Source organism: Muscardinus avellanarius, assembly GCF_963383645.1.
Source record: "Muscardinus avellanarius genome assembly, chromosome: 5".
Classification (NCBI taxonomy): domain Eukaryota; kingdom Metazoa; phylum Chordata; class Mammalia; order Rodentia; family Gliridae; genus Muscardinus; species Muscardinus avellanarius.
Window position 1 is genome coordinate 87,364,215 of NC_137790.1, and position 144,179 is coordinate 87,508,393.

General features: G+C 40.4%; 1 protein-coding gene across 1 annotated transcript; it reads left to right on the forward strand.

Moving 5' to 3' along the window:
* Positions 1 to 3,177: 3,177 nt before the first annotated feature.
* Positions 3,178 to 68,295, forward strand: ETV5 (ETS variant transcription factor 5; the record flags this gene model as incomplete). The annotated part of the gene is made up of 12 exons (XM_080695914.1): positions 3,178 to 3,276; positions 3,400 to 3,487; positions 3,612 to 3,659; positions 3,752 to 3,802; positions 31,023 to 31,152; positions 32,058 to 32,345; positions 49,529 to 49,788; positions 52,067 to 52,126; positions 59,447 to 59,515; positions 59,687 to 59,856; positions 64,129 to 64,230; positions 68,074 to 68,295. The coding sequence occupies exons 1-12, from the start codon at positions 3,232 to 3,234 to the stop codon at positions 68,293 to 68,295; spliced, it is 1,533 nt and encodes a 510-aa protein (XP_080552040.1). The 5' UTR covers positions 3,178 to 3,231.
* Positions 68,296 to 144,179: the final 75,884 nt, after the last annotated feature.

Genomic DNA, 144,179 nt, shown 5'->3' on the forward strand with positions numbered 1-144,179 from the left:
GAAGAGACGCTTGGTAGAGCTTTGCAGTTGGGAGGAGGGGGCGGGAAGCAGTTTGAGGGGGGGATGTTTGAGAGGTGTCCCCCTCCCAGCACCAAGAAGGGTTAAATGACATAGGCATGTGCAGCCTGCGGGGTTGGGGGTCAGCCAGGAACTTACGCAGGCCTTGCAAGTTTCTGGTTGTGGATAGTGGACACCCTCTCTCCCACCCCCCGGAGGCTGAGTGCGCCGAGCTCCGGGGCGACTCTCAAGAAAAATCCGGGCGCGCGAGAGCAGCGGCCTGGGGATGGTGGGGAGGAATCGGGTGCGGAGCCGGGTCAGAGATGCTGAAACCTCGCGCTGGGTTAGGGCTCTGGCTGCGTTTTCAGAGGTGGGGAACCGAACTCCTGGTCGAGGAGGGGGTGCCAATGAGAGGTGGTTGGGGTTGGGGGTAGATTGGAGGTGGTTGTTTGCGCCTGGTGCCGCACCTCGTTTTATGAATGTGGGTGACTTTATGAATGAAGCTGGTTTCTTTTGCTGGCTCGCTGCTCCCTGCGGCTTTTTTTTTTTTTTTTTCCTTTCCCTTTTTGTGAATGAAGCATTGAGCTTTCTTCCTAAAACGCTGGGGTGAGGGGCCTGCGTCGGAGGCTGGGCGTGCTTTGGGAGTGGGGGCGGGGGCGCAGCTGAAGGAGTTTTCATGAATGGAGAAGGCTGGGAATTGGGTGGAAGTGTGTCTTGTTTTGTGAATGGGGCCCAGCGCGAAGGATCCAGTTACAGCTTCTACCTGATGTGGCGGCCGCGGCTCGCTTTTCCATTCATAAAACCAGGCCCGCTGCGCGCCACCGGGGAGGGGCCTTGATCGCGCCGCTGCGCAGTGTGGAAGTTTTCCTGGGGGCACCGGGGGTGGGGGGAGCACAAAGGAAGTGGCTTAAACTCCTAGATGAACTCGATGCATCCCTTCGAGCTCTAAAAAAATTACTTTGAACACAATGTTTCTAGTCCTTGAACTCTAAGCGCTGCTTTAAAGATACCCAGTGCTTCTGCGTTCGCTTATGGCAGTCTCTTTTATTAAAATTTTTTAAAGAAATTTTTGTTCTTCAGGGTGAAGTGTTTCATCATGAGACTGAAAATACCTGCCCCCCCCACTCTCTTTCTCGTCCTTTTCTCCCTGAAGACATTTACAGAATTCTTAAGGCCACGATTTAATAAGACAATTTTTCGAAGGCCACAGAGACCTCTTTTTCATGCCCTCAACTCACTGCTAATGGTTCTCAGATTTTGTATTTGGGTTGGTGACATTTGAGAGAGGCTTTTTCCGAGCGGTTTGTTGCACTGTTTGGGAGACAGGCTGGCGGGAGTGTTTTTCTAGGAAGTTATGAAGTGTGCTGTTTGGTTCCTCTCTTTCCTTTGACTTTGAAAATATCTGATTACTTGGCCAAGTGCTGAGAAGGCTGGCCGTGAAGGGTTTTCTTGTATCCTGTTCTCTTATGAAAATTTGATAGGCTCCACACAGTGTGAAAAACAAATTGGATGGAATTGCCATTGCAGAAAAAGTTCTTCATTTAAAATTTGTCTACAAGCTGAACAAGATATAATCCTTTAGGCATTTTGTATTGCTTAGGGCAAGGATGAGTGGAATTAATGTTTTCAGCCGTTTTGTTGACCCAACTGCGCCTTTATTTAGAGAATAAAACAAAGTGTTTAGGAAGATGGCAACATCTTAAAATTGTTACTTTATATCTCCCAAATAGAAAAAAAAAATTTAATGTCCCATGTCCATTTTGACTCCAGCCTTTCTTAGTCCCAGGATTTGAAATGAGTTTTTGTTTTGTTTTGTTTAGCAAATTTGACTTCACTAAGAAACAAACTGAATTTTCTTTTCATGAATCTTGATTCTCTGGACAGCCGGGCATGGTGGCTCATGCTTGTAATCCATATCATCCCATCCCATTCCCCCCCTCCCCCTCCGCTTGGGAGGCTGAGACAGGAGGATCGCTCAGGTTCAAAGCCAGCCTCAGCTACTTAGGCTTTCAGCAACTTAGTGAGACCCTGTTTCCAAATAAAATATAAAAAAGGTCTGGGAGTATATCCTGGAGGTAGAAAGCCTCTGGGTTCCACCCCCAGTACCACCAAAAAAAAAAAAGTTCTTGGAGCTGGGCATTGTGGTACATGCTTGTAATCTCAGCTTTTGGGAGGCTGAGACAGGAAGATGTTCCTGGGCAGCTTCAGCTACTTAGTGAGGCCCTCTGCAACTTAGTAAGACCCTGTTTCAAAATAAAGAATAAAATATAGGGCAGGGGGTGTGGGTTGGAGGTAGAATGCCCCTGGCTTCCACTCACAGTACCACAAAAATAAGTAAGTAAATAAATGTCCTTTGGTAAGAATGCATTTAAAACATGTAGTGTGGAATTTAGTTTTCCCTTCCCTTATCTGCCACTTTTCATAGGTATTTTACTCTTAGAAGTTGGATTTATCCACAGTTCTTGCTATAAGTTGCTGTGGATATATATGTGACATTACAGATATACCCCTGCTTGGACCGAAGGTTTAAAATAAAGAGTTGTATGTGAAGATAAGTATAATTCTGATCAATTTTCTTGGAATGATACATAGTGTCTTTTACCACTGACCTACAAGATACTTTTAGGAACACTGAGTATGTCAGTTTCTTAATTGCCAATAATTTAAAATTCTTAAACCCAGTTTCTGTACTTCCTGTCACTGTACTGTAGCAAATTATCCCTTAAACACACACACACACACACACACACACACACACACACACACACACACACACACACGCTGCTGCTGCTGCTGCTCCGAAGGCTCTTCTCTATCAGATAATCTGAAAACCACCTTTTAATAATGAAAATAAGGGTTTTTTTTTGTTGTTGTTGTTTTGTTTTGGTAGAGGACAGGCAGTACTAAGTCTATAATCTTAATGACTAAAATAAAAAGAAAAGACTGGATAAATGGATTTGGCAATGAGTATAGTGTTAACCTTTGATACCATTAATCAAGCTCAAAATTAGTCTGAAAGCTTACACCTTGAGTGGGCTTTTAAAAGCTTTAGAGAAAAGTAGTGATTTTGCACAGGCCCCAAAGAAAGAACAGTATAAAATTGCTTGGTTTCTCTTTTCTTCCCTTCTCTCAGTTAAAATTTCCCAAATTCATATTACAGGAGAATCTCTGTTCCCCCAGAAATTACTCAATGCTGAAACCTTTCAAGGTGATACTAGAGACGTTGGAAGCAGCATGGATGGTTTTTATGATCAGCAAGTCCCTTTTATGGTCCCAGGGGTAAGTTTATGTGACTTTTGGTTTGTTCTCCCTCTTCCACATGAGTCTTCTTATGGGTCCGTGGGTCAGCCCCTTTAGACCTCTTTACTGCACTTGAATCTTGTGTCCGTTGGCCTCTTCTAGAAATCTCGGTCAGAGGAATGTCGAGGGCGGCCTGTGATTGACAGAAAGAGGAAGTTTTTGGACACTGATCTGGCTCACGATTCTGAAGGTAGTGAAGCTGTCCCCTCTTTTTTTTGTCTTCCCCCACATCACTGCCGGGGAGTCGAATCTTCCTCCTCTTCTCCCTAGCAGAAGGAATAGCCTCATTTGGGGTCTTCTGTTTTTAATTCCAGAGTTGTTTCAGGATCTCAGTCAACTTCAAGAGGCTTGGTTAGCTGAAGGCAAGTTTTTGGCTGTCCTATTTTCCATATAAAACATTTCACTGTGCCTTTTAATAAAACTTAAAGGTCTAAAATAAAAATCTCTTTTCCAGCACAAGTTCCTGATGATGAACAGTTTGTCCCAGATTTTCAGTCTGATAACTGTAAGTACCTTTTTAGTGGTGACACATTTGTTCTGAAATCCTTTTGTCTTGGATCATCCATATCTAGAATATTCTTTTTAGCCATACCCAGCAGATTGGGACCTTGGTATGCATGTATTTTTTTTTTTTAATAATTCAGGGTTAACCCTAAAACCCTTTGTTTTATTCCTTATTGAAATTATTTCTGAAGTACTGCTGCTCTACTACAGGCAATTTTTTTCCAGTACTAGTGATTGAACCCAGGGTCATTCTACCTCCAAGCTACATCCCCAGCCATATTTTTTATTCTTTATTTTGAAACAGGGTCTCACTAAGTTGTGGACGGCCTCACTTAAGTAGCTGAGGCTGGCTGTAAGCCTGTGATTCTCCTTTCTCAGCCTCCAAAATATTGGGATCACAAGCATTGCTACCACACCCAGCTTACAGGCAAGATTTACTGAACATAATTGTATTCTAAGATTCCTATTTTCATACTGGGGATTGAACTCAGAGCCTTTCACATGTTAGACACGTGCTTTGTCATTGAGGTACATCACCAGGTGTGTGTGTGTGTGTGTGTGTGTGTGTGTGTGTGTGTGTACACGCACGTGTGCTGTGGGGGAAGCGGGGAGGTGTGCTGAGGGTTAAACCGAGTGGTACTTTATTACTGAGCTGTATCACCAGCCCTTCTTATTTTGAGACAGGGTCTTGCTCAGTTGCCCAGGCGGCCCACAAACGTTTAATCCTCCTGCCTCAGGCTCCTCAGTAGCTGGGTTTATAGGCATATACCACTGAACCCTGTCTAAATTTTTCTTTCTTTCTTTCTTTCTTTCTTTCTTTCTTTCTTTCTTTCTCTCTCTCTTTCTTTCTTCCTTTCTTTCTTCCCTTCTTTTCTTCCTTCCTTCTCTCTTTCCTGCCCTCCCTCCTTTTTGTGCATGGGCACATGTATGGGTGCAGGAGATTGAACCCAAGGGCATTCTACCTCTGAGCTATGCTCCCAGCCCTTTTTATTTTTTATTTTGAAACAGGTTTTGTTAAGTTGCTGAGGCTGGCCTCAAACCTGTGATCCTCCTGTTTCAGCTTCCCAAGTACTGTCATTATAGGCATGTGCCATGGTACCTGGCCTAAACTTTTTTTACCTTAAGTATATTGCAAAGCTTCAAACTCAAAATTATTAATTAACTGACATATGCCTGTAGTATGACATAATATGTAAGATGTTGGGCCATTTAATAATTCATTTTCTTATAGCTTTTTTGTTTGTTTTATAAATTAAGTATTTGATACAAATGATAAATCTGATTTATTTTTTCCTTTTAAAGGTACAGAAGATAGTTAGTGGGAAATTCCAGTAAATTGTGATTTTTACCCAACATACTGTTAGTTTTGTTTCTATTAAGCTAATAGAGGTTGGTCATAGAGTGACCTGATTTGTTCTTATTTTTCATGTATTTGCTGTGATTTTGCTGGTCATAAAAGAGTAAAACCTTTTTCTTCAAATGGTTACTAAATGCTTATTACTTGAAATGATGAAATGCAGTGGGGAGCTCCAGAGACGGCTGGCAGGGGCATGGCTGGTTTTGCTCTGTCTTTGGAGCTGTCCTCAACAGGTTTGGGAGCTTTTATGGTCTAGGCAAAGCTATCAAGGACAAAGCTGGCTGATGAAATTTGAGCAGCACAGGGCTGCTCTAGAGAGCATTAGTCACTGGCGAATGAGCAGGTTTAAGAGAGGCCTGGAGAAAATGCTGCCTCTCTTGAGGGTTGCATCATAGAGAAATTCATGTCTCTTAGTCATAGTTTATAATAGTAAGCACCTGAGCCAGACAAGGATTTGATTTCTCATTTTGCACCAACAAATTCCTCCCAGCCTTTGTTTTTATCTCTGGTGTGTGTGTGTGTGTGTGTGTGTGTGTGTGTGTGTGTGTGTGTGTGTAAAAATGCCATCAGGAGAGAGGATATCTTTATGTCTAAGTAAAAGCTGGGTATCCTAAATCTATTAAATGAAAGAACAGAGTTACCAGCTAGACATTCTTTAATGATAGGCCTCCTGTCCAAGGCACAATGCCATGAAACTTTAAAAGGAAATAGACTGTAACCGAAAGATGCATCGTTACCTAAGCTTTGCCACAGCTTGCTGGGGAAGTTTTCTATAGAAGAAATGCTTATTAATTATTACCCTTTGATTGCTTTTAAGTGATTGGGAAGCTTGCTACTGAATGATTAAAGATAGCCCTAGTAGTAGTAGTAGTAGTAGTAGTTAGTAGTAGTAGTAGTATGTGTGTGTGTGTGTGTGTGTGTGTGTGTGTGTGTGTGTGTTTGCAAAATGAAAGACAGAATTTGTAATCTAACTTTGTTCTGTGTTGACAACTTGGCCCAGCCTTCCCAGTTCTTGCTCAGAGCAACATAAACTGCAGTCTGTTTGGGAGGTGGCTTTCTTGGCTGAGGTTCTTTGAAATGCTTTTATGACACTTTTGTTTGTTTCTTTGTAACCCAAAAGAGTTAAAAGGGAGGTGAGATTGCTGGTTCAATTGATGGCATATGCTGAAGCAAGAGTCTTTTTAAGAGAAAGATGTCAGCAAACAGGATTTGTATTTGAAGAGATATTTTTCTGAGGGAACAGGCTAAAGCAAAGAAATCAATAAATGTGTTTTGGCTCCTTAGAAATAATTCCTTCTCAGTGAATAGAATGTGCTAAGTTTTTTAATTAAAATGCCATACCTTAAGTGGAGGTGCTTTGGGAGATGTCTCTGCTTACCAAGTGTGATGTCTTTTTTTGCTTTGTTTGCTTTTTGCTGTAACTTCTTATGGTTGAGCTTTTCTATATTTTAATAATAAAATGGGTGGTGGAGTAGCCTTGAAAAGTCTTTTAATAATTCTTTCCCCCTTTAACTTTTTATTTCTTGAGGTAGAATTTGGGGAATGGATGGTTCAAATAAGTTGACTTGTCTTGAGAGATTGAATAAGAGAACTAGCATGGGGTACTGAGGCCTTGAAGTGTTCATGCACTCTAGTTTGTTTGAATAGGGTGCAGGCTGACAGAGGCCCAGGAAGAGCTAGCAGAGGCCCAGCTGGGCAGCACAGCCCACCCATCCTTCTCTGGGATCACTTCTCACAGCTTTGTGCAGAGAACTGGCTTCTACTCCAGTCATCCTCTGGAAAAAGCCATGATTATTGTAGAGGAGGGAAAGAAAAGTATTCAAATTCAATGAAGTCTTAGCCAGGCATGGTGGCACCCCATACCTGTAACTCCAGTACTTGGGAGGCTGAGACAAAAGGATTGAAGATTAAAGACCAACAGCATAGCAAGGCTGTCAGCAACCTACTGGGACCCTGTTTCAAAATAAAAATTAAGAGGGATGGGGGTTTAGCTTGAAGGTAGAATGTTCCTGAGTTCAAGCCGGGTGTGGTGGCACACACTTGTAATCCCAGCATTTGGGAGGCTGAGCCAGGATTACGGTTCGCGGACAGCCTCAGCTACTTAGTGAGGCCCTTTGCAACTCAGTGAGACCCTGTTTTAAAATAAAGAATAAAAAAATAGGGCTGGAGGTGTAGCTTAAAGGTAGAATGCCCCTGGGTTCCATCCCCAGTACTGCCAAAAAAAAAAAAAAAAAAAAAAAGAATGCCCCTGAGTTCAATCCCCAGTACCCCCCCCAATAAACAAATAAAAATTCACAAAGCCTTACTTGTTGGTTTGAATTACCCAAATGATTAATTATAAATCAAATTTTGATTTGCCAGGAAAAGCAAACTTTTTACCTACAGTGCCAAAAACATTTGTAACAAATGTTGTTCTTACTAGTGACCATTGATAAGATAGGTTAAGCCTATCCTGTTAAATGATTTAATTTTCCAAAGTGTATGAGTAAGTAAGTGTAGGTATGAAAGAAAAAAATAGTAATGTGGGCAGTCGTTTTTATTCTGAAATATCAGTTTGGGAGATGATAGCTTTATATATATGCATATATAAAAATGATAGCCTTTACATGTATATGTGATGATAGCTTTTATACACTACACACACACATACTTAAACATACACACTATAAGCTCAGCTTCTAAAGAGAGATTTTGAGTTCCCTGCCCATAGGCATACATCACTAAGTGTGATGTGAATAAATGAATATTGCCTATTTTTGTATACTTGCGGTACTGGGGATTGAACAAGGGAGTTCTACCACTGAGCTACACCCTAGCCCTTCTTTTTTATTTTGAAACAGGGTCTTACTAAGTTAATGCATGCTGGCCTTGAACCTGAGATCCTCCTGTCTCAGCCTCACAAGTACTAGGATTACAGGTGTGTGCCACCACGTGTGGTTCCATTATAAATCTTATAGAAATGCCTACTTACCTCTAGCCATACAGATTTTACCTCACAAATACAGACAATGATAAAGTACCCCTTACCTGGAAATTCTTAACAGCCAAATCAATGGAACAAGGAGTTTAACCTATAGATTATGGGAGTTTAACCTATAGATTATGGGAGTTTAACCTATAGATTATAAGAGTTCTACCAGAGTCTCTCATTGTTCTTTGGTCCTAAGAAGTAACTGAAGATCCCAGATTGTCTGAGCTGGAAATTCCTCGTAGAGATAATATTGCTCCACCCCTCAGAAGAGATAGTATAAGGTCCACAAAGCTCGAGGGACTAACAGTAGTTTGGGGGCAAATAGGAAAGGATTAGGTAAAATGGGGGTGGAGGGGAGATCACAGTAACCTTCTTAAGGCTCTCGGAGCTGCAGTAAGGGGTTACCAGTATGCTCAGGTGGACTCATGGGTCTACCTCATCACTGCAGATACTTGCAGATACTTTCTCAAGAAAGCCTAGGGAGACAGCCAACATTCCAGCCCATGCCTCAGTTCTCCTTCTGTGATCCCGAGAAAGTTATTAGGTGTCTTAGTGCTTTGAGTTTTTTCATTTAGGATTTGGAAGAAAGTAAGAAATTATAAAACAAAAAAATTATTAAAACTGATGTTTCCTTAAAGACATATTAGTGTATATACAGATAAAGCTGCTTATACATATGTCCTGTATGTTTAGAAGTAAGTGCATATGTGTGTGTATTTATGTAAGTGATTATATAGCTAAATATGTATATTACCACAGAGCTATCAGGCCGGGGAATCTGGGTCAATACATAGATATACGTATTTAATATATATTATATGTTTTTCATAGAATTAACAACAAATCAAAGCCATGGATAATTTTGGAACTCAAGATCATGTTAATGTAGGAGTGGGATAGATGTTACATTAATTTTTTTGAACTGGCTCGGTACTTAAGGATATATTACTAAATTTTAGCATATATATAAATAACTTTTTTGCTGGGCTGGTGGCGCATGTTTGTAATTCCAGCGCTTGGGAGGCTGAGACAGGAGGATGGCACAGGTTTAAAGCCAGCCTCAGCTACTTAGTGAGGCTCTAAGCAACTTAGTGAGACCCTGTTTCCAAATAAAAATATAAAATAAATCTGGGAGTATAGCCCAGAGGTAGAAAGAAAGCCCTTGGGCTCCACCCCCAGTACTGCAAATAAATAAATAATTTTTTTTTCCGGGTCTGGGGATGGAATCCAGGGGCATTCAACCTCTGAGCTACACCCCCTGCACTGTTTCTTATTCTTTATTTTGAAACAGGGTCTCACCGTTGCTGAGGGCCGCACTAAGTAGCTGAAGCTGTCCAAGAACCGTGATCATCCTGTCTCAGCCTCCCAAATGCTGTGATTACAAGCATGTGCCACCACGTCTGGCTAATAAATAACTTTTTATTGATTGATTGATTGATTGATTGATTGATGGTATTGGGGTTCCTGGAAGTCCTTCTACCTCCAAGCTATACTCCCAGACCCATTTTTATATTTTTATTTGCAAATGGTCTCTTAAGCCAGCACGGGTGGCTTTGAACCTGCGGGGTCCTCCTGTCTCCAAGCGCAGGGATTACAAGCATGCGCCACCACGCCCAGCATAAATAACTTTTTTTTTTTTTTTTTTTTTTTTTTTTTTTTTTGGTGGTGGTACTGGAGTTCCTGGAAGCCCTTCTACCTCAGGGCTACACTCCCAGACCTATTTTTATACTTTTTTATTTGGAAACAGTGTCTCTTAAGCCAGCGCAGCTGGCTTCGAACCTGCGCAATCCTCCTGTCTCTGCCACCCAAGTGTGGGGATTACAAGCGTGCGCCACCACGCCCGGCGGATAATAACTTTTTAAAAGTACAAACTTCAGTTCTGGTTTTCATTTTAGTTGAATGAATTAATTTATTTATTGGTACTGGGATTGAACCCAGGGTGTTGTACTTGCAGGGTAAGCCCCTCAGCACTGAACCCCAGCTCTGGTTTTTTAAAAACTCATTTGAGTGTGGGGTATTGTGATTAAGTATTTATTAACATCTTGAGTAATTCAAATATGTTATGCTGAAGAGAGGGCATGATAAAATCTTATTTTAAATATGAAATCTTCAAACCAAATAAAATTTAGAGAATTATTCTAAAATCCAAATAACTCCATTTTTCCCCTTGAAGTGTTTTTTTAGGTCTGTGTTTCAAAAAGGGGTGGGGGATGATGGAGGAAGCAAAAGCAATTTCCTAACCAGCTAATTAACTGATAAAATCAACTTTTCATAAATACATTGCTTTATACAGCTAGGGAAGTAGTAGGATTAACTGTTATGACCACCGGTTGAGCCTAAAATTGTTGCTCTTTATCCTGTGTCACTGAGATTATTCTGCTGTTTTTGTTTTGTTTTGTTTTGTTTTGTTTTTAAATGCGAGGTAGCTGTAGTAGCAGTAGTCACTGCCTTTCTTCTGAACACAGCATATCACACAGGCCCGCAGCGGGTGTGGTACAGCGCCACGGTTACTTGCTCTGTGGTCTAGGGCCATTTCTGTGTGAATGGATCTTCCTACAGACTCTGGGAAAAAAAAAAAACAAAAAAAACCTGGAAGATAAGAAAGGATAGCAGTTACTTTACAAAGGAAAGGATTGAAGGAGTCAAGGATGTCAGCCTATACTTTTCAGGAGCCAGTAGTACTGAATGTAGAGAGAAGGAAGAAAAGAACCCAAACCCCAAAGAAAGCATGATCAGCCATGGAAGAGAGAGGGTTTGACTCCAGGTTTTACATTGTGACTTTCAAAGTCTGTCAGACAGCCTGGCTACCTTGTCTTGAGAGAGTGCTAAATGATTTGAAATCCTTCCTGCTTTGATAGTCTAGAATTCTCAGATCTAGAATTCTTAAGGACCCGACACCTAGAGTACCTACTAATCTAAAGGAGCCAAATGTCTAACGGGATGTTGTTTCTAACTTTAATTCAGTTCAGCTTATTGACAGCAATGGCTTTTCTCTCTTACTCTTGTCTCTTTGCTCTTCGTCCTCTAACAAAACCCAGTCGCTTTGCCAATCCTTTGTATTTGGTGAGAAAGACTTGAGTTGAGGAAATAATTTGTCTGCCAGGCAGATCACTTGTGTAGGTGCCAGAAATAACAAAATCTTGGCATCATCAAGAAATCACTTTGCCCCTTCTCCTTCAGCATCCCGGGTCTCCTGATGAAGCTGACAGTTTGTACTCTGCCGTTCCGACCACCTAGAAGTAGTATTGTTGTGATTTCAGTCCCTGGGGTGGGGTGGGTTGGGGGGTGTGATTCTTTACTGAGAGACTGTTCCCTCCATGCGTTTCTGCATTTTGCTGGTGGTACATCCAGCCTCAGAGGCTGACAGCCCCATCTCGGGCATACGGCTGCCCTTGAGGCAGCTTGGGCCCCATCTGTGCCCTGGCACACAGCGTTTCTCCACTCAGATTCCAAGGAGCTCAGAGTCTTGTCATGTTGCAGCTCCCAGCTCTTGGATAAGTGCCAGGCATGCTGATGCCATTACCGGATTAGGTTGCTTTTTTAAAAATTCATTTTGTGAACTCATCAAACTCATTTAGCAGAGGCTTCGGTCGTCAGTTTCTGTCATTGTTCCATCCCTCTATGCTCTGCTAAAAGGAGTGGCAATATACAAGGCCCCTACTGTGTGTTTTTGTGCATGTGTGCATGCATGTGTCTGTGTAAATCATAACTGTAATGTAGGTACACTTTTAGGCCTGGGGGTAGGTGACAGTGGATTAGGAACTCGGGAGCTAAAGGGAAAAGCCCTACATAATAGGAACCTGCCTAGCAAATAATGGAGGTCCCTTGCTTAGAAATAAGCATCTAGAGAAAATTGCAGCAGAGTTAAAAAGAGATCCCAAGGAGAAAGCTAAGACCTAGGTATTAAAGGCCAGGAGTTTGAAGTTGACATGGAGCGGGGATTCTAGTTAGACAGACCAGAGAAATGGGAGCAGGCAGTGAGAAAAGATAAACACAAAACATTTGAAAATAGCCAAGTATGTTACGGGAAGAAAAGGAAACATCCGTGAGCTCAAAGTTACCTTCTGGATTTGATTTCATAAAGAAATATGCTGTTCCTTGAGATGCAGCCTGGTTGTCAGACCAGCTCCTCAGCTTTCCCTTAGGGCAGTTATTAAAGGCTTGGAAAAAAAATCGCTAAGAAACCAAACCAGTTTCTGGCCTTGCACCATTTGAAGTCTTGGAATGGATTTCATTCACCCTCCAACCCCAGATTTGCACATTCTTCCCTTCTAATGTCTCCTGGGCTTTTTTTTTTAGAGGGGGGCGGGGAGATGGGAGTCTTAAACCCTTCAGGGCCGCTCTAAAGCCAAGAAAAGGACTGTAAAACTGCCCTCTGAAGCCAGACTTTTCCTAGTGTCTCCAGAGTCCTTCTCTAGGGGGATAAGCCAGGTGGCTCCTGCTGTAGCTACTGGCAGTGTGAATGGGAAAGAACCTCTAGAGAGGCAGGCTTCCAGAGAGATCTGCCCCTGCTCAGTCCAGCTCACCCAGGCAGGAGAAACACCAGTGAAGCCTGTTTCTCTCATTTGGAAGCTGCATGGTTTCTGAACAGGGCTGCACGTGATAGTTTTTCTTTAGCTTTTCCCCTTTTGCCAGAGGGCACTTCCCAACCTCACTTCTAGCAGATTTGCACACCCTTGCAGATTTTAGCAGGGCCTTGGCCATTTGGATCCTAGGGAGGGTGCAGAGTGGGCAGGCGCCCCTGCAGTGTCTGAATTTCTTACATAAACACAGAGCACTGGGCGAGCAATGATCCCTGCAGCGACAGCTGGGCGCTGGGCATGGTTAGGTCAGCCCCAGCTAGCTGAGCTCTAGACTCCCCCCCCCCCACCCGCCTGAATGGAGCATTCCAAATTGGTTGTGAATGGAGGGCGGGGCTCACTTGCAGACTTTTTCAATGAATAACCAGACCCCATTGTGCAGCCTGTGGAAAAACAACCAACTCAAACAAAACTGGGACTGTTAGAAATATGCTTGTGATTGGCAGCTTGGAGAGCCTCCAAAATTAGTTTCCTTTGGCTCCCCTGCTGCTCCCCGTTCCCCAAGCCTGGGTTTAATGGAGTTTTCTTTTAAGTGCTGTCTTTAACCCTCAAGCTGCCAGGCTGATGGCCTGAGTTAATAGGGAAGAGCTGCCTCTGGCCTGGAGACCACGAGGCGGCCCCCCCTCCCATTTTAGACTAGCTGTCTAAAGGATGTGATAATAGGGGAGGGTGGTGTAGCTTCCCCTGGAGAGGTGTTGAGACTTGATCTGAGGATATTACCCTTTTATCTCCTTCCTGGGTTGTGGCTTTAGACTCTTGGCTTCTAACCTTAGCTGCTTTTTACTCCAGGTCTAAAGAACTTAGGTGTTTGCCTGCCACATGAAGATATTTCTTGCTTAGGCTTTAACATGGGGTGATGCTGCTATAATTTCCTTACCCTTGGCCTTCCCTCTTATGTTTAATTTCCCACTGTGATCAGATGGAGTGCCATTTTAATGTAATGACATTTATGCAGATATGGGGGAACCTCACTGTGGCTGCATTCCTTCCACCTGGCACTAATCAAATGCTTTGCCTCCCTCCAAAGTGGACATCCCAGGAAGTATCAAATAATCCAGCCTCCAAGTAACCTTAAAACCAGAGCTTCCTTCTTACACCAGAACTAAGCCAGGTTCTGGAGTACACATACCTCAGTAATGTCCACTGTTAAACACCTTTCAATATCTCCAGCCAGCAAATACCTCCAGAGGGCTGGATGGGCTAGCTCAGGGCTGTGTAATAAACATTTTTTAAAAAGGTAATCAGCTAAAAAGCAAAACCAGCCAGGCCTGGTGGCTCACACTTGTAATCCCAGTACTTGGGAGGCTGAGACAGGAGGATTGGGTTCAAGGTCAGCCTCAGTTCCTTAGTGAGGCCCTTCCACAACGTAGTGAGACTCTGTTTCAAAATAAAGAAAAAAAAATAAGCTGGGTGTGGTGGCACACGCTTGTAATCCCAGCATTCCAGAGGATGAAACTGGAGGATTGCAGAATCACGGTTCGTGGACAGCCTCAGCTACTTAGTGAGGCCCTGGTTAACTTAGTGAGACCCTGTTTCAAAATAAAGAATAGCCAGGCAGTGGGGCACACTTGTAATCCCAGTTCTTGGGCGGTGGTGCACGCTTGTAATCCCCGCACTTGGGAGGCTGAGACAGGGGGATCGTGCAGGTTCAAAGCCAGCCTCAGCTGGTTTAAGAGACCCTGTTTCCAAATAAAATATAAAATAGGTCTGGGAGTGTAGCCCGGAGGTAGAAGGCCCCTGGTTTCCATCCCCAGTACCACCAACCACCAAAAAAAAAAAAAAAAAAAGAATAAGGGAAGGGGATATGGCTCGGAGATCGAATGCCTCTGGGTTCTATCCCTAGACCCTCAAAAAAAAAAGAACAAAATATAGGGCTGGGGGTGTAGCCTGGGTTCCATCCCCAGTACTGGGGGGGGGGGGAGGCAAAAACCAAATAGTAATGATCCAGTGCAATTTTCTTAGGATTTATAGAGCTTTTTTTTTTTTTTCTTAGTCCTTACTTACTCTTCATCCTCACAACCAAAATAAGGCCATTTGCATTTGTGTTTTGCCATGAGAGTTTTTTTCTGAAATATTTTTCACGCTGTAAATTGATCTTATAAACATGCCTTCCCTTCCTGATTAAAAAAAGAACAGGCCTGGACAGATAGTCCTTTGAGAGAGTTTGAAGCATGTCAGGAGGTGACCCTGGATATCAGTAGTGTAGGAGGATGCCAATAAGAGGCTTCTCCAGTGGAGTTGGGAGGACGTCAGCTTACATAAACACTTTGCAGCTGAGTGCCTGGAATCGCTTTGTAATAGCCTCAAAGAGCACTTGACCAGAGTGTTTTGTATTTTCCCATCGAAAAGGTAGAATGGAAAAAGGGATGTAGACTGATAAAAGGGGAAAAGATGTCTCTTACACCTGGTCACCCATAGGGAAGATTGTATCTTGGAGCCCACCCCGTGTTTCCTAACCTGAATTTTAATAAGAATAACTGAATGAAGATAACTATACTCTGCTGAGGGATATACTAAGTCAGAATTTTTCTGTTTCTCTTTAGTTCCCTTTATATTTCTTTTTTCTCACCAGCCATGGAATTTTATTTCTTGAGGGATATGGAGAAAACATAGGGTTTGACACATTCTGTATTTTGATGAATATTAAACTTAGTTCTAATCTCCATTCCTATTAAAACAAGAAACAGTTTTTCTTAGGCTCCAAGTGTCTCCAAAAGCAGAGAGGCCCTTTAATATGTTTTTTTATTTCCATTTCAGCCATAGCACCAATGTGCACACAGTTAGTACCTGGTCAATGTGTTTTGCAGACCACCACATCTTCCCTTCACTCTTCCCGTTCCACCTCCAATCACCAGCCGCTTAACTGGCAGGGAAGTAACTCTGTAATCGGTTCCAAAACCTGAGCTCTAAGGGTCCTTGAGATGGCCTTAGGGAAAAAACAAGCTATTTCTCATTTTCTGTTGCCTCTTTGGATGCTTACACTAGCCAAGTGCTCCTTGATTGCATTAGACTTTGAGCAGCTAAAGCTTAAGCTTCTAAGACTGCATGTGGTAGGCTCAGAGCACAGCTCAGGTACCTGGTGCACTTACTCTGGGTTTCTGCTAAAGGGAGAAAGGGGGCAATCGACAGACGGGAATGGATTGCTGATTTTCCTAGGATTTATATTTTCTCCTGTCAGATTTTAAGGATGAATTTTAGATATGAAGCTGAAGATAAGATTTTTCCACAGGGTTTAAATGCTATTTCAGGGACTGTTAAATTTCACTTTAGTGCCAACTTAGATGAGAATCATATAAGTTGGGAGTAGAGAAGGGATGGTAAAGCTTAAGGTTTAAGTTTTCTCTTTCTTTTTTTTTCTCTCAGGAAAAACACCCTATTCCCCTTTATTCTGGTGGTATGTTCCACTGTGAGCAGCCCTTCCTGGTCCAATCCACTGTGGCCTGTGTAAGGCCACAATAGAGGAAGCCATGCTGTCATCTTGTGCAACACCAGGATGGGTAGAATAGAGATGTCATTAGACCTCTTTCTTAGTCTTGAAAATAAAAGCAGTTGTTTATCACATTGGTAAAGGCTAAACATTAGCTTTATTTTATTTTAGTTTAGTTTTTTGCTGTACTGGGGATGGAACCCAGGTCCTCACACAGTAGGCAAGACTGTAACACTGAGCCACATCCTTGGCCAAGGATGGTATAAATTTAAAGACAGGTGTTTCCTAAGTTGCCCAAGAGAGCCTCATATTTGCCATGTTCCTGAATAGTAAGATTCTTAGAGCAGCTGCCCAAGGAAGGTAGTTAAAAGATCTGAATGATGCTCAGGTCCTCCTTTTGGTATAATCAGGCCATTCAGTCACGTTTTTATCCTGCTAGTGTGTCTTATGTGCAGAAGTAATGGAGCAGCCAGGTGGGAGCTAGCTCTGTACTTAGGTGTAAAAGCCTGTGCCAGGAGAAGGAGGTGGTGCACCCAAGCAGGGAACCTCTTATCTTTTTTTTCCCTTTTCTTTTTTTTTTTTTTCTTTTGAGGTAATAGGGATGGAACCCAGGGGCATTCTACTTCCAAGCTACACCCCCAGCCCTAATTTTTATTCTTTATTTTGAAACAGGGTTTCACTGAGTTGCAAATGTCCTCACTAAGTAGTAGCTGAGGCTGTCTACCAACGGTAATCCTCCTGTCTCAGCCTCCCAAATGCTGGGATTACAAGCGTGCACCGACCACCCCGGCTCCTCTTACCTTTCAATCTTGGCTTCCTTAGAGTTAGCCCTGTACATGTGATGAGCCTTTTACTCAAATGCTTTGCTGTCTTCATGGCCCACATGTTCTGGGATGTGACATTCTTATGCAATTAGAAATATTCATTCTGTACAAATATGTTTCCTATGGAAGAGTCCTTTATCTTTTGATACATAAGCCCTACTTTAATCAAAGTTGGCCCTGTTCTTTGCCAGGCATGGTGGCACATGCCCATAATCCCAGAACTTAAGAGGCGGAGACAGAAGGATCTCAGGTTTGAGGCCACCCTCGGCAATTTAGCAAGGTCCTGTTTTAACATAAAAAATAAAAAGGGCTTGAGAGTATGACTTGGAGGTAGAATGCCCTGGATTCAATCCCCAGTTTAAAAGAAAAAAAAAAATGGCCCTGTTTTTTTCCAAGCTCTTTTCTTTAATTTCTCTTATACTTAAAGTCTCTGGGTCCCCATTTTTTAGAATTCTAAAGCAATAATTCTAAATTTTTAGAATTGTTAGGACATGAGTCCTTTGAAGAAAAGGAACTGCATAGACCCAAGCTGTTTCGAGAAGAATGCTGTGAACTTGGAAGTAAATCTGAGATAGTTCTTATAGGTCAAAAAAGAAAAAAATATTTCTGCTACTATTGGTATTGAGTTTTCTTTTTTTTCTGTTTGTAAGTGACTATTTAAAAGATGCAGTTTTATACCAAGAATGGGAAGCAGCTATTCCGTGCTAGGAAAGCCTTCTTATCCATTTTACCAACTGTGAGTCAGGACACTGATGTACCTATGTCCAAAGTGGGTTCTTCTTACTTTCCTGACCACTTTGGTGAGGAGGAGAGAAAAAGCATTATACAAAGAATGTCTTTCCTTCTTTTTTAGCCAGACTTAGACTAGAAACCTTAGAAAACCACCTGTGTCATTATTGTTAGTACTGATACAGGTGAAGAAAGGACAGAGACAGTGTCCTAAAATCCACCTGGTAACCAGGCCTCCTAGAAGATGGTCAAGGACATGATTTGCCAGCTTTGTTGCCCTGACTTGTGATTCTTGCTCCAAAGGCCTGCAACAGGCCAGTCTGCACAGGCCCATGATCCTGAGCTCTTCTCAGCCTTTGGGAGGTGGAGTGGCTTCTAGCTTATGAATCAGAAGAGGTAGACTACTTTGAGCACCACTTTTGCTTTTCTTAGTCAGGCTTCCCACCATTTCCCCATTCTTTCCTTTAGGACCTGGGTGTATCTTTAACCTAGGCCACATTTCTCTGGAGGGAGAGTAGAGAGGTGAGGGAAGCCTCAAGCTTCCCTGGAGCTTAGGGTGTCCCCTCAACCTGAGTGGAACTAGCCCATTTGTTGGGTTAAAACTGTACATTTCTTTTCTAGGTGTGGTGGTACAGGCCTGTAATCTCAGTTCTTGGGAGGCTGAGACAGAAGGATCGTTGGCTCATGGCCAGCCTCAGCTACTTAATGAGGCCCTCCACAATTTAGTGAGACCTTGTTTAAAAATAAAGGATAACAAATGGGGCTGAGCGTGTAGCTTGGAGGTAAAATGCCCCTGAGTTCAATCCCCAATGTGGTTAAAAAAAAAAAAGTGTACATTTTTCAGTGACCTCCCCAAACTGACTTTCATGGGCAAAATTTAGTTTTCATCTTCTGAGTTATTGATCTGGTTGTGAGATATATGCTCTGCCTCCCTGCTACCTGAAAGAGGCCATGAGAGATGTGGGAGGTGAAGGAGGAAGTTTCTTGCTGGATGTTGAAATCATTGAGCTGGTCCTTGAGGAAGCAACTCTCTGAACTGCCCCCCAGCCCTGTGTCATGGAAGGCATTAGATAAATAGACATTATTGTTCAGATAATATGATTTTAACAATATAAGAATGCCCCCAACGAAGTCTCCTTCCTACAGAGTGTACCTCTTTGTCAAGTCACTTTCCCTTTCCACAAAGATGCTGAACTTCATTGTGAGTGTAAAGCTACCATTTTCATCTTTTCCTGCTATGACCCTAGCCAAAAGGCTTTGTTCTGGGGTCTCATGGAAGCTACAACCTGAGGCTTTTGGCACCTTCAGGGCTGGGCTTCTCTTATTATTGAGTCTGTCTTGCATCTTATATAGTCCGTATTCCAAGGAGCAGTAGGACACTAACTCTTAACACTGGCTCTTTACAAACCAAATTTTAGAAACAGCCTACTCCCTAAAACAAATATGCACTTTGCAGTGTCTTGTCACCGAATCACAATTCTCTTCACAACCAGCATTTCCCCAGAGGAAGTGATGTGCTACAAACCCAGTACTTTATACATGTCATAGTCTAGACCCACGGTGCTGCTGTCAGCTCGGGTCCACAGCAGAGATTAAGGGTTATCTCAGGTAAGCAGGAAATGGAGGAGAGGCATATAGAACATGGTCTCATCATCTTAACCTCTTCATGGTATCAGTCTTATTGTCCAATTTTAAACCTAGAGCGGGGGGAAATTGATCACTATTAATTTCTATATCCTGGGAGAAATTCCTCTACATTACAGGTAGCTTCTTGGAGGTGTTTCAGATACCACTCTGTATCAATATATCCATTTCAGAGTCAGTCCAGTTCTTTTCTAAGCTTGTTTTCCTTCCTTTAATTTCTAGCTCTTATATTCAAGGCCCTTGGATTTCCATTTTCAGAATTCAAAAGTAATCTTCCAATGTTCCTGACAACCGTGTGTTCCTACCACTCCATTTATAAATTGAGAGTGGGTTCTCTGGAGACAGTCTCCTCATTGCCTTTTAAGCAAAGTGCCTAGCATTTTTTAATACTTTACCAACAAAATTTCTGGGCTCCTATCCCAAAAATCTAGTCCTGGCTCTTGCATTCCCAAACACTTGGTGTAACCTCATCTGCTCTTATGGAAAAGAGAGATGTCTTCTTGCCTCACTTGTGCTCCCACAGTAGCGAGACCTAGCTCTACTTGCACAGGTTGGCATTTCATTCTGCTAGTCCCCAGCTTTTTTTCATGCAGGGACATCAAAATTTTAAAAATTTGAATCTCAGTTTAGTCCAATTTCTATATCAATGTAACCCTAATTCTCTTTGTTGGATCTGGCTTTTCCCTGTGTCCATGTCATGATAATATATTCAGAACCTTCTTTTTGAACTGAACAACAGAGATTTGTTTGTTTGCTTTTTTCTCCAGACACCAATTCTTGAAACCTCTTCTGCTGACAGTAGTTTTTCCCCTGCTGCATAGGAGAAATCTGATTCCTGCAGCCAAATGTTCCAGGAACTGGCTTTATAGGGTCCTAATTAGGCTGTTAGGTTATTTATTGTACCAAAGATGATGCTGGCTATAGGAGTGGCTTCTATTTTATAACTATTCATTGATGAATTGTGCTATCTCATTATTAATTCTTGACTTTCTAAGTGGGCCAAGGCTAACAAAATATTTGAAAACTACAGGCTTAGACGTTAAGAGTATGACCAGCATTTATCCTTGTATAATTTTAGATTCCCAGGGCTGTGTTATCCTTCTAATTTGATAACAGGCCAAGGGCGGCTTTCTTCATGTGTTAATGCATGGTTTTGACGTTTTAACACTCCTACTTTTGACATGTTGTTCGACAATAAGATAAAGGATGTTTTTCCCTCTAATTTTTTTTCTATTTCTTAGAGGAAATGGGATATAATAATCTGTCTTTGTTTAAATGGATTGCTACATTTGCTTCATTGCTGGATGTCTCTATGTACACAAATGCGCGCACATGCATACTTTTTTCTTAACTCTTTGAAAGCAAGTTGCAGGCATTATGACATTTTACCTCCCCCCCTTCAGTATATATCTGTAAGGATTAAGAACATTCTTCCCAAAACCTAAGAAAATTAACTTTTACTTGGTAATATTAAAAAATCGCCCAATGTGACCAAATGTATTTTATGGCTAGATATTTTGATCTAGAATTGAATTAAAAATCACACATTGCATTTGTTTTATGCCTTATTTGTCTTCTTTAATCTGTAGCGTCCCCCATTTTCTCCCCATAGCATTTATTTTTGTTTGTTTGTTTTGTTTTTGATTTTTTTTTGAAGAGCCTTGGCCAGTTATTTAATAGTTATTGACTTTTTAAGGATACATTTAAAAAGAATATTTAGAAATGCAAACAGCATACAAAAATGGCTAATCACAGGCCTGGAAACCTTCTATATTGTAGATTCTCTCAAATGAGTCCATTTAATCCCATCAGAAGTGGTTTGTGCGTGTTTGAGGAGAGGGCTTTGGGGAGGGGGCACTCATTTTAGCACAGCTTGTCCAATAGTTGATGCTCTATTTATGGATGACGGTTCACTATATTAAGTTTGAGAATTTATGCTTACAAAGAGGTTAGCTGTGTTAGATACTGAAATGGCACATTCCCCTGTATCTCCTTCAATTCTGCTTTTAGAACTTGTGCCCCTGACTAAAATTGATAACAATTTCCAGGTTTTTATTTTTGGAAACTGTTGCCAGGCAGGTTTCAATGTTAACCATTCTGATGAGTTTCAGCTTGCCTCTTACTGGGTGTGGAAATCTAACCCTCTTTTCCAGATACTATTTTTTAAGTACCAGAGCCCATCCACTTACCTTATCTCCTTGTGCACCTTCTTGTTTCTGAACAGGGCATTTTCTACTGTCATTGTCACTCACTAGTGCTGCTTTAGCAATTACAAAGAATATGGAGATGGTATAATATATTTTATGCTTAAAATGATTTCCTAATCTACTCAGTACTAAAACAGAGAAATAAAACCAGGCTTAGTGGTGCTTGCTTGTAATTCCAGTATTTGGGAGGCTGAGGCAGGTTCGAAGCCAGCCTCAGCTACTTAGGCTTTTTGCAACTCAGTGAGACCCTGTTTCAAAATAAAGAATAAAAAATAGGACTGGGGGTGTAGCTCAGAGGTCGAATGCCCCTGTGTCCCATCCCAAAATTCATCAAAACAAAAAGCAAAAAACAAAAAAAAACAGAGTTAAGCAAAGGCAAGAATAGGCTGCCTTGCTCTGTGTGTATGTGTTATACTGGGGATTGAACTCAGAAGCATCCAACCACCAACCTATGGGTCTCACTAAGTTGTGAAGAGCCTCTGTAAGTTGCTAAGGCTGGCCTCAAACCTGAGATCCTTCTGTTTCAGCCTCCCAAGTATGGAGATTACAGGCATGCACCACCACCCTCAGCTTCTGCCTTGCTTTTCAAACCACAGACCCTAGAGAACACTTCCTCTGGTCACTAAAAGCCATCTGGTCTTTCTCACTTAGTTTCTCAGACATGTCAAGGGCAAATCAAGGGAGAAGAAGCCATACTTGCTCTTCCCAGATGGATCCTTCGGTTCTGTCTTGCTGGTATCATTTTTATATTGACATGTCCCTCTGTTTGATAATCTTTCCTCTGCCTCCCCTGCTTGTGTTGCACTCTTGATAGAACCAAGGATTAATATGGTTAGATGTCTCAGACTTCCCCACTTGACCTCTACCCCTTCTCCTTGAACTAAATACACAGAATTCTCCTGCTAGAAGGAAGTGAAGTGGCTTGATAGTGCTCTGGTAGCTGAGAGAGTAGTATGCTTAGGAATAGGCCTTGGCTGTAAGATTATGGCTTTGGAGTCCTAAGGAGTAAAATGTTCGGCTATGACTTGAGTACATTCCACATCCCATTTGTTCCCCAGAGTGCTGAGGGTGGCTCTGGAGCAGAGGCCAGCCCCTGAGACGTAGCCTCATGGACATGCCACTCAGAAGCAGGTGTCGGTGTTCTGGTCAACTTCCGTCATGAGACACAATTTTCCATGTAAAGTAACAGGATCGTAGCCATTGAGTGTGACCAAATAAGGCCCTCTCCCAAGGTCAGGCCAGCACAGCTGATCTGGGAAAGATGAGTCTGCCCAGATGAAGGTAATGAAACTGAAGAAGGGAGGAGGAAAACCCTAAAACAAAAACCTAAACCATGACAACTGGTGGAGAGCAGGCAAAGCCCGGGTGTGAAGTGGAGAAGGAACCACAGTGTAACCAGCCAGCGATTGCCCAAACACTCCGCAGCTCCATAAGTGTTTTATGTATTCACGACAAGTTTTATGGCAGCTTGAAACTTCAGTGATTTTGAAATACTTATTAGACAAGAAGGGGTTTGTGTTCCAAAAAAAAAAAATAAAATTTGAGTGGACCTATTGTTCATCTTAACATTCAACAAAAGTGCTCTCCCTTGTTTTGGTCCTTGTGGTCATAATGGTGAAGTTAGCCACCAGCCCCAGCACAAGGTGGCTGCCTTGAAGAGAGAGTTCATGGGTCTGTACTTGTGGGTATGAAACATAGTTTGTCAGTGGAGGGAATTATTTCTCTTATATGGACCAGTTTACCTATTTTTTCTATTTTGAAACAATGGGGTTATTTCTTTGGATGATGAGTTTTTATACCATAGCAGATGAAAGATTTTCTAAAATTTGAGGAATCTTAGTATTAACTCAGTAGTGCTTTTTGAATACGACAGGGCCATTTCTTTAATTAGTACTTAATTGAAGTAACACATAGAAAATCATAAGGTACTGCCAGGCATGGTGGCACACACCTGTAATCCCACATTTAGGAGGCTGAAACAGGAGGATTGCAGGGTTGAAGCCTTCCTCAGCAACATAGCAAGACTCTTGGCAACCTAGCGAGACCCTATTTGAAAATATAAAATAAAACAAAAAGGGCTAGAGTATATGTAGGTCAGAGGTAGAATGCCCCAGGCTTCAGTCTCCAGTACCACAAAAGAAAGAAGGAAAAGAAATCCATAAGGTACACCATATGCATTCAGATCAGGAAACAATTTACCAGAATATATAAAAGTCTCCACATGCCTCTTTCACAGGTGCTGCACCCTGAGTAGTAGCCTCTGTCCTGACTTTAAACACCATAGATTAGTTTTATCTCTTCTTGAACTTTATATAAATGGATTCATACATTTTCAGGTATACCTTTTCATCCATGTCCATTAAATGTAGCAGTAATTTCATTTTTATTCCCATATAGTGCTTTTGTTTGGGATTACATTGAACTCTTAGATAACTTTGGAGAGATTTGATCTCTTTTCAATATCAAGCTTTCCAACCTATAACATAAAAATCCTATGATTTATTGAAAGTCTTCCATTTTCCTTAGTGTTCTATAGTTTTCAGTACAGACATCTTACATGTCTTTGTTAGATGTGTTCCTAGGTATTTAATGTTTATGTTCTTTTGGAAATGTAATTTTTTATGCACACGTGAGTGTGCGTGTGTGTGTGTGTGTGTGTGTGTGTGTGTGTGTATGGTACTGGAGATGGAACTGGGACATTCTACCTCTGAGCTAAACCCCAGCTCTTTAATTTAATTTTGAAACAAGGTCAAAGGTTGATAAGAGTCTCAGAATTAGAATTTGCTGAGGCTAGCCTTGAACCTGTGATCCTCCTGCCTCAGCTTCCCAAGTACTGGGATTACAGGTGTGTACCACCCAGGCCTGGCTTCAGAATATAATTTTTAATTTTTATATTTTTTAGTTAATAGATATAAAAAATAGTTCTTTTTCTGTCGGGTGTGGTGGCACACACTTGTAATCCCAGCATTTGGGAGGATGAGATAGGAGGATCACGGTTCGTGGACAGCCTCAACTACTACTTGGTGAGGCCCTTTGCAACTCAGACTCTGTTTCAAAATAAAAAATAGGGCTGGGGGTGTAGCTCAGAGATAGAATGCCCCTGGGTTCCATCCCCAGTATTGCAAGAAAAAAAAAATAGTTTTTTTTTTCTGTATTAATCTTGTATCAGATGACTTTGCCAAATTAGACTATTGAGTCTTATACTTTGTGAATACTTTGATATTTAATATGTATCCAGCTAGATCATCTGTGAAAAAGGACAATTGTAGTTCTTCCTTTTTTTTTTTTTTTTTTTTTTTTTTTTGGTGGTACTGGGGGTGGAACCCAGAGGCTTTCTACCTCTAGGCTACACTCCCAGACCTATTTTATATTTTATTTGGAAACAGGGTCTCACTAAGTTGCTGAGAGCCTCACTAAGTAGCTGAGGCTGGCTTCGAACCTGTGCGATCCTCCTGTCTCAGCCTCCCAAGCGCAGGGATTACAAGCGTGCGCCACCACGCCCGGCTAGTTCTTCCTTTTTAATCCTTTTGCCTTGTATTTATTTTTCTTGCCTTATTTCAGTGACTAGGGCCCCACTTGTTTTTTAATCCCAGTGTCAGAAAAATCTTCCAAGGAGTTTTCTAGTCTAGTATGAAAAGCAACTATGAAATTAAGCTGATTGATTTGTCAACACCATATATAATTTTAAATGGTGTTCTGATAGGCTGCAAAGCAGTCTACCATAATTAGTAGTGCATACCCATAGTAAAACTCAGTTAAATCTTATCAGCTGACTGCCCATGGCTTTCCTATCCTGGACAAGGAGAGGCTTTCGTATATATTTTTGTTCATGGATCCTTAACACGGTTCTCATAGTCAAATAGAGATCCTGACAGCTCACTCAAACTGTTTCTTCCTCAAAGGTAATATTAAGAGAATGGTTTCCAGAAGCAATTTTAGGGAAGGGCAGGGTTTCTGAAGTGAGAGATAATATCCAGCCAATAGTGTGGAATCTGCCTAGTCAGTGACTGTCTGTAGAAGATACCAAGTCTTCCAAAGTGTTTGCAGGTATATAAATGAGCAGGCTTGGATGAGCTGACCTTTTTAGAGGAAACACTAGACAAGGATTGCAAAAAGAGAAAGCTGTTAGATAGAATCAGGAGGTTAGATGCCTGTGGGGTGAAAGAGAATCTTGGGCCATTTGTTGCTCTGGAGAGCAGGATATGCTTTCTTGAGTGGACTTGGGTGTCTGAGGTATCCCCCAGCTGGAGAATGCAGAATAAACGTAAGGATGTAGCCTTATAAGTTGGCAAAAAACAATTCTACCATTTTCTTCTTCAGGCTTATCTTCCTTCTCCATCTCTTTCCCTTCCTCCCCTCCCTGTTCAGTACTAGGGATTGAACCCAGGGGGCGTTCTACCTCTGAGCCACACCCCCAACCGGATTTTTTATTCTTTATTTCGAAACAGGGTCTCACTGAGTTGCAGATGGCCTCACTAAGTAGCTGAGGTTGTCCCTGAACCTGCGATCCTCCTGTCTTCGCCTCCCAAATGCTAGGATTACAAGCATGCGCCACCACCCCCCACTCTTAGTCCCTTTTTGATTTAGTCTTTTTTTTCTCTCTCTCTGAGTCCCTCTTGGTAGGCAGTGTGATAGAATGACTAAGAACTGCTTGGGTAGAAATCCTGGCCACACAACTGGCTGTGTCCATGGCAAGTTTTTTTGAGCTAGTTTTTCTGTCTAAAAACGGAGACAGTGAGCTGAGTATAATAATCCCAGTTTGTAATCCCAGCATTCAGGAGGATCACAGTTCTCAGCCAGCCTTAGCTACTTAGTGAGGTCTTTTGCAACTCGGTGAGACCCTGTTTCAAACTAAAGAATAAAAAGAATAATAAATAGGGCTGGGCATATAGCTTGGAGGTAGAATGCCCCTGGGTTCTACCCCCAGTACTGCATAAATAAATAAATAAATAAATAAATAAATAAATAAATAAAATGGAAGTAGTTTTCTCATTGGGTTGGGAAGATTGATTGAAATAAGTGATGTAAGAGCAGCTTGGTGAAAAGTTAATGCTATGGTGTCTTACTTCCTTATTCTTTTCTTCCTGTGTTCTAGAGCACTTTCAACCAGATGTAATATATTTTTGTTGTTTTAGTTGAGGGGGAAAAAAGGCATATGCCCTCTACTTTTATTACTATATAAAATAGTTGAGTGGAAGATCTCCCATTTCTGTGTGTGTGGTAGAAGTCTGCTGAAATGGAGTGGGGAGCCCTGGCTTCCTTCCCCTCTAATAACAGCACTTCTAAGACCTTGAGCAATTCCTTCAACTCTTTTGCATCTTATCTGTGAATTTTGGTTCTTATCTACGAATGTAAGGACTTGAGTTAAATGTCCTGAGGCCTCAGCCCATCTCCTAACTATAGGTTTGAGAAGACAGTAAGAATCAATTGCCTCACTAAATTATGCATGCAGTGAGGGAGGGGCCTTATCTGATTTGCTGCCATCCTGTTCCTAGAACCTCCAGAATACTTGGCCCAGTAAATTTATTCAGAGACGGAGGGAAGGAGAGAGAAATAAGAGATAGAGAAAAGAAGAAAGGAGGGAGGAGAGAGGATCCTTATTTATCAGAAATTATTGTCGGGGACCATTGACCCACATTGTAGTCCCACCTTGTACAACTCTGAGCTTAAACTCAGAGCTTCTAATTGTAAAAGTTAATATCCACTCAAATAGACAACAGTTTTAGCATTTCTTTTACAACTTCCTCAGGGGTTCATGATCCTTTTTCCATTCCAGTTCATTGCCATTCTTTATAACCCTGGTCCCCGTCATCGTTGAGTAAGTTGGCTATGCAAAGGTACTCTATTTTTGAAATCCCAGGCTATAATTACACAGCATCATAGCACCATCTGAAGGTGCTGTGCCATTTTCTTTATTTCTCAAGGTGGGATCACATACCTCATTTTACAAATGAGGAAGTAGCCTGAAAGCAAGGAGTATTCCTTGGGCTTCTAAGTTCTTGCTTTAAGAATGCCACCATCTCTGACTAACATGTATTTCAGTCCGCCTCCTTCGCAGCCTCCATCCAGCAGAACTTTGGGTGGCTGGGCCGTCTTCCTGACCACTCCCAGGTCTAATGGCTCTCCTAGTCATGTAGATCTGCGGAACTTTCCCTTCCTACTCTTGCATGTTCCATTCTCTTCTCTCCTTCAAAAGGTTGATTCCTGGGGGAAAACTTGAGGTCTGACATTGTGTCCCCACTTAGAGAGCAGATGTGGTCCCTACCTCTTCAAGATTAAGAACCACTTGGAAATATAATCCATTCATTCACTCATCTAATATTTCTTGAACTCTCTCCCCCCTGTAAAAAGAACATAAGATTTCACATGTAAACCAGTTTGAGTATAAGGTATATGGGCTTAGAGCCAAAATGGTGTAGTACACACTGAGTTCTATCTAGATCTGGAAAAACATGGAGACACCAGAATTAATTAGTAGTTCAGTTTTTCTTAAAAATGTATAGATGAGCTGGGCTGGGCATGGTCATACATGCCTATAATCCTACTATTTAGGAGTCTGAGACAGAAGTATCACAGGTTTGAGGACAGCCTCAACAATGTAGTGAGACTCTCAGCAACCTAGTGATACCCTGTTTCAAAACAAAAAATAAAAGGGCTAGAGGTGAAAATGCCCCTGGGTTCGGTCCCCAGTACCCCTCCCCCACCATAATAATAACAATAAGTAGAATAAAATGTACATATACTATTCCTGAAATCTTATAATTTTTCTTCTTTCTGGACAACTTTAGTCTGTACTGTAGTGTTCATCTTGTAAACAGAACCAGTAAGTTTTATAATACTCTACCCTCAGACCTTTTTTAGTTTTGAAACAGCTCTTGCTAAGTTGACAAGGATGGCTATGCACCTGGGATCCTCCTATCTTAGCCTCCCAAGTATTGGGATTACAAGCATGTGCCACCATGCCTGACTAAATGATTATTATTAAAGAAAAGTAGACTTCTTGAGGATATGTAACTTTTGTTTAAATTGGAACATCATTACTTTTCCTTATTATTTTGCCAAAACTTTTTCTGGCAGAGGACTAGTAAGAAGAGCGGCAGTTACCTAGGAGCTGAGCTCAGAGTTGCCAGAATGTCCATTCAGCTTCAGGGGACAAATGCCTGTCTCTCTTCTTGTTTACTATCAACATTCAAATAAGAAGTCTCTGGCTGCTTTCTGTGTCTGAATATCTGAAAACATTTGATAACAATTGAGTGTCGGCTGCCATGATGTCACCGTTGAAAAACTAGAGAGACTCTAATATTAGACTTCTAAATATACTCTGCTAGTTCTCAACTTATTTCATGTGTTCTGGAAAGGGAATTGGCATTATGTAAGAAAGAAATTATGAAAACTGGTCCTTCCCAGGCAGTCACTGGTGGGACTTAGCTCTATAACCTTTTCATCTGCAATAACATCCATCTCGTGTGTGCATCCCTGAGCCCAGAACTTGGGGGTCACAGGAGATACCAGTTCACTGGAAGATTATTCAGTCTTATCAGACAGAAAAGGGATGATCACTTAGCTAATTCTCCCTAATAGAGTAACTAAGAATTAACCAAGCTCCTGAAACTATTTTAGTATTAAACATTGAATCAAACAAAATATTATGGGTTACTAGGGACTGATTGTGGTTAACTAATTAATGAGATCTCAGATATTGGAAAGTGGCTGGCAGAGAAGCATAGGTTGTTGTCCTCCCCTGCCCTCTGGGATAGCCAGACAAACAGTAGCCATCCTCACTTAAAACTGGAAGAAAACAGCCCTCACGGTGCAACATCTTTATTAGGGGCTATTCTGCTCTAGTGAAAGGCTCTTTCTGAAACAATATAGTTCCCAGAGAAGACAGAAGATGGGGGAACAGACTTGGCTTTTTGTTCTTCCAGGAGCTTTGGGTCATTGTATGTAAGTCAATTTAATTTGAAAAATTCTTAATCCTTTGCCTTCACAGAATCATATATGGAATATATGGAATATGTAGTTGACGTCCAACCATAAAGCAACAACTCAGTCTACTTATTTTATGAGTTCAAGAAAAGTCATTGATACTGGCTTAGCCCATTTTCTGTTTTCATAACAGAATCCCACAGACTGGGTAATTAAAGAATAGAGGTTGAGGCTGAACATGGTGGCACAGGCCTATAATCCTCTCTACTTAGGAGCCTGAAGCTTGAGGATCACAAATTTGAGGGCAACCTAGGCAATTTAACTGAGACCTCTTTTCAAAATTAAAAGTAAAATGGGATAAGATGTAGATCATTGGTAGAGCTCTTGCCTAACATGTGCAAGGCCTGGGTTCAATCTCCAGTATCACACACACACACACACACAAAATAGATGTTTATTTGGTGTATGGTTCTAAAGGCTGGGGAGCATCTGATAAAGTATCTGCACTGCTCCATAGCAAGGCAGAAAGACAGAGGGCAAGTGAACATGTGTGAAAGAGCCAAGTCTGAGAAGCTGAGCTGGCATTAACCCATTTTAGTGATAACTAATTCCCACAAGAACATCATTGAATCTCTTCTTGGAGGCAGAACACCCATGACCCAAACACCTCCTTAAGGATTCACCACCTCTCACACCTTTATATTGGGAATCAAATTAGAACATTCATTTCAGAAGGGACAAACCATATTCAAACTGTATTCCCAGGCACCATGCCAAAGGACTGGTTGTGAACCCTGCCCATTGGTAGGGGCCTGGGGCAGATGTCCTGAGCACAAAGATTTAGTATGTAATTAGCCTTTCTTAAGTGGTGGGTTGTCTGGGTGGGTTTTTTTGTTTTGTTTTGTTTTGGTTTTGCTTGCTTGCTTGTTTGTTTGTTTCTATTCCATGGCTTCAGATTTTGTTTTAATGTCCCTAAAATTGAGTATTTCTTATTCAGAGCTGATATTTACAGAAACTTGAAGCAAGGCTTTTAAAAATCATATATTTAATTTGTAAATTTGTAAAAATTATAAAATAAAAAAATTATAAAATAGGTACTTGTCATAGCAGTTTGAAGCCTTTGATAAGCTAATGTTTAATGACCATCAATACGTTTTTGGCTATTTTGTACTTTCTGGAAAGAAAATTCTTTGTGTCTGCAACTCTTGGTGTTCTACCAGCATGCCCATTTTTCCTGAAAACCTGTCACCTATTGGATTTTTAAGGGTTTCAAAACCTTTGAAGGGGGGGCGCTTTGGGAAATAAGACCTGTGATCAAAGAAATTTTAGGGGAAAAGACTTGGCTAATTTAAAATGTCAAGTGATTTCTGACTTTAAAGAACTTTGAATTGGCTTTTGATGGTGGGTTATGTGTTTAAGTGTTTTGCTTTTTTGACACGTGATTTGACATGACTTCCTAGAACAATGAGCTGGTTACAGGGTTTGCAGAAGGAAGCATTGTGCTCCCTGTTAACCAGCTGTCATCTGTCCCTACCCCTTCCCTCTCCTGATTTCAGTGGTGCTTCATGCCCCACCTCCAACCAAGATCAAACGGGAGCTGCACAGCCCCTCCTCTGAGCTGTCCTCCTGTAGCCATGAGCAGGCTCTTGGTGCTAACTATGGAGAAAAGTGCCTCTACAACTATTGGTAAGTGAAGCCACCCAGAGGGCTCTGGCATAGCCATTGAGTTGAATGTTACAGATATTATCCAGCAGACCCTAGGGGTAGAACATACCCTTCTTTCAGGGCAATGATATCTTCTAGGTATAGCCCAGACCACTTGGAGCTGTGTGGCTATACACAGAGGCAAAACTCTAATAAAAAGTGTTGTGGCTCCATAGGGAACTGAGTCCCTAGGATAACAAGCCCTGCTAAGGGAAAAGCCTGGAGTACTGGGGTATTTGATCTGTGGCTTTGAGGCAGGTAATATATACTTATTCATGTCTATCATATGTTAATGTGAACTTTAAACACCAGGGAAGTAATCTTCAAATCAGAGTCAACAAAAAAGCCCCATTCTTCTGCCCTTTACTTAAGAATATCCAGGTCCCAGGAATGAAGCTTTAATTTTAAATCTTTCCTTGCTCTGGAAGGTAAACATAGATCTGCCTGAAAGGGGGAGGGTTGTTTAACTCAAGTAATACTACATCAGAAATTTACCTTCCACAAAGATTCTGACTAATTCCTGGGATCCCTGGAATATTTAGAAGAGGGGACCAGAGAAAGGTGTAAATTTCTCCCCTCACCAACCACCCCTACACATGCACGCACGGAGAATAGTTTTAGAAAGAGGGAAAAAAGGAAACCGGAAGCAGAGGCTAAATTTATCTTTGAGAAAAATCACTAGAAGTGTTAAACAAGTCCCTGTGACGCAGTGTATTTGTCACTTTTCAGAGGTACAAATATTCCCTCAGGGCTGCTAGCAATTTAACTATGTTAATACTGTCATTTCCTGGCAACAATGGGCTGCAGACTAGTGTTCTGCAGGACCTGGTAACCATGCTAATGGCTTCATTGCAGTTTAATGGTTCCTTCTCTTTTTCTGTTTACAGTGCCTATGATAGGAAGCCTCCTTCTGGGTTCAAGCCATTAACCCCTCCTACCACTCCTCTGTCACCCACCCATCAGAATTCCCTGTTTCCCCCACCTCAGGCAACTCTGCCCACCTCAGCACATGCCCCTGGAGCTGGCCCAGTACAAGGTGTGGGCTCGGCTCCCACCCCTCACTCGCTTCCAGAACCTGGACCACAACAGCAAGCATTTGTGGTTCCCCGACCACCACCTCAGCCCCTGCAGATGCCAAAGATGATGCCTGAAAACCAGTATCCATCAGAACAGAGGTGGGTACTGCTCTGGGCTTCAGTCATTTGCCTGCATTATCCCTCTCCCCTCCTTGCTGGGAGAGGGGAAGCAGTTCTATTTGCTAGGTGCTAATAAAGTTCTCCTTCCACTGAGGCATCTTGTGAGGTAAGACTGATAATGATATGAATATGACCTGTTTATATACCACGTTGTTCCTGAGGTATTCCAAATGGTTTGTAGACATTACAACATCCTTATGAGGTAGGTAAGAGAGAGATAATTACTGCTGGCCGCCCCTACCCAGCTTCCAGAGCTTGAGGAAGGTTGACCAGCACAGGATGCAGGATACTCAGTCTGTTGACCCTCTCCAAGGGCTGCCTTCCTGGCTCCTCATCAGCTACTGCCTGTGAGAGTTGAACTTTGGTTTATGCCGCCCATAATTACTTTATTACCGTTTTACTTACATATTAGGGAAGATTGCTGAGTTACTAGAGGCACTGTTACTCATCTGATCTTAACACGTGTCAGCAGCAGATTAGCCAAGGACCTTGGTTATAACGATCTGCTTTTGAGATGGCAATCTCCTGGTTATACTCCAGGTGGTTTTACATTCCTCATAAGGAAAGTGAGGCATGATGGGTGCTATGTCCAGAGTCCTTCATTTATCATAATAATAAAGGGAATTAATGAAAGGGAACCTGCCCTGCATGCTCCTAACTTGACCCCTTACATTCTAGCCTTCTACGTCAATTATCTGTAGTATTCTAGAATTTTGGATGCTTATGGCCTTTATTGATTGATTGATTGATTGATTGTGTGTGTGTGCCTGCGCATGTGCGCACCCAGGGGCATATTATCTCTGAGCTACACCCCCATCCCTATTTTTTTTTGTGTGTGTGTGTGGTTCTGGGGATGGAACCCAGGGCCATTCGACCTCCGAGCTACAGCTCCTGCCCTATTTTTTATTCTTTATTTTTGAAACCAGGTCTCACTGAGTTGCAGAGGGCCTCACTAAGTAGCTGAGGCTGCCCGCGAACCGCGATCCTCCAGGTCTCAGCCTCCCGAATGCTGGGATTACAAGCGTGCGCCCCCACGCCCGGCTCCCCGTCCCTATTTTATTTTATTTATTTATTTATTTATTTATTTTTTTTTTTGGTGGTACTAGGGGTGAAACTCGGGGGTTTCTACCTTCAGGCTATACTCCCAGACCTATTTTATATTTTTATTTGGAAACAGGGTCTCACTAAGTTTCGGAGAGCCTCACTAAGTATCTGAGGCTGGCTTCGAACCTGTGCAATCCTCCTGTCTCAGCCTCCCAAGCGCGGGGATCACAAGCATGTGCCACCACGCCCGGCTTTATTTTTATTTTGAAACAGGGTGTCACTAGGTTGATGAGAGTCTCACTACTTGCTGAGACTGCCCTTGAACCTGTCTTAGCCTCCCAAATACTGAGTGACAGACATCTATCAGTATGCCCAGCTGGTCTTCCTTTTTGTAGGGTGCTCTGGGGACCTGTGGGATTTTTTGTTTTGTCTTTTTTTTTTAAGTCTCTCCAAGGTGATAAAAGGCAGCTGTCAATGATATCACAAAGGACTACATGAGTGTGACCATTGTATTTCCTTTCTGTCTTGTTCTGCATTGGGTGGGTGAGGGGAAAAGAGAAGGTAGAATGTAGGAGAGTGCCTTCCCCAGGGTTGTTCCAAACCAGGTGCCTTACCATTTTTGCTTAGAGGTCACTTTATTTCTAGATCAAATACAGAAAAGTAAAATGCCTTTGTCTGGTTCTGATCCTTCTCCCCAGGCCCCTTTCTCTGACAGCCACCATAAAGATCTGCATAATATGGCTGGTTGATGTTTATTCCTGTGGTTAGGCCAACTTCTACTTCCAGAACAGCCTTGATGGTGGGAGGCTGGCTCAGGAGTGGGCCTCTGTTGTGACTGGGAGCTCATCCGGAAGAGATAGCCACCATCTTTTAGCACCTTATATTAACAACCTTGTTTTTGGAGAGAATTGGGAAATTTGAATTTTTGTGTAAAAAGTACAGTTTTTTTTTAAATTGGCAACTAATTTAAATTAAAAACAATACATTGCAGACTAAACAAAACCTATCTGTGGGCAGAATCACCCTGCAGGCCTGCCAGTTTGTAAACTCTGGCCTACATACCATTTTTATCCCAATAGTTCTTCAGTGTTAATGATTCTAAATTGGGGAAGAAGGATGAAGTAGTACATATATCAATATTTTCAATACTTAAGAAATTTTGTTATACCTGTGTAAAGGAAAATTCATGTTAAATTTGTTTTACTAGTGTTTTCCTCTCAATCTTTGTTTTCTTATCCAGGGGGCTGGTGCAACAGATTATATTAATGGTTAACTGAGTTAGGGAGAAAATACCTTAATCCCACTAGGAGCTTTCTGTCCTCCTACAACATTAGATAGGATAGTAGTCTCACTACCCTGGATAGTCTCACTTGTGGAGTAGGCGTGCCTCTATGTTACTCAGCCTTCTTCTGGAGAACGATTTGGGTTCCTAAGATTTGACTATCTTCCCTCAGGTCAATAGAGAAAGAAAGACAGGGACAAGATAACGGATGTTTCTTTTTCAGAGAAAAAGAATATTTCTTCCTCCCAGAAGTCTGCCTGTCTCTCTTGGTCTTCCTCTTATATTTTGCATTTGGTGTCATCAGAGAACTTACTAAAAGGAGGATCTCAAGACAACTGGGGTGACCCACTTGTTGGTGACCATGATGGAAAAAAATTTCAGCACATACCAAGTCAGAGACACAAATTTATTTAGGAAAGGAGATGTACACTTGAGGGAGAATGTGGCCATCTTGAGAAAGATTTTGAGTAAGAGAAAGGAATACAAATTTAAGGGAGAAAGTGGGCCATCTGCAGAGAGACCGCAACCCTTTGATCTTGGGTGTTAATATTTATAGAAGGCCAGAGCCAGAGACTGGACTAAGGGGGAGTCAGGGCAGACTTACTCAATTCCAGGCCAGTTTGTCTAGCACATTGCTCTCTGGGTCAAGGGCAGAAGCCAAGGACTTGGGCTGATTTACTTTTTTGAGTTGCTTGATTTGCATTTCAAAGGTTCATAGGTGTTTTTTTTTTTTCTGCATTCCTATAGTTCATTGAGACTCAGTATATCTTTTCTTTTTCTGTATCCCCCAAATCCTACCTCAATGATGAGTCTAAAACAAAAAGTCATCCCACACACTGGAGTGATACTGAGAACCTTCAAAGAACTGGGGTGAAAGGTGAAGTACTCTGGAGGCTCCTGAATCACTAAAGTAAAAATTGGGGTGCGTGGGCTTCAGTGCCAGAGCACAGCAGTGTCGAGCTGTGAGTGCCCTGGACCGCCAGTTGGCTTTAGGAGGCAATAAAACCTGCAGCTGCCTCCACTCAACCCTAGAGATTGAGTTGATGGGCCTGGGGCAGGGTTTGGTTATGTTATTCTCACACTTTGAGAAATCATAATCAAGCTCTTTTACCCTCATTCCTATTCTAGCCTACCATTTCTTTTTTTTTTATAAGTATAGATTGCTCATTACTCTGAATTTTGTTCATACTGTCCTTGTCTGTTAATGAGTATTCATGTAATAATTATGACAGAGTACATAAAAGAACAAAATGATGGTTTTGCTTGTAGGTACTGGATAGCACACAAAAATGAGACATAGTAAAACCCCTGGTTTGATTGTGTAAAAGTGATTACAGTCATATCAAACTTATTTAATAACTTATTTAAAGTCACATATTTAATAACTTCTTTGCATGTCCAAAGTGGAATGCAAAGATTACTTTTGTCCTGTTTCTAACTTTTTATTAAAATTGGAGGTAATACTACTATAAAATTTATCCCCGAATACAAATTACGATATTTTGCAAGGTAGGAGGAAATAGCAGTCTTACTTGAATCTGTTAGCAGTTCTGTAACCAAAGCAGAGTAAAATACCTCAGTTTGCTGATAATAGGGCCGTAGAACAGTTAAAGGACTTCTAAAGATATCAGCAAAATACAGGGTCCTACATTTAGAAATCAAAACATAAGCATATAACTACACTCTGCTTTGGTTATGATTTTCTTTAAGTTGCTAACATCCACTAATGTTTAATAAAAGCTGAACAAGTGATGTAATTAATCCATTTCAACCTTGAATGTTATCCATCTCATAAACTACCAGAAATTTATCCATCCCCTAACCTACAAGGTCCCACTGGGTTAATCTAAACACAGGTGGTAATATATCTTCCTTGTTTTTCTCACGTTGTGTTCAGTTGAATAGAGTAAGCTTTTTGAGGATAAAAATCATGATTTAGACCCTTTTCTTTACACTACATTTAGCTCTGTATCCTTACTTGTCCTCAATGTATGTTTATTGATAGTGATGGCAGTTTGCTAGAGTCATACTCTAAACAACTAAAGTATAATCTAGTCAAAAGTGCATTTTAATGTTTTGTATAATCTTAGTGTATAATTCTTCACAGCTCAGTTTATTTTTAGAAGATAAACACTGTGTTGGAAAGCTGTGATTTATATTGGTGACCTCCTCCCCACAAGGAGGGGAATACCATGTAATTTGGCATGTTCAAACATGTTCCATTTATGCGAGAAGGCCAGCTGCTCCTCGAAGAAGCGTGCTCTCCCTTCAGCCAGCCCCATCTTGCAAAGATGCTCTCATCAGTCTGTTTACCATGTTTGTGTGGGCTAAACGGAGGACTTTAGAAGATATTCCTATGTTATGCTCATACTTCTAGCCACAGGTATTTTTGTCTTTCATTGTAACATATCTCAGTACATTTCCAGCTGAGGAAAGCCCTACAGTTCAATTGAAGACAGCACAGAACAAAAGAGATCTTTTTATTAGAAAGGATCTGCTATGGCCTCTTTCTGGAGTGTGGAAATGTGTCATCTAAGAGTAATACCCTGACACCCTCAAGCACCTGGCAAGAAGAAAAGACAAAATTTAAGAAAATACTCCTGTAGTAGAAAAACATCTTCTGCTTCTGGATAGTCCCTGGGAGCATCGATATTATAGGGACAGTCATGCTGTTGTCATGATAGGATGTAGCCCTGAAGAGAAAGTCAGTTTTCAGTATCTTGGAAGAGAAAATTTGCCTAACCTGTTTGAAAAAGTTCTCTCCCTGGTGGCTATGATCCAGGCTGAGAGCTTACACGGATGAGCTAGGTTTTCTGGAATTTTAACTGAATAGGAACTACTCATTCCTTAAAGATGCTAGATGAATTAAGACATCTAATAGACTCAGATACTTCTCTTGCTTCTAATTCTCTCAAAGTCCATATCTAATACATTGCTATTTGTTTTTGTCCTTGAGACTTTGTAGTTTTTAAAGAGGAAGGGACTTTTACTGTGAGTCACATGTGTGTCCTGGCCTGACGTAAAGTGAATGTGTCTGACGCATCCCTCTCCACATGTCCCATCAATAGCAGCTTATGTATGGCAGCACAGATTCACTTTGGGGTTCAAAACCACGTTTCTCGGATGCTTAATGGGACCTTCTTTGACAGAGCAAATAAGGTACTTCAGTGACTGGAATGCAGGAGTTTTGTTATCGTCATTGTCTCTCTTAGTTCTGAATATTGAGGGCAGGTTTGCAGCATTTTATCATGTTTACTGTAGGGTTTTTGTTACCTTTTTTCAAAGTGTTCAGAAAATGTTTTTTCTACTCCTAGTTTACTAACATTTTTTATCATGAGTGGTTGAAATTGATCAGACATTGTCTGAGCCTTTATTGAGATCACTATATGATTTTTTTTCTCCCTTAATAATGTGGTATATTACACTGATTCTGTTATAAGGTGGTAATCCCTCCCAGAAATGAAAGTTATAAGGCAGTGATCTCTTCTTTGGTTCTTGCTTTTTCAAAGAGAAAAGGAAAGCATGAATAGGGGAACATTAGAGGTATATTTAGGGAGGTTGTGGTACAGTGTAAGAAGCCAGGAATAAAGGGCTATTTTGGAGAAACAGCATGGAGCAAAAGGGTTATGTTCCAGAGAAAGGGTCTGGGATGGGCCTGTTTCTGGAGTAGAAAACACTGGTGATGCCGGGCGTGGTGGCGCACGCTTGTAATCCCCGCGCTTGGGAGGCAGAGACAGGAGGATCGCGCAGGTTCGAAGCCAGCCGCGCGCGCTGGCTTAGGAGACCCTGTTTCCAAAATGAAAATGTAAAAATAGGTCTGGGAGTGTAGCCCAGAGGTAGAAGGGCTTCCAGGAACCCCAGTACCACAAAAAAAAAAAAAAAAACGAAAGAAAAAAAAAAAGAAAACACTGGTGAGTAGTCCATGAAGTGAGCTTTATTCAATCTGGAAGCCTTTCCCCCTCATGTACAGCATTTGTGGAGGTCATTATACCTTTTTGTTCTACAGCTTAGTGTGTCTTCACTGTTGGAAACTTTCCCATGAGTTCCTAAGTTAAACACTGCAGGGGCTTATGCAAATAGTAAGTGTAGCCTCCTGATACCCCTGTGGTTCTCTAACTGCACTGGGCAAGGAATCCTCATATTTCCATCATTAGGGCCTACCGAAGTTTCCCTCAGTTCTATGATGATCTTGTATGGATTGCTTTTTTCTCTCTTGCCACCTAACAATTTATATGAAACCAAACTTGTTCTTTTTTTTTTTTTTTTTTTTTTTTTTGCGGTACCGGGGATGGAACCCAGAGGCATCCTCCTATCTTTGTGCTATACCCCCAGCCCTATTTTTAATCTTATTTTTGAAACAGGGTCTCACTGAGTTGCAAAGGACCTTGCTAAGTAGCTGAGGCTGTCCACGAACCATGATCCTCTGGTCTCAGCCTCCCAAATGCTGGAACTACAAGTGTGTGCCACTACCCCCGGCTCAAACTTGCATTCTTATGACAAACCCAACTTTATTACGTTTTGTCTTTTTTCAAGTTGCTGAACTTGGTTTTTCAATATATTCCTAGGAGTTCTATATCTATTTGCATGATTGAGAATAAGGTATCAATTTTCTTTCTTCAGTTGCTCTTTGTTTGTTTGTTTGTTTTGGGTGGTACTGGGGGTGGAACCCAGAGGCTTTCTACCTCTGGGCTATACTCCCAGACCTTTTGTATATTTTATTTGGAAACATGGTCTCACTAAGTTGCTGAAAGCCTCACTAAGTAGCTGAAGCTGGCTTCGAACCCATGCAATCCTCCTTTCTCAGCCTCCCAAGCACGGGGATTACAAGCGTGCGCCACCACACCCGGCTCAGTTGCTCTTGTTTATAGCATTGAAATTATGCTTATCGAATTTTAAATTGTTGGTTTAGTGTATTCACCTTTTGCCGGTTTTTTTGGGGGGGTTTTTTTTTTTTTTGGTTGTTTTTATTTTTGTTGTTGTTTTTTGCTTTTTTGTTTTCAGTACTGGGGATGGAACCCAGGAACATTGTACCTCCAAGCTACCCCCCAACCCTAGTTTGTTTGTTTGTTTGTTTGTTTGTTTGTTTGGTGGTACTGGGGTTCTTGGAAGCCCTTCTACCTCCGGGCTACACTCCCAGACCTATTTTTACATTTTTATTTGGAAACAGGGTCTCCTAAGCCAGCACCCGCGGCTGGCTTCGAACCTGCGCGATCCTCCTGTCTCCGCCTCCCAAGCGTGGGGATTACAAGCGTGCGCCACCACACCCGGCTCAGTTGCTCTTGTTTATAGCATTGAAATTATGCTTATCGAATTTTAAATTGTTGGTTTAGTGTATTCACCTTTTGCCGGGTTTTTTTTTTTTGGTTTTTTTTTTTTTTTGGTTGTTTTTATTTTTGTTGTTGTTTTTTGCTTTTTGTTTTCAGTACTGGGGATGGAACCCAGGAACATTGTACCTCCAAGCTACCCCCCAACCCTAGTTTGTTTGTTTGTTTGTTTGTTTGTTTATTTATTTATTTATTTATTTGGTGGTACTGGGGTTCCTGGAAGCCCTTCTACCTCCGGGCTACACTCCCAGACCTATTTTTACATTTTTATTTGGAAACAGGGTCTCCTAAGCCAGCGCGCACGGCTGGCTTCGAACTTGGCACGATCCTCCTGTCTCTGTCTCCCAAGAGCTGGGATTACAAGCGTGCGCCACCACGCCCGGCCAGTCTTTTATTTTTGAAAGGGGGTCTCACTGAGTTCTAAAGAGCCTTGCTGAGTCGCTAAGGCTGTCCTTGAACCACTATCCTCCTGTCTCCCCCTCCTGAATGCTGGGATTACAAGCATGCACCACCACGCCTGGCTACTCTGAATTTTTATTTAGTGAAATAAAAATTTGTCCATTTTGTGTGTTTTAAAATTAATTGGCAGAAAGTTGTTCATGGTATTCTTTTAAAAATCTCTATAGCATCTGCAGTTGTCATTTTTCAGTTTTTTATTGGTGCATTGTAGACATACATTTTTTTTTTCCAAGTCTGGGGATGGAACCCAGGGGCATTTGACCTCTGAGCTACAATCCATGCCCTATTTTTTATTCTTTATTTTGAAACCAGGTCTCACTGAGTTGGGGAGGGCCTCACTAAATAGCTGAGGCTGTCCATGAACTGTGATCCTCTGGTCTCAGCCTCCTGAATGCTGGGATTACAACAAGCATGCGCCACCACGCCCGGCTGTAGACATACATCTTAATGGAATACAAGATGATAGAGGCATACATGCACATACCACTCATTTAGCCCTTCCCCAATTCACCCCCCATTCCTTCCCCCTTTTTTTCAGTTTTGATAATATTTATTTAGATTAAAATAAAAATAATATGTATTTATTTTACTTTTTAAATAGTGGCAGATGCTTGTCTTTCCAACAACTCAACTTTTGTTTTTTGCTTATTCTCTTGGGTGTTTTGTATTTCATTGATTTTTGCTCTTACTAAAATTGTTATTCTGTGTTCTTTGGGTTCATTCTGTTTTTCTAATTTCTTTGGTTGGGTGATTAACTCATCAATTTTCATCTCTTTTATAAAATTCTTGCCACGTGTGGTAGCTTGGAAGTCAAATGCCCCTGGATTCCAGACCCGCAAAAAAAAAAAAAAAAAAAAAAAAAAAAAAAAAAAAAAAAAAAAAAAAAACTTCTGAGGCTGAGATGACCATACATTGAGAATTTCTCAGCTCACACCTGTGTGAAATAATTGGTAGTAGCTTCCCCTTCTACTCTCCATATGGAGTTTGGACAAATAATTATTTTATCTCCCAATTCAAACCCTGCTTTAATTATATTGCCCAAATTCTGCTTTGCAACTTTAAAAAATTTTAGTTCCAGCTGAGCGTGGTGGCAAATGCTTGTAATCGCAGTATTTGGGAAGCTGAGGCAGGAGGATCACAGGTTATCAGCCAGCCTCAGCTACTTAATGAGGCCCTCTGTAACTTAGTGAGACACTTCTAAATAAAAAATAAAATAGGGCTGTAGGTATAGCTCCAGGTATAGCTGGAGGTATAGCTCGAAAGTAAATGCCCCTGGGCCCAATCCCTATATGGAAAAAAAAAGAAAAAAAAAAAAAAAAGTTCCAAGTATTTCTGAACATTTCTTTGGAACAAATATAAAATATGTTTTCTAAATTTCTAAACATAGATTTAAATATAGATTTTCTTAATTTCTAAACATAGATTTTTCTAGATGCCTGGTAATGCTATTTAATTTTTTTTTAATGGCATTGATAAGAGTACTTAAAACCAATTATAGAGCTGGGCATGATGGCAAACACCTATAATCCCAGCACATGGGAGGCTGAGACAGGAGGATTGCAGGCTTTATACCAGCCTCAGTAACTTAGCAAGACCCCATTTCAAATAAAAAAGAGCTGGGGATGTACTCAGAGGTAGACACAGTGTTGGCCCATAGATGACAGACCTGAGGTTGAATCTGGTACTATGGTACTTCTGGCAGGTGCTTCTGTAAGCTTTAGATTCTTCTGAAAATGGAAGGGTACTAGATACCACATAAAATTGTCATATGGATTAAATAAAATTACTTCGGGATAGAGGTGTTCAGTAAATGTTAGCTTCTAAGACAACTTCAGTTTTTAAGCATCACTTTTATTTTACATAAACTATACTAAAAGAATCTTCCTAAAATGATGTAGACACCACAAGCTTAGAAACTTCAATTGGTTTATTGTGTAATATTGATTTTTTTAAAATGTAAAGCTCTCTTTACCCCTCTTTACCCCTACTTTGTACAAACAACTAATACTTTAACTGCCTAGTACCCTGGAAATAACATTTTTGTAGCACTGTCTTCCCATATTTGATATTGAGAATTAGACAAGCATCTAGACCTACAAAGGATGTATTTTATTCCTCATTTCTCAGTGTTTTATTTATTACAGTTTAGATGGCCCAATTTGAATGAAAGCAGTGTTGACAGGCCTCCAGGAGCCCTGGGAATTGTTTCAGAGTCCTCTGGTGTGCTTTTAGGGACAGTGTCTGGCGCGAGATTATATGGCAGGAAAATAAACATGAATATGAAATTGGGTAGCACATTGCCACCCACAATGAAAATTGAGCATTCTCTCTCTGAAAAGGGTGAACGGTTTTGTAGACAACTAGTGAGCTCTCTTTGGTTTGTGTGTGTGTCTTCTCCTGACTCCTTAAAGTATTCCTTTGTATTTGCATAGTTTCTGATTATACCTGGGGGATTGTGTGAAAAGGCAGGGCAGTTGAAGGTCATGTGTGTTGAGACCTTAGCAACATGCTGGGCCCTGTTACAAATATCATCTTAAGTAATTTTTACAGCTGACCTTGGAGACAGGTGTTCTGTTGTTCTTATTCTATGGACAAGGAAACTGAGGCTCAAAGCAGTTAGATAATTCACCGAAGGTTGCACGGCCAGTAAGTGGTAAAGACTGGATTCAGCCCAGAACCTCCTGACTTCATATCCAGGGCCTCATGCTTGGCTCTGCTGCTTCTGTTTCCCACTACCTTCTCTTAGCATTAATGGAAACAGTAAGTGCATGGTATTGGTTTCCTGGCAGATTTTACATACCATCTCTAGCTGGCCATCACTACCTCTCCTGGCACCCACAGCCACTGCGGAGGCCTCATCAAATCTGTGCTTTTCTCCTTTTTTTCCTGTAAGCATTGTGTTTACTCTGTGTGTTGGCAGCAGAGACCGAAAAGGAAATGCAGAAAAAGCATCTAACGGTTTTCATAACGTAAACCAAATGTTGGTGGCGTGGGTGAGCTCTTGGGAGGAAAGGCGCTATATAAATCTGACAGATAAATAAATAACTGATTCTTTAAATAAACTGGCACTGTAAAAAGCCCTCCTTGGTAGTCCGGCTCCCTTTGCTGGCAAATGTAAGTTCATTATGCTCGATCTCTGTTGAGGCCACGGGTAGGGGTGGGAGGGAACAGACGCCTGTTAGGAGCTGGGCTCCAGCATTGGGAACGATCGCCTGCCTCATAAAGAAGCATCTTTGTCATAGCTGTTTTATGTAGACAACACATTCTTAGATACTTCAAAAGGATTGCTGAGAGGGGAAGGAGGTTCAAATGAAGGTCAGTGAGTAAAGTTCACAGAATGTATTTTGAGGACAAGAACTGAATTACTTTACTCTGCAAATAAGAGTGATTACAGCAGCAAGCTCCAAGAGAATCTTCCAAATATGTTGTTGAATTTGTGACTGACCTCTAAGCTCCCCTTTGTCACTCCCACCTCTCCAAACAAACCAGTGCTGATCAGTCCCAGTTATGGAATCTGTTCTGCAGACCTCAGGCCCATAAGCTTCATGTATCCTTAAAATGTGCTGGGGATGGGCACAAGGGTGCTGACTGTCTCCCATATGGAAATACCTTTTCCTGAGGAGGCCTTCCCCAGAGGGCTGACTACAGTTTCATTCTGGAAGGTGAGAGGATGAGCGCTAAGCGGAAGCAGGGTCATCAGGCCTGCCAGTTGCAGAGGCTCTGGTTACAGAACTGAGGGATACGGTCCATCTCGGAGCCATCAAAGGAACAGATTTGTGGCGGTCACCTTGGAAGGTGCTAAGTAAGATGGTGGAGAGGGGAAAGTGGGGAGAAAGTGGAAGGCAGGTGGGTTCCCTTCTTACTGCTCCTTCTAAGTGCATGAGATCTGGGCATTTAGTAGAAATAAAGCTTAAGAACACCTTTGTGTTTCTCTTTTGAAAGAACTCCCTTTAGGTTTCTAGCATGTTACTGATGCCTATATTCTAAATGTTAAGTCTAAACCTGAGTAACAAATTCACACTTCCTCAGAGACCCTTGAAGGGTTTCCCTAAATAACAGCAACCTTGAAAATCGAGTTCCTGATGAAGTCCTGCTGTCATGTGTTCAGGGACCCAGTGAGAAGCGCTCAGCTCACTGGATCATATGTGTTTAGTAAAACATGTTTAGGATGTTAGCCAGGCAGTTTTGGATACTTCAGTGTCTGGGATAAAAGGATAAGTACATGTACAGTTGCTCAGGCCTCATGCTATAAGAGGATCTTATGGTGCCACTTGCAGAATGATAGACTCACTCAGGAACACGTCGTGCTGTGCTACACCCTGATCTAAACAGTGTTATCTGCACTCAGATCTCTTCAGTTTAAGATTTTTGAATCTTGATGTTCTGGAAATCTGTTGGCCACCTGTTACCACAGACTGATTCAAATCTAAGTCAAATTATTTGATTCATGCTATTAATAGAATTCAAGCTAAAAGTAGAACATAAGACCTTCATGTTACAGATGTATATTGTCGGTATTTTAAAAGCCCCAGTACCGAAGGGGGAAAAAAAATCTCACTGAGGAGCTTGGGTGTGGCTCAGTGGTAGAGTACATGGTTAGCATGTGTGAGGCCTTGAGTTCATTCCCAACACCAAAAGTAAAAAGTAAAAATTCAGTGAAGTTGGTTGCTCCAAGTTCTTTATTTTTTCTTGAGCTCTGACTCCTATTTTCTACCTGAGGAAATCACAAATGCTTCTCTTCATTTACATAGTTCAGTGCCTTACACATGTTTTGTGGATTGAGGACCATGCATCACTAATCTCTGCACACCCTCCTGAAGTCGGTCTCAGTCTGTCAAACAGTAGGGCTGTGGCCGAGCCAAGCCGCATAAACATGATTGTATTTCACTGTTCCAAAAGCATTTGCAGGACACATTCCCACATCACAGATAGACAGCCAGGAACCTTACCTGTCACTTGCCTAGAAAATGGTGCCATTTGAGGTTCTCAGTCTTCCCCTTGGACAGTGGCCACACATCTGGTTTTATCCATTAGCTAAAAAATGTTAAGGGTACTCATAACAAAAGGATTTTTATTGTTGTAAAAAGCATATTTGTTATGAAAATATGCATAATTGTTATTATACCACAGATGAACAAGAAAGAAAAAACACCTAAAATCATATCTACCCCAAAGATGAGCCGTGTTATAACATTTTGGTGTAAATCTCACAGTTTTAAATGACTACAATAGTTTTTTGGTTTTGCAAAACTTTGATGCTCTGTATTATTTAGCAACCTGCTTTAATATATCAAAAATGTTTTTCCAGGTCCTTAAATGTTTGCATATTACATTATATTTAATGGCTGTTTTCATCTAAGTGGCTGCATTATAAGTGTACTGAGCCAGTTCCCTTGTTTGACATCTGCTTTACTGACCATTTTTGTAGCTATCTCTAATCATTAAGACTCAAGTGCTGTATGTGTTCCAAGCACAGAATTATTAGCTGCCTGCTTATCCTCCCAGTTAAGAGGATAAAAATATTTCTCTTTTTATATTGCCCTTTATTTTCAGTCTTATTACTGATGAAGTTACACTTTCTTTTGTTTATCACCATCAGTATTTCTTTTTCAGTAATTTCCCTGTTTATGCCCTTTACTTTACTTTTTCAACTGGATTTGTTTTTGTTTTTGTTTTTGTTTTTTTGTGGTACTGGGGATGGAACCAGGGGCCTTCTACCTCTGGGCTACACTCCTAGATCTATTTTTTATATATTTTATTTGGAAACAGGGTGTCTTAAGCCAGATGAGGCTGGCTTTGAACCTGTGCGATCCTCCTGTCTCGCCTCCCAAACACGAGGATTACAAATGTGTGCCACCACGCCCGGCAATCTTTTGGTTTTTAAAAGCAATGTCAACAATATTAACATTGCTATGTCTGAGATTTTTTTCCCAGTTTTTCTCTTGGTTTTGTTTCTGGTATTTTTTGCACTTAGAAATGTATACGATGAGGTATATCCATGTTTATCTTGATGGTTTCTGCTTTTAGTATGATGCTTAGAAAACTTTTTGTTGGTTCAACCTTAAGTTTTCATATATGCTTTTTTTTCATTGGTTCAATTTTTACATTAAAATCTCTTATCTGTGTGAAATTTATTGTGGCATGTTATATAAAATGTGATCTTTTTCCTTCTACTGATTTGAAGTACCAGCTTTAACAAGTAGTAAATTGGGGTGTGTGTGTGTGTGTGTGTGTGTGTGTGTGTGTGCATGTGCTTGTTTTTTGAAAGGGTATCAGAGATTAAACCCAGAGGGTTTAAACCCCGAGTCCCCATTTTTTTAATCTTTTTTTGAAACAAGGTCTCACTAAATTGCTGAGGATGGCCTTGATCCTGTAATCCTTCTGTCTCAGCCTCCTAAGTACTGCTATTTTACAGATATGTGCCACCATACCCAGCTATGTTTGTTTGTTTGTTGGTTGGTTGGTTGGTTGGTTGGTTGGTTGCAGTACTGGGGGTTGAACCCAGGGGCATTCTATCTCCAAGCTACACCCCAGCTTTATTTTTAATACTTTATTTTGAAACAGGGTCTCACTAAGTTGTGAAAGGCCTCATTAAGTAGATGAGGCTGGTTGTGAACCCATGATCCTCCTGTCTCAGCCTCCCAAATACCACCATGCCCAGCTCTGTATTTGTTTTTGGTGGTACTGGGGTTCCTGGAAGCCCTTCTACCTCCGGGCTACACTCCCAGACCTATTTTTACATTTTTATAGCGCGCGGCTGGCTTCGAACCTGCACGATCCTCCTGTCTCTGCCAACCAAGCGCGGGGATTACAAGCGTGCGCCACCACGCCCGGCTCTGCACTTGTTTTTATATAGTAATTTTCAGTGAGTCAGGAGCTTCAATGTCCTAAATATTTTCTCTCTTTATTTTGTCCTTTGTTTTTAATTTTATTACTGATGAAGTTAAACTTTCTTTTATTTATCACCATCAATATTTTTTAGTGATTTCCCTGTTTATGCCCTTTACTTACTTTTTCAACTGGTTGTTAATCTTTTGGTTTTAGATCATCTTTTTTTTCCCTCAGAAAATGTCAGTATTTTACTCTGATATGTCCTACACATTTCCTAATTATTCATAGGATCTTCTGTTTTTATTGTTAGTATGAGTGGGATTTTCTTTTTTATTAATTAATTTATTTTTTATTGAAAGTAAATGTTATACATTTAATCTGTATTTGGTGCCCTTTCCCCCCCTCCCGATACTTAATACCCAGGCTAACCTTGCTATATTCGTACTTTTACACTTATTTGGAAATAGCCACTCATCAGTCAAGTTCAGCCTCCTTCCTCTCTTAGTTTTCCATTCAAACTTTGCTGAGATTCCCTTCCATTATCTGGAGTCCCTCTGGTATCCCCAATGCTCACTCGTTTGGCTGATCTCACTTAACATAATGCTCTCCAGCACTTTCCATCTTCTTATGGATGACGTGATTTTGTTCTTCTTTATAGCTGAATAGAATTCCATTGTGTGTATTTCCCATAACTATGCAAACCATTCATCTGTTGATGGGGGCCTAGGTTGTTTCCAAATTTTGGCTATTACAAATTGTGCTGCTATGAACATAGGTATGCATATGTTGCTGTAGTTCTCTGTTTTCAACCTCTTTGGAAAAATACCCAGGAGTGGTAAAGCTGGATCGTATGGTGGATCTAGAGTGGGATTTTCTTTTTTAAAAATGCATTTTAGCTCGGCATGGTGGTTCATGCTTGTAATCCCAGTACTTAGGAGGCTGAGACAGGAGGATCGAGGGTTCCTGGCCCGCCTCAGCTACTTAGTGAGGCCCTCTGTTACTTAGTGAGACTCTGTTTCAAAACAAAAGAATAAAAAATAGGGCTGGGGGTATAACTTGGAGGTAGCTACGCCCTTGAGATCCATCCCCAATACCTAAAAAAAAAAAAAATAGGTTTTATGTGTGTGTTTTGGGAATACTAGAGATTTAACACAACGATGTTCTACTTCAGAGCTACACCTCTAGCCGTTGTCCTTTTTTATTTTTTGTTTCTGAGAGTCTCACTTATTTGCTTAGGCTAGTCTTGAACCTACGATACTCCTGTCTCAGCCTCCCAAATACTGAGATTACAGGTGTGCAACACCACTCCTGGTTTTGTTTTATTTGGTTTTTGTTGTTGTTGTTTGTGGGACTGGGGATTGAACCCAGAGGCATCCTACCACTGAACTACACCCCCATCCCTATTTATTTTTTATTTTTATTTTTATTTATTTTTATTTTTTATTTTATTTTTTTATTTCATTTATTTATATTTTATTTTATGAAACAGAATCTTGCTAAGTTGCTGAGGCTGGTTTCAAACCTGTGATCCTCAGCCTCCCAAGTCCTGGGATAATAGGCATGCGCCACTGTGCCCAGCATGCCCAGTTTAAAATACATTTTCTAACTAGTTAATCTGTCCCTTTTTTTTTTTTTTTTTTTTGCGATAATGGGGATGGAACCCAGGAGTACTCTACCTCTGAGCTATCCCCCAGCCCCTTTTTTTTTTTTTTTCATTCTTTATTTTGAAACAGGGTCTCATTGAGTTGCAAAGGGCCTCACTAAATAGCTGAGGCTGTTCCTGAACCAGGATCTTCCTGTCTCAGCCTCCCAAATGCTGGAATTACAAGTATGCGCCACCACGCTTCCGCCCTTTTTGGTCTTAAAAAAATCATCATTCTATCTATATGTGAGAGAATGAAGTAGTTAGAAATATATATATGTGTATGTTAGTATTAGTTGCAAATATTTGGTCAGATAGATAATGTGGCCCATAATCTGTACAGATGCATTAAACAAACCTAAGAGATTACTACATCATTGCTTTGATTGTTTTGCCTTTCCCTGATTTAAGAGATTTGAAATATACAGTTTACTTTGAGAAAGAGGGTAAAATGTCCAGAAATAAGGATTAATAAATACTTAGTTGATAATTCAGTAATTCAGACACGAATCCCTGGGCTCAGTTATAGTCATTGTTCATCATGTCTTAGTTTAACAGTGTAATTTCTTTCTCCTTACAGATTTCAGAGACAGCTGTCTGAACCCTGCCACCCCTTCCCTCCTCAGTCAGGAGTTCCTGGAGATAACCGCCCCAGTTACCACCGACAAATGTCAGAACCTATTGTCCCTGCAGCTCCCCCACCCCCTCAGGGATTCAAACAAGAATACCATGACCCGCTGTATGAACACGGGGTCCCTGGGATGCCAGGTCCCCCGGCACATGGGTTCCAGTCACCAATGGGAATCAAGCAGGAGCCTCGGGATTACTGCGTTGATTCAGGTTAGCGCAAAATCATGCCATTTGTTTCTTCATTCTCATTTACCTGTCTCATCGTTATTGAGTGTCTTCTGTCTACAGGACCTTAGGAAATCATTTATAAGAACTAGCCTTAAGGGTTAGGATTGTAGGTCAGTTGTAGAGCACAGGGATTTAATCCCTAGCCCCCTACTCCACATGCACACAAATAAGAATTGCCCTCAAAGAAATGTAATTAGTCAAGCAGACATGACTATGCAGAACTGAGTCCAAAACAAAACGGGAAAGTAATGCAGATGGTAGGAAGTATGGCATTCAGAAGTAGTGCAGGTTACACCTCTGTGTCAAGCCTGGAAATTTCTTGGCCCAATCTTGGATGGTGTCCACTGAAGACCTATTAGCTTTGGCTCATTTCTGTATTTTAGCCTTATCCCTAGTTTTGTAGCTTTGTTTTTTAATTCAACAGACCCACTAAACTCCCTAAGGAAGAGAATCCATACTCGGGACACAACACCTATTCAAGAAACGACTGGTGTTCTGAGAAAGCCCCCGGTATTTCATAGCTCTAGGGGGTACTACATACTCTGTGAAAGGCTTGCTGGTTGCTTCATGGAGTTCACTCACTGCTCTGTTGTAATGCTTGCAACTGGGAAAGTTCTCATGTCCTTAGTGGCTGCTGGTGTCCACAGAGAGAGGTATAATACCAGAGGCCATCTATCATTTGGAGGATACCTGTTGCCTAGGAAATGCAGCATTATCCAGAAGTCTCAACTGTACTTGGGGAAATTTTCCCTCCCCCACAGCTCATTCACTGTCTACATATCTTGTGGGTCAGGCATATTAAATGAGGCCATTAGGGGAAAGGAGAATTGGAATTTTATAGCTTGCACATTTAGGAACTGTTTCTTCCTCTTCATTTTCCCTTCCCTTTTTAGAAATGACTAAAATATTTTCACTCTTTTTTGCTGTTAGTTTTAAAAGAAACTGAGGGTAGTTTGTAGTTTTCCAGTCTTTCCTTTGTATGCTTTTCTGAAGAGCCTGTGGAAGGTTGGGGCAATGTGAACTTGAATGCTTTTGCAGATGGAATAGGATATATAATTTGCTTTAGTCTTTGCCGAGATTACATATATATTGCTCCACTCAGGCAGAAATGGGTTATAGGAAAGGCTGAGCAGTAGGCAAAGGGAGATATCTGTTGCTTGATGACATAAAAATTAGGTAATGGTAACTTGTAAAAATGTCCACTGGCATTCTCCCTTGAAGGCTTTGATGTGTTTCTCTCAAGAGTAGACATGACCAGGAACATTTTTGCCCTTTGTGATTGACATTTTAATCTGTCCTGATGGGATTGTAGCCCCACCCCACTCCCTTGAAGCAAGATACTCAACAGATGTTATCACATCTGTAATTCTTTGATCTGAGTGGTATCCCTGGGTGAAGGGTTATCCCACATGGGCATGACCAGTTCACTTCTCTCTCGGACACCTTGATATGAGAGGCCTCAAGAAGAGATCCTTAGCCAGGCACCGTGGTGCACACCTGTAATCCCAGTATTTGGAAGGCTGAGACTGGAAGAGCACAGGTTTGAGGACAGCCTCAGCAACCTAGGAAGACATGGTTTGTTTCATAATAAAAAATAAATTAGGGCTGGGTGTCTGTCTCACAGGTAAAATGCCCCTGTGTTCAGTTCCCAGTATCAAAAAAAAAAAAAAAAAAAAAAAACGGTGGGGGTGGGGCCAGAAATTGCCAGAGTTGTTGGATGTCAGTATAACAAACCCACCATGACAAAAATGTGCTTGCCAGAGTGCTGCCAGTTGTTGTCCTGGCTTCAGTCACTTCAGATCTCCTAATTCCTTTGACCTAAAATACCCTCAGCCCTTAGAGCAGAATGGGATGTGACCATTAACTGTAAAAGGGAGCAAACTGAGAAAGATGTAAAGCCATCCTCTTCCCCCTCCTCACCCTAAAGCCCAGGAGGTTGAGCTTGGCCTTTTAAAGCCAATTTCTTTTTCTACCATTAGCTTTCTTACCACAGTTAGTGTCAGCTAATTTCTAAAATGAGTACATCAGCAGAGTGAGACATCATTTTTTTCTCTTCTTGTGACTCTGGATGAGGAGTGTCTTACTTGCAGGTGGTGGGTTCAGTGTTTCCCCCATTGCTTACTGGGGTGGTACCTCTTTCCCAGAACAAGGCCAAAAAGGCTTGACCCTGGAGCAGGAGAAGGTTTGGGTGCCAGCGGATCCCATGTGAGGCTTCTACAGAACCTATTGACAGGAGTATGTACATCTGTTTTACTTTCAGAAGTGCCTAACTGCCAGTCATCCTACATGAGAGGGGGGTATTTCTCCAGCAGCCATGAAGGTAAGGAACTTTCCTACTCCTGCTGCTCCTCCTCCTCCTGTACCTCCTCTTCTTTCTTCTTAGTCAAGCTTAAAAATGCCATTTCCAGGCTGAGAGTTCAGAGCACAGGTTAAATTTTCCTTAGCTGATGAATATGAGAGATAATTGATTATAACCTTCAGTTATTTTTGCATACAGGGTCTAAGGCACACCCCTAAGCACTATGAGGACTGCCTTTTTTCTTTTCTTTTTTTTTTTTTTTTTTTTGGTACTGGAGCTTTCTACCTCCAGGTTATACTCCCAGACCTATTTTTATATTTTTATTTGGAAACAGGGTCTCACTAAGTTGCTGAGAGCCTACTAAGTAGCTGAGGCTGGCTTCAAACCTGCACAGTCCTCCTGTCTCAGCCTCCCAAGTACTGGGATTACAAGCATGAGCCACCACACCCAGACTGCCATAATTTTTAATAGCAATGACCCTAACTTTTTAAGAATTCAGAGGACCGTATGAAGAAGAAAGGAACTCACTTGGTTTCCACATTTCCAGACATATCAGCCTAACTGGAAATTAGGAGTCAGGTCAGTGAGGGTGATTTTATATGGGTCCAAGGGCATCTCAGAAAAGAATTTTAAAATGTGCTTCTGAGTTTTACTTAGTTTGCGTGGGTAGCTCTCCCTTGTAATTATGATATGATAAATGGTTACAGATTTTAACATAGAAGGGAAATTTGAAGTGTTCTTTGCCAGCCTTGAGAGGGCTGGGGAGGAGGTGAGCTGGCCAGGGTTGGGGAAATTGGGTGGGAAGGCTGAGGAGACAGTGTAGAGGTATATTGTATACAAAACACTATAGAAGGGCCCAAGAGAAATGTTTCTAATTAGATAAATTTAAAATATCTCAAAGGAGAAACATGCAAATAAATATAAAGCAAGCCTGTATTATCACATGTCCCAACATTTATTTGTATGCTAAATGGTGATTTTATTTCAAAGCTATGTTGTCTTTTTTAAGATTTTATGTCCTGTCCCTTTGGGGTCAACGAATTCAGCAAGTCTCTGAGATAATCTCACGATAATTAGGAACAAGAGCAGTGGCCAGGTTGTGCCTATGACTTTGCCTTTATTAGCACTGACCTACTTGGGGTAACAGTAATTTAGAACAAATAAGATGTTCTATAGCATATTGTCCCATGAAGTGGTCAGAATGGAGCTAGAATTTCAGAGAAAAGGCTTGCTTTTGAGCTAGTTTTGCTTTAAATGTAAACTTTTTGTTGCTTTTTACCATAAGCAGTAAATGTTGGTTGCACAAAACTTAGAAAATACAGACAGGCAACAAGATAAAAAATAACTCTTGTTATCTAAATATAATCATTAACTTGCTATATAATCTTCCATTCTTTTCTTTGTATGTGTAAATGCAGAAATGTACAGATCATAAACAGGACTCAGTATTTTATACTTTATTCTTTCTTTTAACAACAGTTATTAATTCATTGAATTCTTACTGTATCTCCAACTCTGTTCTAACCTCTTTACATGCATTTATATAATCCTCATAGAGCAACTTAGCAAGACCCTATTTCAGAATAAATTAAAAAGGCTGAGGGTATAGCTAAGAGGTAGAATGCCCCTGAGTTCAATCCCCAATACTCCCCCCCAAAAGGTAGATATTCTTATTAGCCCTGTAGTAAATGAGGAAACTGAGACTCGGAGAGTTTAAAGGATCATATGATGGGGAAGGTAGACCCAGAAATCTGAGCCCCGTCCAGTGGGCTCCAGAAGCCACATTCTCTATTTCCCTTCACAGTACAGCCAACCATGCAGCATGCCTCTATGATGACAGTACTGTTTGCACAGTACCTACTGCCTAGGCATGCATCCAGCTGATCACCTCATGCTGGAAGTATAGATATTTCAACATTATTCACAAAGTAATCAGAAGTGGACATTCATCTAACCAAATCCTTTTGCATTCCCATCATTACTTCTTGACACTGAATTCCTGGAAGTTGTAGATTAAAACAATATGACATTTTTGAGCCATCTGTTGTCAGTGTTTATGAGGACCTGGGTTTTGTTATTTGTTTTTTATACATCATTACAGATTCTTAAAATTTAGGATCTCTTTAAAGAAGCAATTCGGTGGGAATTCAGAGAAGCAAAGGAGCTTTTTGTGGGTGGAGGATAATTGAGCTGTCAGAGTTACAAGAAGCATTTGCTGAGGAACTCCTGCCTGAATGGATGACAACAGCAAATCAGGGGACTTATTTCATGGAAAGGATTCCTGTTGGGAACAGAGATGTTTCTTTTTTTTTCTCTTTTGCGGTACTGAGGATGGAACTCAGGGACATTCCACCTTCGAGCTATACCCCTTGCCTTTTTTTTTTTTTTTTTTGGTGGTGGTACTGGGGATGGAACCCAGGGGCTTTGTACCTCTGGGCTATACTCCCAGACCTATTTTATATTTTATTTGGAAACAGGGATCTCACTAAGTTGCTGAGAGCCTCACTAAGTAGCTGAGGCTGGCTTCGAACCTGTGCGATCCTCCTGTCTTAGCCTCCCAAGCACGGGGATTACAAGCATGCACCACCACACCCGGCCCTTGCCCTATTTTTTATTTTGAAACAGGGTTTCACTAACTTGCAGAGGGCCTCACTAAGTAGCTGAGGCTGCCTGCAAACCGCGATCCTCTGGTCTCAGCCTCCCAAATTCTGGGATTGCAAGCATGCGCTACCACGCCCGGCTTGAGATGAAGTTCTTAGGGTCTTGTCAAAGACCTTAAGAGGTAGGCTCGAGGCTTAAAGTTCTTCTTGTACTTTTTTCTTTCACACACTGAAATAGGAAAGGTTTTAATCTATTTTCCCCTGGAAGTATGTCTTATTTCCTGCCAAATACATCTCCTGTTAATTATCTAGATCAAGCCGGGCGTGGTGGCACACGCTTGTAATCCCAGCATTTGAGAGGCTGAGACAGGAGAATCATGGTTTGCAGACAGCCTCACCTACTTAGTGAGGCCCTTTGCAATTCAGTGAGACCCTGTTTCAAAATAAAGAATTAAAAAAATAGGGCTGGGGGTGTAGCTCAAAGGTAGAGTGCCCCTGGGTTCCATCCCCAGTACTACAAAAATAAACACACACACACACACACACACACACACACACACACACACACACACACGTATATATAGAACATGCAGGGTGATTGCCCCAAACCTGGTCATCAGCTTCACCTTTCACATATTGGAAATGTACATCCTCAGGACTCACTTTAGACCAACTGAATGATAAACTTCAGGGCAGGGCCCAGCTGTCTGTGTTTCCCCAAGCCCTGGAGGAGAATTTATTGCACCTTCCAAGGGAGAGAACTTTAGTGATTCTTAACTTTGGCTGCACATTAGAATCACCTGGGGGACTTTTCAATTTTTTCAATGTCTAGGCTTCACCCAGTACAATTAAATCAGGAATTCTGGGATGGGATCCAGTGCATCTACGGTTGAAAACCACTGATCTCTAGCATTTTAGGTGAAGGTCAAAGAGTTGATATTCATTACACATTGGCTGGGTTTTACTAGTGACTAGTTTACATGAGTGTTTTCCATGGGTAGCCGCTTCCCACTGGCTTGGTTAATGGGAAACCAAGTGTTGTTTCTTTGGGCCCCTATGATATACTGAGCGAGTGTCCAGCCATGGAAGGAAAGGGCTGTTTGTTGGACCACTCGCTATGATAGGCACAGCTGTGCAGGGCTCTCTTCCAGGTTCCTGAACGTTTCTACAGAAGCAGTTGATCTTCAGTAGGCAAACTAGGAGGGAATGGGAGAAGAGAGGGAGGAAAACATTTTGCATAATAACAACATTTAGAAAAGAGCATGCTCTTAAAGGAAATATTTTTAGTAAGGTATTAGGTTGCTTACTATACACAGACTATTTGGTGAGTTTGTATGTGTTTTCCCCACTCTTTCCTGTTCCTTTCTCTGACCCCACACACATTGAAGACATTAGTTTCATAGAGATGAGCATTTTTAACTGTTGTAAATTATCCCTCTTATACATGCTTGACCACAGATGCCTACCAAGCAGTTAGCAAAACAAGTGTTTCTGATTGGCATCTGTGATGGCTGAGATAGCCATCCTGCCTTACTCGTTCACCTGGGATCCTTGCATAATGTTTTGAATCTTTCATTTCCACTCTGCCCTTCTAGCAGGTTCTTCCTTCCTGCCACCTTTATTTGAGTGATTAGAGGGTTGTGGCCACAACTGAAATAACTGCTCGTGCAAAGTAAACTGACTTGCATTTCACTTAAACCAATAGCATCTTCCAGATGTTTTAGAGGACCATATGTGGCAATAACTAGAAACCACAGAATGTGCCAAAATGACAGTCTTATAGCCAGGCTTTCATCTTGTTAGTTTTGAAAAGCAAACTAAGAATTTAGATTTATGAGGGACTTATGTGCGTACATATATATGTGTGTGTATGTGTGTATATATAACATAGTAAGTTTAACAGATGTATAAACTTTTACACAGTTCAATTACAATGACTTTATAAAGAGACCATTGAAACATCACTAGAATTCTCAAAATATAGATGGAAGGTCAGGAAATATATAGTTTCCTGGAAGCCAAGGTAAAAAGCATGATAGGATTTTGTCTTATCAATAATGTTATTTGCCAATTTGTTATAAAAGTCAATTTTATAGTACCAAATTGGAAAGAAACATTATCAGGAGCTATTGGATCTCTAACTTACTAAAAGCTAGTGTTGTTTTCTAAAATCTTTTTTTTAGTGGAGACTATAGAATCTCATATTTATTCAAATTTTTAAAAATGTTTTTTGTGGCACTAGGGATTGCACCCAGGGACTTTCTACCACTGAGCTACACTTCCAGCCATAGCTTTTCTTTATTTTAAAACAAGATGTCACTAAGTTACTGTGCACTGGCCTTACTGTGCACTGGCCTCAAATCTGCAGTCCTCCTGATTCTGCCTAAGTACCAGGATTACAAGCATATGCCACTGCAGCCGGCTATATTATTCAAATATAAGAGTATTTATGTGCAAAATGCTGTATGGACACACAAATACTGAGGATGTGGTCCTTGTCCTCAAGGAATTTAGAATTTATGACAGGATGTAGGAAACCTCTCAAACTATCCAGTTAATTTTTAATAGTACTTACCACAATGTGCAATTACTGTTTTTTAAGCTATCATTTCTTACACACATATGTAACTGTCATTTATTATAGGAACTGTTCTTATTACTCTATTGTAATGACAGGGAAATAGATCAATGAACAAACTATAGTCACTCACTAAATTGCCATAACAGAGACTCTTAGCAATCTAGACATACTCTGTTTCAAATTTTTTAAAACATTTTTTTAAGAGCTGGGGATATAGTTCTGGGATAGAAAGCCCCAGGGTTTAATCTCTAGTACCACAAAGAAGGAAGGAAGGCTTCCCATAACAAGGGGCCAGGAGTGTGGCTTAGTGGAAGAGTGCTTGCCTACTAGCATGTGAGGCCTTGGGTTCCATTCCCAGCATTGCAAAAAGGGAAAACTTAAATAAAAGACTAAAAAAGCTGAGCTTGTTGGTACATACCTCTCATCCCAATACTTGGAAGGCTGAGATAGGAATATCACAGGTTTGAGGCCAGCCATTGCAATTTAGCAAGGCTCCGCAACTTAGTGAGGCCTTGTTTCAGAATTCTTTTTAAAAAGGAGGCTGGGAGTGTAGCTCAGAGGTCGAATATTCTGGGTTCAGACCCTACTACATACACACATTTCCTTAATAATCCAATATAGTAGAAAATATTCTTTTCCCTGGTATTACTTGATAAGGAAACTGGCATACAGCGGAATGAGTTTGTTCAAAATCACACAGCTAATTGGGGTCCATCAGTGTGACTCCAGGCCTGATCTTTAACTTACATGCTGTGTCTCATTTATTTTTCCCCTTGTATTGTCTGTCTTCCCCAGTTGAGACATAAAGTCAGTGAGAACAAGGGCCAAATCTATATTGTTGTTCCTAGCACCATGCTTGCTCTGAATATTTAGTGGATTCAATAATTAAGAAATATTAATTTATTTAGTGTAGTTAAGCAACAGAAAAGTCATGCCTGGGGCTGAGAAAACAAAAATAGGCAATACACACCTCAAAACAATCTCCCAAGCTGAGCCAGATTTTTCTAGGCATATTAAAATGGTGCTTGTTCTACCAAGAAGCGACTTGATCTGGGCAGATGGTGAAAAAGCAGATAATAATTGAATCATGTCTTGGCTTTTTTGCCCACAGATTTTTTTTCAAGTGACAGCAAATCCTCAAATTCTAAGGAAAGCTCTTTATTGCAGAACGCTTTCCCCTGCCTGACTGCATTGCATATCCAATATACACATACGTATTATTCAACCAGGTGAATCACCGAGAAACCATGCGTCAGACCAGAGCTCCTGGCACATGCTCCTGAGAAGCGTGCTGATGAAGCAGTGTTCTCTGCAGTCCTCATATGTCTGAGATAGGCTACATCACAGGGAGGGTGGAATCCCATTGAGGAGATCTGTAGCTGGTATTGGTTTGAGCTAATATTTTCAGGGTGCCTGGTGACAGTGGTCAGCGCTGAATGAATTGTAGATGGACAATGCCAGGCCATTCTTATCCTTGGCCCGTTTTACTTAGCCTTACCTTCCTTACACTTCCTTTTTTCATCTTTGGACCAGTCAGTTTTCCTTTCATGACCTTTTTAACAAATAAGTTTTGTTGCTAGAAAGAGTCTTTCCGCTGTGCCTGGTGATCATACCTCCAACTGGCTTTGAAATTTACTCCTCTTCGCAGTCCTCTCTAGTCCCAAGTCTTTTTATTCATTTGAGCAATGTTCTTTACCCTTTTTCATATTTGAGTAGTTTGGACAAGTTTGTAGTAAGATTGAAATTAATATTAATTGAAAGGAAAAATGACGAGACTGTGTACAGATCAAATAAATTTCATCTAGCGAGGCCAATCAAAATAGATGAGATGTCTTTTCAGATGTTAGGGCTTAGTCACAGCAACACTGACCCATGCAGGCCTCACAAGCAAGAAGTGAAGGAACACACTGGTGACTCAGTGCCTCCCACAGTCTTAGCCCTGGTAGCGGAAACAGATGTTGCTTCAACTGAGGCTCAGGTGATTACATTAGAATTCAAATGCCTGAATCCTTTTGAAGTCCCCAAAAACACAGGTTGGCAGAGATTCAGAAGTAGGGCTTATGAGCTAAAGTACTAGAATTTCAGTCCTTAGATTCATGGTTTGAGTACAGCACAGAAAATCTGTTATGCAATATGGCCTTTCTCTTTCAACTCCTTCAGGTTTTTCATATGAAAAAGATCCCCGGTTGTACTTCGATGACACTTGCGTTGTGCCTGAGAGACTGGAAGGTAAGGAGCCCATCCAAGGTTTGATAGGCTATTGAAAGGGCTGGAGATGTCAGAATTCTTCAGATAATCTCCCCAAGTTAAATGAGTCAACCAGTCTTAACAGCTTTTTAGTTCAAATCTACTGAGAAACTCCAGACTAAAGCATTATATATGATTCTTTGTCCCAAACAGGCAAAGTCAAGCAGGAGCCCACCATGTATCGAGAAGGGCCCCCTTACCAGAGGCGAGGCTCCCTTCAGCTGTGGCAGTTCCTGGTCACCCTGCTTGATGACCCAGCCAATGCCCACTTCATTGCCTGGACAGGCCGAGGCATGGAATTCAAACTGATAGAACCAGAAGAGGTAAGCTCTGGATGCTGGGCTGGGATTTTTTTATATGTATCATAGTGAGGTTCAGAGTGATACAAACATACATGCACACACTCAAAGGGTTTTTTATTTTTGGTTGATAATGATGTTTCTTATTTAGATCCCCATCAAGGCTTTTTATTGTATTAAATATGTTCTTTCTTCTCATTGTGTCCTGGCCAGTGGGCTTAGCAGTGCCCTTCCTATTAATAAGACAGTTTGTGATACATGGGCAGGCTGAGTTCTCCACTGTACAATATATACATAAAGTGTTGCAGAATTACTATGAAATCTGGGGAGGAGGCCCTGAAGATGTATTTCCAAATAGGATATGTCTGCCTCTTGGAAAGTCTTTTTCAAGTATTGTTTTAATGACATGGGTCTCTGCCCTTGTTTGTTGAGGTCTAAATCTGAGGCTACGTGACCTTGTATGGCATTTAGGTAATGCAGCTACCCCACTATTTCAAGGCTTCAACCTGGAAAAATTATCAGAGATCTTAGAAACTTAGCATATTATGTAGCACCACAACAAACCTCCATTATTTTTTAGTAGAAAAAAATGAACATTGTTATCTTTTTGCTCAGAACTATTAACAAAAAGGCAGAACTAGTGCCATTTCTTCAGTGGAGAAGACACACCGTAGAACCCTTCCTGAATATAGCATAACAATAAATTAAATTGGGCTCTCAATGTAACATATTTCAAAGGAGGTGATTTTAACTTCTATTTGACCTAGAATATAAAGCTATTATAAATGGAAGAGAGGTGCCTGCCCCTGAAAAACTGACATAGACTTCTTTTGGTAACATGTACTTAGGTCTGAGAGTTAAACCAGCAGAGCAAAAGGTACCTTAGAGTCGGGTGTAATTGAAATGGAAACAACACTCCTGGAAAACATTTGAGCAAGGACTGCAGTTTTAGATGTTCTGTTAATTCCAGGGCTCACTTCAGCACACTAAGGGGATAAGTTAGCACCGGGGTTAACAGCAGGAGGGAACAACCTGGCACTTAGTTTGGAAGAAGGAAATGGCCTGCAAATTAAATTGGGAAAAGGAGGAGAAAATATGAATTGGAAACCTACAGAGAATCCTGATTGGTAGGAGAATAAAGCAGACTTCATTAAAAGCAGTTATAAAAGATATGTGTATGTTATTCCCTGTCATGTTTTCATTCACAAGAATGGATACCTGTCAACATGAGTTGCTGTAAACAGCCTGTAATTGGGCCTAATCTACCCTCAAAGCTGGAGCTTGGTACTGCTGTGCTTTCCCAAGCATTTCTTTCTGGCCAAGTGGTGTGACAATGGACTGTCTCCGACTCCCAGCCCTCCTGGAGAGGCACCCACCCGTGCAGGCCCATCCTTCCCCTCCCTGCTTTCCTAATAACGTGGCCTGGTTTATATGAGGCTTGAGGAAAGCGTGTCAGCTCGCCTTGCAGAGGCTTTCTGAAAGCAGGTCTGTCATGTGGGCAGCCTTATTGATTTATCTCATTTCACAAACCGGAGCTTTTATTACTTTATTGCCACTGCCTCGGGCCTGGCACAGGCCGTCCAGCCACAGGTAAACCTGGTTATGACCTTTTGTAAAGCTGTTATTGCATCTTCTGCTCTCTCCCTGCCAGTGGTAAAGAAAATGATGAACAGATGGCAAAGGGCCCCTGCTTTCTTAATAAACTAATATTAATTCAGAATGTTCACAAATGCCAAGCAGCAGAGTCACATGTGTGAGGGGCCTGTGGCAGCCCTCAGCCTCTCTCTCTGTTGATTGGGCAGCTTTTTTTTTTCTTTCGGGAATTTCTCTTCTCACCCCACCTCGTAGTCCCCCCCGAGCATTCCTTAAGCTGCAAATGTTCCATTCTCTTAACCCCGGGCCAACTGGGTTCCTTGGACATGCCACATTTGTTGAGTTTTCCCTTCTATTACTTGTGTGGCTGTGCAGGCCTCGTTCTTGTTAATGTCAGGAAGATACCAACTCCTGGGAAAAGCTGTAAGAAGTCGTCATGGGGGAGCTTGGAGGGTGAAGCGGAGGAGGAAGCTATTGGGGACGTTAATTGTAGGCAGCTGTGTGGCTGAGTGGTGCACTCTGGGTAATTATCCATAATATCCATTACACTGTGCATGGAAATTGTGGTTTTAGAACTGCGTTTTGGCAGGCCCCCTAATCAAATGTCTTTTGATAGTCATCCAGCTTAGCACCCTCTCAATTATGACTGACTCGGCTTTAATCTGGAGCCATTTTAACTGTGAATCTGCATTAATGAATATTTTGGGGGGTAGGGTTGTTTGTTGAACATGTGGCAGATAACTGATGCCATGGGAGGGGTAGAGACTGGACTGCTAGAAAGAGCCGCTCCCCTGCTGCCGCCGCTCTGTCTTCAAAGAGGAGGAGGACAGACGTGGTGGATTTTTAACTCCTCCAGACTCATTCCTTCAAATGTGTGCCCCCCTTAGCAGCTGATTGGAGGGGTGAGAGAGAGAGCTGGCAACCATCTCCTGCCTGCGACCCCAACTGCAGAAGAGGGGCAGCCCTCGTCTCCAGCTGCTCTGGAACTGTGCCGCATCGTGCATTACTATAGGAGGAGCAGCTCGGTGAGGGCTACTGAATCATCGTGCTCTGGCCTGGAAGGATGAGTCAGTAACTATGGCTACCAGAGCTGCTTTGAAATCTGTGCATATACAAAACCTCTCTCCAGTAAGCGATTGTATGTGCAGGGAACAGCAAAGAGGTCACCACTGAAGTTGAAGAATAGTCAAAATTATTTTCTACCACTCAGCATAATAAAATGATGAGGCTGGGCTTCTTTGAGATTTCCCTATATCACTGGGGCTGACAGTGGTTAAAGATTAGTTACAGGGAACGTCCTTTCTGTTTAACAGAGTAGAAAAAACTTAGATTAGCAGATTTCCCTTCTTACCATATTTTCCTTGGCTTTTGTTTTGCTTTCTGTTGTTGCTACTGTTGATGTTGTTGCAGTATTGGGAGTTGCTTTATCATACTTGCTAGATAAGTACTTTACCACTGAGAAACATTCCCAGTCCTTCTTTTAAATTTATTTTGAGACAGGTCTTGTTAAGTTACTGAAGCCTCAGTAACTTGAATTTGCCATCTATCTGCCTAAGGCTCTAGAGTAGCTGGGATTTCATGCACCACAGGCATGTACCACCACGCCTGGCTCCTCTGATACTTATAATAAAGGTCATTTTAGGGTCCGGTATTCAGGAGATGTTGCTTTCATCCTGACCAAATACCTTAAGGGAATACTTTATGTGAAATGCTGTTTTCTTTCTACTTTCCTATTCCACATTTAACATTTGTCTTTTAAAAGATCAAAAGAATGTTTTTTAATTCTCCAAACTGACCCCAAAATGTTCAAAACATGACCTCTGATTTGCATGTATTTAAAGACCTCTGAGAAAACTCACATATCCAGGGTTGTTATTTTCCTGCCTCAATAGTCAAATTGATAAGTAGTACTCTGGAAGTTGAGATACTTAGAAATTGCTTGGCTGCCCTGATAATTGGGTAGACTCTACTAAGTTGTCCTGTTGTAAGGCTTCTTTGCCCAAAGCTCCAATTACATCTCCCCATCGCTGTACCTCAGGTGGACCGGGTGGGATATAATGCACTTTAGAACTGTTTGGGAGGCTCTGTTAATTTTTCATTAAGTGGATAATGGCGCTACATGTTTTAATGTCCATTCTGCAAGTCTTCTGGGAGCAGGGGATTGGATGGCAGAAGGCCGAAATGATCTGATTCCCCCTTAGTCCATGAGCTGCAATAAGTAAACATCTCCCAGCCCCTCTCCAATCTTATTAGAATTGAACTTTTGCTCTGCTGGCCCATTAGCAACTCACCAGTGTGTTTCTAATGTTTCAGAAATGACCATTCTAATTATTCCTTATTGACTACTACAGAAACCATAGCACTTAAAGGCAACATGTTAATGGTATGGGTATTGGTCAATAATTCATATGTGGAGAAACAGTAGAGAGCCTACAGCCTCTGGGACATTAGCCAAGCCCTCTGCAATCTTCAAGCGCTAGGATTCTTCTACCTCTAGGTCTCACCTCGGAGCAGCTGTGACTGAACCATCACCTTTGTTCAATGTTTGGTCTTGAGGGAATTCAGTGCTTTCCCTTCCAGGTCAGAGAAATGGGTCACTGATGAAAGAAGGCAGGTTACAGAAGTAATGCTCCTGGGACTAGGAGGAAACTCTAGTCCTAGGAAGTGTGTTTGCATTGCTTTTTGCTTTCCTTGTTTCTTAAGGTTGCTCGGCGTTGGGGCATCCAGAAGAACCGGCCAGCCATGAACTATGACAAGCTGAGCCGTTCTCTACGCTATTACTATGAAAAGGGCATCATGCAAAAGGTGAGCAATTTTAAGAGATGCTTGGACCACTCTGATCACCTTCAAAGAAAATGGCCAGGGCTTCTGTAGTCAGTTCATTTGTAATAGCCTTGTACATGATTCTGTAGTAGGAAAGAATTTTGAAGACAGAAGACAAGAATCAAATGGGATATTAGGAGCACCTTTAATGCTATTGTGTGCACAGAAACCAGAGTTACATGTGGAAGACACAATAGAAAAAATAGCCTCCTCTGCTTTGTTTAAATTGATTTTGAAATCTTAGGTCAACTGTTGTATCCCTAAAGAAGCATATAAGCGAATCAACTTGAAGGTCTATTCCCATAAGAACTAGGTTGAAGTCTTTAGTTGTAAAACACCTTGGCTTCTTAACCTGCTCCCAATACCCTCTGAGGTGTTAGAGGAACATGAAAGTCATAATTCTCTTTCAGAATCTATAGAAACTAAACTCAAATGGAAAACCCAATGTTTACAAAATGGCAGCTGAGTCACCCAGTAGCAGGTTGCTCTTTGCAGAAATAGAGGATGAAGCCTATTTTGGGGAAGCCAGACAATACAACATCTTTATTGGGGTAGGTCATGAGGGACTACAGTCTTAAAATCCCAGAGATAAGTAGAAGATGAGAAGCTTTTTTCTTGTCTTTCTTAGCCATCAAATTCTATATTGATTGGTACTCCAGATTTTAGCATTTATACTTTTAGGCAGACTACATGGTACAGATTGCATGTTCTTTATCTGAAATACTTGGGATCAGAAGTGATTCAAATTTTATAAAGACCTGACTTTACTGATGAGCATCTTTAATTATACAACCATAATTTATACACCACAATCATTTCAGAACATTTTATTAACCTAAAAGAAATCCCATGACCATTTATTAGCAATCAATACTCATTTTCTCCTAATCTTTCTTCCCCTTTGAATGTTTCTGTTGGTTCATTTGTTTTTTGTAATACTGCGGGTTGAACCTAGGGGCATTCCATCTCTGAACTACACTCCCAGTCTTATTTTATTTTTTATTTTGCAAGTCTCACTAAGTTGCAGAGGGTGTCTGAAAACTTGCTATTTTCCTGTCTCAACCTCCCAAGTACTCCTTTTACAGTTAATGTCATCAGGTGGAATCCTAAATGTAGAAAGGAAAGCCATCATTCCTTTGCTGCTCCCAATTCCAGAACCAACATGAAGAAATGTAACCTCAGTATCCTGGGAAGTAGGATAGTGGAAGAAAATTTTATTTCTGAGCATAAAACAGGAAAAGAGTACAGGAAGACCTGGGAATGAGGCTTTAGTGGATTCTGAGTCTAACACTCCCATTTGGTAGCCCTGTATTTTGAGGAAAGTCACTTACCCTCCAGAATATCTTCTTTTTTGCAGTTAAAAATGTAGGCAGTAAGACCTGCTGTGATCTGTAACCTCTCAGTGTAATATATTTGAAAATGTTAGCCGGGTGTGGTGGCGGACGCTTGTAATCCCCACTCTTGGAAGGCAGAGACAGGAGGATCGCACAGGTTCGAAGCCAGCCTCGCTGGCTTAAGAGACCCTGTTTCCAAATAAAAATATAAAAATAGGTCTGGGAGTGTAACCCGGAGGTAGAAGGGTTTCCAGGAACCCCCAGTACCACCAAAAAATAAAGAAAATGTTCCAGAAATAATAATGTGCTATCCAGTATAAGGAATTAATTGTTTTCTTTAGTACATGACCCATGAGTAAATGAGAACTAATGAAGAAGTGGATGCAAGCTAGGGCTGGGGGTACAGCTCGGAGGTAAAATGCTCCTGGGTTCAACCCCCCCCCCCCCCGTACCATACACCATACACAAAAAAATTAAATGCAGCTTCTCAGTGTGGGAAGGGTGGTCCTCTACCCTCAATTTATACTGGGTACTAAGGGATTGAACCCAGGGGCATTCTGCCACTGAGCTACATTCCCAACCCTTTTCATTTGTCATTTTGAAACAGGGTCTTGTGGAATTATCCAGGCTGGCCTGGAACTTGCAATTCTGCCTCAGTCTCCCAAATAGCTGGGATTACAGGGGTGCCACCACAATGTATGTCCTCTACCCTTAATTTTTAAAGGGAAAGTTGAGGTTGAGGTTGACAGAGTCCAGTCTGATTCATGACAGACCCAGGACTGGAAGCCACACTGCTCCCGGCTTCTGATCTAGCAGTATTGCCACTCTACCCTCCACCTCACTCTTCCACGCAAACTTGTTGGAGGCAGGGACTTAGAGTAAAGCTGTGGCTTCCAAAACTAAATAGAGATGATTGGTTATATACACCTGCCACCCTTAAGGCCTGCTTTTGGTGAAGATGATCACCATCCAATTTTATACACATAGTCTCTGGTTCCTGATGTTTGAGTTCTAAGGAATGTTGATGTAGACACCATGTTCTGGTGGCTAGATGCAGAAAGAAGAGTCATCATAAAACAGGCTTTAAGCTGAGCATGGTGGCGCACGCTTGTAATCCTAGTACTTGGGAGACTGAGACTTGGGCTTGCCAATTCGCGGCAGTCTTAGCAACTTGTGAGGCCCTCTGCAACTTAGTGAGTCCCTGTTTCAAAATAAAGAATAAAATAGGGCTGGGGTGTAGCTCAGAAATAAAGTGCCCCTGGGTTCCACCCCAGTACTGCAAAAACTAAAACAAGCTTTAAGACCTATTGGCATGATTATACTCAGCCACTATAGCAACAGACTTCTTAAACCCAAGATTTGGAAACAAAGCTATATTTCTTCAACTAAAAAGAGATTTGAGAATCAGAGCAGAATGATGGAAGGGTATGGTTAAACTCACCACAGTAGTTTGAATTTTTTACTCTGAAATATGTATTTGATCAGTCATTGTAGTGGCCTTTCCTTGTCCCTGTGCATCTGGCAAGCCAATGATCAGGTTTGATTTTTCAGGCATATGTGCCCTCCCGCACTGTGGCTAAACAACCATCAGAGAGATGGTGATCTCTTTGGCCTGAATGGCTTATCAGCTACACCATGAGCCATGGAATAATCAAGACTTTCTGGGTTCTAATAATATTATAATGCATGAAATCCATATCATGGCAGTTATTAGCTCCTTCAGTGTAGTACAGTAGAGCCATGCAGTGAGTAATTTGAAACTGCAGGTACGCCAAAAAAACATTTCTACTTGGCTCTGGCACATATTTAAAATTTCCACACAGACTCTCTAATCAAATTCCCAACCCTTAAAAATAACAAATCTATCCTGTGAAGATTGTACCCTTTGGAGGCAACTGTAAATGTGCTCTGGCTTCTGCATTATACGCTTTAATGCTCAGACCTTGGAACCCCAGAGCTATGTTTCTAAGCTATCAATAGAAAACAGAAAATAAGGATTTTCTTCTGAAAGAACCTGTTTGACTGGGTATGATGGTGTGCAACTGTGATCCCAGTACTTGGGAGGCTGAGACAGGAAGATCATATTCAAGGCCAGCCTCAGCAAATCAGTGAGACCATCAGCAACTTAGTCCTATTTCAGAATGTAAAATATGGCTGGGGATAGCTCAAAGGCATAATGCCCCTGGTTTCATTCCCCAAGAACACACACACACACACACACACACACACACACACACACACACACACCCTATCTGGTATGAATTTGAAATTCAGGTATCACTCTTTTCGATTGATGAGCTGTGATACCATACAGGCACTTGGCAGGTTATAGGTCTGCAATATTTTTCAAATTCAAATGATTCAGGTAATTAGTTCCTTAAGATCTCTTTTGATTCTTGGCTCCCTAAGAGGTTGGACTTCAAAAGATCTTGTTTTCTTGACCCCCATGCCCTGTTCCAGCTGGTCCTCCTAAGGTGTGTTTTTCTCACAGGTGGCAGGGGAACGGTACGTCTACAAATTTGTCTGTGACCCAGATGCCCTTTTCTCCATGGCCTTCCCCGACAATCAGCGTCCATTCCTGAAGGCGGAGTCTGAATGCCCCCTCAGCGAAGAGGACACCCTGCCTCTGACCCACTTTGAAGACAACCCCGCTTACCTCCTGGACATGGATCGCTGCAGCAGCCTCCCCTATGCTGAAGGCTTCGCTTACTAAGTCTCAGAGTGGCTGAGCAGCCAAACCCCAGAGCTAGCAGTTCCCATCCAGGCAAATGAGGGCAGTGGTTTTGTTTGTGTTCTTGGCTGTTCTAAAGCTTGCCCTTTAAGTATTATCTGGAGAGCCCAGGCTGTCTCTGGACTGACACCTGAAAGGCAGATACCTTGACTGGGGAGTGGGAACAGGGAGGGGCAGAAAAACCACCAAAAGGCTGATGCCTTGACTCTGGTTCTGATGAAGTTTCTGGGAAGAGGTGGAAATGGAGCCTCCTTACCAGCACGGACAGTATATGCAAAGCAATACCTTGTTCAGGTTAGTACCCACAAAACGGGACCGAGTTTGTGACAATCTGTGTTGGTCATGGACTACTAAATGCCTTTACATAGAAGGGCTCTGATTTGCACAATTTATTGAAAGAGAAATCACTAGCCCATGGAAAAGTAGGTAGACTGAGTTAGGGAGGCTCAGACCACTAAGGGTTAAAAACACATGTTGAATTTTGAAGAGCTCTTCTAGCTCAATCTGAAACACTTCTCCTTGGTCTAGCAAAGGGGGGAAGTCAGGACAGCTGTTACCCACTCCATGGTTCTCAAATCATAAACCATTGCTACTTTCAAGAACCTTCCAGCCACGGAGGGCAAGCCCCCTCTCTTCCCAGTCACATGGCTGAATGTGGATGGCTTTCATCTTAGAAGCAGGGCGATTAACACTTTTGACAGTATTTTGTTTTGCTTTGATTCGGGTGGGGGGGTTGCTTTGTTTTGGTGGTTGTTTTGGAAAAACAGTTTATAAACTGATTTTTGTAGTTTTGGTATTTAAAGCAAAAAAACAAAAACAAACCTTTTGGTAACTGTGCACTGTGTCCCTTAGGCAGGGCCGTGCCGACTTACAAAGACGCTGCAGCTTGAGAGGGGCTTTGCTGGGGCTTCTCCTGAGCCGTGGGAAAGCCCGCTTTGTTGCCTGCTTTGTGCTTTCTGCACCAGACAACCTGATGGAACATTTGCACCTGAGTTGTACATTTTTGAAGTGTGCAGGGCAGCCTGGACACAAGCTTAGATTCTATGTGTATAGTTCCCCAAGTCCCACTAACGTGCCCTCTCTGGGAAGCAGATGTACATACTATATGTCATGTCCATTTGAAACCTGGCCACCTGGTGGGAACCCTAGGGATTCTTCCCTGGGCGTGACTGATGACAATTCCCATTTCATCTGTTTGTTTCCTTTTTCTTTAAGTCTTGGACTTTGAACCCCTGCATAACAATTCAGTAGAGTTTGAGACTCACATGTGACACTGACAAGTGAAACAGTGCTAACTAACGTTCTGGTTTTTCTGCCACTTTTTGTTTTAAAGTTTATTCCTATTGCTGTATTATACTGAGAAAGTTTAAAACAACCAAGCTAAAGCTATGTAAGAGTTGAGCTCCAAGTGGAGGAAAAGTCACTATAAAGTGGTAGCGCCTTGCTGCCTGCCCTGGTGATGGAATCTACACTCCCTGTGACACTCGCACAGCAGGAGGGACTGTGGTGTCCCTCACACGTGAAGGACATGGTGCCGAGTCCGTGTGTGTGTGTGTGTGTGTGTGTGTGTGTGTGTGTGTGTTTGGAGCCTGTGCTTTGAGTGCTTTTCTATTAGCGGGGTGCTCCATAGTACCCCTTCTGACCAGCAGCACATTCATGAAGAAGTTCACAGGGATCAGGGGGACGGTTCACAGCTATGGAAACATGAGATTTTCCTCTGGTGGAAGCTAATTAGCCCACAAAGGTGTCAGACCTGTAGCTTGGGCCTTAATTAGCATTGTACTCTTAATCAAAGGACTCTTTCTAAACCATATTTATAGCTTTCTAATCTACACATAGTCTATACATAGATGCATATTTTAACCCCGCTGGCTAGAGATTTATTTGTTGTAAATGCTGTATAGACTTGGTTTTCCTTTCTTTACTTATTCTGGTTTGGTTTTTTTTTGTGAATTTATGCTGTTTTACCAAGTATGAAAATAACCTTTTGTAGCCTGAGCTACCCTCCCTGCTGTATGTAGGTGGCCGGTGCTGTCACTGGACAGATGACGGCAGCATCACCATTGCGTTCCCATGGACTCATGCAACTCTTGGATGGTTTTGGTTTTAGTTTTTTTTTTTTTTTTCTGTTTTTTTTTTTTTCTTTCAGGTTTTTTGGGGGGTTATTTTGTTTGTTTGTTTGTTTCTTTTCCAGAGTGTGGAAAGTCTACAGTGCAGAAAGGCTTTAACCTGCCATTTGATTTGAAATACTTCCCCCTGCGCAGGGCTGTATGCATCCTGCCAAGCTGCGTTATATTCTGTACTGTGTACAATAAAGAAGTTTGCTTTTCGTTTACCAAGTGCCTGAGACCTGCCTCTTTCTTGCCCCCACTGACCTAATTTTTAAGCAAGCAAAAGCGACCTGGCCTCCTCTCTTGTCCTACCTCCAGCCCTGGCCCTGCTTTCCAGCTATTTAGGATTACCAGTGGATGATGGAGTTGAAAGTGGTTGCAGGAACTGTTACCTGGAAACTCCGGCTAAAATTTTCGTCCAAACGGATAGAAGGTAGAGAGATTCTTTTCCAAGCCAGTGTTAAACTGAGATTCCCCCATCCTGAGCCTACTTAGGCACCAACTCTTGGTAACTATGTTTTAAAAGCATAGTTCATGTTTGAACCTTGGGTTATGTGAAAACGTTAACTGGTATGGGACTTTTGAGTCCCAGAATTATTCTAGATTGGCCCCTTATGTGGGTATTTTGAAAATTAAAAAAAAAATACTTTCTAATTTTCTCCCAACAGGTTTTGCTTTTGACAAGTAAAAAAATTTCACTCATTGATGGTTCCTCAAAAAAATTAATAAAAAGGGGTTTTTTTTTCTTGCCATATAACATATCTCTCCTCAAGTCTGTCTCTTAAGAAAGAATGCATATCCCTTGGGAAATCTGTGGAAGGAAATAAAGTTTGCAGAGCTGTGTGAAGTATTGTGCCATTCAGTGTTCTTGTTTCACCCTTTCTCTGCACATTTTATTCGGGCTTTTCAAGACTCCTATTACAGTAGAGAAATTAAGTGGAGCCTTTTTCAAGCCTAGAACAGAAGGCTTTCTGTAAGTTTATCTACTATCTTTCTTTCACTGTTTTACAAGCCTTTAAGTGTAGAAACATCCGAGACTGAATCAGTGCACAGCCGTTTGAATCAGAGCTTGTAGAGAATGAATGTCTGCCACATAAACCCCATTAGCCTCGACAGATTAAGAAAAGATGCTTGGGGAGAAGGGGCAGGGGGTGCAGGACAAAGGGGCCCTCCTCTCAGCTTCGCCATGATAAGGCTTTGACAGTCAGCTCCCCATTATTCACAGGCTCATTATCCAGCCCGGGCCCAGACCCAGATCGTTAACCTAATGCAGGAGGTCACCAAACACTGCTGCCCTTCTAGTGTTGGGCGTGAGGATAAGGAAGCCAGAAAATGTGAAGTTTATTCTTCCGCAGAGTCCTCTTTCACCAGCCAAGCCAGGGGAACAATGCTTATTCAGTTGTTAGATGACAAAGAGGTAGTGTGAGGGCAAAAGAATGTGGTTTTGAAAGCCAGAGTATGTGCAGAATCTAAATTCTAATGCAGCTGGGACAAATGTAAACTAATGTGGAAGAAAAACACTTAGGCACACAGACAGTTGGAAACCTGGAAGAGACACTCTGTTGCCCAGTGGTGCAGGTGGCTGGAACTCAGTGTGTGGCCTCCAAAATACAACCAAGGGAGAAAGTCCAGAAACCCATCAGTTTTAATACGGCTACATAATGTGAGCATTGATTCTATTCAACATAGGTCTCTTGTACTTAAAATAGGTGGTGGGGTGAGGGTGGTACTCAGGCAAGTGACTCTCCTTTCCATCCCAGCAAATCCACGGAGATCCCATTCAACGGGGACCTTCGAATGAGCAGCCTTTCCTTAGCTCCTCCAGTGTAAAAGCTGGCTCTACATCTAGGCCAGGATATGTTGACCTTGGCAGTGAACCTGAGATAGCTAACCTTTGGATAGCACTTCACAGTTTACTGACTTTTTTTTAATCTCCATTACCTTTTTGGCAGACTTATTTAAATGGTTACATTTTGTTGAAATTGAATCTGAAAGTACTCATGGCTGTCAGCCTCCAAAATTACTTTCTTCCTTGGAATGTTCACAGTGGTTATTGTGGAAATAGAACTAGACCCTTGAAGGCTGGACATCTGAGTTCTGGCCCCAGCTCTGTGGTTGACTGGATTTAGCCTCATGGTTTGGGAGGTCAGTGAGAGCCCCAATAATGTGCTATTTCCCAGATCTCCTAAGAGGGAAAAGGAAAAGTAGTTTCCTGGGGAACTCAAGGTATGTGAATGTGTACAGGGAAAGTCAACAATTAAAAACATTCTCAACTCAAGCTCCAAAGATAACTCAGTCTCACCATTAAAGCATGTGTTTATTCATTTTTATTAAAGCATGTGTTTATTCATTTCCAGACATTCACTATGTATCTATAGGATATCCATCTACAGCTGGATATTGAAAAGAAACTATATACATGGTATTTCAAACTAAAGGTCTGTTTGTAGTACAGTAGTACATGAGATGACCCTTTAAACATGCAAATGCACTACTCAGCTCCCTGCTCTCTGATTATGACACCATCTCTACTCTCACCACACTGGCCCTAGGCTGAGGAGGCTAAAGCATTTATCCCCCAACTCATGTCCCTGTTGGTTGAAGTCTATCCCAGGGATGTTAACTCGGTGTGCTTCCTAGAAGCACATTGAAAAAAGAAGAAAAGAGGAAAAATAGGTGCAGCCATCAATGTGCTGGGAACTATACGGTTAACTCCAGTGGTCATGGCATCAGTATGAATGGTGTCTGCTATACCTACCTTTAATAATTAGCAGAGCTCTCCTGTTAACTTCCTTTCCTTTTTTTTCATAGGTATGTAGTCTGTTTCCATCGTTCAGTCACCTTTATGTGTAAGACACTGATAAACTCTTTGGGAGCCCCCCCCTCGTTAAGCTGCTCACAGCCTAATGGGGAAAATGTTTCTCCATGTGAAACCAAAATAGAAGGTAGAACATGCTGAGCATTAGTCATAGTGCCTATTCTATGCCAGGTACTAGGATTAGTATAAAAGAAAAACAGATACAAATATCTGCTCTCAAGGATCTTACATCTGGGGGATGGAGCAAAAAATAAAGATGACATTTGGTAGAAGGTGCTAAGTACTATGTGACAATAAATGAGGAAAGGACATAGTGATGTGGATATAGGGTTGTGATTTTAAACAGAGAGGTCAGGGAAGGCCTCGAAATTGAACAGACTTGAAAAAAGGCTGCCATATGGGTATTTGGAAGAAAACTGAAGCTTTGTGCATGCTTGGAATATTTATGGAATAGCAAGGACTGTGAAACTGGATCAGAGAGAGTCACATAGAGCATAGTAAGAGATAAAGTCAGGAAAGTGGTTTTATCACCTAGGGTGGGTAAGGATTTTAGGACCAGCATCTCTGTTCATCTTTAGCTATCAAGAGTTTTTGTTTTTTTTTTTTTTTTTTTTTTTTTTTAGCTAGAAGCAACATCATCTGATGCATGTTTTAAAGGATCACTTTGACTCTTTTTTTGTATGTGTGTGCATGGTACTGGGGATTGAACCCAGAGGCGTTCTACTTCTTCTTTTTTTTTTTTTTTTGTGGTACTGGGGTTCCTGGAAGCCCTTCTACCTCTGGGCTACACTCCCAGACCTATTTTTACATTTTTATTTGGAAACAGGGTCTCCTAAGCCAGCGCGCGCGGCTGGCTTCGAACCTGCGCGATCCTCCTGTCTCTGCCTCCCAAGCGCGGGGATTACAAGCGTGCACCACCACGCCCGGCGAGGCGTTCTACTTCTGAGCAACACCCCAGCCCTATTTTTTATCCTTTATTTTGAAACAGGGTCTCAGTTGCAAAGGGCTTCACTAAGTAGCTGAGGCTGGCTTCGAACCTGTGATCCTTCTGTCTCAGCCTCCCAAGTATTGGGATTACAAGCATGAATCAGCATGCCCAGCTCCTCTTTTTTTATTTTTATTTTTTTATTGGTGCACTGTATTCATACATCATAATGGAATTAAAAAAAAAACTTGTGTAGACATATGTCCTCATATCACTCAGTTAGACTCTACCCCACACCATTCCCTCCCCCTTCCTCTTTCCCATGCTTGGCTTAGTGGTTGACATCTATATAGCAATTTATCAAAAATGAACAATGATAATCTCACATAACAGACTCATCTGATATCAAACTTTTCATCACTTAGAGATAACATTTCAATATTTCTTTTCGCTTTCTTACCAGAGGATATATTTTTTTCTTTTTTTTTTAAGGTGAAGCTATCATACATTTTTTCCATAAAAAATAAATCCTAACATGAAATATGAACTCTAAATACACAAAACAATCTTAAAAAGAACAAAGCTAGATGTACATTTTCTGATTTCAAACCTTATAAAGCTACAATAATTGAAACAGTGTAGTACTGCTATAAAGGCAGATATATAAACCAGTGGAGTAAAATAAAAAGCCTAGAAATACATTATTCTCTATATGGTCAAATTATTTTTGACAAGGTTTCCAAGAACATTTGGTGAAGGAAATAATTATCCTTTCACTAAATGTAGTTGAAAAATAATAATTACATGAAAAAGAATAAAGTTGGATCCTTAACTAACACCATATACAAATATTAACTCAAAATAGATAAAAGGCCTAAATGTAAATCTTAAGACAATAAACTTTTAGAAGAAAACCTGGGTCATAACACTTCACAACATTGAAATTGGCAGTAATTTCTTGGATATGATTTCAAAGGCACAGGCAACAACAGAATAAACAAACTTCCTAAAAAATAAAAAAATATTGTACATCCAAAGACAATGTAAACAGTTAAAAGTTACTGACAGTATGGGGTAAAATATTTCCAAATGCTATATCTGAAGGTATATTAATATTCCAAATAGAAATCCTAAAAATTAGCAACAATAAAAGCAAAAAATACAATTTAGAAATAGGTAAAAGACTAAAATAAATGATGAATCTCCAAAGATTTTAACCAATAAACACATGAATATATTCTTCTTTGCTTAGTTGTCTGCTGGATGGAAAATCTTGTTTCTCTGGTTCTGGTGTGTATTACCTATTTCTTCTTTGTGGTTAATCTCTTTGAGTATTTTCTCTAGCACTGGTTTAGAAGACATAAATTTCTTCAGTTTCTGTTTGTCATGGAAGCTTCTTATTTCCCCATCTAATTTGATAGATAGTTGTGTTGGGTAGGAAATTTTTGGCTGGAAGTTGTTTTCTTTCAGAGTTTGGAATATGTTACTCCAAGCCCTTCTGGCTTTCATGACTTGGTTTGGGAAGTCTGGAATGATCTAATTGGTTTGCCTCTAAATGTCACTTGGCCTTTTTATTTTTGTTGCCTTTAAGATTCTCTGCTTGGCTTCCACATTGGTCATTTTGACAATTATGTGGCATGGGGAACCTCTTCTCTGATCCTGTCTAAAGGGCGTTCTATACGTTTCCCGGACCTGTGTATTGATCTCTTGCTCTGTGTTTGGAAAATTTTCTGGTATTATTTCTTTGAAAATATTATTGATCCCTTTGGTTTCACCTTCTTTTCCCTCCTCTATTCCAATTATTCTTAGGTTAGCTCTCTTAAAATGGGCCCACATTTCTTCAATGTCAAATTCCAGCTGTCTGATTTTTTTCCTAAGTTATAAATTATGTGTTTGTTTTTGGAGTGATCCTCTTCTAGGAACGAGATTCTATTCTCCATGTGATCTAATCGATTGTTTACCTCAATGATTGCATCCTTTATGTCTTTTAGACTCTAAATTCTTTTCGAAGGTCCTGTATTATTTCGACAGTTATATTCCTGATTTGATCTTCTGGAGATCTCTGAATTTGTGTGTTATCAGGTTCTGATAATATGGGGTTGTGGGCATTCATTGCTCTATTGTTGTTCCTCTTTCCCATGATTTCAGAATTTTGTGCCTTCCCTGGATCACTACAACTTCACTTAGGGTGCACTGTATCCTGAGTCTGTGGTAATCTCTGCCACGGCTACTCCTTCACTGGGTTGGACTGCAAAATCTCAGACCCATGGAGATTATCAAAGTCCCTGGGCGTGCAGTACAGGGATTTCCCCTTTAGGGGCCGCAATTTCACTCACGGTTATTGTGCGTGTTGATCAGGAGCTGCTGAGGGCACGGTGAACTCACTGTCACTGTTGGCAATATGGCGCCACTTCCACGCCCTCGGCTGTGAGGCTGGCGTATTTCTTTTCTGGTTTTGAGCTCTGTTCTGAGTCCCTGGAAGATGTGATGAGCTTGACCACTGGGAGTTTTAGACGTTCTTTGCACTGAAAGAACTGCTGAATTACACCCGAATGATCCGCAGCTGCTCACTTCAGCTCCTTGTTTACCTTTCCTCTCTGGATCCTGGTGCTGTGAGGGAAGATGGTGCCCGCACGGCCCCGCTGCTGCATTGCGGGCTTGATTTCTGGTCTCCGATTGTTCTTCTAGTCTTTTTTTTTCCCCCTCTGTCCCTTGTGTTTACATTTTTTATTTCTCTGCTAATGGCGCTTTCTGGCTATAAAAAGCACTGATTTTGTGGCAATAGAGATCGAGTTTTAGCAGGGCTTGTAGACGCTGCTTTTCTCCCCCAACTCCACTTTGACTTCTAAGTTGAAATAAAATGCAGGAAGCAAGGAAGGAAGCAAGAAGCCAGGTATGGTGGTATATGCCTATAATTTTAGTACTTGGGAGGCTGAGACAGGAGGATTGTAGATTAGAAGCCAGTGCATGGTAACTTAGTGGCACCCTGTTTCAAAATAAAAAATTAAAAGGACTGGTAAAAAAATATTAAAAGGACTGGGAAGTGAGAAAAAAAGAAAAGAAGAAAAAAAAAAAAAAGACCACCAAGACTTAAGCAATTCAGGTGGGGCAAAGTGGTGGCATGGACCAGGAGCAGAGTGAAATACATTTTTAAGGTAGTGCCAGTAGATTCTGGACAAGCAATGTGGAAAAAAAAAAAAAAAAAAAGGAAGTCATTTGTGGCTCCAGGTTTTAGGACCTGAGCACAAAGAAAGTTGAAGTTGCCATTAAAGAGACAAAGGCTTAAAGGAAAAATTTGGGTGGGGATGGGGAATAAAGAGGCATCCCACCGAGTCATATTAACTTTGAGGTGTCTATTAGAAATCACATGGGAATGCTGATTGTGATATAGGAGTCTAAAGTTCAGAGATTCGGGCTGGAGATAGAAATTAGAGGTTGTCAGTATTCGAGACTATTTAAAGCTGAGGCTGAATGAAATCACTAAGAAAATAAGTGTAGATAAGAGAAAAGTTTCAAGGACTGAAACTTGGGACAGTCCAAGATTAAGAGATTGAAGGATAAAAAGGAATCAGGAAAGCCAGGCATAGTGGCACATGCTTATAATCCTCGTACTAGAGAGCCTGAGAATGAGAATTGCAGGTTTGAGGTAACTTAGTGAGATCCTCAGTAACCTAGTGAGATGCTGTTTCCATTTTTTAAAAAAGACCTGGGGGTGTTGATCAGAGGTAGAATGCCCCCAGTTCAATTTCCAGTATCATACCCCCCAAAAAAAATCAGGAAAGGAAAGAAGACTGAGAAAGACTGGCCAATGAAGTAGGAATAACTAAGAGCATGCTTTCAAGAGAAAGGAGAGATCTACCATGGCAGACACCTCTGATATATCAGGTAAGATGAGGATGGGCTGGATTAGCAATACTGACGGAGACTGGAGACTGGAGACAGTTCTTGGAGTGGCAAGCATAACAGAACTGATCATCACTCATCACTACCAGAACCTAAAGTTGGGGATGAAAAGCAGGGAAGGCTCCATGTATTTTAAAATCCTGGGTTTGAAATGTATAATGGTGCGTTCCTGGTGTAATGGTGCATGGCTGTAATCTCAATACTTGGGAGGTTGGGACAGGAGAATCACAGGCTCGAGGTCAGCCTTGGCAACTTAAGTGAGGCCCTCAGCAACTTAATGGGACCCTGTTTCAAAAATATATAAAAAAAATAAAAAGGACTGAGAGTATAGCCCAGGCAAAAAGCCCCTGGATCCTATCCCCAGGACAAAAAAGAAAAGAGAATTCAATTCAGCCTTTCTTACTTACTAGCTCTGCCACTCTTAGATTCTCAAAATCTGAAGGAGGCCTACCACCCCCTGCCAGGTGCCCTGCATGGAGGAATAAAGTAAAAGGTGCCATTCAGTACAGAGGAAGAAGGATGTAGATGTCATTACCTCTACCTTCCCTATCCCTTTGGGCTCCTATTTATTCTTGCTTTGTGCTCTTAAATGTCTATTTTTGAAATGTTAAATCTTTTTTAAAATAACCTTTTTCATATTACACAATTAGCACATGTTCTTTGTAGAAAAATGGAAAAATCCATAGGCACAAATTAAAAACTATTCTGAAAACTCAACCTAGGGATCTATTCTATGATCCAGCAATTCTAATCTTAAGTGTTTACTCAAAAGAGACATAAATGTGCATTCCAAAAGGACTTTTGCAGGAGCATTTATAGAAACTTTATTCAAAACAGCCTTTAAAAACAGTGTCTACTAACAGGAGATCAGATAAACAAGTTGTGGTGTTCATACAACAGAATGCTACTCGTCCTTATAAAGAATGAGCTACAGATATACACTATACCATGGAAAAGTCTCAAAAACATTTATACTAAGCTAAAACAAACAAATAAATGGCACAGAAGAATACGGTATGATTCCATTTACATGAGATTTTTAAATAGGCAAAACTAAACTATTGGTGATAGAAAGCAGAAGCAGGGACTGGGTGGGCTGGTATTTCTTGGAAATGGGTGGTGTAAACATACTGGGGTGCTGTAAATAAACTATCTGGGATTGGACAGTGATCACCTGTGTATATTTTTCAAGGCTCATTGAACTGAACACCCAAAGTCTTAGGCAGTAAAGGATTAACTTGGTCTGCATTACTTTGCACATTCCAAAAAGGTTTGGCCCTTACCTGGGAAATAACTTCATAGTCCTTGAAATATTCTACTTGATAAGAGTGTCTTTATTTGCCAGAGACCTTGAGCCACAGCAGATAATCTGTGCTAAGATCTATACTATGGAATTGAATGGGAGTTGTAGTGTGAGTCTTACACCACGTGGTAAGAACTGGCCTCTGGAGGACGTGCAGACCGAGTGACTAAAGGCGGCCATGGGCACGGTCAGCCATGCCCGTGTGACCAACCTCAACACAAGCCCTGGACATGGGCGCTCAGATGGGCCTCTCAGGTGGCGGACTTCTGTGGTTGCTTCCACACAGCCGTGCGAGAGGAGGTAAGTGCTGTTCGCCGACTGCTAAAGAGCCAATTAAAAGAAAAACCTCAGGTAGATTTGGACTATGTTTGTGTCTGTTTATAATAGCAGTTAGGCCTACCCTAACTATTCTGCTTTGTTCACTTAAGTACTTAGGAATGGAAGAAGGTGTGTGTGTGTGTGTGTGTGTGTGTGTATGTGTGTGTGTGGTGTGTGTGGTACTAGAGATGGAACCCAGGTGCACCCTACCTCCGAGCTACACCCCCAGCCCTATTTTTATTCTTTATTTTGAAATAAGGTCTCACTACATTGCAGAGGGCCTCACTAAGTAGCAGAGGCTGGCTGTGAACCTGGATCCTCCTGTCTCAGCCTCCCAAGTACTGGGATTACAAGCGTGAGCTACCACGCCCGGCTCCATACCGACTTTTCATCAGAAATTATTTTTTAATGATCTATCAGTTTCTGAAGGTCTTCCTTCAGTTTTGTTGAAAATAAAAGACTGGAAACAATTTAACTTGAGAAAGAATTTGCTACTAGTTATTAAAACTAGTCATTTTCTCTACTTCTAAGTAGACTGGAGACTTGACTAAGAATTAGATCCCAAATGACTCTAGCTGTGGACTCCAGACAAGCTGCATTCACATCACCTGTCAACTTTTGGGAAATGCAGACTCTCAGGCCTTGCCCAGACTTACTGAACTGCAAACTCTGGGGGTGAGATCCAGTAAATGGTTTCACCAGTGAGCACTCCAGGAGATTCTGGTGCATGCATGCCCAGGTGAGAACCACTGCCTTATATTAAACCCACTCTTCTCCTGACCGTCGCATTTAATCTGATAGTTTCTATATCAAACATTGAAATATTAATTTTAACATGTCTTTGCCATTTGTAATAGTTATCTCTTAGTGGTAAAAATATGATCACAAACTTTAAAGGCTTCCAACCATGCATTGATTTTCTCCCAATTTTTGTGGGTCAGGAGTTTGGGCACAACTTAGCTGGGTTCTATACCTCATATTTTCTAGAGGCTGCCATCAAGGTGTCAGGCAGGGACACGGTCATATCTCAGATATGACTGAGAGAAAAGGTCTACTTCTTTCTTTCTTTTTCTCTTTCTTTTCTCTTCTTTTTTTTTTGGTACTAGTAATTGAACCTAAGAGCAGTCTACCCCTGGTGCTACACTACCAGTTCTTTTCATTTTTTATTTTGAAACAATGTCTTGATAAATTGCAAAGGCTGGTCTTGTGTTTGAAAATCCTCCTGTCTCAGCCTCCCAAGTACTGGGATTACAGGCATGCACTACTGCATCCAGGTACTTTACACCATATCACCCTGAATGGGACTTACATTGTCTGTTCTTGGAAGCTAAGCAGGGCTGGGCCTGGCTAGTGCTTGAATGGGGGAGGATCTAGTTCTGAGCTCATCTGGTTGTCAATAGCATTGCTTCTTTGCTGGCTGCCAGCTAGAAGCCACCCTCAGCTCCTTCTATGTGCGTCTTCCTAATATGACCACTGGCTTCTTCAAAACCAGCAAAGGAGTCTCTCCTAACAGAACTGGTGTTATAATCTTATAACACAATCACAAACACACAATCACATGTATGCCTTCAGCTTTGTCATGGTCTCTTGGCTAGAAGCAAGTCTTAGGTCCCATCTACACTCAAAGGGAGGGAATTACATAAAGGTGAGCATAAACTGGGTGTGTTGGTGGCAAGTTTGTAATCCCAGCATTCCGGAGGCTGAGACTGGAGGATCGTGGTTCGCGGACAGCCTCAGCTACTTAGTGATACCTGTTTAAAAAACAAAAAAACAAGCCAGCATGGTGGAGCATGCTAGTAATCCCAGCATTTAGGAGGCTAAGACAGGAGGATTGTGGTTCGTGACCAGCCTCAGCTACTTAGGCCCTCTGCAACTTAGTGAGACCCTGTTTCAAAATAAAGAATAAAAAATAGGGCAAGGGGTATAGCTCGAAGGTCGAATGCTCCTGGGTTCCATCGTCAGATTCATTAAAAAAAAAAAAAAAAAAAAAAAGGTGAGGATACCAGGAAGCAGGGATCATGGGGCCACCTTACAATCTGTTACATAACTCAGAGTTTTTGTTTAAATGGTTTTTGTCTTATTGTGTACTTAATGCATATTTTTACTCTATCAAAACTCTAAATATTCCGTTTAGATCATTTAGTAACAAATATTCAACAAAATGTTTATAAGAACACTTTTGGCAAAGCCAGGCCTCATTGTCAAACCATCAGCTAAATCAAACTATGGCTTCCTTTCTGTCCTAAAAGATTTGATGTCATTTTTCAATTCAAATAAATGTCTTTGCTACAAATTTTAAGGAATTAAAATTTTAAAACTTAAAGCAATAAATTTTATAGCACATATCATAAGAAATATTACTAAAGTAACTAGGTGTGGTGGCACATGCCTGAAGTCTTAGCTGTTGGGAAGGCAGGACAAGAAAGAAAAGAAAAGAAAAGAGGAAAGGAAAGAAAGAGAGAGAGAAAGAAAATGAGAGAGAAAGAAAGAAGTAATATTACTAAAGCAAATAGACTAAGAGTAAACTGATGCCAGCCTGATAAAATTAGTCACACCAAATTTATCAAAGCAAGATGGTGATATAAGGGTGTGGTGACACTTCCCTATAATTAATCCCAATACTTGAGAGGCTGATATAGGATGATGACAGGCTCGAGGCCAGTCTCAGCAACTTAAGAGGACCCTTAGCACTTTAGTGAGACCCTTTCAAAATAAAAGAAAAAATATTTTAAAAAAAGAACCAAGAGTGTAGCACAGAGGAAGAATGCCCCTGGGTTCAATCCCTAGTACCCTCCAAAATTATGATAATGGTAGTCCTCATTATTTTATAATTACCCAAATTATAAAATTGGCTAAGATGATCAATTATTACTAATATGGATGAATGTTGCCAACGGCAAGGTATCCTTTGGTAAATGTGTGTCCATGTAGGTATTGAATGCTGGTGAACAGCTTTGAAAATAATGTAATTAAGTAATGCATTTAAAAGGCCAAAATAGCTCCATTAATTTCATTATACATTATGATTAAATTCCCTATGTATTTAAGTGAAAAGGGAAGGTGTATACTGCTGCAACTAATTGGCCCAGCAGCTAGCATATAATTTTATTTTTAGTTAGTAGGAGGTAGAAAATCTTATTATAAACTGAAATATGATGACTATTGACTGCAATTATAATGCACATTTCACAATATGATTTGATAAAAAGGGTTTTAACTAAATGATGCATAACAAATTTGAAAGCATGTGAGATTTTATATAGTATTATTTTTGCATGTATGAACAATACTTCATTTTGTCTGCAAGCTTGATCTGTAAAAATTTCAAGTTCATGAAAAGTATAAAGAATAATATAATGAACACATGTAAACACTTCATTCAGATTAAGCTGCCCTCCTATCTATTTTTATACTTTTTAGTGAATGTCAGCTCCTAAATGCAAGGCTTATTGTTTACTAGATTGCTATAAAGCTGGATTCATCTGCTATTTTCTCATGTTAAACAGTTTAAACATTTTGGGCAGGAGTACTACTATTCTGCACCTCCTGTCACATCACTTCAAGAGACACACACCATTCTGACCAAGTAGTACTGGTGCTGGTGATGGCAGGTCTTTTGATTATAAAATAATTTTTATATGGAATCAGCTGAGGTATCTGTCAAGAGATGAATGGCAAGAAAGTAGAACACTATTAAGCTATTAAAATCAATGATCCTACCATTTTGGGCAACATGAATGGACCCGGATATTATAATGTTAAGTGAAAGACAAATCCTGGATGATTTCACTCATATGTAGAATGTAAAAGATCCGAGTTGAGAGCAGAATATTGATTCCCAGAGGCAGCGGAGTCAAGGGACGGCTTTAACAGGTATAATATCAGAGCCAGTTCTAGTGTTCTATTACACAAACAGGTGAGTATAGTCAACAATGTTTATCATATAATTTAAAATAACTAGACAAGAGGATTTTCAGTGTTAGCACAAAGAAACGATAAGTGCTTGAGATGATGGATAACTTTAATATTCTGAGTTGATCAATACACAATGTACAAATGTACTGAAACATTACACTGTACCCATAAAGACATACAATTGTTATCTATCAAATTTTAAAATATAAAAACACTTTTTCTCTTGTATACTTAATCCATCCTCCAACTATATATCACCCAGTGGTTTTATCATCCTCTGATGGCCGCGCTTAAATAAAGTTACACAGTGTTGGCTAACTGGTGTATTTTGAAAGGTTAATAGCTACAACAAACTTTGTAGATAGATTTGAAAGAATCGTCATTCTTAATCTGTGTTGTTTCTTTTGTTAGAAGATCTACTTTCTCCACTTAGTGACAGCAACTAGAGATGAGTATTAAGAACTCTTGGAAGCTGGGCATGGTGGTATACACTTGTAATCCTGATACTTGGGAGGCTGAGACAGGAGAATCACAAGTTTGAGGACAACCTTGACAATGTAGCAAGACTCAGCAACCTAGTTAGACCCTGTTTCAAACCAAAAAAATAAAATAGGGCTGGAATGTGGCTCAGAGGTAGAACTCCCCTGGGTTCAATCCCTAGTCTCTGTCTCTGTCTCTCTCTGTCTCTGTCTCTCTCTCTGTCTCTCTCTCTCTGTCTCTGTCTCTGTCTCTCTCTCTGTCTCTCTCTCTCTCTGTCTCTCTCTGTCACACACAAAACCTGGAAAGAATTTCTTTCTCTCCAAGGTCAGGTTCCCTAGGAGCAGAGCCTGACACTGGCAGTCTTGCCCAAGTGGTTTCTTAGGAAGTGTTCTCAGTAGATAGAAAGTAAGAACTATAGGTAGGACAAGAAAGAAAAGCTAAGCAAGAATGCCATGGCACACACAGGTAGTCACTTTGAGATAAAACTACCATCCTTTTATACCCCATGGAGATCAGTCATCAGCAGAGTCTGGAAGTGGCTAGGACACAACCCTCTTCATATGAAGTCTCCTGATCAACCCAAGGCAATCCTCTAAAGGAGGGGGAAGCTAAGAACTGTTATATGCCATTACACATAGCAATTTTCAAGTTCATAATGTATTTAAATATTGAGCTAACCAAACAAGAGACCTTTGAAAATCAGTTACTCTAATTTATGATTCTTGGAATAGATAAATGGGTCAATGGAATAGATTAGAGGGATGAGTTCTAATCAAAATGTTACTTATGATAAAAGTATTATCTCAAATAATTTGGGATGTTTTGTTATTATCATTTGTTAGGGACATTTTGATTGCAAGCAAAAGCCACATATTTTTAATCTTACATTACAGAAACCAGGGGTAGAACATATTGAATCCAGGGGCTGAGATAATTTCAGTAGTACCTAGTCTCTTTCCATCACAGAAGGCTCTGGTCCTGACTCCATGGGTTTCATTCTTGAGTTGTACATGATAGTGATCCCTGGAAGTCCACACTTACCCTTTTCAGACCTTCAAGTCCAATAGAAACAGATTAACTCTTCTGAAATAATGCTAATAAACATCTCAGAGCTTAGTCTTCTTGATTCTGATTGTCCCAATTTGGGTTATAACTCATCCCTGAACCAATCACTGTGGCCAGGGAGATGGTACCAAAGTTGATTTATGTGCCCAATCTTAGAGTAGGAGTTAGGGGCAGTTTCAAACCAACTCATTGATAGGTGGTTGCCCAAGGAAAAAGAGAAGCTACTATTAAGAGAAAGCTAGAGAGAGAAGGGGTGCTGGGCAGGAGGCAAAACCAACACATGTCTACTATAATCAATTATTCAATTAAGATGTTTAGACATCTCTTACGCCATTAAAAAGACCAAAGTTAGGGGATAGGGAATGAAGCCAGGCACTTACTCATTTTTTACATCAAAATAAATTCCAGATGATTTAAACATTTTATGAAAAAAACAAAACCACAAGAATACTGGAAGAAAGCATGATTGAATAGTTTTAAAACTGGAAATAGAGAGCCTCTCTAAGCATGAAACCAAACACAGAAACCATAAAGGATAATATTGATAGAATTTGACCACACAAAACCTTAAAAGCTTTTGTTCATAAAAATACTAAGCTAAATGAGATGAGGAAGATGAACGGTGAAGATATAAGAGTTATAAAAATCCATACACCAAATAAGTAACAACAGCAATCATAGACCATAAATTATACAAGACACTAGAAGAAATAACAAAATCACATTCGTAGGAGACTTTAATTCATCCCCCTTCAGTCTATGACAGGTCAAGTGGACAAACAAATTAGCAATGACAGAAAATTATCATTTGTACATTAATAGTAAGGAAACTTTAACACATAAAATTTTAGCCCTATTCAATGAAAATAAAAAATACAATCTCTTCAACCCCAAGGTTATGAAACATTCATGATACTTGATGAAGTAATTATATCATAAGAGAGCAATATCAAATCGATATACAATAAAACCAGTATAAACAAAATAAATCAGCTGGGCATGTTGGCTCACACCTGTAATGCCAGTACTTGGGAGGCTGAGACAGAAATACAAATTTGAAAACAGCCTCAGTAATTTAGTAAGGCTCTCAGCAATTTAGCAAGACTTTCTCTCTCTCTCTCTCTCTCTCTCTCTCTCTCTCTCTCTCTCTCTCTCTCCCTCCCTCCCTCCCTCCCTCCCTCCCTCCCTCCCTCCCTCCTTTCTTTCTTTCTTTCTTTCTTTCTTTCTTTCTTTCTTTCTTTCTTTCTTTCTTTCTTTCTTGGTACTGGGATGGAACCCAGGGGCATTCCACCTCCAAGCTGCACCCCAGGTCCTATTTTTTAGTCTTTGTTATTTTTTGAAACAGAGTCTCACTGAGTTGCAAAGGGCCTCACTAAGTAGCTGAGGCTGTCTGCGAACCGCAATCCTCCAGTCTCTGCCTCCCAAATGCTGGGTTTACAAGCATGCACCACCAGGCCTGGCCTAAGGCCCTATTTCTTTCTTTCTTTCTTTCTTTCTTTCTTTCTTTCTTTCTTTCTTTCTTTCTTTCTTTCTTTCTTTCTTTTTTGGTGGTACTGAGGGTGGAACCCAGGGGCTTTCTACCTCCAGGCTATACTCCCAGACCTATTTTCTATTTTATTTGGAAACAGGGTCTCACTAAGTTGCTGAGAGACTCACTCAGTAGCTGAGGCTGGCTTTGAACCTGTGCAATCCTCCTGTCTCAGCCTCCCAAGGGCAGGGATTACAAGCGTGCACCACCACGCCCAGCCCTAAGACCCTATTTCTAAATAAAAAATAAAAATAGAACTTGGAGGGCATCTCAGAGGTAGAATGCCTCTGGGTTTAATCCTCAGCACACACACACACACACACACACACACACACACACACACACACACACTTAAATAAAATAAGAAAATAAAAAGATCGTTCCACTTTCAGAAAATGAAGAGAATATTAAAATTCCGTCTTAAACATTTTTTGAGTTTACAGAAAAAATAGCAAGTGTGGTCTATCTGGAAAAAACATATCAGAACACAGGGAATAGAGCTCAGTGTTCAGAGGAAGTTCCATATTTTTATTTACATTTATAAATAAGAAAGAAGAAAGCAAATTAATTAAACATCTGTCCTCAAAATAAGGAAAAGATCAACAAAATAAAGAAAAGTAGAAAGAAAATGCATAAACTAGTATGTTAGAAAAAAGAAAAACAGCCAGGCATGGTAGAGAACACTTGTTGTAATCCCAGTACTTAGGAGTCTGAAACAGGCGGATCGCAGGTTTGTGGCCAGCCTCAGAAACTTAGTGAGACCCTGTTTCAAAATAAAAAATAAAGTAGGGCTAGAGGTGTAGCTCAAAGGCAGAACACCCCTGGGTTCAATTTCCAGTACAATAAATAAATAAATAAATAAATAAATAAATAAATAAATAAATAAATGTAAGTAGTAGAAATAAGAGTAAATCATAACATAAAAAATTAAAAGAAAAATAATAAAGTAGATAAAAGTTTAGCCAATCTCATCAACAAAAAAATAGAGGCTGGCCATAGTGACACATGCCTGCAATCAATCTAAACTACTCTAAAGGCTGAGGCAGGAGGATCATGAGTTCAAGGTCAGGCTGGGCTATTTAGCAAGATCAAATTTTTAAAAAAGCAGATGGCAGGCAGAATAATGGTCTCCACAATGATGTCCACACTTTAATTCCCAGAGTCTGTGAATTCACTACCTTACTTGGCAACAAGGACTTCCCAGTTGTAGTTAAGGTATAGGATCTTAAAATGGGGAGATTATACCGTATTATCCAAAGTGGGTTCGATTTAATCACATACAGTTCTTAAAATCAGGGAATCTTTCCCAGCAGAGGACAGAGAGATGTGATGGGAGAATTCAACCTTGCTAGCATGAAGACAAAATAAGAGGCCATACATAAGTCAGAGAATGGAGGTGGCCTCTAGAAACTGGCAAAGGCTCAGAAAGAGACTCTTCAGCACTTCAGGAGGAACAGAGCTGCCACCACCAATAGGAGCCTGGTCATTCCCAGGTCAGACTTCTGCCCCACAGGAATGGGAAATTACAAATGTGTATTGTTCCAGCCACCAAGTTTTTGGTTATTTGTTACAGCAAAAGTAGAAAATTAATTCAAGGAGAAAATTCATCTTCACAAAATAAGAAACGACAAAGGAAATAAAAATCTAGAGTAGAGAAAAATTTTAAATCACAAATCTAATCTATTAACTATGCAAGTAATTTTGAATATCTGAATGAAATGCATAAGTTTCTAGGAAAATATAGTCCTATTAAAACAGGTAGAAAATAAAAATAGGCCAATATCCATAAAAGAAGTTGGGAGGTTTTATCAGTAAATCCCTCAAAAGGCAACAGGCTCAGAAAATTTTACTGGGAATTTTTACCAGACTTTTGAGAATTGATAATGCCCATGCTATTTAAACTACCCCACAGCTTTGACAAAAAGGAAATTATGCAAATATTTTTGTTATAAGAATGTAAAATTAGTACTGATAAATGACAAAGATTGCACACACAAACTATAAGTCAATCTACTTTAGAAATATAGATGCAGCTGGGCGTGGTGGCACACGCTTGTAATCCCCGTGCTTGGGAGGCGGAGACAGGAGGATTGCGCAGGGTTGAAGCCAGCCGCACTGGATTACAAGACCCTGTTTCCAGATAAAAATATAAAATAGGTCTGGGAGTGTATCCCGGAGGTAAAAGGGCTTTCAGGAACCCTAGTACCACCAGAAAGAGAGAGAGAGAGAAAGAAAGAAAGAAAGAAAGAAAGAAAGAAAGAAAGAAAGAAAGAAAGAAAGAAAGAAAGAAAGAAAGAAAGAAAGAAAGAAAGATGCAAAACTCTTAAGATAGAATATTCACTATCATAAATATGCAGTGACAATATAAAGTTTATTCTAAGAATATCTAGATAATTCAATACTAGCAAATATATCAGTATAATTCTTTTTTTTTTTTTTTTTTGTGGTGGTACTGGGGTTCCTGGAAGCCCTTCTACCTCCAGGCTACACTCCCAGATCCATTTTTACATTTTTATTTGGAAACAGGGTCTCCTAAACCAGCGCGCGCGGCTGGCTTCGAACCTGCGCGATCCTCCTGTCTCTGCCTCCCAAGCGCGGGGATTACAAGCGTGCGCCACCACGCCCGGCCAGTATAATTCATTATTAACATTTAAAATTTTAATAATACTGGGGATTAAACCCAGGAACACTTACATACATACCGTCCTGGCCCTTTTATTTTGTTTTGAGAAAAGATAAAGTTGCCCAGGATGCCCTTCAACTTGTGATCCCCCTGCCTCAGCCTCCCAAGTAGCTGAGATGGCAAGCAAGTACCACAGTGCCCAGCTTTCTTTTTATTTTTTCCTTTTTTTTTTTTTTTGGCGGAACTGGGGGTTGAATCCAGGGGCATTCTACCTCCAAGCTACACCCCCAGTCCTATTTTTTTATTCTTTATTTTGAAACAGGGTTTCACTAACAGCCTTATGAAGAAAAATAATATGATCTTCCTATAGACCCTGAAAAGGAATTTGACAAAAGTTAGAGAAAATGCATTTAAATGACTAATAAATGTAGAAAAATTAGGGAAATAGGAAACTGTTATTTGGCAACCATAATGATAGAGTTGATTCAAACTAGAAACCATCAATAATGGTAAAGTGCGTAGGTGAAAAGTCTGAGGACTAACATACTATTTTCATAGTCTTGACATAACTCCTCAAAGGTACAGATCAATTACAATTGAAGCAATCGTAACTTTGTAGGGAGGAAAGCTAGTTAATACCAAGAAGTAATCAAAATAATCACTGGGTGTCTTCATTCAGACTACTAAAACAAAAGACTATCTCCTGGGTGGTTTATAAATAATAAAATTTAGTTTTTACAGTTCCAAAGGCTAAAAGTCTGAGGTCAGGGTGTCAACATGGTCAGGTTGTGGTGAGAACTAGCCTCCAGGTTGCAGACTTCTCTATCTTGGTGCAGCAGAGAGAGGGAGAGAGCAAATAGGAAGTAGGATACTCTCTCTCTCTCTCTCTCTCTCTCTCTCTCTCTCTCTCTCTCTCTCTCTCTCTCTCTCTCTCCTGGAGGCTGAACCCAGGGGCATTCTATTCTAACTATGAGATACACCCCCAGCCCTTTCTATTTTTTATTTTGAAACAGAGTCTCACTAGGTTGCTGAGGGCCATGCCTAGTTGCTGAGACTATCCTTGAACCTGAGGTCCTCCTGTCTCAGCCTCCTAAACATTGGAATTAAAGGCATGCACAACGATACCCACCTCAATGAAGTCTGTTTTACAAGGGCACTAATCCATTCATAAGTATCCCACCCTCATGCCCTAATCAGATGTCAACATGAATGTTGATGTGACAAACACCTTCAGTCCCTCCTCCCAGTAGTACGGAAAGCAATTTCCTTTGCCTCCAGATTGCACACTGAAGAAAATATAGCATCGCTTCTGCAATGTTCCCACCAAAGAAGCAAATTGGAGATTTTCAACAAAAAACTAACCTCTACTCTTTAAAAATGTCAGTACCATAAAACACAAAGAAAAAACCTGAGGAACCCTTCCAGGTCAAGACAATTAAAGAAAAGTGACAACTAAATGCAAAGCATGATCCAGAATGTTCTTTTGGTACAAAGGACATTATTGGAACAATCCATAAATCAGAAAAAAGTATGTAGATGAGGTAATATTACATTAATGTGAATTCCCTGATTTAGATTTTTGTACTTTTATTTATAGGAAATATGCACTTACATAAGTGTGTGTGTGTGTGTGTGTGTGTGTGTGTGTGTGTGTGTGTGATGCTGGGGATTGAACCCAGGGGCATTCTACCTCTGAGTTACATCCTAAGCCCTATTTTTATTATTTTGAAACAAGTTTTCATGAAGTTGCTGAGGGCTTCCCTAAGTTGAGGCTGTCCTTGAACCTATAACTCTCCTTTCTCAGCCTCTCAAGTACTAGGATTATAGGTGCATGATACCACACCCAGCTTGCTTATGCTTTTCATAAGAGAAACCTTAGCATACATAAACAACAGTGGGAAGATGACAGTAGAGTGGGTAGGGTTAAGATTGGGAGGTGGGAGAGTGTGCAAGAGTAGAAATGAAGCAAGAGACAATAGAAGAAATAAGAAAATGATTGTGGCTATAAAAAAAAACCAATTTTAGCGGGTGTGGTGGCGCACGCTTGTAATCCCCATGCTTGGGAGGCGGAGAGAGGAGGATCGCGCAGGTTCAAAGCCAGCCGTGTGGGCTTAAAAGATCCTGTTTCCAAATAAAAAATATAAAAAAATAGGTGTCTGGGAGTGTAGCCCAGAGGTAGAAGGGTTTCCAGGAACCCCAGCACCACAAAAAAAAAAAAAAAAAATTATGTTCAATGCAGAAAGTGTGGAAAATATAGAAAGTTATCTATGAAAAAATACAGACCACCCATCATATCAAGATGTCATTGAAGGCTCATTAATAGAAGCATTTCGGGGGGCAGGCAGGACAGAGAGGGAGGCCTGGACTACAGAGACATGGGAAATACCTTAGCAGACTTGCTCCCCCATTTCCCAGATGAGGAAGCTAAGGCTTAGACAAAAGGAATTATTACTATTTATTTATCTATTTATTTATTTATTTATTTATTTTAGTACTGGGGATTGAACTCAGGGGCATTCTACTTCTAAGTTATACTCCCAGTTCTACTTTATTTTATTTTATTTTACTTTTTAATTTTTTGGTGGTACTGGGGTTCCTGGAAGCCCTTCTTTTTTTATTTAAAAACTGATCTGATATTTTATTTTATTTTTTTAATTTTTTATTGGTGCACTGTATTCATACATCATAGTGGGATACAAACTTTTGTAGACATACATGCACACATCACCCAGTCAGCCCCCACCCGATCCCCACCCTGTTCCCTCCCCATCCCTCCTTCCCATGCTTGGCTTAGTGGTTGACATCTAGTATTATAGCAATTTATCCAAAATTAAAAAATGATAATCTCACATAGCAGTTCCATTTGTCTGATACCAAGATTTTGATAACTTAAAGATAACATTTCGATATTTCTTTTTGCTTTCTTTCTTACCAGAGAATATTTTTTTCTTTTTTTTTAGGTAAAACTATCATATATTTATATATTTATTTTTCAGAAAAAAAAATCTATCCTAATATGGAATATGGACTCTAGATACCCAAAACGATCTCGAAAAAGAACAAAGATAGAAGATATATATTTTCTGATTTCAAACCATATAAAGCTACAATAATTGACACAGTGTAGTACTGTTTTAAAAGCAGATATATAAACCATTGGAGTTAAATAAAAGCCTAGAGATAAATCCTTCCATATATTGTCAAGTTATTTTTGACAAGGTTTCCATGAACATTTGGTGGAGAAAATAATAATCTTTTAACTAAATATTGTTGAAAAATAATTACATGAAAAAGAATAAAATTGGACCCTTACCTAATCCCATATACAAATATTAACTCAAAATAGATAAAAGACCTAAATATAAATCTTAAGACTATAAACTTTTAGAAGAAAATCTGGGTCATTAAACCTCACAACATTGAAATTGGCAGTGATTTCTTGGATATGATTTCAATGGCACAGGCAACAGAAGAGTATACAAACTCCCTAAGAAATAAAAAAAATATTTTATATCCAAAGACAATGTAAACAGAGTTAAAAGTTACTGATTGAATGGGATAAAATATTTCTAAATGCTATATCTGAGTATATTTATATTCCAACTAGAAATCCTAAAAATTAACAACAATAAAAGCAAACAATACAATTTAGAGATAGGTAAAAGACTAACATAAGTAATGAATCTCCACTGATAACCAATCTTAGTTGTCTGTTGGATGGAAAATCTTGTTTCTCTGGTTCTGGTGTGTGTTACCTAATTCTTCTTTGTAGTTAATCTCTTTGAGTATTTTCTCTAGCGCTGGTTTTGAAGACATAAATTCCTTTAGTTTTTGTTTGACGTGGAAGCTTCTTATTTCTCCATCTAATTTGATAGATAGTTTTGCTGGGTAGGAAATTTTTGGCTGGAAGTTGTTTTCTTTCAGAGTTTGGAATATGTTACTCCAAGCCCTCTGGCTCTCATGACTTGGTTTGGGAAGTCTGGAGTGATTCTAATTGGTTTGCCTCTGAATGTCACTTGGCCCTTTGTTTTTGTTGCCTTTAAGATTCTCTGCTTGGCTTCCACATTGGTCATTTTGACAATTATGTGGCGTGGGGATCCTCTTCTCCGATCCTGTCTAAAGGGAGTTCTATAAGTTTCCTGGACCTGTGTATCGACCTCTTGCTCTACGTTTGGAAAATTTTCTGCTATTACTTCCTTGAAGAGATTGTTGATCCCTTTGGTTTCACCTTCTTTTCCCTCCTCTATTCCGATTATTCTTAGGTTAGCTCTCTTAAAATGGACCCATATTTCTTCAATGTCAGATTCCTGCTGTCAGATTTTTTTTCTAGATTATAAACTATGCATTCATTTTTGGATTGATCATCTTCTAAGAGCGAGATTCTATTCTCCATGTGGTCTAATCAGTTGTTTGTACTTTGAATTGAGGCCTTTACTTCATTAATTGCATCCTTTATCTCTTTTTGGCTCTCTCTGAATTCTTTTTGAAACACCTCTATTATTTCTACAGTTATTTTCCTGATTTGATCTTCTAGAAATCTCTGAATTTCTGTTTTATTGGGTTCTGATGTGGGGTTGTGGGCATTCATTGCTCCATTGTTATTTCTCTTTCCCATGATTTCAGAAGTTTGTGCCTTCTCTGGGTTCTTCCCTTGGGTCACTATGACTTGATCTTGAGTCTGTGGTATCTCAGACCCCACTACTCCTTTACTGGGTTGTATCACAGAGTTTCAGACCCAGGGAGTCTATAGAGGCTGCTTTAGACTATGGGGGGTGCCAGGTTGAGCATTCTCCTATGGTGTGATATCTCTGCCACCGCCACTCCCCCACTGGGTCAAGTCCCTGGGAGTGCAGTACTGGGATTTCTCCTCTGTGGCCCACAATTTGACTCACTGTTTTTGAGTACACAGATGGAGCTGTAGTGGACTCGGTGAATTTGCTGCTTTTGCCGCCGGTGGCAATATGGCGCCACTGCCATGTCCTCGGCCGTGAGGCTGGCGTATTTCTTCTCTGTTTTTGAGCTCCACTCTGAGTCCCTGCAGCGTGTGCTGAGCTCAGCCACTGGGAGCTTTAGATGCTCCCTGCGCCGAAAAATCCCGCCCGGCTCTTCCGCAGAGGCTCACCTCGGCTCGCTGTAGCCATCCGGTGAACTCGCCGCTGTCACCAGCAGTAAGGCGCTGCTGCCGCGTCCTCGGACATGAGGCCGGTGTATCTCCTCTGTGGCTCTGAGCTCCGTTCTGAGTCCCCTTCCTCTCTGGAGCCTGGTGATTTTTTTGTTTCTCTGGTGATGGTGTTTTCTGGCTATTAAAGGCGTTGATTTTGTGGTAATGGAGATTGGTTGTTAGTGGGGCTCTTAAGCCCCGCTTTTCTCAGTCACTATCTTCCTGGAAGTCCTCCTGGAAGCCCTTCTACCTCTGGGCTGAACTCCCAGACCTATTTTATTTTTGGAAACAGGGTCTCTTAAGCCAGCATGGCTGGCTTTGAACCTGCGTGATCCTCCTGTCTCTGCCTCCCAAGCATGGGGATTACAAGTGTGCGCCACCATGCCCGGCTATTTTATTTTTTATTTTTATTTTTTATTTTTTATTTTTTTTAAATTTTATTTTATTGGTGCACTGTATTCATACATCATAGTGGGATACAAACTTTTGTAGACATACATGCACACATCGCCCAGTCAGCCCCCACCCGATCCCCACCCCATTCTCTCCCCATCCCTCCTTCCCATGCTTGGCTTAGTGGTTGACATCTAGTATTATAGCAATTTATCCAAAATTAAAAATGATAATCTCACATAACAGTTTCATTTGTCTGATACCAAGCGTTTGATGATTTAAAGATAACATTTCAATATTTCTTTTTGCTTTCTTTCTTACCAGAGCATATTTTTTTCTGTTTTTTTTAGGTGAAACTATCATATATTTATATATTTATTTTTCAGAAAAAAAATCTATCCTAATATGGAATATAAATTCTAGATACCCAAAACGATCTTGAAAAAGAACAAAGCTAGCAGATATATATTTTCTGATTTCAAACCATATAAAGCTACAATAATTGAAACAGTGTAGTACTGTTCTAAAGGCAGATATATAGACCATTGGAGTTAAATACAAGCCTAGAGCTAAATTCTTCCCTATATTGTCAAGTTATTTTTGACAAGGTTTCCATGAACATTTGGTGGTGGAAATAATAATCTTTTAACTAAATATTGTTGAAAAATAATAATTACATGGAAAAGAATAAAATTGGACCCTTACCTAATCCCACATACAAGTATTAACTCAAAATAGATAAAAGACCTATATATAAATCTTAAGACTATAAACTTTTAGGAGAAAATCTGGGTCATAAAACCTCACAACATTGAAATTGGCAGTGATTTCTTGGATATGATTTCAATGGCACAGGCAACAGAAGAATATACAAACTCCCTAAAAAATAAAAGAAAATATTGTATATCCAAAGACAATGTAAACAGAGTTAAAAGTTACTAATAGAATTGGATAAAATATTTCCAAATGCTATATCTGAAGGTATATTAATATTCCAACTAGAAATCCTAAAAATTAACAACAATAAAGGCAAACAATACAATTTAGAGATAGGTAAAAGACTAACATAAATAATGAATCTCCACAGATAACCAATCTTAGTTGTCTGTTGGATGGAAACTCTTGTTTCTCTGGTTCTGGTGAGTGTTACCTATTTCTTCTTTGTAGTTAATCTCTTTGAGTATTTTCTCTAGCGCTGGTTTTGAAGACATAAATTCCTTCAGTTTCTGTTTGTCATGGAAGCTTCTTATTTCTCCATCTAATTTGATAGAAAGTTTTGCTGGATAGGAAATTTTTGGCTGGAAGTTGTTTTCTTTCAGAGTTTGGAATATGTTACTCCAAGCCCTTCTGGCTCTCATAACTTGGTTTGGGAAGTCTGGAGTGATTCTAATTGGTTTGCCTCTGAATGTCACTTGGCCCTTTGTTTTTGTTGCCTTTAAGATTCTCTGTTTGGCTTCCACATTGGTCATTTTGACAATTATATGGCGTGGGGATCCTCTTCTCCGATCCTGTCTAAAGGGAGTTCTATAAGTTTCCTGGATCTGTGTATCAACCTCTTGCTCTATATTTGGAAAATTTTCTGCTATTACTTCCTTGAAGAGATTGTTGATCCCTTTGGTATCACTTTCTTTTCCCTCCTCTATTCCAATTATTCTTAGGTTAGCTCTCTTAAGATGGGCCCATATTTCTTCAATGTCAGATTCCTGCTGTTGGATATTTTTTTCTAGATTAGAAACTATGCATTCATTTTTGGATTGCTCATCTTCTAAGAGCGAGATTCTGTTCTCCATGTGGTCTAATCGGTTGTTTGTGCTTTGAATTGAGGCCTTTACTTCATTAATTGCATCCTTTATCTCTTTTTGGCTCTCTCTGAGTTCTTTTCGAAGCACCTCTATTATTTCTACAGTTATTTTCCTAATTTGATCTTCTAGAAATCTCTGATTTTCTGTTTTATCAGGTTCTGATGTTGTGGGGTTGTGCACATTCATTACTCCAGTGTTATTCCTCTTTCCCATGATTTCGGAGGTTTGTGCCTTCTCTGGGTTCTTCCCTTGGGTCACTATGGCTTCACTTAAGGTGCTCTGGATCTCGAGTCTGTATTATCTCAGACCCCACTACTCCTTTACTGGGTTGTATCACAGAGTCTCCGACCCAGGGAGTCGATAGAGGCTGCTTTAAACTATGGGGGGTGCCAGGTTGCACATTCTCCTATGGTGTGATATCTCTGCCACCGCCCCTCCCCCACTGGGTCAAGTCCCAGTGAGTATAGTACTGGGATTTCTCCTCTGTGGCCCGCAATTTGACTCACTGTTCTTGAGTACGCAGATGTAGCTGTACTGGACTCGGTGAATTCACTGCTGCTGCCGCCGCTGGTGGCAATATGGCGCCTCTGCCACGCCCTCGGCCATGAGGCTGGCGTATTTTTTCTTCTCTGATTTTGATTTCCACTCTGAATTCCTGCAGCGTGTGCTGAGCTCAGCCACTGGGAGCTTTAAATGCTGTCTGCGCCGAAAGATCCCGCCTGGCTGTTCCACAGTGGCTCACCTCGGCTTGCTGTAGCTGTCCGTTGAGTTTGCCGCTGCCGCCAGCAGTATGGCGCTGCTGCCGCGTCCTCGGGCGCGTGTGTCTCCTCTGTGGCCCTGAGCTCTGTTCTCAGTCCGCTTTCTCTCTGGAGCCTGGTGGTTTTTTTGTTTTTCTGGTGATGGTGCTTTCTGGCTATGAAAGGCGCTCTTTTTGTGGTAATGGAGATTGGTTGTTAGCGGGACTCTTAAGCCCCGCTTTTCTCGGTCGCCATCTTCCCGGAAGTCTATTTTATTTTTAAACAGGGTCTTGCTAGGTTTCATTATTTGCTGAGGCTGTCCTGGAATCTGCAAGCTTCCTGTCTTAGCCTCCTAGATAGTGGAATTGCAGGCATGTGTTTCACCATGCCTGGCTAGAATTCTTTTCTTTAGGAGCTAGTTAAGGTGAACCATTTTTTTTCTTTTTTTCTTTTCTTTACTTTTTTTTTTTTTTTGAGTGTGTGTGTGTGTGTGTGTGTGTGTGTGTGTGTGGTACTGGAGATGGAACCCAGAGGCTTTCTATCTCCTGGCTACACTCCCAGACATATTTTATGTTTTTTTATTTGGAAACAGGGTCTCTTAAGCCAGCAGAGGCTGGCTTCGAACCTTCGAACCTGCGCGATCCTCCTGTCTCCGCCTCCCAAGAGCGGGGATTACAAGCACATGCCGCTGCGCCTGGCTAGGCGAACCATTTTCTACTTTAATGGGACCTTCATGGAAGTTCCCAGTGATTTGCAGTGGGAGGCATTGTCTGTAGAAGCCACGGCTTATGTCATAAAAAAAAAGGATGCTATTGCCATTTAATGGATGAGGACTGAAATATTCAACTTGTTTGCAGGGATGCAGAAAGTCTTGCACAATGAAGGTGGTACTGCTCAAGTACTGACTGCTTCTCTATCAGAAAACCTATAGAGTTGTGCCTGACAATCAGGCTCCTGAAGTCAAAATCGAGCCGGCCATTCCTGATTGAGTCTGTAATTATCCAAGCTCTCACGTTGCACCAGATGGGAGCTTGAATCCTCCAGACTCTGACTTGCCCAGATTCTGTCATCAAACTGTGGAGGGCCTCCCAGAGTCCAGCAATGGTGGTGAGCTGACCCTGCCAACGATGCACCAGGCACAGGCAGAGAAAATCCCCAAAGCCTCCATACTATAGCCTGCTTGAGCAGAACAGCTCACGGATGTACTAAATTAGGCGTCCAGCATCTTAGATGGTAACTAGGTTCTCATGAGTAAACTCCTTGTTTACAAACCATTTTCACTTCCATAATGTCATTTGATTCTCCCATTTCCCCTATGAAATACTTATTGCAACTCTAATTTTATAAATGAGAGAAATGGCTCAGAATACGAATCACTTGCTCCACATTTCTGGATCGGTAAGTGAAATATGGAGCTGGGCACAGCCCTGTCCTCTGATGCCAAACACAGAGCTCTTTGTAGGCCACCCGTTGCTCTCCCAGCAAAGGTCTATCTTGGACCTGCTCCCCCTGGTCCAGGCTGGGCAATGGCCTCCTCTTTTCCCCATCCTCCTTCTCTCAAGCCACTTGTTTCACTTGGATGAAAACTAACTAAAAAGCAAACAAGGGGATCTCCAGCTTGCTCTCATCATCTGAGGAAGCAGCTTTCAAACACACAATGGCTTTAGAGATAGTTAACTCTGTCACCAGGGGTGTTTAAGAAGACCTTGGGTGACCATCTGGAAGAGCGGTCGTAGAGGAGATTCCTTCCTGATTCGCAAGCTAAAAAGATCCCCGAGGTCTCGTCCAAATTGGAGAGCAGAGGGCTCAGTGCCTAGGGAGGCAGCATGGTCGGAAGCTGTCTGGGCTGAGAGTCAAATCTGGAGAAGGAAATAAAGAAAGAAGAAAAAAATCTGAAAGCGATTGTAAAGACGAAATCAGATTCTTCCCTTCCAAGAAAGAGACTGGAGCCCCAACAGGCACTGGGAGACAAACTGGGTTGGTGCCTAGAGAGGAAGTTAGGGGAAATGTCAGTGTTTCTCAAATAGCCTTGCCCAGAAAACGTGTCAACAAACACCCAGCCAAACTTCACAGATACAACTCAGTCAACACAGCCCAGAAACGGGAGGAGCCATCTCCTGACAGAGAAAAACTTGAATTGATTTAAAAATATGTTAAATCCCCAATCAATCGACCGTGCAAAAGGCCCAGAGAATATCCTTGGACTCATCGTTAAACCTCTTCCATTTCTCTGAAAGGAGGTGGTATGGGATCCTTTTTGAAGCATTATCTGAACCAACAATGGGGTTCGGGGAGCACTGGCCTCCCAGTTGGAAAATGTGCTTTCACCTTTTAAAAAGTACTATCCTGAATGAAAATCCAGAGGGAAATCTGGGGACCACTGCTTTCTTTAAAATGAAAAACAGGTTCAGAATGCATCTTTGCAGCCTGGCAGGCTGGGGTAATAAACAGTTCCAGGTGAAAAACAGATTTATTTTTACAGTATCCTACAAAATGTGTTTCTTCCCCTCTCCTCCCACCTGAAATGCTTTAGAACTCTTGCTCATCTCTTCTCTTCAATCCTGGGTACAAAGACTTAATAAATTTGAGGAAATGTTGCAAAATAACTCCTTTCTTACACATGTAAAACACTGAGAAAATACAGATGTAGCAAAGGAAGGAAATAAGTATTCTCTGTTTTTCCACCACCTCAAAATAAGCATGTTGGTACATTTACCACATTGAAACATTTTTTATTTTAGTTTTTTGAGGGGTTCAAAACCCAAGTGGTATTAAAAAAACATTCCTTGAATTGCTCCTACCCCATCCTCCTCAGTCGTGTCCCCCTCCTGATCCTCTCCTTCCTAGGCAAAGTCTTTTGGGTTGTTTGCATAACCCTCTAGTGTTTTCTAATGCGAATATGGGCATAAACACAAATTTTTATTATAATTCTAACATTGTTCTTACTACAAAAGTAACATACCACAGACATTGTACTTGACTCTTTGCACTTAATATATCTTACTGCAGATTTTAAAAGTATGTATGCAAAAAATTTTCTTTTTACTAAAATGAGGTCAAACTTCTGTAACCTGCTTTCTTTACTTAAAATGTATTTGAACATTTTTACATATTTTAAAATATTCTTGTACAGTATCATTTTCAAAGACTACTGCTATGGCTGTTTTTTGCTTTGGTTTGATTTTCCTCCTCCAGGAGAATCTGAGATAGGAAAGAAGATTGCTCTGGCCCGTGTAGTAAAGAAGATGACTTTTCGCTGAGCCAGGCATCAGCTGGGTGAACTTGGGTTCTGAGCCGCAGGGCCCAATATTTCTATTTCTCACCCACAATAAGGTCAGCCTTTCTTCTTACCCAGGACTTTTAAAAATTAAATGAGACAATGCTTAAGGAAAGATTGTTGAGCAAATACAATGAATCACTAAGTGGGAAGTACTGTAATCCCAGTACTTTAGGGGTTAAAACAGGAAGATCACAGGTTTGAGGCCAGTCTCAGAAATTTATTCAGATCCTGTCTCAAAATTTAAAAAAAAGATTTAAAAGGGGGCTAGGAATGTATCTTAGTGGTAAAATATCCTGGTTCCAAGCCCTACCCATGATAATAAAGTAATAATAATAATAATAATAATAATAATAAGAAGAAGAAGAAGAAGAAGAAGAAGAAATAGAGTAATATATATATATATATATATATATATATATATATATCGTGTGTGTGTGTGTGTGTGTGTGTGTGTGTGTGTGTAACTGGGGATGGAACCTAGGGCTTTCTACCTCTGGGCTACACTCCCAGACCTATTTTTATATTTTGTTTTAAACAGGGTCTCATTAAGTTGCTGAGAGCCTCACTAAGTAGTGAAGGCTGGCTTTGAACCTGTGTGATCCTCCTGTCTCAGCCTCCCAAGTACTGGGATTACAGAAGTGAGCCACCATGCCTGGCAGACCATTGGATATAAAGCAACAAGTGCTAAAATATCAATGTGGACACACAGTACAAACTCACATGTATGCATAAGTACACAAAAGCATCTGGATTTTAATAGAGAACTCTTTGGGATTACTGTTTTCAGTAAATACTTTTTCTCAAAATTTTATTTCTAAAAACATTGTTTATTGTTATGCATTTATATGTATTAAAAAGAAACCAGAAAAGATAAACAAAACTGAAATAATTCATAGTATATTTGTAAAAATTCTTCCAGATATTTCATATGTTTGTAGACATATACTTATATTTGTGTGTATACACAAATATACACACAAATAGATAAAATTTACAAAACTTGTTCACAACATACATAGTTTTTATACTATCCTATTTCTACTCAACAATATATTATTATCATTTTTTAAATTCATAAATGTAATCTTTGTAATTATTATAGCTATATAGAATGTTGTTATATTAGCTGAGTGCTGTCATATATGCCTGTAATCCTAGTACTAGGGAGACTAAGACAGGATTTCAGGCTCGAGGCCAGCCTCAGAACAAAGGGGCAGTCTACAAAACCCTATTAGTATGCCTCAAAATTGGTCAAGGTCTTCAACAAAAGGGGCAGTCTACAAAACCCTATCAGTACGCCTCAAAATTGGTCAAGGTCTTCAACAAAAGAAAGTGGGGAACAGTCACAACCTTGAAGAGTCTAAGGATTCATTATAACTCATTATAATATAGGATCCTGGATGGGAGCCAAAAACAGAAAAAAGGACATTAGGTTAAAACTAAGGAAATCTGAAAAAAATATGAACTTTAGTTAATGTATCAATATGGGTTCATTAAGTGTAAGCAAATGTACTTTACTAAAATAAGATTTTTTTGTGTGTGAATGGTGCTGGGGATTGTGCCCAGGGCCTTATGCATGCCAGACAAGCACTCTACCAGTGTGTTACATCCCCAATCCATAAGATTTTAATAATAGGAGAAAAGACTATGTGGGAATTCTGTCTTCACAATTTGCACTGTATTCACAATTGTCCTATAAATCTAAAAACTGTTCTAAAAATTGTTTATTAGGGAAAATGGCTATAATGTTATACTGAATTCCATAATTGTGAAGTTTAATTATTCTTAAACTGTAAAACTTAACTTGCTAAAGAGTATGTGTTGGGCCGGGCGTGGTGGCGCACGCTTGTAATCCCCGCGCTTGGGAGGCAGAGACAGGAGGATCGTGCAGGTTCGAAGCCAGCCACGCGCGCTGGCTTAGGAGACCCTGTTTCTAAATAAAAATATAAAAATAGGTCTGGGAGTGTAGCCCAGAGGTAGAAGGGCTTCCAGGAACCCCAGTACCACCAAAAAAAAAAAAAAAAAAAAGAGTATGTGTTGGAATTTTATCACGGGAGCACTTGTTCTTCGGGTCATTTTGCCACATCAGGAGATATTCTCCCTGTTCTTTTGTCTAGAACCACCATACTGTATCAGTAATGAGGGTTTCCATATTGTGTTAGTCAACTTCCCATCACTATTACAAATACCTGAGGAAATTAACTTATAAAAGCAAAGGTTTATTTGGCTCATAGTTTTGGAGCTTCCATTCCTCAGGCAGATCTGTGGCTTTTAGGCCTCTGGTGGTTGTGTCAGGTAGCAATGGGTCGGAGGTGGGTGGGGAGTGGGTGGGAGCAATCCACTCACCTCATGGCCAGAAGAAAAAGAGGAAGGGACCGCGAGCCTCAATTCCCAACCATGTACATGTTTCTAGCAACCTAAAGATTTCTTACTAGGCCCCGCCTCTTAAAGGTTCCATTGCCTCCCAAGAGCACAAATTGGGGACCAAACCTTTAACACATGGGCCTTTAGGGGACATTTAAGACCCAACAAAGAAGAAGTGCCGGGGTCCAGCCCTAGCAGAGTCGAGGTTCGTGTGTTGGTGAGGGAAGCTGAGGTCAAAATGAAAGAAGAATTACACGAAATTAGATTCAATCTTCTCCATTTTATTCAGGATTTGTTACAATTTTATACTTTCTTCTTTGGCAGAAAAGCAAGGGCATTGTGATGCAGACAGGATTTCCAAGGACAAGAAAATTTTATTTTCTATAGAGTTCAGGGCAAAGGTGCCAGACATTTAAATAATCATAGTGTGCTTTGTCTCACTTCACAAGGCTGACTCAAACCTGATCTTATACAGTGGCTCAAACTAAGGTCAGTTTGAACTTAATGTTTGGCCCAATAACTTTATCCTTGGGAAAAAAATCTTTGCTGCCTGAGTCTCTCACAAGCCGCTGCCCATCAGTTTTAGTTATAATGCTTATACATAAAATTCCAATTATACATATTAATCCAAATAATCCTAAAATAATTTTTTGAAGAAAGGAATGCTAGACATACTTCATGGGGGGTCTATGCCGTTGCGGATCCCCTGATCGACCTTTCTCAAGATCTGCATGAGATGCTGTAGCAGAGAAGGAGGAGGAGGAGGAGGAGGAGGAGGAGGAGGAGGAGGAGGAGAAGGAGAAACAGAAGGAGGAGGAGAGAAATGAACAGATAAAAGTGAGCTATTCTTGTAGAAATAGGGATGAGGGTCTAGAGCCCATCAAATTGCCCTTGTCCTCCTCTCCCCAACTCTCCATGACATTTAAGGGACTTGCAGGGATCTGAGGAGTAAATTCTGGAGATCTGAGGAGTGAATTTGATCATTCATTCAACAAGTATTTGTTGCGGGGGATACAGTGGTGAACAAATGAGAAAACTTCTCCACCTTCCATTAGAGGTAGTCTGTAAAACTCTGGACTGGGAAAACGCTTCTCAATCCCAGCTGGACTTTAGAATAACCAAGGAAGCTTTAAAAAAAATATCTGAGGGTGGAACCCAGGAATCTTCACACTTTAAATCTGTCCCAAGAGATTCTAAAGTGTAGCCAGGACTGAGAAACATCGACTATATGATCTAAGAACAAACAACTCTAAAACTAGTTCTGTGATCTTTGCCATCATGGAAAAGCAGGAGAAAAGGGCTGAGGCTGGGCCTTTGGGGTGCATCTTCTCCTCCTGTGGGAGCCTGGAAGGAAGGGAAGGTGGGAGCAGAGGTTCCTCAGCTGAAGCAAGGCTGGTGTTGGCAGAAGTGGGGGCGAGGGGAGGGTGCTGGGGAGCGGCAGTGTGTAGCAACCCACGCACTTGCTCGTTTTAGAACAAATCAGCTCTTCTCAGACATATGTACTGAAAAGCCTCCTCCTGGAATTTTCCAGACAGAACTGAGGACTAACCCCCACATGAAAGCATCCAGCCTAGGTTCTGCTGCTCTCGATGCAAATCATCTGGAGACTGGAAGGTCTTTAAGAGGTCATCAAGCAAAGCTCGCTCCTTTCTCTTCTCTTCTTCTCTCTCTCTCTCTCTCTCTCTCTCTCTCTCTCTCTCTCTCTCTCTCTCTCTCTGACAGACACGTGCACACGCACACACACACACACACACACACACACACACATACATACACACACACTACAATAATATTAGTTCCAGGAGCTGTGTGTCAGAACAAGTTTTGCATCTGAACTCACCATGAGGATGAGGATACTGGCACTTTTACAGTCACAAACAGAAATTCATCTTAAGGAAGAGCTGGAAAGTGTGACTGAGCAATAAAGAAAGGGAAGAAGAGACCATCCAGCAGCCTAGAGTTGAACCCCTTTATAACCTAGTAGGGAAAGGATGACTCCCCACTTCAGAGAGGAGGAAGCTGTACTTTAAAGAGTCAAATGTCTTCTCCAGTCAGCTCCCACAAGACATAGCAAGCATTGACTTCACCCTCACAGCCAGTTCATTCTGGTTTTCAGACAAGGAAACTGAGGCAGAAGACATGGAAAGCAAGTCAGTATCTCTCCTCAGTATGGAAGCTGCCTGTGGATCCAGGAGGCACCATCTGCTCCCCCACCCCCACCAGGAAGGCTCTGGAGAGCTCTCTGAACTATCTTTGCAACTTTTCTATACATATAAAAGTATTCCAAAATTAAGTTTATTTAAAAATGACATCGAGTCAATGTCATTGTTCTTAAAACTCTTTTGTATAATATAAATAATATAAAATATTTTTTAAATGTTGGCTTTTCATCTTCAGACATTTTTTGTTATTTTCTGTGGAGTGTGTGTGTGTGTGTGTGTGTGTGTGTGTGTGTGTGTGTGTGTGGTACAGGGGACTGAACGCAGGGGCATCCTACCTCCAAGGTAGACCCTCAGCCCTATTTTTAACCTTCATTTTAAGCAGGGTCTCACTAAGTTTCAGAGGGCCTAAGTAGCTGAGGCTGGCCATGAACCTGTGATCCTCCTGTCTCAGCCTACCAAATACTGGATTACAAGCATTTGCCACTACGCCTGGCTCTGTGGATGCTTTTTGATGTACATAATGTATTCAGCCAGTAATGCATACACAAGCTGTGTTTGTTTTTTAGGGCTGCCATAACAAAATGCCACAAACTGCGTGGCTTAAAACAACAGGTTATTGTCACACATTAAGACTGGAAGCCCAAAGGCAAGATGTGTAGAGGGCTGTGCTCTCTGCAGATTCCAGAGGAGAATCTGTTCCAAGTCTTTCTCTTAGCTTCTGGTGTTGCCAAAATCCTTGGTGTTCCTCAGCATGGAGACACAGCACTGCAGTCTCTGCCTCATTGCCAGATGGCCCTCTCTCTGTGTGTCTGTGTCTCTTCTTATAAGGACACCAGTCATACTGGATTAAAGGCCTACTCCACTTTTTTGTGGTACTGGGGATTGAACCCAGGAAAATTCTACCTCTAGCTACACCCCTAGCCTTTTTTCAAATTTATTTTTATTTGTATTTATTTATTCATTCATTCGTTCATTTTTGGAACTGGGATTGCACCCAGGAGCATTCTACCTCTGAGATACACCTCAGCCCTCTTTAAATTTTGAAACAGGGTTCACTAAGCTGCTAATTTACATCCATTCCACATGCAGAATATAACTAAAGTACAAAATCCCCCCAAATTTTAAGCCATTGCAACATCAACTCTAAATTCAAATTTTCATCTAATTATCCTCAGGTCAAAAAGTCCCAATTTTCATTATCTAAATCAGTTATGAGTGAGGCTTGCGTTATGGTAAATCCTGGGCAAAATTCTTCTCCATTTGTGGATCTGCTACATACTTTCCTTTTTCTTTTCTTTTCTTTTTGTTTTGTGGTACTGGGGATTGAAACCAAGGGCATTCTACATCCAAACTACACCCCCAGGCCCTATTTTTTACTATTTATTTTGGAACAGAGTCTCACTAAGTTTCAGAGGGCCTAAGTAGCTGAAGCTGTCCTTGAACCTGTAATCCTCCTATTTCAGCCTCCCAAGTACTGGGATTACAAGTGTGAGCCACCTCACCCAGCTTTAGTCTGACCATTTTTATATTTGTTTTCAAATTTCCAAAATTAAAAAGCATATACAAAGAAAAAATATCTTCTTTTTTCCAACATAAGAGGTGCAGGCTTATTTTTTATTTAAGGTGAAACTATCATACATTTATTTATTTATTTTTCAGAAAAAAGTATCCTAACATGAAATATGAACTCTAAATACACAAAACAATCTTAAAAAGAACAAGGCTAGAAGATGTACATTTTCTGATTTCAAACCGTATAAAGCTACAATAATTGAAACAGTGTAGTACTGCTATAAAGGCAGATATATAAACCAGTGGAGTAAAATAAAAAGCCTAGAAATAAATTCTTCCATATATGGTTAAGTTGTTTTTGACAAGGTTTCCAAGAAGATATGGTGGAGGAAATAATAATCTTTTCACTAAATATTGTTGAAAAATAATAATTACATGAGAAAGAATAAAATTGGACCCTTACCTAACACCATATACAAATAGTAACTCAAAATGGATAAAAGACCTAAATGTAAATCTTAAACTATAAACTTTTAGAAGAAAACCTGGGTCATAAAACTTCACAACATTGAAATTGACAGTGATTTCTTGGATATGATTTCAATGGCACAGGCAACAACAGAATAAACAAACAAACTTCCTAAAAAATAAAAAAAAATTACATCCAAAGACAATGTAAACAGAGTTAAAAGTTACTGATAGAATGGGATAAAATATTTCCAAATGCTATATCTGAAGGTATATTAATATTCCAAATAAAAATCCTAAAAATTAGCAACAATAAAAGCAAATGATACAATTTAGAAATAGGTAAGAGACTAAAATAAATAATGAATCTCCAAAGATTTATATATAACCAATAAACACATGAATGTCACTCATTATCATAATATAACTAAATTAAGGAAATACAAATAAAAGCTATAGTGAAATACTACTTCACATTTGTTAGAATGGCTGCTTAACATGAATTACCTTGCTCCAGCCCTTTACCTTGAGTTTGTTACTCTCTTTACTTGTAAAGTGTGTTTCTTCTAAGCAGCAGATGGATGGATTCTGGTTTTTAATCCATTTTGCCACTTTAGGTCTTTTTATTGGGGAATTGAGGCCATTTACATTCAGTGTGATTATTGAGAGATAACTTTTTATTCCTAACAAGTTAAGATTTTATTTCTGTTTGAAATACTGTTTATTCTTTGCTTAGTTGTCTTCTGGATGAAAAATCTTGTTTCTCTGGTTCTGGTATGTGTTACCTATTTCTTCTTTGCAGTTAATCTCTTTGAGTGTTTTCTCTAGCGCTGGTTTTAAAGACATAAATTCCTTTAGTTTCTGTTTGTCATGGAAGCTTCTTATTTCCCCATCTAATTTAATAGATAGTTTTGCTGGGTAGGAAATTTTTGGCTGGAAGTTGTTTTCTTTCAGAGTTTGGAATATGTTACTCCAAGCCCTCCTGGCTTTCATGACTTGGTTTGGGAAGTCTGGAGTGATTCTAATTGGTTTGCCGCTGAATGTCACTTGGCCTTTTGTTTTTGTTGCCTTTAAGATTCTCTGCTTGGCTTCCACATTGGTCATTTTGACAATTATGTGGCATGGGGAACCTCTTCTCTGAGCCTGTCTAAAGGGAGTTCTCTAAGTTTCCTGGACCTGTGTATCAACCTTTTGCTCTATGTTTAGAAAATTTTCTGGTATTATTTCTTTGAAGATATTATTGATCCCTTTGCTTTCACCTTCTTTTCCCTCCTCTATTCTGATTATTCTTAGGTTAGCTCTCTCAAAATGGGCCCATATTTCTTCAATGTCAAATTCCGGCTGTCTGATTTTTTTTCTAAGTTATAAATTATGCATTCGTTTTTGTAGTGATCAGTTTCTAGGAGTGAGATTCTATTCTCCATGTGGTCTAATCGATTGTTTATACTTTGAATTGAGGCCTTTACCTCAATGATTGCTTCCTTCATTTCTCTTAGACTCTCTAAATTCTTTTCAAAGGTCCTGTATTATTTCGACAGTTATATTCCTGATTTGATCTTCTGGAGATCTCTGAATTTCTTGTGTTATCAGGTTCTGATAATATGGGGTTGTGGGCATTCATTGTTCTATTGTTGTCCCTCTTTCCCATGATTTCAGAATTTTGTGCCTTCCCTGGGTCACTACGACTTCACTTGGGTGCTTTGTATCTCGAGTCTGTGGTAATCTCAGCCGCTACTACTCCTTTACTTGGTTGTATCACAAAGTCTCAGACCCAGAAAGTTCATTGAGGCTGTGTGAGACTGTGGGGGTGTCGGGCTGGGCATTTTGCCATGGAGTGCTGCGATCTAGGGTGAGGTATCTCTTCCACCGCTACTCCTTCGCTGGGGTAGACTGCAAAATCTCAGACCCAAGGAGATTATCAAAGCTGCGCAAGTCCCTGGGAGTGCAGTACAGGGATTTCTCCTTTAGGGGACACAATTTCACTCACGGTTTTTGTGCACGCAGATCTGGAGCTGTTGCAGGGTGTGGTGGACTCGCTGTCGCTGCTGGCAATATGGCGCCACTGCCACGCTCTAGGCCATGAGGCTGGCGTATTTCTTTTCTGGTTTTGAACTCTGTTCTGAGTCCCTGGAAGGCGTGATGAGCTTGGCCACTGGGAGTTTTAGATGTTCTTTGCACTGAATGAACTGCTGAATTACACCCGAATGATCTGCAGCTGCTCACTTCAGCTCCTTGTTTACCTTTTCTCTCTGGAGCCTGGTGCTATGAGGGAAGATGGCACCGGCTTGGCTCCACCGCCGCCTTGCAGGCTTGATTTCTTTTCTGGTCTCTGGATGTTCTTCTAGTCTTTTTCTCTGTGCATTGTGTTTACATTTTTATTTCTCTGCTGATAGTGTTTTCTAGCTATGAAAAGTGCTGATTTTGTGGCAATAAAGATCAAGTTTTAGCAGGACTCGTAAATGTTGCTTTTCTCGGTCGCCATCTTCCTGGAAGTCAGGTGCAGGCTTATTACAGAAAATGCAAATAAACAAACAATAAATAAATATCATTCCTAATTTGATCACCCAGATTGCAATCTACTGTTCACATTTGGTATATTTCCCTACACACACCAAGTTTTTTTAGTTATCAGTGTTCTAAGTTATATCTGCACTACATGGTGAAAGGGGGGAAATATATATATATATATAATATTTAATATATAATATATTTATAATGTATAATATGTATTATATATTATGCATATGAGTCTCCCTACTTTGTGCAAGCAGCTTGTGTTATTTGCCACATAGTCCCTAGCCACTGTTACAATGTTGGAAGAGGCAGTTACAATTGAAGTGGTATCCAGCCACCAGCCACTGAACCCCAATAAAAAAAATGTATGGGGATGGGGAATGTTTTTAAGAATAGAATGGCATAGGGTGAAAATTTACTGTGTGTTTGGGGTGATAGTTACTGGGGATTGAACCCAGAGGTATTCTATGTCCAAGCTACATCCCCTGCTCTTTTTGTTATTTTTTATTTTTTATTTTTTATTTTTTTCGGTACTGGGGATGGAATCCTGGGGCATTTGACCTTCGAGCTACACCCCCAGCCCTATTTTTTTTATATTCTTTATTTTGAAACAGGGTCTCACTAAGTTGCGGAGGGCCTCACTAAGTAGCTGAGGCCATCCATGAACCGCGATCCTCCAGTCTCAGCCTCCCAAATGCTGGGATTACAAGCGTGCACCACCACGCCCAGCTGTTATTTTTTATTTTGAAGCAGGGTTATTGAGGATCTTACTAGTGTACTGAGTCTTGCCTTGAACCTGTATACTCCTGTCTCAGCCTTCCAAGTACTGGGATTATAGGCATATGCTACCATGCCTGACTAGTTTATCTTTTTTAGATGAAAGTCCTGGGTCTTTCATGCTTTCAGTGCAGTGATTTGTTTTCTTTAATTTTGTTTCTGTAGTCAGTTGGCCTGACTATATAATGGAAGTTCTAAAGATGTTAAGCTCTGAAAAATATTGCCACAATAGTTCATGAAAGAAGGCGATCACAAAACTCTTTGAGCTAAGGGATTCTCACTACCAGAATTTATAGAGTTGTTTTGTTTTCAGCATTGAGTTAAAATTCTAGAACTATACATCAACCCAGGAGGAATATTACTCCAACAAATAAATGTGATTTTAAAAAGATCACCTTGCCAGGCACAGTGGTATGTGCCTATATCCCAGTATTTGGGAGGCTAAAACAGGAGGATCCCAGATTCAAGGCCATCCTCAGCAACTTAACAAGACCCTTAACATCTTAGTGAGATCCTATTTCAAAATAAATTATGAAAGAGCTGGAGGTATAGCTTAGAGGTAGAATTCCTGGGATTCAATGTCCAGTACTAAAATAAATACTGGACATAAATAAAAAGATCATCTCTATTTACATGGTGGAAGGGGAAAAACTGGGATTGAATTAAACTGGTTGACAAAACAATGTTAAAATTATTCAAAATCCATCTGCATATTTATATCTCTAAGAACTTGCTCCATAAATCTTCAATTTAGAGTTGGGGGCTAGTAATAACATTTAAGTTCAACTACTTAATAAAATGTTTCATTAAGAAAAAAAAATCACAGTGAATGCAGTAACTGTGGCAAGCTAGCACCAATCAGCAACCCTTCTGTTGCACTAAGCATCCTTTCACTCACAACCGTTTTTATTAACTGGGATATCATCCATCTCTGTGTAACTTTATGAAATGTGTTTTGGCTTGGAGCACAGAAAATCCATTTAGACATTAATAGTCTAGTTGCAAGCTATGTTATTCATTCACAAGAGTAACAGCAGTGTGCTGTGAATTTTTTCCAACATTTTCCCCTTAATTTTATTGGCTAATAAAATCCAAACACTGGAACTTTTTGCCCATAAAGTGGCACTAAAGGAAGCAGCTACCCACCCAGACCCCCAGGGGCTCTCCGAGGAAGACCTGAGTCTTGAGCGAGGCCCCAAGGAAGAGAGGAAGGGCTCCTCTCCCACAGCTAGGCCACAGGGTCAGCCAGGGGTTTGTCTGGGTCTTCCTGAGTTGGGAAAGAAAATGCAGGTCTCCCTGTAGTTTTCAAGATTCAAAATGATAACAGAGATGATTCCTGAAATAAACAAGGTACAGAAAGACAAATAAGGCATGATCTCACTTACATGTGAAAATCTAGAGTTGAACCCATAGAAGCAGAGAGTAAAATGGCAAAAACCAGAGGTTGGGTGGGGGTGGGTGAGAGTTGCAGGACAAAGCATCCAAGTTTCAGTTTACAGGAAGAACATGTTCTTGAGATCTATGGCACAGCAAGGTGACCAAAGTTAGCAATAATGTACGTTTCATTTTTTTTTTCTTTCTTTCTTCCTTTTTCCTTTTTTTAAAAATTCTTTTTCGTGCTTGAGATTGAACTCAGGGGCATTCTACCTCCAATCTACACCCCCAGCCATATTTTAGTTTTATTTTCAGGATCTCAGTAAGTTGCAAAAGGTCTTGCTAAATTGCTGAGGCTGGCCTCAAACCTGCAATGGGCCTATCTCAGCCTCCCAAGTACTAGGATCACAGGCATGCATCACCACATCCAGCTGTATGTATAATTTATGTATATTTCAAAACTAAGAAAAAAAATCAAATGTTCTCAACACACACACACACACACACACACACACATACACACACACACACACACACACACAAAGATAAGTGTCTGAGTGCAGTGGTATATGCCTGTAATCCCAGCTAATCAGAAGTCTGAGGCAAGAAGATCCCAAGTTCCTGGGAAACTTAATAAAACTCTGTCTCAAGATAAAATAAAAAGGACTGGGGATAAAGCCCAGTGGTAGAGCACTTGCCTACCATTCGTAAGGACCGAGTTCAATCTCCAGCACCATCAAAAGAAAAACAAAGTTTGTAAGATGATGGATATGTTAATTAGATTGATTTAATTATTCCACAATGTATAATATATTAAAACATCACATGGTGCTCCATACATATAAAAATTTTATTGTCAATTTAAATTTTTAATTAAAAAATTCTTTTCTGGTCCTGGGATTGAACCCAGGAGTATTCTCCCACTGAGTTACATCCCAGCCCTTTTTTACTTTTTATTTTGAGTCAAGGTCTTACTAAGTTGCCCAGGCTGGCCTCAGATTTTTGATCTTCCTGACTCAGTCTCCCAAGTCCTAGGTGTGCACCACTGCATACTCCCCCCAATTTGTTTTAATGATGGCATTGCTATACCAGATTCCTTCATTTAATTATTTCACTTAAATTTTATCTTTCTTCAAAACCTCAACAGGCGATTTTGAGCAAACACCATATGCCATATCCAATGTAAGATGATGGGTACATAGAAAGGAGCTTAGGGTTCAACGGGGAAGAAAGCCAAGCCAATCAGTAATTATATTAGGTCCTGATAAAGATGACAACAATATATGAGCAAAGTACCTGGGAGCTCAGAGCTGACTGAGCACAATGCAGCTAAACAAAGATTTAAGGAGAAAACCAGCTGCCCAGAAGAACTCTGCAAAAATAATTTTCAGATTCACTTTTATACTATATAAATATGGGCAAATACATACATAAGAACATCACTCAGCCCCATTAGACAAAATCATGATAGACCTAAGTAGGCAACTAACACAAGAATAGATAAATAAATAACCATTTAATTTCTTTTCTTTTTTTTTTTTTGTACTGGGATGGAACCCAGGGGCATTCTACCTCTGACTTATACCCCCAGCTCTATTTTTTTATTCTTTATTTTAAAACAGGGTTTCACTGAGTTGTGGAGAACTTCACTTGTAGCTGAGGCTGTCCATGAACCGTGATTATCCCTACTCAGCCTCCAAAATGCTGGGATTACAAGTGTGTGCCACTATGCCCAGCTCACAAGCCATTTTAAAAGATCCTCTATTCTCTCAGTTTTCAAAGATACAAAATTTAAAACAATAAAAATGAAAATTTATAAAAATCTAGTTCTTGGAAGTCCACAGGACAATTTAAACTCTACTTAATATAGTAGCAAAGTAAATTTGTATAAACTTCTAGGAAGACAACTAGGCAATGTGACACAAGTCAGAATAATAATGACCTCTTTACATTTTGTATTCACAATTTCAAGGAATTTATCTTAAGAAAATAACTAGAGTGAAGAAAAAACTATATGTATAAAGATGTTTGTCATAAACTGGGCATGATGGAACACACTTATAATCTCAAAAATTAGGAGGTTTGAGACAGGAAGATCAAGGTTTGAGGCCAGCCTAAGCAACTTAGTGAGACCCTATTTCAAAGTTTAAAAAATATATAAAAGGGCTGGGGGTGTGGCTTGGAGGTAGGATGCTCCAGGATCCAATCTCCAATATCAAAATAATAATTAATAATAATAATAATAATAATAATAATAATAGGGCTGAGAGTATAGATCAGAGATAGAATCTCCTTGGGTTCAAATTTGACTGGGGGTACACCTCAGAGGTAGAATGCCCTTCAGTTCAATTCTTAGTATTAAAAACTTCTGGATTAAACTCAGGAGTGCTCTACCACTGAGCTACATCCCTAGACCTTTTCTACTTTTTATTCTGAGGCAGGGTCTTATTAAGTTGCCCAGGCTTTTTTTTTTTTTTTGGGAGGGGCTCACTAAAGTGCCCCATATTCTTTCAGTTTTAAAATTATGTACTTTCATAATTCTTTACCTGACTATTAAGTTTAAAACTTTTCTAATAAAGGCATCTGCTATGGACTTCCAAGAACTGTAAGCCACATACACACAAAAAAGAAATGTTTGTCACAGTATTATGTATATTAGTAATAAATTGTACGTAGCATGCACACCTAACACAAAGGAAATATTTCAGATTATAAAAATAATTATAAAGGCTTTTTATAACAGCACAAGAGGTAGTTTGCTTTCTGATTTTAAACTTAATAAAAGGAAAGCACAAAATTACATTTATGTATTAAGTATAACTCTAGCCCTCAGATCCAATTGGAACTCCAGTATCAGAAACCTTCAGCTAGGACACCTTTGAAAGAAATTTGGGGATATTTTTTTTTTCTGTACTGGGATGGAATCCAGGGGCATTCTATCTCCGACCTACACCCCCAGCCCTATTTTTTTAGTCCTTTTATTTTTGAAACAGAGTCTCACTGAGTTTCAAAGGGCCTCACTGAGTAGCTGAGGCTGTCCATGAACCACAACCTCTGTTCTCCACCTCCTGAATGCTGGGATTACAAGTGTGCACCACCTCGCCCGGTGAAATTTTAGGATCTTTAGGCTAGATAATTCCATGGTCAGTGTTAATGAGAGTAGGCACTCCCCACTCTTGTCATCTTCTTATTTCTTTAACTCATTTTAATACTTTTCTTTAGGGTTGGAGCTGTAGCTCAGTGGTAGAGCACTTGTCTAACGAACCCCAAGGCCCTGGGTTTGACTCTCAACAATACGCACATAACAAAGTCTAAGGTTCTTAGACTTCCTCCCTCAATGCACACCATAGAAACTATACCTGTTATGGTCAGATATAGAATGTCCCCTTAAGAACTCAGAGTTGATATAGTAATGAAGATTATTATCTCATAAATCCATCACAGTGGATTTACTGGGTGATAACCTAGCCAAGTGGGGGTATGGCTTGAGAAGATGGGTCCCTGGGGGTATGGCCTTAGGGACTGTGTGTCTTTGAATCCTATTGCTTGCTTGTCCTCTCTCTGCTTCTGGCCTCCATGATGTGAGAGCAAGGCTCCTCTCTCTCTCGTTCTCTCTCTCTCTCTCTCTGTCTCTCTCTCTCTCTCTCTTTCAGCTTCCCACCATGATCCCCTGAGCTCCAGATGCAGGCTCACATGGACTGAATCCAGAATCTCCAAAAACTTGTGAGAAAATAAATTTTCCTTCCTCCACATTGCATGGTCAGTTGTTTCAGATTATATCAGTGAGAATATTGACTGAGACAACTTCCTACTTGTTTTTGTCATCAGCCTTTAACAAGCTCCATAAAGTAATGAATTATTTAACTTAATATAAAAACATTTTGAGAGGGAATTTAAAGAAATAATAATAGTTTTGTTAGGCTGGTTATGTTTTACTTTGCAACCTTTAAAAAAATGTTAGAGCCAATTCCAGGATAGGATTTCACTGAGGTATCTGAAATCAGTCTCTGGGCATTTATGTCCTATATAGGTAAGCAAGTAGATCTGACATAAGCAAGTTTATTTATAAACTTGAAAGACAAGGTCACATTAAACAAAAAAGTAAGGAGCGGAGTGCAGTGACATGCAACTATAATCCCAGTACTTTGGGAGGCTGACAGGAGTATCACATCAATTTGCAAGACCCTATTTCAAAATAAAAAGGGTTGTGGGCATAGCTTGGAGGCAGAATGCCTTTAAATTCAATCCTTAGTACAAAAAAAAGAAAAAAGTGCCTTACTTTATAGATGTGATCACTGCTTTTAAAGCTACAATATTCATGTAACTAAGAATCCTAAGACCTGGACATCTGAGTGTAACAATGTTCATTATCATCACTGCAATGGGCCTGACTTTGATATGCACATAGAGGCAACACAGCCAAGTATTTGATTGTGCTGGCCACCGGCATGTTTTTTTGTTATGAGCAATGATGAGTCTGAAGGGCCACACTTGGCAGAGGAACACAGGCCCTACCTTGGCTAGGACTCAACTTCACAGTGAAGCTTCATTTATTTCCTTTTTTCTGTTGTCTATAATTCTCCAAAATGTTCCAGTTTTATGATATGGCTTTTAAAGGAATTAAACTTGAATAGCACAAAATTGTATAATTATGTTACAATTCCATCACAATTATTAACAAATCCAAGTCTGCTACATCATTATTAGGTAATAATGATGATGATAATAATAATGGCTAACATCCACAATCTGCCACATGCCAGATACAGTGCCGAGCAACTGGGAAGATTAGCCTGCTAGTTTGTGTGTAATAGTTATTTAATATAAAAAATATTCAAAGAATTTCAGGTGTGGAAGCCGATGAGTCATATTTAGCCCCCAGAATATAAATTGATGCACAGGCCCACAGCCCCACGTGGCAACAATGGACAAATACTGAACTTCTGAGGTTCCTTTAAACAGGGCACTTCCTTGTTTACCACAATCTCTACTGCTTCATACCGGACTCATACCCAGCTTTCCTCATTCATCTTTGTAGCTTGTTTGTCTTCCATACATTTGAATTCTCAAGCCACATTTAGATATTATTCCTGCCATCCAGGCATCTGCTACTAAGTGGTACAATGCCAATAGGCAGACATAAAGCTATCAGGGACATTGGCAATCATATGACCCAACAGTTTTTCCAACCTTGGGATGGCAAAGGAATAGTTCTCCTAATAAAATACACAAAGGCCCATCTCTAAATACAAAACAGGAGTTCCTCTGGCTGAGGGTGGGAAACTCTCAAGAAGTGCCCAACTTGCTTGGCTTCCCATCCTTCTCCCCTGCCCTCCTTGATACCTAAGGATGCTGGCAACACAGTTCAATTCCCCATGCAAAGGAGATGACACACCAAAGTGACTGCATCTGTCCTCACTCCTATAGCAGTTAGTGGTGAAACACCCAAGTCTGTAATAAGTAATTCAGTATTTGGCAGCTCCTTCTGTGAAAGATCCTGTTGAACTTGTAGAAGGGGAAAAAATAATAATAACAGTGACTAAGAATAATAGTTATCCATCTACATCTTTTCAAGCGCTCTTATTATTCTATATCATATATTAGCAGGTACTTTTATTTTAAAAGTTTTAAACTTCATAGTGAGGTATAAAATTATAACCATTGAAAGGTTTGTTTGGGTTTTTTTTTCCATCTCAGAAGAAGAGAATGAGAAAGTGCTTAAAACCAGTTCCTGCTCTGAAGTGTTCCAAGTTAATGTCCTGTTCAATATATCAAGTGCTGTTACATCTGGACTCCATGGTCAGAAGCCAGAACTTTCTATTTTAACCAGGTCCTTCATGAAAATCATGAACAGTTAAGATATAAATTAAAGTGGTGATTTCTTTCTGTTTGTGGTTTTCCTTGGTCTTTGAAACACACACTCTCAGCTGGGATATCAAACATCTGTTTACTCCAGAAAGTGCATTTGTAAACTCATAGGAAGATTGTTTGTTCCAGCCTGAACTTTTCTAAGAGAATCCAAGTCCATCTGTGGTCAAACAGCTTGTATTTTTAGATTTCTAATTCATTGTGTTATAGACCAATACGTTTCTAAAATACAATAAAATCAAACTACTAGACAAATGAAATTTTAAAAGATACAAAATAAAATTTTTTTTTTTTTGGTGGTACTGGGGTTCCTGGAAGCCCTTCTACCTCCGGGCTACACTCCCACACCTATTTTTTAACTTTATATGGAAACAGGGTCTCTTAAACCAGCGAGGCTGGCTCTGAACCAGCGCGATCCTCCTGTCTCTGCCTCCCAAGCGTGGGGATTACAAGCGTGCGCCACCACGCCTGGCTTAAAATTTATTCTTAATTATTAGATTCTAAACAAAATTATCAAGTTTCTATAATAGTTTTGTTTAATTATATTGTGGTATTGAGGATTGAGTTTGGGGGCATTCTACCTCCAAGCTACACCACCAGCCCTATTTTATTTTTTATTTTGAAACAAGGTCTCACTAGGTTAATGAGAGTTTTATTTTATTTTATTTTATTTTTATTTTACAGTACTGAGGATTGAATCCAGGGGCAGTCTACCTCCAAGCTATATCCCCAGCCCTATTTTTTATTATTTATTTTGAAAATTGGTCTTACTAAGTTGCGAAAAACCTTACTAAGTAGCTGTTGCGAAAAACCTTACTAAGTAGCTGAGGCTGACCATGAACCTACATCCTCCTGTCTCAGCCTCCCAAGTACTGGGATTACAAGTGTGTACCACCATGCCTGGCTTGATGAGAGTTTTAAATGCCTACTTCCTATCTTTTTTCACAGCATCTTTTGCCAGTAACAAACAATTTAGAGACTAAGCTTATGGCGACTTTAAATATCTCTGGGGCAAAGTACCACTTGGGTGGTTGGCCTGAAAAGAGCACGTTAGTGAGTTCACTCATGGGACGCTTTCTATCATTAAACTCCAGCCTCATCAGCCATTTTGAGATGTGATGTGGTCCCTAAAGTCCTGGGACAGGGTTACCATATAGCTCATGGACATACAAAAGTGGACAACTTCCTGATATTGCACCACTGAGAAAAGAGTAGGGCAGAGTTCAGATGATAGAGGGCTTACAAAATGGACTAAGGACGATGAATGAGGACTTCATCCTGAAATCAATGGGGAGTTGTTAAAAAAAAAAACTTATTTGGGTTTTAGCGTGATTTGGAGGGAAACTGAACCTGTTGTACAATCGTTTCAGGAAAAAGAGATGATATGGTCTGAACTCAGGTGGTGGCAGTAGGGATGAAGATGTAGTTTCAAGAGCAATTTAGGGATTTGGCTATTTATTGGATACAAGGGGTGAAGAACAGGGAAGAGTCAACAATGACACTCATGTTTTGACTTCAACAACTTTATGGCTAGGGGTGCTGTTCACTAGATGGGCAGCCCAGACAAAGGAGGGTGGGTAAAACAATGAGTCTGGTTCTTAGTAATCTATGTGTGAGCCGTCCTGATCCGGCACTGCTGCGAATAGTGGTCTCTAAATGGTACAGCCCTACTCCCATTCATCAAATCTCAACCATAAAAGGGCTTGGCAACGATAAAAGGGCTTATTAAGAACTTTAAGGCAACATGGGAAAATTTATTAAGTAATATTAGGTAAAGTAATAAAAATGCAAATTAAAGGGAGCAAAGTTCTTCCCCTGTTAAACTGGCAACAACAACAAAAAAAGATTTTTAATTAAAATATCTAAAACTGCCAAGGGTATGGGAAAGCTGGAACTCTCACAGGTTGCTGGTGGTAGTATAAATTGGTATAAACTTTTTGGAAGAATTTTGGCAAATGTATTGAGAACCATAAAAAGTTTGTATCCTGTGATCCATTTTTGGAAATCTATTCTAAGAAAATAACCCAAAATGTGGGGAAAAGCACTTCATACACAAAAATGCTTATCTCTGCAGAACCTGAAAACAACCAAAATATCCAATAATAAATATTGGTTAAATAAATCATGATAAATTTATTTGTGAACACTTTTGTATAATGAAAATTATGGCTATGATAACTGATCAGTAATGAAGAAATGTGTTATAAGTTAAATAAAAATGTGCATATATATGTATACAAGATATGCCTGCTATTATCCCTATTATATAAATAATTTATATAAAAAAGGCTAAAAAGAAAATGATAGTAATTATTAAGTTAGGGTGATGGATCTACAGATAACTTCAAAATTTTTCTAAATGACTTTCCCCAAACTTATTATAGTTAAGATGTCTATGTGATCTGGAACAATGAGACTTAATGTGTTAATTAGGAATCCATACTAGGAAGAAAAAAAGGTAGGTAAAATAGACTGAATAAAAAACCATATATGTAATAGAAACCATAATATATTATGAAGAAATTAAAATTTTTTTAATCTTTTAAGCCAGGCTTTGTGGCACATGCTTGTAATCCCCGTGCTTGGGAGGCTGAGACAGAAGAATAGCACAGGTTAGAAGCCAGCCTCAGCTACTTAGTTAGTGAGGCTCTCAACAACTTAGTGAGACCCTGTTTCCAAATAAAACTATAAAATAGGTCTGGGAGTATAGCCTGTAGGTAGAAAGCCCCTGGGTTCCACCCCCAGTAACACACACACACAAAAAAAATCTTTTTAAAATTTTGCTCATGGGGAGGAGGATCAAGATGGCAATGGAGAGACACAGCATATCACACTAGCTAAAGCAAATTAAGTTCAACTACTGAGACAAAAGCATCTTAATAAAGAAAAAATTAAATGTACAACCCAAAACAGACTCGGGGACTAAGGCAGAAGAAATCCAACAACTGAATTGCAAGATTCACCACAACACACAAAGCAGAAAGTGAGCTAAAAACGCAGGCGATCGGCGGAGTGCAGGCGCAGGCGCAGGAGGCTGCAGGGCCACCGGCCCAAATGGGACTTTTGGGTCCTTAACATTCCGAGAGAGGCTCTAAAGTCTGAAAGTGGCCAGAGAGTTCCAATACCTGAAGTTGTGAGCTAACTCGAGCTCCTGAGCAGCACTGTTCGCCCAAAAAATGGCCCAGCAGACACGCCGGGAGATCTGCAGGTACCTGGAAACGGACCTGCTCACCGTGGGTGCAGCAAATCAGCGGGATATGGAAGAGTAGCCAGAAATTCAGAGCCACAGGTTGGACTGCCAGGTTAGAGCGTGAACTCAGAGGAGCCACGGGACCCGGAGAGCACACAGTGACTGCATAACTGTAAGTGCCAGTGTGCGCAGAAAGGGCCACTTCAACTCCAGTATCACAGAAGAGTGCTTAAGGCGTGATACCTGCATGGGGCCACAAGGGGACGCTCCAAGCAAATACAAGACAGTGGTACATTCACCATATATCAGTAACGTAGTAGGACTGGTTTTTTTATTATTATTTTTCTCTCCTTTTATATTTTATTTTTTATTTTTGTGGTTTGGTATTGTATGTTATATTTTTTGGGTCTTTGGGTTTGTTTTGGTTTTTGGTTTTCTGGGGGGATAAGTTTTTGGTTCCTGGACTTCCGGGAAGATGGCGACTGAGAAAAGCGGGGCTTAAGAGCCCTGCTAACAACCAATCTCCATTACCACAAAAACAGCGCCTTTCATAGCCAGAAAACACCATCACCAGTGAAACAAAAAATCACCAGGCTCCAGAGAGAAAGCAGACTGAGAACAGAGCCACAGAGGAGATAACCGGCCTCACGCCTGATGATGCGGCAGATGCGGCAGCAGGGCCATACTGCCGGTGGCACCAGCGAATTCACGGGACGGCTACAGCAAGCCGAAGTGAGCCACTGTGGAACAACCAGGTGGGATTTCTCCGTGCAGAGAGCATCTAAAGCTCCCAGTGGCCGAGCTCAGCACACGCTGCAGGGATTCAGAGTGGAAATCAAAACCAAGAAGAAAAACACCAGCCCCACAGCTGAGGGCGTAGCAGCGGCGCCATATAGCCACCGGCGGCAGCAGCACCGAATTCAGCAAGGCCAGTACAGCTACATCTGCGTACTCAAAAACAGTGAGTCAAATTGCGGGCCACAGAGGAGAAATCCCAGTACTGTACTCCCTGGGACTTGACCCAGTGGGGGAGGGGCAGTGGCAGAGATATCACACCATAGGAGAACGTGCAACCTGGCACCCCCCACAGTCTAAAGTAGCCTCTATCGACTTTCTGGGTCGGAGACTCTGTGATAAAACCCAGTAAAGGAGTAGTGGGGTCTGAGATACTACTGACTCGAGATCCAGAACACCTTAAGTGAAGTCATAGTGACCCAAGGGAAGAACCCAGAGAAGGCACAAACATCCGAAATCATGGGAAAGAGGAATAATACTGGAGTAATAAATGCCCACAAGCCCACAACATCAGAACCCGATAAAACAGAAAATCAGAGATTTCTAGAAGATCAAATCAGGAAAATAACTGTAGAAATAATAGAGGTGCTTCGAAAAGAACTCAGAGAGAGCCAAAAAGAGATAAAGGATGCTATTAATGAAGTAAAGGCCTCAATTCAAAGCACAAACAACTGATTAGACCACATGGAGAATAGAATCTCGCTCTTAGAAGATGATCAATCCAAAAATGAATGCATAGTTTATAATCTAGAAAAAAAATGGCAGCAGGAATCTGACATTGAAGAAATATGGGCCCATTTTAAGAGAGCTAACCTAAGAATAATTGGAATAGAGGAGGGAAAAGAAAGTGAAACCAAAGGGATCAACAATCTCTTCAAGGAAGTCATAGCAGAAAATTTTCCAGACATAGAGCAAGAGGTTGATACACAGGTCCAGGAAACTTATAGAACTCCCTTCAGACAGGATCGGAGAAGAGGATCCCCACGCCACATAATTGTCAAAATGACCAATGTGGAAGCCAAGCAGAGAATCTTAAAGGCAACAAAAGCAAAGGGCCAAGTGGCATTCAGAGGCAAACCAATTAGAATCACTCCAGACTTCCCAAACCAAGTTATGAGAGCCAGAAGGGCTTGGAGTAACATATTCCAAACTCTGAAAGAAAACAACTTCCAGCCAAAACTTTCCTACCCAGCAAAACTTTCTATCAAATTAGATGGGAAAATAAGAAGCTTCCATGACAAACAGAAACTGAAGGAATTTTTGTCTTCAAAACCAGCGCTAGAGAAAATACTCAAAGAGATTAACTACAAAGAAGAAATAGGTAACACACTCCAGAACCAGAGAAACAAGATTTTCCATCCAACAGACAACTAAGATTGGTTATCTGTGGAGATTCATTATTTATGTTAGTCTTTTACCTATTTCTAAAGGGTATTGTTTGTCTTTATTGTTGTTAATTTCTAGGATTTCTAGTTGGAATATTAATATACCTTCAGATATAGCATTTGGAAATATTTTATCTCATTCTATTAGTAACTGTTAACTCTGTTTACATTGTCTTTGTATATACAATATTTTTTTATTTTTTAGGGAGTTTGTATACTCCTCTGTTGCCTGTGCCATTGAAATCATAACCAAGAAATCACTGCCAATTTCAATGTTGTGAGGTTTAATGACCCAGATTTTCTCCTAAAAGTTTATAGTCTTAAGATTTATATTTAGGTCTATTATCTATTTTGAGTTAATATTTGTATATGGGATTAGGTAAGGGTCCAATTTTATTCTTTTCCATGTAATTATTATTTTTAACAATATTTAGTTAAAAGATTAATATTTCCACCACCAAATGTTCATGGAAACCTTGTCAAAAATAACTTGACAATATAGGGAAGAATTTAGCTCTACGCTTTTATTTAACTCCAATGGTTTATATATCTGCCTTTAGAATAGTACTACACTGTTTCAATTATTGTAGCTTTATATGGTTTGAAATCAGAAAATATATATCTTCTAGCTTTGTTCTTTTTCAAGATCGTTTTGGGTACCTAGAGTCCATATTCCATATTAGGATAGATTTTTTTCTGAAAAATAAATATATAAATATATGATAGTTTCACCTAAAAAATAGAAAAAAAATATGCTCTGGTAAGAAAGAAAGCAAAAAGAAATATTGAAATGTTATCTTTAAGTCATCAAAAGCTTGGTATCAGACAAATGAAACTGTTATGTGAGATTATCATTTTTAATTTTAGATAAATTGCCATAATACTAGATGTCAACTACTAAGCCAAGCATGGGAGGGAGGGATAGGGAGAGAATGGGGTGATGATTGGGTAGGGGCTGACTGGGAAAAGTGTGCATGTATGTCTACAAAAGTATGTATCCTACTATGATGTATGAATACAGTGCACCAATAAAAATAAATAAATAAATTTTAAAAAAAGAAGTCAAAAAACAAACAAACAAAAAAAAGTTTTTGGTTCCTTATTTTTTTTACTTATATATGGTGTTTAGTGTTTTGTTTTATTTTACTCTATTCTCATCCTGTTTATTCTCTTAATCTTTTCTGTTCTCTCTTAGCGGTATTTTTTTTCTTTGTCGAAGTTGCTGTCTATACATGATGTATAAAAGTTAGCCTTTGTGCCTTATTTTGTTTCTTTATCTGTTTGTCTTTGCTCCTTTTCCCCACCCCTTCTACAAAATCTTCAATTTAGGTTATATACTATATTCCCTCAAAACTTTCTCTCTGTCCCCTAAATGTATCTCTGTGCTTAATACACAAAATTTCTCACATCTACATACTTATATATTCCAATAAATACAACAGCCTTACTATCTAAACTTCTCCCCCATTCTCAACCAGATACAACCTCATTATATGTAAATTCTTCCACAACCTAGCCATATTTTCTACCTTACCTGACTCCTGCACCCATCACCCTAGCTACTCCACCATCACCCAACCCTCACCTCTCGTAAAAGTACTGCTTACTGGTTGACTTTTCTAAATTCCTAACACCAAGACTGGGCTAAAAATAATACCCACTAACGATGGGAAGACAGCAGAAAATCAGGCCTGAGATCTTAAAATATGAGAACCAGGAATAGTGGAGAAATGACAGAAGTCATGAATACTGACCTACAAGAAATGCAAGAAGGGGAGTTCCGAATCTTGATCTACAATATGATGAAAGGATTTAAAACAAGTTTAGAGGAGATTAAAGATGAGTTAGAAATACTAAGAAAAAATCAGAAAGAGGTCTGGAATGAAATGAAAGAGTCAATAAATGAAATGAAGTCAGCAATAGAAAGAAATTCTGGAAGATTAGATGAAATGGAAAGTAGAATATCACTGTTAGAAGACAGTTCATCCAAAACTGAAAACACAGTCAATAGTATACAGAAGTCATTACAGCAACAAAACCTAAACATACAGCAAATTTGGGACAACATGAAATGCCCTAACTTATGGATAAAAGGCATTGAAGAAAGGATAGAGGTACAGACCAGGGGCATCCATAATGTTGTCACAGAAATAATTTCAGAGAATTTCCCAAACATGGAAAGAGAGATAGATCTTCATGTTCAGGAGACATACAGAACACCATTAAGACAAGATCAAAGAAGGACCTCCCCCACGCAACATAATAGTCAAAATGACTAACATAGAGGCCAAGGAAAAGATCTTAAAAGCTGTGAGAGCAAAAGGTCGGGTGACATACAGAGGCAAAACAATAAGAATCACCCCAGACTATACAACACAGGTAATGAATGCCAGGAGAGACTGGTATGACGTGATCCAGACCTTGGAAGAAAATAACTTCCAACCAAAACTACTTTATCCAGCAGAACTACTATTCAAAGTTGATGGAGAAATAAAAGTATTTCAAGATAAACAAAATCTCAAAAAATTTATGAATTCAAAGCCAACACTAGAGAAAATACTTAAAGAAATAAACCATAAAGAAGAAAAATGAAGCATACTTCAGAACCAGAGAAGAGAGGAAAGTGATCAGAGGGGCTTCTAAGTAAAGAAGAAAGAAAAAGCTACCAAACAGATGACAGAACACAAAATGTCAGAAAGCAAAAAATCATATTTCAATAATAACTCAACATCAAAAGTACTTAATTCACCAATCAAAAGACATAGACTGGCAATGTGGATCAAAAAAAAATAAATAACCCAAATATATGCTGTTTGCAAGAAACTCACCTAACAGCCAAAGACATTCACAGATTGAAAGTGAAAGGATGGAAAAAGATATACCATGCTACTGGAGAACAAAAAAGGGCAGGGGTAGCAATCCTGATATCCAACAAAACAGACTTTAAACTAAGACACATCAGAAGAGACAAATCAGGGCACTTCCTTTTATTAAAAGGAACAATACACCAAGATGATATAATGATAGTAAATGTTTATGCCCCATATGTGAATGCAACCACATTTGTAAAACAAACCCTTCGGGACATCAGATCCCAAATATACCCAAATACAATAATTCTGGGAGACTTTAATACACCTCTCACACCACTGGATCAATCTTCAAGGCAAAAGATGAATAAAGACTCTTTAGAACTAAATAAAACTACAAACCAAATGGACCTAATAGACATATACAGAATATTTCATCCAGAAACTACAGAATACACATTCTTCTCATCAGTCCATGGAACCTTCTCCAAAATATATCACATTCTGGGACACAAAGAAAGCACCAGCAAATTCAAAAGATGTAATATAATTCCTTGCATCTTTTCAGACCATAATGGAATTAAAGTAGAAATCAACAACAGGAAATTCAAAAGAAACTATGCAAATACATGGAGACTGAATGATACACTATTGAATGATGAATGGGTAAAAGAGGAGATTAGGAAAGAAATAAAGAAATTTTTGGAAATAAATGAAAACAGAGACACAACTTACCAAAATCTATGGGACACTATGAAGGCAGTATTAAGAGGAAAGTTTATAGCATTGAGTGCCCACATAAGAAGGACTCAGAATCACCAAGTTCAGATCCTAGAAAGTTTGCAACAGTCCAATCCCAAAGCCAATAGAAGACAGGAAATTATTGAAATTCGAGCAGAAATAAATGAAATAGAAAACAAAACAAAAAAAAAATCAAAGAATCAACAAAACAAAAAGCTGGTTCTTTGGAAAGGTTAATAGAATTGACAAACCCCTGGCCAACCTAACCAAAAGAAAAAGAGAATCAATGCAAATTACTAAAATCAGAAATAAAAAAGGAGATATCACCACAGATAGTGGAGAAATTCAAAGGATTATCAGAAACTACTTTAAAAATTTATACTCCAATAGACAAGAAAATATGAAATAAATTGATAGATTCCTAAACACAGTTAACCTACCTAAACTGAACCAAGAGGACATAGCAAGCCTAAACCAACCAATAGTAAACAATGAAATAGAAATGGTGATAAAAATTCTTCCATCAAAGAAAAGCCCAGGCCCAGATGGGTTTCCAGCTAAATTCTACAAAACCTTCAGTAAAGAACTAATACCAATACTGCATAACTTATTCCAGGAAACTGAAAGTGACTGAACTCTCCCAAATTCCTTCTACGAGGCCAGTATCACATTAATCCCCAAACCAAATAAAGATACCTCAAGAAAGGAAAACTACAGACCAATATCCTTAATGAACATAGATGCAAAAATTCTAAACAAAATACTAGCAATACGCATTCAAAACTATATCAAGAGAATAATACACCACGACCAAGTTGGTTTCATCCCGGAAAAACAAGGCTGGTTCAACATATGCAAATCAATACATGTCATTCACCACATAAGTAGAATCAAGAATAAAAACCATGTCATTATAGCAATAGATGCTGAAAAAGCTTTCGACAAAATCCAACACCCATTCATGTTAAAAACACTACAGAAAATTGGAATAGAAGGAACACACCTCAACATCATTAAGGCAATATACAACAAACCCAAAGCCAACATTATACTGAATGGGGGAAAACAACAAGAATTTCCCCTAAAATCGGGAACAAGACAAGGATTCCCACTATCACCACTCCTCTTCAATATAGTCCTTGAGACTCTTGCCACAGCAATAAGACAAGAGAAGGAAATCAAAGGAATTCAAATAGGAAGAGAGGAATTAAAATTATCTTTATTTGCAGATGACATGATCCTCTATCTGGAAGACCCTAAGAACTCAACCAAAAGACTTCTGGAGTTAATTAACAAATTCAGCAAAGTTGCAGGATACAAAATCAACCTAAGGAAATCAGTGGCTTTTCTATACACCAACAATGACTCCACAATGAAAGAAATAAAACAATCAATTTCATTCACTATAACATCAAAACCAATAAAATACCTAGGAATAAACCTAACCAAAGATGTAAAAGACCTCTACAACAAAAACTATAAAACATTAAAGAAAGAAATTGAAGAAGACCTTGGAAGATGGAAAGACCTCCCATGCTCGTGGATAGGCAGAATAAATATCATCAAAATGGCCATTCTGCCAAAAATGATTTATAGATTCAATGCAATTCCCATTAAAATACCAACGACATTCTTCACAGACCTAGAAAAAGCAATCATGAACTTTATATGGAGAAAGAAAAGACCCAGAATAGCCAAAGCAATTCTCAGCAATAAGAATCACGCAGGAGGCATCACAATCCCAGACTTCAAACTATATTATAGAGCAATAATAGTAAAAACAGCATGGTACTGGCACAATAACAGGTACACTGACCAGTGGAACAGAATAGAAGATACAGAAACAAATCCACATAGCTACAGTCAATTAATCTTTGACAAAGGAGCCCAACTCATACGCTGGAGAAAAGACAACCTTTTTAACAAATGGTGCTGGGAAAACTGGCTATCCATTTGTAGAAAGATGGAATTAAATCCTTACCTCTCACCATGCACAAGAATCAACTCCAGATGGATCAAAGACTTAGAAATTAGACCAGAGACTGTGAAGTTATTAGAGGAGAACATAGGCTCAACACTACAACATATAGGCACAGGAAGTAACTTTCTCAACAAAACCTCCAAAGCTCAGGAAATTAAAGCAAGAATCAACAAGTGGGATAGCATCAAACTAAAAAGCTTCTTCTCATCAAAGGAAACCATCAAGAACCTAAAGAGGAAGCCTACAGAATGGGAGAAAATCTTTACCAGTCACCACTCCGATAGGGGGCTAATATCCAGAATTTACAAAGAGCTCAAAAGACTCTACACTAGCAAAACAAACAACCCAATCAAGAAATGGGCAATCGAATTGAATAGACACTTTACAAAAGAAGAGATACAAATGGCCAATAGATTCATGAAAAGATGTTTGTCATCATTAGCCATCAGGGAGATGCAAATCAAAACTATGCTGAGATTCTAACCCCAGTCAGATTGGCAAGCATAAAGAAATCAAGTAACAACAAATGCTGGTGAGGATGTGGGGAAAGAGGAACTCTTTTACATTGTTGATGGGAGTGCAAACTAGTTCAGCCACTATGGAGATCTGTGTGGAGATTCCTTAGAAAACTGGGAATAGATCCACCATACGATCCAGCTCTACCACTCCTGGGTATTTTTCCAAAGGGGTTAAAAACAGAGAACTACAGCAACATATGCATACCTATGTTCATAGCAGCACAATTTGTAATAGCCAAATTTTGGAAACAACGTAGGCCCCCATCAACAGATGAATGGTTTGCAAAGTTATGGGAAATACACACAATGGAATTCTATTCAGCTGTAAAGAAGAACAAAATCATGTCATTTGTAAGAAGATGGAAAGTGCTGGAGAGCATTATGCTAAGTGAGATCAGCCAAACACAGAAAGAGAAGGGACATATGTTTCCTCTAATATGCCCAAAATAGTAAGCATAGGGGATACCAGAGGGAATCCAGATAATGGATGGGAAATCTCAGCAAAGTTTGAATGGAAAGCTAAGAGAGGAAGGAGGCTGAACTTGATAGATTAAGGGCTGCTTCCAAATAGGTGTAAAAGTATAAATATAGCAAGTTTAGCCTGGGTACTAATTGTCAGGAGGGGGGAAGGGAAAACGAGGAGGAGGGAGAGGGCACCAAATACATATTAAATGTATAACACTTTCAATAAAAAGTAAAAAAATTAAAAATAAATAAATAAATAAATAAATAAAATTTTGCTCACGGTTGAGCAAATGCTAAGCAAAAAAGTAAAATAGAAAAATTTAATCAGATAACCCTCAGTTGTTTTATTACTAATTTATCATTTTATTTTCTAATATTAATTTTATATGTTCATATTTGTTATTAATATATCTTTTTCTTTGTTCAATTTATTGTGTTTTTTTTGGGGGGTTGGTACTGGGGATTGAGCTCAGGGGCATTCTACCTCCAAGCAACAACTCAGCCCTATTTTATTTTTATTTTTGAAACAGGGTCTCATAGGCTGATGAGAGTCTCACTACTTGCTAAGGCTCCAACCTACGATCCTCCTGCCTCAGCCTCCCAAGTACTAGGATTACAAGCATGCACCAACACACCCGGGTAATGCTTTTTTTTTTTTTTTTTTTTTGGTGGTACTGGGGTTCTTGGAAGCCCTTCTACCTCCGGGCTACACTCCCAGACCTATTTTTACATTTTTATTTGGAAACAGGGTCTCCTAAGCCAGCAGCGTGGCTGGCTTTGAACCTGCGCGATCCTCCTGTCTCTGCCTCCCAAGCGTGAGGATTACAAGCGTGTGCCACCACGTCCGCCATTTCATTATATTTTTAAATACCACAAAAATGCATTTCCTAGTGTAAAAAAGTAGAAAAGAAAATTTTATCTACATTAGTTACAAATAAATTTGCATGTTTGATCATGGACCAAGAATGTAAAAGAACATAGATAAAAGGAAACAGTTGCTGGGCGTGATAGCACATGCCTGTAATCCCCACACTTGGGAGACTGAGACAGGAGGATTGCACAGGTTTGAAGCCAGCCTCACCTACTTAGTGAGGCTCTCAGCAACTTAGTGAGACCCTGTTTCCAAATAAAATATAAAATAGGTCTGGGAGTATAGCCCGGAGGTAGAGAGCCCCTGGATTCTACCCCCAGTACCACCAATTTTTTTAAAAAAAAAAAAAGGAAACAGTTGATTTGTATGGGTAAAGGATTTTCAAAATTCTTCATTTTAATTACAATATTATTTATGAAATTATATGCATTTCAAGCCATCTACCCAATTTCTAAAAGCCCTCACAAAAACTTCCTCATTTCATAAGATTTTTCTTATCTTCTGACCAAACTTATTGGTTCTTCTTTGAACCACCATGGACTTTGGTTTTGGTTCTTGTTTGATTGGGACCCAGTAGTTCTCAAACTTTAGTGTGCATCATTAAATATCTGGGGTGATTGATGGACATCATCCCCAAAGTATCTAATTCAAGAAATCTGGGGTGAGATCCAAGAATTTGCACTTCAATTTCCCTGGCAATGCAGATACTGCTTTTCTGGGGACCATACTTTGAAAACCATTGTAGTAGGAGGTACAGACACAATTGAACACCACTTCAGGAGCAATGTCTATTCTCTTTTGTCAACTTTTGCCCATGCTGATCAATCCAAGAGTAGAGATAATTAACCTAAAGTGTACTATCCAAAATACAGCATGCCAATGGACATATAATTGGTCCAAAGGGCAGGCAAGCTACTCACAGAAAAACAATCAAAGCCCTTTCTCATGATTTTTCAGAGCCATTAAAATGTATATGTGAAGCCTATCACAAGCTTTCCTACAGTGGAATAAATGTACAGGGAAACAGATGAAATTCAGAATCTGAAGATGCTTGTTTATACCTAGTTTGTACTAATTTGTATTCTTTTAGATGAAAGTACCAGACACTGAACTCAAACCATAAGCAAAATTTAAAAACAATAATTAAATAAAATGTCTCCAATAATCAGAGGTAAGTTAGTCACCTGAGCTGGCTGATAGAGTTGCTAAAAATGTCACCAATGATCTATGAGTTTTTCATCACTCTGCTTTTCTTGGACATCGTGATTGGCTTAGTCTACTCACTGGAGTAGGACCTAAAAGGACTCTTGGTACAAGAGTCAGACAGGCAAACGCAGAAAGTTTAATCAGCACAGCCTCAAACTATGTTATGGATTCATTCACAAAGATCCCACGGGATCCAAGAGTTGTCCTTGAAAGTTGTTCAACTCTTTGTTTGATTCTGTGATTCCCTAGTCCAGCATCATTCCTTTTTCTTCCCCCTTCTTAACTTCTTGTGGGTTGTGATCAATTATAGATCAGATCTCTATTATCCTAGTCAACCTTGCAGGGTTTTGTTTTGTTTGTTGGTTTGGTTTGGTTTTTTGGTACTGGGGATTGAACCCAGGGGCATTTTACCTCCGTGTGTGTGTGTGTGTGTGTGTGTGTGTGTGTGTGTGTGTGTGTGTGGTTGGTGTGTGTGTGTGTGTGTGTGTGTGTGTGTGTGTGTGTGTGTGTGTGTTTTACTGGGAATTGAACATTGAACCCAGGGATGTTTTACCTCTAAGCTACTCCCAGCCCTATTTTATTTTCTATTCTGAAACAGGGTCTTACAAGGTTTCTAGGGGCCTTACTAAATTGCTAAGGCTGACCTCAAACCTATGATCTTCTGTCTCAACCTCTGAAATTCTGGGATTATAGGCATGTGCCACCACACTCAGCTGAATATCTTATTGTCACCAGTTTTCATTCACCTTTCAGTTTTCTTTGACACCATTCTGCTGCCCAGTCTTCAGTCTCTGGTTTCATCTGAGGTCCTACTCCTGGTTTAAAGATGGGGCCTGCACCCTAGACCCACACTCATCAGTGTATCATTTCCTCTTGTTTATCACTGCAATGATTGGTTGAGAAATGGCCGTGTGACCTGGCTAAAGTCAATGATGCATTATGAGGCTTTTGCAAATGATCCTGGGGAAAAATTATTCTTTATTTCCCATTAGACATGAGCTTAATAGATAGCCCAATAGATCTGGAAACTCTCTTACAGCCATCTTACAAGCCTACCTGAGAATGGAGTCAACCAAAAAGAGAAAAACAGATCCAGTTTTTTTTTTTTTCTCCTGGCTGGTTTGTTTTGTGTTTGTTTGTTTCTGGTATTTGTGATGGAACCAAGGGGGCACTGTACCTCCAAGCTACACCCCCAGTCCTATTTTTTTAGTCTTTTTAATTTTGAAACAGGGCCTCATTGAATTGCGGAGAGCCTCACCAAGTAGCTGAGGCTGTCCGCGAACCACGATCCTCCGTTCTCACCCTCCCAAATACTGAGATTACAAGTGTGCGTCCCATACCCGGTTGGAGGCAGAATTTTCATCAAACAAAAGAATATTAACTGACCAAGTCCTATTGCTCACCCTTCCTGTTGCATCTTATCTGCAGATGTGTTCCAGTGGTCACAGTGGTGCCTGGCACATAGTAGATAATGAAGCAGTTTCTTGGTTGGACTTGCGGCTGCCTCCATAGGACATTTCTAATCAGGTTCCAGAGGTCTGGATAGCTAAGAGAGCCTTTTCCCCTTCACCAGGCAGCTATTGATGCAAGCTCAAGAGCCTTCCTGGATCATCAGCAGAGCTGCACCGGTTTGGGTCATGAGCGAGGCTGCAGTTATGACTGAATATTAAACTTGAAGTTCCCACTTGGAAGTGTAGAGGCCAGGTACTTTCACCTCCCTGTTCTCCTTCCCCAAACTAGGCCTTGAAACTCAGCAGTTTCCTCAAGATCTGTTTATTTTGCATCTAAGCAAGGAGCCCTTCTTGCATATTTTGCAGGAGAGCCTAATATTAAACCTGAGAAGGTTAAGGACCCCACAACAGCTACGGTCCTTGTTTACTAGAACTGTCAGGATTCTCACATTCCCGCAGAACTTCCTTTCTGGCAGAGCCTGAGGCTAAGAGCAGAGAGTGAAATACTGGATCAACTTGAACTCCCTTAGAGGCTAGTGGACAGCTTTTCAGTCCTCTCCATAGGCTCTGACCTAAGACTCCTCCAGCTTGTTTGCAAGGGCCCTGGGCCTTTCAATTCCCAGGTGTTGCTGACCCATCAGAAGTGCTCAACTGAGAACTTCACTTTCTAAAAACACACCAGCCAGGAAGGAGTGCTCAGCCTACGCCTTCAGGGGGAGAATGTTTAACTGTTTGTTTTTCCAAAGAGAGAAAAATGCCTTGGCCTCGGATAGCATCTCAACATTGTGGAGCCTCAGGCTGCTTTAATTTCTGCCTCTGCTGCTAGGAGGTGAGTCAGCTTGATTATACCAATGTGGGAACAGAGAAGATAGGAAAAGAAGTGAGTAAACTGCTTAAGCTGCTCTAGTTAATATTGCGTTGATGAAGCTGGAGGGCTGCAGAGCTAATCCTGGCCTACGATTGGTAGATGTTAGTAGGTGATCACCAGAAACTGGACAAAATACAAGTCTCACCATGTCACTCCATATTTCTCCCTAGAAACATGAAGGCCCTACAATACCTGGACCCTTGTCCCTCTCCAGTCTCATCTCTCCCATGACCTGTCTCTTACCTAAAAGTTTCCTGGAGTTGATCACGTAAAGCAAGCTACCTATTTCTCGATGCCTTTCCTCACACTGTCCCTCTGCCCAGATCATCCTCCAACCTGTATCCTTTACCTGTCTATACCTACCCCAAACCCTCTCATATTCAAAGCTTAGCTCTATGCCATCGTCTTCTTTATCAATATCTCTTTCTTCTCTGAACCACCAATAATCTTTCAGTTATAAATACTTGTGGTTGCTTGAGGCTCTATGGATTATACTTGCTGCTTTTCCTGATTCCTATAGATTCTTTAATGTTCAATTCAGCTATCACCTTGATATAGTTTGGAATTATTTTTGTGTTGTTGTTTTTTTCCCTTACATCTTTTTTTTGTGTGTGTATGTTTTTGTGAGGTACTGGGGATTGAACACAGGGGCATTCTACCTCTGAACTATACCCCCAGCCCTAGTTTTTATTCTTTATTCTGAAACAGGGTCTTACTAAACTGTGGAGGGCCTCACTAAGTAGCTGAGGCTGGCCACGAACCTGTGATCCTCCTATTTGAACCTCCCAAGTACTGAGATTACAAGCACGTGACACCATGCCCAACTTATAGCTTTGATTTAAAAGTTCCACAGATCTCATGCCTATGGAGGCAGCCATGTTCAGAACTGAATCCCTAGGGGTGTGGACTTTTTTTATTTCTGTACTCCCCACCGTGATGCCCTAAGAACTGTAGTACCAGCTCCTGCTTGGCAGTCAGTGTAACATGGACTATATACATCTGGGTTAAAATCTCCATCTTCATAAGCAAATAAATTTTTCTCTCTCTAAGTTGTGATTGTTAGGTATTTGGGGTCACAGTGGTAAGAATACTGACTGAAACAGATTTCTTTCAAGAAGCCTAATCTGATGCTCCCAGGTTTGGCTGGGGATCATTCCTAACTTCTCCCCCTGAAGGTAGGAATACCTGCATGAGAGGGACAGAGTCTCAGTAATGTGTACATCCCCAGAGTCCAACACAGGGTCTGCCATGCACTGGGGATAACTATTGTGAATTTATTGGGCTGAAGTGCCTGCCAACTGGGACACCTCAGAGACAGATACATTCACAGAGTGCGGTTACCCATGACAAACAAGGTGGCATTTACCCAGTGCCTATTACCCAGTATGCTGCATTTTTTTTTTCTGAAATTGGGGAAAGCAGAATAAGTGAGCCTGACACAGTTAAAAACTGGCTTCTCGCTGGCATCATGGGAGTTTGCCCATTAGCTTGCAAAAATTCAAATAAAGTAGGATATGCTGAATAAGGCACTCGGTGGGGAGTAAAAGGCACATCATTATAAATAAAGCAAACTCTTGTCCCCCACATTTCCTATGGCACACAAATGAATACAGTACACAGATCCCAAGGAAGAAAAATGAGGGGAAATCAACTTTGCTTGGGAAAAGTAGAAAAAGCTTCACAGAAGGAGTGATATTTGAACTGGTTCCTCAAGGATGATGAGGAGCCTACCCAGCAAAGATGGGCTTGAGGGAGAGCAACCTAGGCAGAGGAGCCAGCCTGGGCAAAGGCTCATGGGCTGGAATGGAGGAGGCACATCTAGAGGCATATATCTAACCCACTGGCATTAGAGGCCTCATGGAGAGTAAAGAATGAGAGGAGAGAGGGGTAGTATAGCCTGTATGGGCTTGAGCACTGTGCTAAAAGGTGAGGTTTTTATTCGATAAGTGCTGGGGAGCTTTGAATAATTTTATACATAAGGGTAAAAACTGCCAGCAGTGTTCAGGACACATAAAAGGGTCAAGGAGGTGTATCCAAAAGCATGCCTCTGATTGATGAAGATGACAAGAGCCAGGACAGGGCGCTGTGCTAGGAAAGAAGGGGGAGGGATGGCTTGAGAGATGCTGGGGGGTGGAAGCACAGGGAGCCAAGCATCCTGAATCCTTCCAAATCCTTTTTATGTGCCACCCACATGGACCCCCACTCTCCAGCTCCCCAGCAGATCCTTCTTCCCTCCTTGGCTGTTAAATTCTAAGGCAAGGAGAGTCCAAATGCTGACTACATCTTCCTTGGCCCATATCAGCTTTTGGCAAATAAATTGGTGCCATTCCCCAGAAAGCTTTTCTTGAACTTCATAAAGTTAGCAAAGAGGAGAAGTGTTAACAGTATGATCTGTTGAGTCCCAAATTCTAATCCCAGCCCTAACACTAACCCAGCTTTTTCACTCCCCGAAGCTCTGCCAAAATCAAAAGAGAAGGTCTGTGCCAGATACAAGTAATTTCAGCTGAACAAGCGCTCTGAGGGTCACAGAGCACTGCTAAGCTCACAAAATGTTCTGCTGCTTCAGAACCAGCTTTGGGACTGCTGGCAGAGGTGCGTGTGGATCACACAGAGAAGAATGCAAAGTATTTTTCTTGATAAATAATTATTGCAGTGTAGGTACAGAATTAAATCAGAAGCTACAAGAACACAGGAATCATTTATTCATTCAAAGAATGGAAGAAAGGGAAAGCATGATCCTGGACTGCACCCTTCTCATGAGAGGCAAACACGTTTATGTCCAACAGCTACAGAAAAGTCAAGTTTAGGGGAACATGCAATGCACATTCTGGAATGTCTACTTTGTGCCTAATTCTTTACAAATACTATTGCAGCTGGGAATGGTGGGACACCTGTAATTCCAGTACTTGGGAGGCTGAGACAGGAGGATCGAAGGTTCAAGGCCAGCCGCAACAACTTAATGAGATCTTCAGCAACTTACAGAGAATTTAGAAAAAAAATTTAAAAGAGCTGAGATTTAGCTTGGAGGTAAAATGCCCTAGGTTCAATCTCCAGTACAAAATTAAATACAGACAGACAGACAGACATACTATTGCTTTTAATTCCTACAGTCATCCTAAAAAGCAGGTGGAATTAGGCCCATTTCTCAGATGGAGAACCGAAGTTTTAAAAAATAGGCATGTGTCCAAGGGAATGTGTAAGCAAATTCTGCTACAGTGAAGTACAGACTGTATAAAATATTCTTACTTTAAGAAACAAAAGGAAAACATGATATTTATTTATTTGCATCTATATAGGACCCTAGAGTTTGCAGCATACATTCAAATGTGTTATTTTTACATCAGACTCAGAATGGCTTTCTGAGGGGGTAGTAATATACTCATTGTAAAGATGGGTTGACTGAGTCAGGGATTAGAAGGAATTTGACAGCTAAAAACTAAGACTTAAATACAGAACTGAGTTTAGGCCTAGTTCCTTTTCCATACGGGTTTTTTTTTAAAGACATGAAAGAGAAGAACATTCCTTAGGGGTAACTCATGGCATACGATAAAGAGTCTAAGATCCACACAGTTGGGTTACACTATCTGCAATGTGCCACACCCGGTGCCACACTGCCTAGACTTGAACCCAGATTCTGCTCGCTAGCCCATGCCTAAGTTTCATCTACTCTAAGTGATGACAAAAATAAAAATACCTCCTTCATGGAAGGAGAAAGTACTTCAGGGAGAGTACTTATAAGAGAGTCAGAGGTATCTGGGCATGGTAGCACATGCTTGTAATCCCTGCGCTTGGGAGGCAGAGACAGAAGGATCGTGCATGTCTGAAGCCAGCCTTGCTGGCTTAAGAGACCCTGTTCCCAAATAAAAATATAAAATAGGTCTGGCAGTGTAGCCCAGAGAAGGGTTCCATCCCCAGTACCACCAAAAAAAAAAAAAAAAAAAAGAGGGTCAGAGGCGCATCTCTCTCTCTCTCTCTCTCTCTCTCTCTCTCTCTCTCTCTCTCTTTCTTTCTTTCTTTTTTCTTTCTCTAGTTGGAGAGATACTAGGAATTGAGTCCAGAGGAATTCTACTTCTGAACTATACCTCTAGTTCCTTTTATTTTTATTTTGAAACAGGGTCTCACTAAGTCTCTAAGGGTCCCACTAAGTAGCTAAAGCTGGTCTCAAGCCTGTGATCCTCTTGTCTCTGCGTCACAAATACTGGATTTATAGATGGGTGCTATCTCCTGAGTTCCATGTAATATTAATGAAGGTTATCATTAGTGTCATCATATGACTATTGATGACATTTCTTGCACTGGAGAGTCTTGGGATGAGGCTGGGCCATCAAGGGAAATATTAGAATTTCAGGTTGCAAAGTTTAATAGAAAAGTAATCGGAGGCTTACTAGCTTGCAAAGGGCCTTGCTAAGTTGTCGCGGCTGACTTCGAAACTGCAATCCTCCTGCCTCATCCTCCCAAGTACTGGGATTACAAGTGTGCACCACCATGCCCAGCTTATTATTAGCAGTATCATTATCATTATCATTATTTGTTCTGCTGTTTGAAACATTTCAACACCACAACTGTGGCATTGACAACCATAAATTTCATTTCTGGATTTCTTTTATTTTCTTTTTCTTCTTCTTCTTCTTCTTCTTCTTTTTTTTTTTTTTTTTTTCAGTACTGAGAATGAGACCCAGGGGCATTCTACCTCTGAGCTACACCCCTAGCCCTTTTTTTTTTTTTTTTTGAAACAGGGTCTCACTGAGTTGCAAAGGGCCTCACTAAGTAGCTGAGGCTGGCTGCTAACCTCGATCCTCCTGTCTCAGCCTCCCAAATGCTGGGATTACAAGCGTGTGCCACCACACCCAGGTCATTTCTGGATTTCTACAGGAAAAGTGCAGCTGCTGGGGTTCTTGGGAGAAAGCAAACATAACACTTTCGGTACACATCTGTCTACCCCTGGCAGGTGGAGAATGGGGGTAAAGAATTAATATTCATCCACTCTAGGTTACAATGGGAAGAAAACCAACTTTGAGGAATGATCTCAGGTGTGCTCTGCAATTAATGGGCAACTCAAGTTTCTGAGCTGATTTCCTCACTGATCTAACACAGCTGATAAGACTCTTGCCTCAGGAGACAGTTGTGGTGATGAGATAAAGAACTTAAGTCCTTTGCACCAGGCAGGTGCTCCGAATAGCAGCTGCCAGTGTCCTATTCTGTTCCTCATAGGAACCTGCCAGGCCTCTGCTGGCTACAGGCTTCTAGGGATGCTCAGGGAAGGAAGAAGCTAGGAGCTGACCCCCAAGGGGGATTTTAGCTGAATGGTTTTGAGGAATTTTTGCCTTAGTACACATCTTTTTCAGCAGTCTGATTTGACTAAAACGGAAAGAAAATGCACATAGTTGGGGTGGCCAGAGCAATCTAACTCCCTAAGCTAATCATGTTCAGTGTGCACAAGTTTAACCCCATCTCCAAACACAATGTCTGTTTCTTGCCAAAAGAAGGCCCCAGAAAGCCTGAACTGTCCACCTCATCAAGTGGTACACTTGCTTGGATGGGGTCCAAGCATATTGGAGTCCTGGCCAGCCCAAAGCACCCCAGCCACTTTTGGAAAAAGCAGGCGGAAGTGAGGGCTCTATTTTCATGTTAAATCCCCATTTGGCCTTGGAAATGATAAAAATAAACTTTCACCTGCATCTGATTTCCCTTTGTTATTGCAGCTATTGTCTGTTTGAACAAAGAGGTAGTAAGAGCCTCTTTGGGCAGTTCGTAGAGTTCAAGCCAGAGCCCAATTTGAGGGACACAGATGTTAATGAACAAGGGAACCAGCAAGAGTTCCTCTGGACACAAAAACTCTCCGGGGATTTTCAGGCATTTTTCAGGTGTCTGATGGCAGGCTAGGGTTGCTGACCCAGTTCTTCTCCGCCAGCCGCCCCACCTGGCTCATAGGAGAAGGAACTGGTAATTGCCTGTGGATTTTCCCATAAGCAGAGTGAGATTATGATCCAGTCCCCTGCCCCATGATTCCAGCTCCTACTCACATCACGGAGGCTCTCATCAGATGGGGTGTAGTTTACAATACAAAAAATAAAAACCACAAAATAGGCACTATAGAATTTATTGGTTACATTGGGATCAGTAATGTCACAGAGTGGGCTTGGGAGCTGGGTAAACTTGAGTTCAGATTCATTACTGTCATAAGCCGGGTGTGGTGGCTCACGCTTATAATCCTAGCATTCGGGAGGTGGAGAATGGAGAATCACAGTTCGGAGCCAGCCTCAGCTACTTAGTGAGGAACTCAGTGAAATTCTGTTTCAAAATAAAGAATAAAAAATAGGGCTGGGGGTGTGGCTCAGCGGTAGAATGCCCCTGAGTTCCATTCCCAGTACTGCCAAAAAAAAAAAAAAAAAAAAATTCATTACTGTAAGCTGCATGACCTTGGGCAAATTACTTGACCTTTATGAGCCTCAGTTTGCATCTTTATAAAAAGGGCATAAAATACTGTATTGGTTAAGGCAATGCTGACTCTGTAATAAACACATATGTACAATGTAAATTGCTTCTAACACTATGGAAATTTATTTCTGGGTCACACAAAGTTCTAAACGAGTGTTTCTCATCTGTGGGCCACTCTCCTCCAAGATGGAATTTAGTGTCTGGGATCCACCCTTTCCCTAATTGTGGCTTTCAAGGTCACCAGGCTGGTGCACCTGGACCCAAAGACGGAGAAGATGATGGAGGACTGCAGCAAGCAGAAGAGCTGTACGGCAGGCCTAGAAGTGTCACACGTCACTTCCACTCTCACCTTAACGCTAGTAACTCAGTCACACAGCTGCAGTTAATTGCAAGAAGACCTGGAGAATGAGGCCCAGCTGAGTGCCAGGGAAGAGGGGGAACAGGCTGGGTAAACATTTACTACATACACACGCACTGCAAAGAGGCAATAGGCTTCCATGAAATGGTGACTATGAAAGTCCAATTTCCAACAAATATTTCATTTGAAATATTTCACTTCATTTCCAACAAATATATCATTCTCTCCCCCCATGGCCAAACATTTGCAGGAAGCATTTGCAACAGCACCCTATAGGAACAGCAGCTCTCTCCGGCTACTTCATCCCCCTGGCTGTTGCCCTGTTGCCAAAGGAGGGGCGCCTGGAGTCCTGTTCCGGCTCCTTTCCTCATGATTAGGCCATCGCCCCACTAGAGGTACAGCTTCGCCACACTCCTACCCTGCCACAAAATCAGAAGGCTCCAGGCTTGAGTCCTAGGATCAGGAAACCACCATTTTAGGAACAGCTAAAAACGTTTAGCCTTTGGATTTTTTGTTGTTGTTGTTGTTTCCAGGACTGGGGATCGAACACAGGAATATTCGACCACTGAGCTACATCCAAGCCCTTTTTACTTTATTTTGAGGCAAGGTCTCACTAAATTGTTTAGGCTCGCCTCCAATTTGCTATCCTCCTCCTTAGCCTCCTGAGTAGCTGGGATTACAGGCAAGTGTCACCACACCCAGAGCAAATTGCATTTTGTTGTCACTACTGAATTTCTATTACAGTTGATTGTGCCTCCCACAGGTATGTGTCTCCCAGTTGCCTGTTGGCATAACCACCCCCTCTCCTCTTTGCCGTCTGACATCTGGCCTGCTTCCTTCATTTACCAGCCTCCTCTCGGAAGCATGTGGATTTGATCCCCACAAGGCCTCCTGGGGGCTCCCTAGAATCACAGATAGGGCATCTATATTCTACCCAGTGACCCCTTCTTGCCCACCAGCCAGCCATTTGTACCTCATGGCTTTCCTGTACCCTGAGGAACACTTTGGCTCTGCTTTTTTTTTTTTTCCTGTACACATACAATAATTTTTTATCTTATTTTATTTTATTTTTTGCTTGGTTTGGTACTAGAACTCGAACTCAGGGGCGTTCAACCTCCAAACTATACCTCAAGCCCTTTTTATTTTGAAACAGAGTCACACTAAGTTGCTGAGAATCTCCCTAGAGTTGCTGAGGATGGCCTCAAACCTACGATCCTCAGCTTCCCAAGTACTAAGATTACAGGTGTGAGCCACTGCAACCTCTCTCTCTCTCTCTCTCTCTCTCTCTCTCTCTCTCTCTCTCTTTCTCTCTCCTCTCTCCTCTCTCCTCTCTTTCTCTTCTTCTTCTTCTTCTTCTTCTTCTTCTTCTTCTTCTTCTTCTTCTCTCTCTCTCTCCTCTCTCTTTCTCTTCCTCTTCTCTCTTCTTCTTCTTCTTCTTCTTCTTCTTCTTCTTCTTCTTCTTCTTCTTCTTCTTCTTCTTCCTCTCTCTCTCTCTTCTCTCTCTCTCTCTCTCTCTCTCTCTCTCTCTCTCTCTCTGAAAAGAAATCTTACTATGTCGCCCAGGATCATCTCTAACTTCTGGGCTCAAATGATCCTCCTGCCTCAGTTTCCCAAGTATATAGGACTCCAGGCATGTGCCACCACCTGGACCACATAGAGGAGTTCCATGAATGACACCTCCCTCCTGAGTATTCACCCCAGTGCTAGTTTCATTTTTCTTTTGAGTATGTATCTGGGAGGAAGAGCTAACAAGAACATCCTATTGAAAGCTGTGGTTTACAGTCTAAAAGTAGATGTGGTTTCACAAGCTTCTGGAGGGCTAATCTTTATATAGTCCCGCAGGTGAGCATTTATACAGTGTTTCTAAGAAAATATCTCTAAATTCCAAACAAGTGAACTCTGAATGAATATAATAATCCAATTCTTTCATAACTAGATAAATTATTGAGCTGAGTTCTGCTATGATGGAAAACTTAGCCTTTGGAGGCAAACAGACTCAGATTTGAACTCTGGCTCTGCTACCTAATGGCTGTGTCACTTTGGGCAACCTACACTCTCTGAAGTTATGTTTCTTTATCTGTAAAATCAGAAGATAACTTTGCTTACAGTGGTAGTAGAAAGATTGGAAGAAAATATGTATATATATATATATATATTTCTTAGTAAGTAGCTAGAATGTAAGTAAGTAAGCAGCTAGGATGTAAGTTAGTAAGTAGCTAGGAATGTAAACATTCCTAAATAACAATTGTTTGTCACTAGGTTGTGGTGTTGCATGCCTGTAATCTCAGTATTTTGGGGGGGAGAGGGTGAGACAAGAGATTCGCAGGTTCAAGGCCAGCCTCAGTAACTTAGCAAGCCCCTCAGCAACATAGAAGAACCTGGTTTCAAAATAAAAAATAAAAAATGGCCAGGAGTGTTGCTCAGAGGTTGAATGTTCCTGTGTTCAATCCAAAGTAATACAATTGCCATAGGAAGAATTAGTAAAATCTGTAATATTTATTTAATTTTAAATAAATATTTTAAAATAATTATTTTCTTTGCATAAAAGTTCAACAGAAAAGTACTATTTTTATGATGAAAAACTGTGTAGAAGAAAATAGAAATCAATCAAAATTTTGCTATTAAGTGAAAACCCTATTAATATTTTAGTGCTGTCTTCCCAATGTCTTACTATGTATATGTATAGCTTAAATATGTATAGTTTATACAATTGAAATTAGGATCAATGCCTTTCTTTCTTTCTTTCTTTCTTTCTTTCTTTCTTTCTTTCTTTCTTTTTTCTTTCTTTCTTGCAGTACTAGGGACTGAACCCAGGGGCATTTTACCTCTGAGCTATACTCCCAGTCCTTTTTTTTTTCTTGGCAGTATTGGGGATAGAACCCAGGGACATTTTACCTCTGAGCTACACCCCCAGCCCTATTTTTTGTTCTTTATTTTGAAACAAGATCTCACTGAGTTGCAAAGGGCCTCACTAAGTAGCTGAGGCTGTCTGAAAACCATGATTCTCCTGTCTCAGCTTCCCAACCCAGTCCTATTTTTTATTCTTTGTTCTGAGACAAAGTCTCACTAAGTTGCAGAAGGCCTCACTAAGTACTGAGGCTGGCCTTGAAACTGTGATCCTCCTGCCTCAGCCTCCCAAGTACTGGGATTACAAGCATGTGCCATCATGTCTGGCTATTATTGTATGTTAAATGTATAGTTTGGCACTGGAATTGAACCCAGCACATTATCATGCTAAACATGTACTCTACCACTGAGATCTACACCCTTACTACAATATTAATTTGTCCAGTATTTTTCACTTCAACTCTCTTAATTTTGTTCAGTAAAAATACAGTAGCCCAGTTTTCCTTGAGTGATGTGTCTGTGCCTGGTGTAGGTACCACAG